Raw genomic sequence first — 121,896 nt, forward strand, 5'->3', positions numbered from 1 at the left:
CTATTCTTCCTGTTGGGCGTGGAGCTCGCCCGAATCCTGAGCGGTAGGTGCTGACTGCGGCCCTGTTCTGCAGATGTGGAAACCGAGGCACGAGACAGCTGTGAGCTTGCCCAATGCCAACTGCAGAGTGTGGGAATGGGGTCCAAACCAAAGCACCGATGCCAGCCATCCTCCAGCTCAGTGTAACAGCTGTGAACTGAGCCCCTGTGAAGGGAGTCTGGCCCTCATCTGTGCTTATAGAGCGTCGTTGGAACACTGTTGTGCTTATTGGTTTATGCTTCTCTACAGGGAGGAGCTGAGTAGTGGTGGTCAGCAGGGGAGGGGGAAAGGAAGCAGGGGAGGGGGAGAGAGATCAGGGGAGGGGGAAAGGGATCAGGAAGAGGGGTAGGAGGGAGCAGGGGAGGAGGGTGAGAGAAAGCAGGAAGGAGGTAAGAGAAAGCAGGATAAGGGTGAGAGGAAGCAGGGGAAGAGAGGTAGGAGGGGGCAGGGGATGGGGTGGGAGGGATCTGGAGACAGGGGAGAGGAGTCAGGGGAGGGGTGAGAGGGAGCAGGGAAGTGGGGGTCACAGGGAGCGGGAGAAGGGATGAGAGAGAGGAGGGGTGGGGATGAGAGGGAGCAGCGGTAAGCCCTGGTGATCCACTCCATTGGAGCCATAACCCTACGAGAGGCTTTTCTGCCATTCACACTGAGCTGGAAGTGTCAGCCAGCTTTCTCTACAAACTATGGGTAGCTTTTCAGGTGAGGGGACACATGTCATCACTACCACTGGGGTGTGTGTGTGTGTGTGTGTGTGTGTGTGTGTGTGCGTGTGTGTGTGTGTGTGTGTGTGTGAAGGTGCCCTTAGAGGGCAAAGGGGGCCATTAGTCCCCCTGAAACAGGTTTCAATCTGTCAAGCACAGGTGCTGGACCATACCCAGGCCCTCTGGAAGAGCAGCAAGTGCTCCTAACCCCAGTCCCTAGAAAACTTCTTGTTATAATGTGTACTGGTGTTTTGCCTGCATGTATGTCTGTGTGCCTCGTGCATTTCTGGTGCCCAAGGAGTTCAGAAGAGGATTCCAATCTCCTAGAACTGGAGTTCTATATGACTCTGAGCCAGCATGTGGGCTCTGGGAACTGAACCCCGTTAACCCGGGTCCTCTGCAAAAACAGCCAGAGTGCTCCTAACCACTGAGCCAACTCGCTACGCCTAAAAGCATTTTTTAATTAAATTACATGTGTGTGTGTGCATTTGTGTGTATGTGCACGAGTGCACATGTGTGTTTGTGTACATGCGTATGCACACAGGCATGGGAAGGTATGCTGGTGCCACAACTAGAACTCAGTGGACAACACACAGGCCGGTTCTTTCTCTCCATCAAGTGAGTGCAGGAATTGAACTTGGGTCTTCAGACCGCATCAGGTGTCTTTACCCTCTGACCTATCCCACGGGCCCTGGAAATCTATTTTTAAAAGGGGAATTTGATATCCTATTAAGTCTCCAACGGTGCGGCCACACACACGCCAGAGAAAGTCACTAAGTAAACAGCAGCTAATTTGCACAGGGTTGAGCCCTGACCCACTTTAAGGTCTAAACAGCCTCTTTATGAGAGTCTATTTATCACTGACCCAGTTTGCTTCCCTTTTTACCAAAGCTCGGACTCCTCAGCCCTAAGCGAAAACTCAGTTTGTTATTTAAATGATTTGGTTTGCACGGCCGAGCATTTGAACTGCGTTATAGTTACAGTTGCAGCCCGTTGTTAAATACATGATGCCCCCAGACTGTCGTGCACAGCCATGCTGACTGTGCACTGCACAGAGCTAAGGACCACTGCTTACACCATGCTCCGGGGCTCGGACATGAATTAGGACAGCTGTCTATCAAGCGGCAGGAGACCATCTCAAGGAAGGGATGTGGATTTGCTCAGAGGACCTTGAGCCCAGTGTTGAGGAGACAGCTGTCAACACAAAACCCAGAGTCACCATTCATTCACAGTCTGGTTAAAAAAAAAAAAAAAGTCAGACAGTTGGAGAGGTGAGGACAGGGCTGGCCCTGGGAGGACGGTGGTAGGGGAGCTGTGAGAGTCTGGCTGGGGAACTGCAAGCTACAGAGATGAGGTAAGGGACGGGGGCAGGAGTGGGGAGGATGTTGTAGCCTAGAATGCAGTGGCAGTGTGAGTGGAAGGGGGTTCTGCCTAACTCATTCCCCATAGCACAGAAAGCTTTCTATTGGGGCGAGTGCAGCACACCGTCTCCCTGACCCACTGGGAGCAGGGACAATACCTCCTGTCCAATGGGAGGAGCTGGAATGTTGTCTTTCCTCTTGCCTAAGGCTTGCCAGGCAGAATCAGCCAGGAGGGAAGAACATTTGGTGCCAGGGTTTAGTCACGGGTGCGGGGGACCTGGAACATTCTGTGTCCGGAGAAATGAGCCCTTGGCTTGGCCGTCACTCGGCTGCCAACTTGCTACAAGCAGAACCAGACTCACAGGGGCCTAGTATGAGCAGGAGCCTAAGGCTTCCATTCAGCTCATCCTGGACTTCAGACTTGACTTCATCCTGTCTGAGCAGCCTCGGAAACCAGGGACGTCCCCAGAGGCTGCCTCTGCTCAGGCCATGCACCTGTCATCTCTGCACTGTGTGGCTCTGGGTGAGTTACTATACCTCTCTGAATCACTTTGTGTTTCCCACCCATCTCACAGGGTTCTCCCTCCTTTCAACCATTCCCTGTAGACCTTCCCCGAGAATCCTGGTGTGCAGGAGGCTTGAAGCAAAGTTGAGCAGAGCATGCATGCATATGCAGAGCTTGCAGTCCTAGGCTGGAGCACAAGACTGTAGAGCTGAGAGCTAAGGGCTTAGGGCTTAAGAATAACGGGGCTGGGGATGGCGGAGGTGACAATCCAATGGGGACACTGGTTAGAGAAATTCCTCTCCATATGAACGTACACACAGCCGTACAGTGGCCTGGGAGGTTGGGCTACTACTCCCTCAGCCTAAGAGAAGGTGGAGAGCCTTGAGATTTGGGGGATCACTGGCCTTTTGGAGACCTGGAGCTGGGCCACGTGCGGAGGGTCCTAGGGCAGTCACTCTCAGCTCACGCGTCTGACGAAGTTGCACTTCTGACACAGGCTCATCCACTCCTTCCATCCTCTTGGCTACAAATATCTGTTGGTGTGGGCGTCAGTTACTAGACACCAGCCTGAAAGATGTGAAGTTGAGCTTCCACATCCTTGTGGCTGCCATGAGGAGAGAACCCATCTGAAGGTGACAAAGAGAAAACCCTTAGACACTGGGAGCCTGTAAGGGCAGTGGCTCCGCAGCCAAGGGTGTGCTTAGCATGGACAGGACAGGCGGGTCTCTGACCTCATTATGGGGACCAGTCAGATACTTCCCCGATTGTTCTCGGCTGCCCGGACCCTGGTGTGGGGAAGGATGTTGAGCTTGGTGAGGGATGCCAGGGAACCTCCCGAGACCGTTTCCTGGATTCAACCCATATGCGGGGGTGGGGGTGGGGGTGGGGGGATGGAAGGTGCTGGTTACCTGCTGGGTGTTCTGTTCCAGACACATTGGGCAGAAGTAAGGGACCTGCAGCCATAGCAGAGATGGGGCAAAAGGCCAGGGAGCCACAGGGGGCACCACCCAGAGTGGCAGCTTGACCGTAATCTCTGGAGCAACATTGCGAGGGTACAAAGCCACCAAGCAATAGAACCCCAAGAAATACACTGCACAATGCGCCACCCGGGTCTGTGCAGGGATCCCCCTCCGAGACTCAAGCTACTAGAATTCTCAGGGTGGAAACCTCTCTAGTCACACTCAACAGCCATGAGGGCCCCCTTAAACAACTGAGGAGGCAGGAGAGACTGGGTATGGAAACAGGGAAGGGCTGCTGCATGAGCTCTCCAGCTGTTCCTCACAGAGACCCTAATGGAGCTGCTGATCCAAGACTCTGGCAAAGAAATACCTGCTGCCAAGAGGTATCCCAGGAGGGGCCCCGTGTGCAGCCTAATGGTCTAGCCTGGGCTCACATCAAGAAGAAGGGATATGACAAGCTTGAAGCCTCCACCCCAACCCCATAGCCACGGCCAAGGCAGGACTGTGGCCTCACTCCAATTGCCGTTACCCTAAATCAGGTCCGCCTGATCCGTTGAGGGTTCAGGTCTACCCTAGCCCCTCAGCCTAAATGAGCTCCTGAGGACTGACTCCCAGACATGGCTCCCAATTAAAAATACATCGATCGCTAGTGTGGGACATGGCAATTAAATCTGTTCTCTATTCCCAACACTTTGTTGAGTTTATCTGTGTGGCTTGGGAAGTGACCCTAGCTCACGCAGAAGGAATTGTCCCATGTACCAGGCACTCTGCAAATCAATTCTAGATCATGAACTCTTCGCAGCCAATCTCTGTGGGTCAGGCACAGCTAAAACTGTGCAGGAGCCAGGCTGCTGTAAAGTCTGACTGCAGAGCTGGGGCCTGGGTCTCTTCTTCCATTCTGCCTTGCCAATATGGCCGCCGATCTTCAGGCTTCACAGTCAGTTGCTGCTTTAGCCGCATGTTCATATGTCCCCTCTAACAGCTGAGATAAGGGTCTTAACTCTACAGCTGAAACACACCCCACTCCCATCCTATCAAAAGAGTTCCAGGAAACCTGGTAGAGCCTTGAATTTGTAGCCCTGGCTGTCCTGGAACTCACTGTGTAGCCAAGGCTAGCCTCAAACTCAGAGAGTGCTGGAGCGCTGGGATTAAAGGCGTGTGCCACCACACCCTGCCAGTACGGAGAATCACATTCTAACAAGGTCCTTACACAGTGGGGACAGGAACTCAGAGTGAAATCCATCCCACAGAGCACAAGGCTGCCATCGGGTGACGGATACATGGGTGAGCATGGAAACAACCTAGATAGAATGAAAGAGAGGCCGGAGAGATGGCTCAGGGGCTAAAGGTCTTACTGGCGAGGCTGAGGGTCTGAGTTTGATTCCTTAGAACCCACGTGGTGGAAGAGAACTGACTCCCACAGTTGCCCTCTGAGCCCCGCATATGGGCTACTGTAGAATGCACGTGAACACACACACACGTAATTCATTCATTTTTAATGAGAGAGGCTCCAAAAGAAGGCACTGGCAGGGCCAGTTGGTGTCATCAGGTATGACAGACTGATAAATATTGTAGTGCTAGAGTTGGAACCTCGGATCCTGGTCTGCTGAGCACAAACCACGCCCCGAGTGAGGGAGAGACACACCTTGGCTTCTGTCTCTTTTGGAAAAGTGACAGAAATGCACAGAAGTACCCCCCTCAAAAGAGGGAGATCAGGCTGGGACTCTGACATCAAGTAACTGGGAGCTGGTCTCAGCTCCACCCTTCCTGGCTGTGTGACCCCAGCCAAGTTTTTCAACCTCTCTTGTTTACCTCTACAGAATGTAGGTGTTGTAGACATTCAATAACCCGGTCTTTACCTACTCCCTTTTTTTTTTCTATAATTACATTTCATAGTATATAAAACCATATGCCTACATCATTCAATATACACGACGTAACACAGACACCATTTCAAATACGCATCAGGCACCCCGCCAACGATAACAGCTATTACTGCTACTGCTACACTTACAGCCATAATTCTATCACAGGGAGCACCGTTAGAGAGAGACAGCCAGCCTGGGCTTGATGAGGGTTCTGGCCCTGGTGGACAGTGGAGGACTTCCTTCAACACCATTCAACACACGAGTGACTGGGGGCTCTCCAGCCACGGTAATGAGGACCAAGGCTGCTAACACAGCTCACACCTAGGTTTGCTTTAATCAAAAGCATGCTGAGGCCGTCGCTGGTCTCAGGGTCCCTCGGGCTCATTTCCTCTCCGCTGGGCTCGGCAGGCAAACCCCCGCCAAGTGGGGAACGACAGCTCAGAAAATTGCAGGAGTCTATGATTGAGGGGACCTCGCTGCACTGGAGGTGAACAAGCTCCTGACTTCCCGTCTCCTCACAGTGCTGCAATTGGAAGGAGGACCACACAGGGGAAGCAAGCCCGGCTGTAGTCAGCCTGCCTGGGTAGGATCAGTGTCTTGTACCCTTGGAGATCACCCTGAGCTGGTCACTTGACCAGTGGCAAGGGAGGACACACTCTCTCAGAGATGGCTGGGAAGCAATAGAGAAGCATGGGCCTCCTGGTTCCTCATTCAGGGTGACAGTGTTCCAAAGGTCCCCAGAACCAAGAGCCCTTTAGGATTGGTGGGATGGGTCAGTGGTTAGTGTTACTTGCTGCCTAGCCTAAAACAGCAGGAATTGATCCCCAAGCCCCATGTTGTGGAAGCAGAGATCAGACCCTGCTGAGCACACACACACACACACACACACACACACACACACACACACACACACACACACACACACACACACTAAATAAAGAATTTGTCTTTAAGAGCCTCCAGTCCCAGGGCGGTTAACTGAATGTCACACACCCAGACTAGTGTCTCTTCTCCTAACTGCTGTCTGCTGAGCTCACAAAGGAAATTAACATGCATGTGTATCCCCTCAGCCAGTAACTAGAGAGGTCACCCTCAGATGGCTCGGCTGACCTTTGCCTTGATGACAATCAGAGGGGACATTAATCAGGGGAGGCCCTGATCCCCACAGACATCTTGCTAAAGCTGGATTGAGCCGTGGAGGTCACCCACAGACATAAGGTGTGACTCTCCTGTGCCCTTTGGTTTTTTTCCCCCTAAATATTGATGGAATAAAACAATAAGTTGTCTAGACCCTGGCTGCAGTAGACATGATTTCTCTACTGGAGTAAGCAGAGAGGGAGACAGCAGCCAACTTTCTCCATCTCCAGGATATGTGCTTTCTACAGCAGCCTCCCCAGGCTCTTTTCACCAGCTCAGGCTTCCTCAACCATGCAGGCCAACTCTCTGAAGCCACACGGGTGAGTCCTCTAACAAACAGCTCTGTCTGTCCTGGCTGCTGAGACCTGATGGAGCCAGTCGGACTTTTTGTCACCATGACTAAGACCTGAGAGGAACCATCCGAAGAGGGAATGGTTTCTTTGGCTCCTGGTTTCAGAGGTTTCTGTCCATAGCCTGTGGCTCTGGGGTTTCTGGGCTGTTGGGAGGCAGAAGGGCATAGCAGAGAAAGAAAGAAATGACAGAGACAAAGAGAAACACAGGCGGAGCATGTCCTTCTACAGTGTGCCCTAGTGGCATGCTCCTTCCAACCTAACCACCCCCTACTCTCCCAACAGTACTTACCCCCTCCCAACAGTACTCCCAAAACCTGACTCCGCTGGCTGATCAATGAAGTCACAACCCTCAGGATCCGGTCACTGAGAGAAGACTAGATCCAGTGCCAGCGACCAAGCCTCCAGTGACAGAGGCAGCACCTCATGCACAGACCACAGCACTGACCGAACCATCATCACTCTGTGATCACTGAGACGTAAATGAGTTCTAAGCATTGCAGGGGAATTTCCCCCTAATTAATTGATTGGCTCACAAAGACTACAAGAAGCCAATCACTGGGTGAAAAGGAGGAGGCGGGCTTCCAGGTCGAAGAGAGGAAGAGAGGATGAGGGAAGAAGACAGCTCTTTTTACAGCGAGGTAGGGAGTGAGAGGGAACAAGATGTAACCGGGAACTGTTAGACCTGATGGCGGCTTCTGCCACAAGATTTCCAACACAGAATAGTTGATGAGTTTAGGATGATAGATTACGCACCCAGTCTAGCGGTTGTCATCTGTTGATTGTAAACTAAGACTGTCTGGTGTTTTCCATTCTCAGTGACTCAGGTGAACCGGAGGGAAAGAACAGAGATGGGATGGAATTCAGCCAGGCTTTGGGTGGGAAGATTGAGCAAGGACCAAACTCCGTGGGAGAGATGAACGCAGCGGAGCGCAGGCTGGCATGAGCGCACCCAAGCTTGCCACAGGGACCAAAAGAGAGATCTCCGGGCTCTGGAGAGACAGAGCTGGTGTTTATGGGAGAGGCATTGGCAAGAAGAAACACCAGACTAGGAACAGACAGAGACCTCCAATGCCAGTGCTTAGCCAGTTAACGTGGTTTATTTTTTTTAAAACTGCACACTACCATGGGCCACCCAATGTGTCTTTCTAGGGAATTTAGAAACAGTCATAATTGAACAGGGAGGAAATAGTTAAAATTGATTACGTAGCCATAATCTCATTTGGTTGAAATCTTTATAATTGTTACCAAGTTGAAGTTTTAATTTCTTACATTGGCACAAAATTTATTTTGACACAGATTTAATGTTTTCATGGTATGAGTTTCTTCTATCGATACAAAAATTTAAGAATGCAAAGCTTAGACGCAGTCCTTCTATAACTGCCATTAGAAACTGTTTCTTGATGATTAAACATGGAAGTTAAGGGCCAGATAACAAACTCCTGGTTCTGAGTTCATTGTAAGGGTGTTTCCATGATATTTCCATTAGAAACAGCTGAAAGTGGTTAAAGGACAACAGTCCAGATTTCTTTGCATAGATAGATAGTTTTCAAAAAGTCAGAAACCCACAGAATGTGACCTTTGATGTTATTTAACCATTTGTTGTTGAGACACAGCCGCTCCTGACAGCTCCCCATTCTTGGATTCAAAGAAACTGAGCATCTTTACCTCCAGGTGAGGTTGTACATCCTGACAAGGTAGCCACCGCACAGAAACTGCCTATTCATCCACAGACAAAGATGGAAAAGTTGACTGATAATCTCTGCCAAGACAGGGTAATCTGTCCTTCTCAATTCTGCATCTCAAAGGTCTGTCAGATGATCCTGGGCCAAACACCACAAGCTGATGCTTCAACGTGTTGAGAAACAGAGGACTGTGTAGACAGGCGGCTGTCTCTGCAATTTATTTCAGTTTTGGAAGCTATGTTAGTGCTTCCTATATTTTCAGGTAAATTTTATGTCGCTCTTGGAATTCTGGTGGGATTGAAGACTAACCATAATCTCTTAGCCAACCCAAGCTATTTAACATTGAGAAAAAAAATATATATATATATGGTTTTCATATAGTATAAAGCTAAACCAGGACATAACAGGTGTAGAATTATAAGTCTTTTAAAGTTAGATAGATGGTAGAGTGCTTTATCTAAATTGACAGATTAATGAACTAGATGTCATTTATACCTCACACTATTAATTTACTTTGTTATGATTTTTTTCAATGGTATCTGGGAGAAGAGTTTTGTTTTGCTTTTTGTTTTTTTCTTGGGTTTTTTTGTTGTTGTTGTTGTTGGGGTTTTTTTTTGTTTTGTTTTGTTTTGGTTTTTTTGGTTTTTTTTTGACAGAAAAGGTGAGATGTGTGGGAATTTTCCCCTAATTAATTGATGGGCTAATAAAGACTACAAGAAGCCAATCACTGGGTAAAAAGGAGGAGGAAGGCCTTCCGGGTCCGGGAGAGGAAGAGAGGATGATGGAAGGAGAAACAGACCTTTTTATGACGAGGAGGGGAGCGAGAGGAAACAAGATGTAACCGGGAACTGTTAGACCTAGTGGTGCCTTCCACCACCAGATTTCCAACACAGAAAAGTTGATGAGTTTAGGATGTTAGACTCTGTGCCCAGCCCAACAGTTGTGTCATCTGTTAATTTTAAACTAAGACTATCTGGTGTTTTTCATTTGCAACAACTCAGGGAGCCGGAGGAAAAGAACATAGAGGGGTGGAATTCGGCCAGGCTTTGGGACAGAAAAATTGGGCAGGGACTGAGCTCCAGGACAGAGATAAATGCAGTGGGACACAGGCTGGAGTGAGTGTGCCCAAGCTTGCCCTGGGAGCAATCTCAGAGCTCTAGAGAGGCAGAGCCCACATTTATGGGAGAGGCGTTGACTAAGAGAAATACTCAGTCTCCGGTCTCAGTCTCCGATTATTCACCAGGCTAAGAACAGACAAAGACGGCCAATGCCAGCGCTTTCCTGGTTTAGTATGGTTCATTTTTTTAAAACTACGTGCTACCAAAAATAGTTTTGAATCTTATTCACTCGGTGCTCTTTTTTATTTGTTTGGGTTTGTTTTTTTTTTTCATAAACCACACATTTACTGAGTACCGAAGAGGGGGCAGGCCTGGTGCTGAGGGCCTTGGAAACAGCAGCATCCCGAGGGAGGTTTTAGAGACTAATCTGAAGAAAATCTGTGAAAGGATATTTGGGGAAGAAAAGAAGGTGGCTGTACAGCACAAGGCCTACATGTTGGGAGGCCCCATGGGGTCGGAGGTGGGGGCTGTATCAGGATTTCCAAGACACCGATGGCAAAGAACAAGGAAGAAAGCTTACAGGTAAAGCCGGAGCTGCAGGGCTGGATGAGGCTTAAACCATACAGTTCTTGCTTAGGAAGCCCTAAGATTCCATTCCTGGCACCTCGAAGGTGGAAGCAGGAAGATCAGAAGTTCAGGGTCATTCTTGGCTGTATTGTGAGTTCAATCCCAGCCCAGGCTATATGAAACCCTATTGAGAGAGAGAGAATGAGAGAGGGGGGAGGAAGGGAGGGAGGGAGAAGGAGAGAGGGAAGGAGGGAGGAAGAGAGAAAGAGGGAGGGAGAGATGTCTCAGTGGTTAAGAACATGCATTATGGGCTGGAGAGATGGCTCAGTGGTTAAGAACATGCATTATGGGCTGGAGAGATGGCTCAGTGGTTAAGAACATGCATTATGGGCTGGAGAGATGGCTCAGTGGTTAAGAGCACTGACTGTTTTTCCTCAAGGTCCTGAGTTCAAATCCCAGCAACCACATGGTAGCTCGCAATCATCTGTAATTTGAGATCTGATGCCTCTTCTGGTGTGTCTGAAGACAGCTACAGTATACTTATATATAATAAATAAATCTTTTTTAAAAAAGAAAGAAAAAAAGAGCGTGCATTATTCTTGCAGAGGACCAGAGTTCAATTCCCAGCACCCACATCAGGCAGTTTGCAACTGCTTGTATTTCCAGCTTCAGGATATACCCTTAGCCTCAGGCATGTGCACATATACAGACATACACACATTAATAATAATAATAATAATAATAATAATAATAGAAAGAAAGGAAGGAAGGAAGGAAGAAAGAAAGAAAGAAAGAAAGAAAGAAAGAAAGGAAGGAAGGAAGGAAAGAAGGAAAGGAAAGAGGAGGCTAGAGAGTTGGTGCAGTACTCAGAGTGTTTGCTGCTCTTTCAGAAGTCTAAAGTTCAGTTCCTAGCACCCTTGACAGGCAGCTCACAACCATTTGTAACCCCAGGGAATCTTCTGGCCTCCCTGGGAGCACGTGCACACACACACACACACACACACACACACACACACACACACACACAGAGAGCAGGTAAATGTGCCTGTCACCCTGTCACCAACAGACCTACCCAATGGAAGGAGAGAAGAAGCTTCCAAAAGTTGTCCTCTGACCTCCACCTGCACTGTCTCACATGGAGACCAACATACACACATTTGTATTCACACACACACACACACACACACACACACACTAAATAAGTGTAATAAATTTTTAAAAAAATAAGAAGGGGAGAAGCATGAAGGGGAAGCTCCCCCATGAGGAGCAGAAGGGTTTAATGGTGATCCCCAGCATGACAGAAGACCCAGGACTTTGTGACATTCCCCTTGGGATCGTGTGTCATACGTGGTCACACTCTTTACAATATGCACAGTGTTTGAACACCTTGTTTTCAGTCATGAGTCCTGAGATTTTGCTTCTAAAATGTTCTTTGTAAATTTGCTTTTACAGAGAAAAAACGGGACCCACCTATACACATCCTTTAAAGGAGAGAGAGAGAAAATTCGAAACTGTAAGCGTTTGGTTAAATAAACAACGGGTTTATCCAGCCTGTGAGACCTGAGAGAGCTATGAATATTGCAGGTGGGAGCATTTATCAGTATGAGAAAAGATCCAGTGAATTATGGAGTGGGGAGGTAAGGAGCGAGGCCGTCTGCAGACTTACATCTCCCTCCCCCGTTTTGTCCTGCGGTTGATGCATGTTTGTTAAGTCTACATAAATGTCTGTAAGGAGGTGGCCCAGGAGGTGTCAGCATTTGCCTCCAAGCCTGGTGAGCTGGGACCCACGTAGTGGAAGGAAAGAACCAGGTCCAGCAAATTGTCCTCTGAGCTCCACCACAGTAACATAACCCCTCCCCCGCCTGCCTCCACATAGGAAACCCAGGCTGGCTTTAAACTCAGCAATCCTCCTGTCTCTGCTTCCTTAGCATTGGGATTGCAAACAGGAGCCATGATCTTAGACACTGCTGCTGGGGCTGTCTGCTTAGAGTCTCTTGCCTGCTTGCTCACAGCCACAGACACATTTAAGGAAACCCATTGGCCTGAGCTCTTGAGGCAAAACACAGGTCAGCCCTGCTGCTGTGGATGGGGGTAGCTGCTTTTCTTTATCCTTTTTTTTATTTTCCTTTCTTTCTTTCTTTCTTTCTTTCTTCCTTTCTTTCTTTCCTTCCTTCCTTCCTTTCTTCTTCTCTTCTTCTTCTTCTTCTTCTCCTTCTTCTTCCTTCTTCTTCTTCTCCTTCTTCTTCTTCTTCTTCCTCTTCTTCTTCTTCTCCTTCCCCTTCCCCTTCTTCTTCCTCTTTCTTCTTCTTCTTCTTCTTCCTCTTCTTCTTCTTCTTCTTCTTCTTCTTCTTCTTTTCTTTTCTTCTTCTTCTTCTTCTTCTTCTTCTTCTTCTTCTTCTTCTTCTTCTTCCTCCTTTCTCTCTCTCTCTCTCTCTCTCCCCCAGTGCTGGGAATCAAAGCCAGGGCCTCCTGCAGTCCAGGCAAGTAGCCTACCACCTAGACACACCCACAGCTCTCCATTCAGGAGCCTAACAACCTGAATTTAATCCCTGGAACCACAATGGTGCCAGGAGAGGATCTACTCCTACAAGTTATCCTCTGACCTCCCCATGTGCGCATACCAGTAAACAAATGTGGTTTTTTTTTTTTAATATCTTGTTGGCTTTTTATTTATGTGTGTGTGTGAGGGCCTGCTTGTCCGTGTGTGTGCTATATGCATGCAGGTATATCTGCAGAGCAGAAGAGAGTATGAATCCCTGATCGGGAGCTAAATAAGGCTGTGAGCTGCCTACTGTGGGTGATGGGAATGAGAACTGGGTCCTTTGCAAGAGTAGCAAGTGCTTATAACCACTGAGCCACACCTCCAGCTCCATTTAAAAAAAAAGTTAAAGAAAAATGTTAAGACCCAGATAGTCATATATGGATTTTTTTTTCTGACACTGAAATATGATTGTGTGTCAGTGGCATAAAACCTATTCAAGGTTTAATTAGAAGCAGCCGATGGGACACAGGAATAGAAGTCCACACCGTCGTCCTTGGTGAGAGGCACTGACTATTCCATAGTCATAGCCACCCTAGGTAACCTCTGAGCATCTGAAGTGGCATGGAGCCTGAATCCAGGTGTGATATAATTCCAAAAAAACCCACATGATTCCCAAGTCTTGGTGCAGACAAAAGCAAAGAGCATGTCTTAGTTAGGGTTTTACTGCTGTGAACAGACACCGTGACCAAGGCAACTCTTATAAGGACAACATTTACTTGGGACTGGCTTACAGGTTCAGAGGGTCAGTCCAGTATCATCAAGGAGAGAACATGGCAACATCCAGGCAGGCATGGTGCAGGAGGAGCTGAGAGTTCTACATCTTCATCTGAAGGCTGTTAGTGCAAAAGACTGACTTCCAGGCAGCTAGGATGAGGGTCTTAAAGCCCACACCCACAGTGACACACCTACACCAACAGGCCACACCTTCTAAGGGTGCCACTCCCTAGGATGAGCACAAACCAAACAGTAATTAACTACTCACAGGTTTTTCATGGATTAAGTGTCAATCATCTGGACGGCCTGGGTGATACTGCACACCCTGGAAAGTCATAGCACCCATTTCTCTTTAAACATGGCCGCTGGAACACTTTAAACCTCACTCACGGCTCACATCGCCCTGCTGAGGGGGGCTACCCTGAAGCTCCAGGAAGAAGCACAAGGCTGACTTGGGGTGTTTAGGCAGTATGCTCCTGAAAGGGGACCACCAGAGGAAGCAGGGGGGAGGTTGTTTTTTCAAAAACTCACCAGCAAATTGAAAAGGAATCTGAAAACAGCCCAGTGAAGATCTTGGAGCTGGGAGGTGTATTTTAGGGTGGGGAATCTAAAGTCCTGCGGTGTGAACGGGGCCCCAAGATAGAGAGAGGCAATACAGGGAGCCAAGAAACTGGGGTAAGGGCTGGGAGCAGACAGGTGGAGCACGAGAGAAAATGTGTGTGTGTGTGTGTGTGTGTGTGTGTGTGTGTGTGTGTGTGTGTGTGTGTGTGTGTGTGTCCTGGATGACAAACACAGGATCAAAGACTGGAGACAAAGACTCCAGTAATTACTGCCTCTTTGCACCAGGGAAGGGTGGGTGTTTCTAGGTCTTTTTTCCTAGCTTCCTGCACAGGGCAGGTGCCCACGACTAATCAGAAAGACAAATACATTCTTCCAAGACACCAGGAGGCCGGGAATAGGAAGAGAACAAAGAGGAAGTGGGTGTTCTTGTCCACCGCACCCTTGTTCCCCCAGGTCTAGCAGGATCAGAATCCTAAGGTGGAGGCCCCCCAGGAGCTGTGCCTAGAAGGGGCCGGGGTGGCTGGCTAGAATCTTCCTGCTCTGCAACACTGCCTAAGTCTCCATGTGGGCTTTGGGTTCAAGCAGAGGTGTCACTGGTCTCTCTCAGATCGATAGCCCTCCAAGGTTGCTTGTTCAGCAGCCGTGTTGGGCAGCCACGGCCTGGGAGGACTTGTGGGTTAGACTTGGACCTGGCAGCCTCCCAACCAGGCCTGAAGCCCTGAGGACAGGGTCAGGACTTCCCACTGGGAGCCTGCAGCACTACAAGTACCCAGACCCCCTTGCTGAATCTGATCGCTCTAGACCTCTGACCTCTCCACCCCCAGCCCTTGGCAGGGATCCAGCTGGGCTGCTGTGTTCTGAGTAAAGCCATGCCATAGCTATTAGGGAGCACTGCAGATGTGCCCGGCAGGACTCATCCAGGTAAGCCTCCGTCATCTCACCATCCTCTAACCACAGACATTACCAGCCAGTTTTAGAAGTGAATACTTGGGCTGGAGAGATGGCTCAGTGCACTGACTGGTCTTCCAGGGGTCCTGAGTTCAAATCCCAGCACCCACACAGTGGCTCACAACCGTCTGTGATGAGATCGGGTGCCCTCTTCTGGTGTGTCTGGAGATGGCTACAGTGTACTCGCATAAAATAAATAAATAAATCTTTAAAGAGAAAACCAAACAAACAAAAAGACGACAAGAATTTTTTTTTAAAAGCGAATACTTCCAGGTATGGAGGGAGAACCACTGTCCAATGACTGACAGGCAGAATTGGAGCTCCACCTGCATGGCACTCTGTATAGCCTTCCCTAAGCCTCCTTACTTACCTAACAAGTTGTTCTACACAGGAAGTAGTTTCGGGGTGCACTGCTATCTTAGGGTTATCGCTGTGATGAAGCACCATGACCAAAAGCAACTTGGAGAGTAAAAGGTTTATCGGGCTTACACTTCCCCATCACAGTCCATCACTGAAGGAAGTCAGGACGGGGACTCAAGCAGGGCTGGATCCTGGAGGCAGGAGCTGATGCAGAGGCCATGGAGGGATGCTGCTCACTGGCTTGCTCAGCCTGTACCAGCCCTGGGATGGCACCACCCACCACAGGCTGGGCCTCCCCACACCAATCACTAATTAAGAAAGTGTCCTTCAGACTTGCCTGTAACCCAATCTTGCTCAATTGATCTCTTGTGTCGAGTCAACCTAAAACTAACGGGTAAACGCGCTATAACCACCCCCCTCCCGCCCCAAAAAAGTGGCCTACAATTAGAAACTTCTTTTTTCTTGTCCATTCTGGACATTGAACTCTGGGTCTCATCCATGCAAGACTGTACCACTGAGCTACAATCCCAGCTCTCTTTTTCCTTTCTTTTGTGTGTGGGGGTGGGGTAGGGTTATGCGTGCACGTGCACACATGCGCACAAGTGCAGATATGTGCACGCAAATGGAGGTCAAAAGACCCCACCGAGTGCCATCCTCAGGGACACTGTCTATTTCTTTTGAGACAGACTCTCTCGTTGGCCTGAAGTCCAACAATTACACTATGTTGTGTGACCTGAGACTCCCAGGAGTCCTCCTGTCATTGCCTGTCCATATGCCACCACGCCCAGTATTTTGCCATGAGTGCCAGAGAGCAACCTGGGGACCTCATGCTTGCAAGGTGAGCACTGCACCATCTCCCCAGCCCCCATAGCCGTTATTTTGATTCTGGGTCTCGCTATGTTACCTGGACTGGGCTTTTGAACTCACTTTGTAGTCCAGACTGGCTTTGAACTTTGTGTTTGTTTGTTTGGTTTGGTTTGGTTTTCTTTAAAGTTCATTCAATGCAACATAATTTCCAACTTTACTGAGGTGGCTGATCAGGTCCTTGACCGAAGCCCCCTCTAAAGTGGAATTCTGCTGCTGAGCCAGGCCCAGCCTCAGCTTTCTAGTCAGCTCCAGGGGGCACAGCGCTCCTTCTGAAGGTGTGCACATCTTTTTTGGCAACCATCACTCCTTCCTTAAAAAGGAGTTCATGATGGCAATCCGAGTCTTCTTAGGCATCAACATTGTGTCATCAACATTGTGGCGGCTCTGGCTTTGAACTTTTAATCCCCCTGCCTCAGCCTCCCAAGTATCTGCAGGCTTGTGTCACCATGCCCAGCAAAATGGAACTGCTTTGCTTTTTTTCCCCCAAAGGTAAGACGCTGCTGCTAAAAGCGGTTGAGGGTCAGTCTCCTGGAAGCAAGAGAGAGCAGAACTCTATTTTCTTCTCTCCTCATAGCCATCGGTCGGCCCTCCCCGACAAAGAGAAGCACAGGGGAGACCCATTAAGGAAAAAGCCCTGGCAAGGAGGGTTGGGAGGAGGTTCAGCACCGCATCATTTTCAGCTTGTCAGAACTCACCAAACGAATTACAAAATAAAACCCCAACGACAGGATCATGAGCAACCCATTTGAAATGTGAAATAAATAGGTAGGTCTCTGGTGAGGAGGCAGAATAAACGGCATTTGGATGGCATTTGGTGATTAAATTAAACAGTAATGAACCCGTGAATAATGTGCCCAGAGATGGCTGGGGAGGGTGAAGTTTCTTCCCGAAGCCCAGAGATTAAAGCCACAGATGTTCACCGTCTTGCCTAGTAGCCTCTCGGGGGCGGGGCTTAGGCTCTGAACCACATGTCATCCAGAGGCCCAGGCTTCAGGAGCCAGACACTTGTGTCCTCTTATTTTGCACCTTAGGAAGCCGAGACCCACAAAGGTGACCCTCAGAACCAGGACTGGGATTCAGGTCTTCCTGCGGCATCACAGAGCCCTGTCCACTGTGCTGCACTCCTGTGTGCCCGTTTCCCGGTTTGACCAAGAGACTATATGCACACCTTCCAAGGATAGGAAGCAAAAGCTTTGTCCTTTCTGTCTAGGGAACTTGAGACATTGCTCCACGGGAAGTCTGTGTCTGTGTAAAAGGTCTTATTCCTTTCCTGCTGTGCGGATGTTCAGGCTAGCCACATATTGAGCCATTCTCCCATCCCCAGTGCCTTATCTGACACAAGCACCAAACAGCTTTTCTAGACATCCTGGTGAGCTTTCAGATGGTTCCAGCCCCAGCCACCAACTGCTGTAACTGATAGGGGAGAGCAGGGATGGGGTAAGGGCGCTTTCACACTCTGTTATTATAATATTGCACAGAGGAATCAGGACGCACACATTATTACTTGTTGTTCTACTTTCATTTCTGTGGTTGCCATGAAACACCCTGACAAAAGCAACTTACAGGAGAAGGGGGTTGATTCTTCTAGCCTACAGTTCCAGGTTACACTCCATTGCTGTGGGAAAGATGGGGCAGCTAGTCAGATCACAGTGACAGTCAAGAGCAGAGAGAAATGAATGTACTCTCATACAGTTCAGGATTCTCTACATAGGGAATGGTGCTACCCACAGTGGGCCATGAAGACAATCTCCCACAGGCCAACCCAATGTAGACAACCCTTCATTGAGACTCCCTTCCCAGGCTATTTTAAGTTGTGTTAAGGTGGCAGTTAAGCTAACCTTCACACTATCTCTTAGCACAGACACACTCTTGTTAGTTGTGAATTAACCCCTCCCAGCCCAGATGCCTTTTTACGGAATATGAGGTTGACACCAGCAGAAACTCTTGACTCAGAATTTCAACGAGTGCCTGAGCCTAGACATCCATAGGTGAGGGAAGAGTACAGGGAGAGTAAAAAGAAAAAGGCAGGAGTATCTCAAGACTCAAAATTATGGCTGACCACCTGACCAGTGGAGAAAGACTGAACCCTGGAACCACAAATGGCCTTTGCCCGCACCTCCATCCTCATTCCTTAGAACGCTTGCTGGCTGCAGGTGAGATGGAAGGGTCATGTGACAGTTTCTTGGTTGCCACCATGACTTCATCTGGAATTAACTAGATTGGAAGAGCATACCTGCGAGGGATTTTTGCTCAGTCTGAAGTGGGAAGATTCACTTCTAATCTGGATCTTTGAGGTGAGAAGGCACACCTTTACAGTCTGGGCCACACCTTCTGCTGAAAGGGCATGGAAAATGGAAATATTTGCTATTTTCCCGCTTGCCCTAACCTCAAGAGCAGGTCTGTTCCTTCACTGGCATTAGAACCTACTTATTTGGGATTCCAGCTTATACTGAAGACCAGAGGAGACATCCAGGCTCCTGGACTGAGAAACTTCTGGATCCTTACGAAATGAAGCTCTAAGGATCCAGAAGTTGGCTGGGCCAAAGCCTGTAAACCATTCTAATAAACCTCCTTTCTACATACAGAGAACGATTCATCCCATAAGTTCCGTTCCTCTAGAGAAGCCTGACTAATACAGGTGTTAACCTGCTGGTTTATCAGATCAGTGGCTCTCTGAATAAAAGGCAATTTAAGAGTGTAATAAGTATCCTTGCTCATGGTCATCTATGGAGCCAGGAAGCACGTGTCCCTGTACTCCATCCACATAATGCATAGGAGACCCCAGGAGGCAGTCACCCAGTAGAGCCTAGTCAGCCCACAGGACTATGAGTGATCATAGCAGCTCACTGTTACGATCGAGGGAGATCGGGTGATAACGTTATTCATCGGGATACAACTGACTTTCAAAAGGAGCATCCAGAAGGCAGAACTTCAGAAAACGAGGGTTCTTAGGGCCCCAGTTCCGAGGGCATTGTGGATGAAATGTGAACTTCGGGTCTTCCCTGAGAACCACCACCCCCACCCCCAGGTCCGGGAAGCCCGTCTGAGGTCCCAGGGAAACTGGCCCTTTGGTTTATTTATTCACTTGTTCAATAAATACAGATTAGGTCGGCCACAGAGACCTGAACACGTGACTATGAGGAAAAATAGGCACCAGTCTCTCCTGGGACATCTAGTAAAACAGACACACTCAGACCAGAGAGACGACCCGGAGGTTAAGAGCGCTGGCTGCTCTTCCAGAAGACAAGGGTTCAGTTCCCAGCATCCAGGTAGTGGCTCACAACCATTTAGAACTACAGTTCCAGGGCATCCTCTTCTGGTCTCTGGTACCGTATGCATGAGGTGCGGTCATGCACGCAAGGCAAAACACTCATCCGCATAAAATAAAATAAAATAAAAATCAGGTAACCCAGTGGGTCAGTTGCAGAGAGCTGAGAAGTGGCCTGAGTCCCTCCCACATCCCCATCCAGCCTGGATTCCCTGAAGGAGGTGTCAGCTCAGCCCCTGGAGCAACACCTCCCACACACACACCTTCCCATACGCCTTTTCAATGCTCTCTTTAGAGTGAGAGCGAGACATACAGCTCAGTGGGTACAGTGCTTGACTAGAACCCCAAGAGCCCTAAATTTGCTCCTAATCCCCAGAACCTCACAAACTGGGCATGGTCAGAGTGGGGTGTACAGTGATCTCAGAACTCAGGGGGTAGAGGCAACTGGATTGGGGATTCAAGGTCATCCTCAGCTACATGGAGGGTTAGAGGCTAGCCTGGGGTATGTGAATGCCTGCTGGGGGGGGTAGAGAAAGGAGAGGGGGAGGAGGGGGAAGGGGAGAGAGAGAAGGAAAGGGAAGGGAAGTGGGAGGAAGAAAAGAGATCTTACTCAATACCTGGGGTAATCAGAGTCTGATAAATGATAGCTGTTTCTTTCACATTCATATCTAGACTTATCATTAATAAAAGTAAAGATGTTCAACCTTCTCCTATTTGTTTCCAAATTAATAGAGAATTTATTGGGTGCCTTCCTTCTACCCATTCTGTGGCCTGCGTGTAGCTGGCTGCCAGCCCAGGCCCTGAAACTTAACATCTGTCTGCAGTCTTCCTCCTCTCTGTTTTCCCACGCTGTCCATCCTGCTTCCATCCCATCGACCCCATCATCAGCTCCAATATCTATGCGTAGGAGATCGATAAGGCAGGGGAAGGGATGGACAGAGCTCCCAGGGGACAGACAGAAGAGGCTCCCAGCCAGGGAGGCCAGTGGCACCCCTATCCACAGCTTTCCCCTAGATCTCTGCATCCCCTGAGTTCCCCACACTGTAGCCTGGGTCAAGTTCCTGATCCAGGAAATGAATTTCTCCCCTGAAAGTCAGGCAGAGCTCACTTCTCATTCAGAGGGAGGCAGTGGTCCAGGGTGTCTGACATCTGTCACTGCAGAGTCCAGGCAGCCCCAGGACCTGTGTGTTGGTTTAAGGGGTAGGTGGGGGCGTGTTCTACAGGATAACCATGATCTCTTCAGTTTTCTAAACCCTTAATCTACAGGCCCCTCAACCTGCTCCCCAGTGCTGTCCCCCCAATTCTTTCACCCTTGGCATCCTTCTCCACAGTCACCTCCACTTACCAAAGCTCTTGCTGCAAATGCCAGCAACTTATGGCCCACATTCAGGGCAGTGCAACCACCCCATGTGGCACTTTTTCCATGGCCATCTTAAAGAGTCAGTTAACACTAAGTTAGTCCGTCTTTGGAGGATCAGGGGTAGTAGGGTTAAATTTGAACTTAGATCTTCTATGGGAATCTCTGCTCCCCAAATTTAACAGCACCAAGATTTGCCCAACCTCAGGAACACGACCCCAAGGTCACCAACCAGATCAAAACAGGCGACCTCATTCAGCCTCAGGTCCTGTGAGTCACGAGGCACTGAGGGAGCTAGGAAGGTACCCTGCAGACCATGCTCTGAGGTGCCCCGGAAAATGAGGGTATGGTCTGCGAGTGGTCTTTCCTTTTACCTTTTTTTTAATGGTTTAAGGGCTGAAGAAATTGGTTAAGAGCACTTGGTGCTCCTGGGGAGGAGCTAGGCTAGTTCGCAGCACTCACACGGCCGCTGAGAGTCATCCATCAGTAACTCAAGTTCCAGGGGTTCTGACACTTCTGACCTTCTCAGGTCCTGCACACAAGTAAAGCACGTACATACACGCATGCAAATTAAGTAAATCGTTTAAATAATTTGAGTGGATTTTTTTTTTTGGTTCTTTTTTTCGGAGCTGGGGACCGAACCCAGGGCCTTGTGCTTCCTAGGCAAGCGCTCTACCACTGAGCTAAATCCCCAACCCCTTGAGTGGATTTTTTTAAGTTTACAATTATTTACTTGGTGTGCACGCGTGTGGGGTGTGTGTGTGTGTATGTGTATGTGCGTGTGTGCGTATGTGTATGTATGTGTGTGTATGTGCGTGTGTGTGTGTGCGTGTGTGCGTGTGCCTCTGTGTGTGTGTATGTGTGTGTGTGCATGTGCGTGCGTATGTGTGTGTGCGTGTGTGCGTATGTGAGTATGTATGTATGTGCGTGTGTGTGTGCGTGTGTGTGTGCGTGTGTGTGCATGTGCCTGTGTGTGTGTGCATGTGTGTGTGTGTGTGTGTGTGTGCATGTGCCTGTGTGTGTGTGTGTGCGTGTGCGTGTGCGTGTGTGCGTGTGTGTGCGTGTGTGTGTGTGTGTGTATATGAGTGCACGAGTCATGATCATGTGTAGTTGGTTCTCTCCACCAAATGGCTTCTGAGAATCTAACTTCAGGTCAACAGGTAGCGTCATCCTTTTAACCAATCATAAGTCCTTTTCTCCTCCTCCTCTTCTCCTTCCTCCTCCTCTTCTTCTTCCTCATCTCCCTCCTCTCTCTTCTCATCCTTCTCTTCCTCTTCTTCTTCTCCTCCTCCTCTTCCTCCTTTGTAATTTGAGACAGTCTCATGTAGCCCAAGTTCTCTCCAAACTAATTTTGTGCCTGGAGGATGACGTTGAACTTCTGATGCCCCTGCCTCCATGGCCCAAGTGTTGGAATTACAGGTGTCACAGTACTCACCGGGGAAGGAGCCTAGGGCTTCACGCATGCTGGGCACTGAATTACATAGCAGCATCTTTAAAGAGTCAGTTAACACTAAGTTAAATCATCCCTCCTCTGGAAGTGGGGCAGCCTGTGACCCCCCTTGCTTCCCCAGGTGCCATACACTCTCTCCTACTGTGTCCCTTTCAGCCTAACCCACTGATTCAGCCACATCCCACTGGGCTGGAACAGAGCTGAGCAGGAGAACATGCCAACATCTGCCTGAAGCCTCACACTGAGACACACAGCAATTGTGACCTCAGTTTCCACAGCCTCTGTTGCTCCAAGATGCTGGGGAAGGAGGGGGAGCCAGTATGTGGGTTCTGACCACAGGTCTATGTCTATGAGACCCCGCCCCCCTGAGGCTTATATAACAAAACCAGGATGAAGGCTTTCTGAGTCAGCGGCAACCAGGGCAGGATGACTTTGTGTGATTGCAGCTAACAGCCCCATTAAGGCATTACACTGCTACATGCTATTACCAGTCCAGCACTTTGTGTCACCGAGCCCACTCACATGCCCTCCCCCACAGTGGCAAAATGGGATCCACAGCCAGCCCCGGGAAGGCCTGCACAGTGAGAGAGCCGCAGAATTCACCTGTCTCTTTCCCTCGATGAGCCAGCCTCTTGACCCATCTACTCGGTGATTTCTTCTAAAACATAAAAATTATGGGAAAGGGGGAAAGTACCTTTTGCCAGCAGGTTTTCCAGCCCCTGAGTGTATCTGGCCATTTAATCAAGGGAAGTAAACAGTACAGAGTCGGGTAGATACAGACCTATAGGTCTCTCCTGATGTTCCACCAGCCTTGGGCACAGCAGACTCATGTACCTCCATACACTTCCTCCAAATAACCACATAGTTGTACCTCAACCACATGGGTCCGTACTCTGATGCCCTCTACCTCAGAGGCCCCTGACCTCTAAGGAACATCCCAGGTACCCCTCCACCGATAGATAGATAGATAGATAGATAGATAGATAGATAGATAGATAGATGATAGATAGTTAGATAAATGATTGGTAGATAGATAGATAATACATACATACATACACGAACAGATGATAGATAGATAGATAGATAGATAGATAGATACATAGATACATAGATACATAGATACATAGATACATAGATACATAGATACATATAATACATACATACATACACGGACAGATGATAGATAGATAGATAGATAGATAGATAGATAGATAGATAGATAGAAAGACAGATGACAGATACACAGACAGACAGACAGAGAGACAGATACACAGATAGATAGACAAGTGATAGAAAGACAGGCAGATAGATGATAGACACACAGACAGATGATAGACAGACTGACAGACAGATACACAGATAGATGATAGATGTAGAGTCTATAGATATGGTTGTAGATATGGATACAGATATAGAAATTTAGACAAGGTTTCGCTGTATAGCCCTGGTTCTCCTGGAACTCACTGAATAGACAAAGCTGTCCTTAACCTCACAGAGATCCTCCTGCATCTGACATCTCTACTGGCTCTATGTTCTCTGTTTCACTTTGCTCCTGAGACAGGATCCTGAACCCAGCCTGGCCTCCCTTCGTGTTTGCTGGTGACTTTGAGCATCCCTGAGCCTCTGCCTTTATCTCCCCCCGGCTGGGATTGAAGGCTGTTTACTCAGTCCCTAGGATCAGACTCTGGGCTTTGCACATGGTAACTGGGCAAGCTCTCTAGTAGCTGAGCCGCATCCCCAGCCTCTCACTGTCTCTCATTACACAGTGAGTTACTTCAGCTCTGTCTCTCCTCACCCTCTGCAGTCCCGTGTTGCCCTCAGCAGAGCCAGGCAGACAGAGAACATTCCACACAGCAAACTGCTTTCTTCCAAACTACTTATGTTGTCAGCCATACCTTTAAATAAGGGAAGCGGTTGCAGGCTTGGATGCCTGAGCTCAGCCCTGAAGCCCCAGAGACATAATAATGAAAGCCAGCTCTGTGCCCCTGGGAGCCCAGGGCCTCAGGATGCAGAGACACCAGGGTAAGATGCTCTAGTGCTTGGTGAGCACACCTTCCACTCCAGTATTCGCCTGAGAATCATAACACACGGTGAGGCAGGGGGAGCACCAGTGGGGAGCACCACTGGGCTACAAGCCTGAGGACTCTAGCAGTGCTCCAAACAGAACCTCGAAGGCTTGGCTCTGAGGAGTGTGTTCTGGGCTCAATGTGAGTATACTCCCTGAGAAGTGAAAGGAGAGAGAATAAAGAGAGACCAGGACACACGGTAGCTGGAAGGCACAGCAGGTTCTGAACGAGAGGAAGGCCAACCTGGAGAGAAGGGGCTATCCTTGGCAAGAGCCCGTGCTAGCCATCCTTGCAGAAGGGGTAATGAGGGGCACAGAAACAGAACCCCTGCCTCCTGATATCAGAGGAGGACACTGTCCTTTCTTTTCTACAAAAGGGGGTCTGAAGTGTCATCCAGGACACAGCTGGGTACAAACCAAGCCACTGTCCTCGCCTGACTGCTTGTCAAGGACTTGTACCCCTTGATGTAGCTGTGGACATCAATTATCTGACCTAATCGACTCTGATTAAGGCCCTACCAATCGTTAGCACAGGACATAGCCCTGGGATTCTGGGAGAAAGAGAGTCACGGTAGTCTGGCTGTGGGAGTGGAGGGGACAGTGTCTCTGCTTAACCTGCATGGTCTGGTCCCTCCTTGCTTCCCAGGAGTGGGAACTGGGCCATGAACACTACAGCTTAAACCTGGCCTTATGTGGCAATGGGGTCCCAGAGGACAGAAGCGAGAGGAGATGAGGAACAGCTCAACTGAGGTAGCTGTCCCAGAGGTGTGGTCTGAAGGATTAACAGCAGGGCCAGCAGGTCCCTGAGGGTCCTCCCTCAGGCCACACGGCAGCTGCTATTCAGGCTGCCATCAGTCAGGGCCTCCAGCTCTAGGACCCTGTTCCTGCTCAGTGGTCGCCTTCCACCATCCCTGTCCTGGAGATCGAACTCCAGTAGTCAGGCTTGGCCGCAAGCACCTTTGCCCACTGAGTCATCTTGCCAGCCCCCCAACAGAAACTTTTAAAATCTTCCCTCCCTGTACAGGAGCAAAGCACACCAGCAACTCTCATTAAATACGACATTTTTTTTTTTTTGCCAACAATTTTTAAAGGGATTTTTCTAATTTGGCTGTCGGATTCGTTGGGCTGTCGGGCCCCGGTTCCATTGATAATTGGCTGTGTCTTCCATCCATTCTCTGGCCTACTCTGAAATGTAGCTGACAAATTGCTTTCGCAAGTAATGACACATTTATGAATACCAAATGTGGTAATTAATGCATCTGACCTCGTGTTATTCTGTGTAGACATTTAACATTTATTAATTTCGATTTCCCAGTTTTCTTTCCCCATTTGGCGGCCGATAAATATTTTAAAGGCTCAGAGATTTCTGTGGGATCCCAAAGAGCTCAGACACCTTAAGTGCTGGTGGGACCTTCAACAAGGGTTTGGAGGAGGGGCTACCTGAGCCTCAGTTTCCCCATCCTGTTCTCCAGCTCTAGGCAAACCTGAGGACCTGATCTCCAGCCCAGAGGGGCTTTTAAGAGTCACACTGGGTCAAGGCCAAGACCAGCAGGAGCCACCAGCGATGCCCACACAGCAAGATCACCATGGTGAAGACCTCCTCTCACCCATGCAGAGCAAAGCAATAAAGAATGTTATATTGCCAGGCTCTCGCCCGCTCACACGGTGTGAAGTGTATTTTCTAGTTAATACCCTGCAGCATGTGTCCCCTCCCCCTTCCGAGGGGACAAGGAAAGAAAGCAGGGAAGTCTGGAGGACGGTGGCCATCCCCGTCCCCCACCCCACAACACTGACTGCTGACAGCTGCAGGTCTAATGGGCACCCCACAGCTCTGTCTAGGACAGGCTCCACCATGAGAGCATCTGAGGGGCAGCACCCTATCTGAGTTAGGTCCCAGGGTGATGACATACCTTGGCATGTGGATCAGAGATAGAAACACACCCTGTAGCCCCAGCCCCTTCTGGAGTGTGTCCTGGTCCAGTGACTCACTCGGTGACCCCACCCCCACCACTTTCTTCCACCAGGCTTGGAGCTTGTTGCTGGCCATACCCTCTACCTGATTAAGTAGGTTTGTGGGGGGAAGCCAGAGAGGTTAGGACATATGCAGGGGAAGAGAGAAGGAGAGCCCCTATTGTATCTGTCCACCCAATTGTCCTCAATTATGTATAACAGGATCTAGTTACAAACACACACACACACACACACACACCATATACCACACACCACAGACACACACAGGCACATACTCACATATACAGACACACACACACACACACACACACACACACACACACACACACACACACACACCACATACCACCACACCACACACACACACACATGCACATACCACACCAGACACACACACACACACACACACACACACACACACACACACACACACACACACACACACACACACACACACACACACACAGGCACACACTCACACACACACACATGCACACACACATACCACACACCACACACACACCACACACACACATACATACACATGCACATATACCACACTTCATACATAGGCACACACATACATACACACACACACACCACACGCACCCAGGCACACATACATACATACATACATACATACATACATACATCATACATATACATACACCACACATACACACACACATACACACACCGGCACACACCACACATACATACACACAAGCACACACACACGCCACATACCACACACACACCACATACCACACACATAAGCACGCACACACACATGCATGTGCACACATACACACACACAGTCACAGGCACACACACACACCACACCACACACACACAAGCACACATACATACATACACACATACCACACATACATACACACACACACACCTCCCTTCTTCAACCTTCTCCTTTCCCCCCAGGCTACTGAGGAGACTAGAACCCAAGGCCTCAGCCTCTGGGCCTCAGCACTTCACTGCCCTCCGGATCTCAGTCCCAGCAGGGGCTATCCCCATCCACAGCCACAGTCAGGAGCTGCCAGGACTTTAGCACCAAGCCCCTGCCTTCTCTTCCCTGAGCTCTGCCTCCATTACTCAGCTGCCCTCACTGAGGCCTGGCCACAAAGAGAATGGGAATCACAGGGGCTGGGTGGTCAAAAAGTCAGTGCTGCAGAGCAAAGCAACCCACAGTCTTCTGCCTGTGTTAGTCACACTAGACCAGTGCAGCCATCACAGGGGAGTGGGCCCAGAAGTGGCACATGGACACGACACACATGGTGGGCAGCCTCCTTGGACAGGGGCTGGGTGTTTAGGGAAGACTTCCTGGAGGAGGAGACAGCTCTGAGGAAAGGAGGAGGGGGAAACAGTACCTTCAGGACAGAGGCTGTCTACAGCGGACAAGGCATGGGGCCTAAGTCCAGGTTTGCCTCCAGTAGTAGCGACACATCACAGGGGATGAAGGGAGAGTTGACAGAGCGAATCTAAGCTCCCATGTCGGCTTGCCAGGCCAAGCTCAAATCCTCCACATCTCAGAAAAACGGAAAGCTGGAGCCTGTCGGCTTGTCCCGGGATTTGCATTTTTTTAAGATTTATTTATTTATTTACAAGTACATTGTGAGCCACCATGTGGTTGCTGGGATTTGAACTCAGAATCTCTGGAAGAGCTGTCAGTGCTCTTAACCTCTGAGCCATCTCTCCAGCCCGGGATTTGTATTTTGAGAAGGATAAAAGCTGGGCCTGAGAGATGGTACCCTGGGTCAGCTCTGCCACCCCGCCCAGGAGCCTGCTGCTACCGCCTCCCCCCCTGATCTCTAGGCCCAGCACATAGACCCCCATCTCTGCAGGGAATACCATGGTAGCCCCTGAGTTTGATCCCCAGAACCCACAGGGTAGAAGGAGAGAACTAACTTCCTCAAATGGTCCTCTGACTTCGAAACGCAGTGGGGAATTTCAGAATTTTTCTGTGTGGCCTTGGCTGTCCTGGAACTCACTCTGTACACCAGACTGGTCTTGGACTTGGAGATCAATCTGCCCCTGCCTCCCAGTTCTGGGATTAAGGCGTGCACTACCGCTGCCTGGCTTTAAGTTTATTTCTTAGATAGGAGGACGGAGCCCAGATGAGGCTGAAATACCTACAGATCAAATGACCAGGCGGTCTCAGTCCCTCCGATGGTTGTGTGAGGTATTCATGGCTTTCGCTGACTAGACAAGGCCCACCCCCATGACAGCGGGCACCTTCTCTTCCGCCAGTAGAGTTCGATGCCAGATATCTGGGGAATGTTTACCTACACCTCAGAGCACCATGGCCCATAAACTTGACTATCCCCGCATCTTGAGATGATGCTTTCTCCGACTTTTAACTTCTAGAAAAAGAAGCTGAGATCCAGGGAGGCTACAGGGGCCATCCGAGGTCACGTGGTTGACTAGCAGCAGAGTTTAGCCGTTTCCATCCGGGCTCCCAGACCAGTGCTCCCTGTGCAGCCCTCTGGCTCTTGCTGTATATCCTTGGCCCCAGGAGAAAAGCTAGACTAGGAGCTCTGGCCACACCGCTGAGCCGCCCATCCCCAGAGCACCATAGACCGGCTAGCGTGGAATTTACATCTGCGTGATTTGCATATCATTTGCATGTACTCCCAGTAGTCAAAAATGCCAGGAAATTCCCCAGGTCCGTTTTTGCCCCCTGCAGCTTCTTGGCTTCTGCTACACCGCAGAGGGTCAGGTCCCTGGGTGGGTCACCTCCCCACTGCACGCTGACAGATCACAAGGACAAACAGTGCTTTCTCTACTCCACCCTGGGATCTCCATGGCACAGTGGATGCAGCTCGTGCTGTGTGGGAGTTGCTTTCAGAGGACACAGGAACGGACACTATTTATTTTAATAGTCATGCATTCATTTTTTATGTTTCTTTGAATTTATGACTGGGGTGCCAGTTTCCCTTTTACTGCTGAAATATAAAGTTCCCCTTTAAACCAAATTTCGGTTTTTAAAAAATAAGTCAATGAAAATAAAAGCAGCAAATAAATAACGGAGTAGGCTGCGAGTCGATACGGCAGAAACGGAGGATGGCGGAGGTGGTTAGAAACACTGGAGTCACCACAGCGTCTGCCACTGCCCAACCAGCCCTCCTCCACCCAACTGTCATCTGCCATTGGAGGCCAAAGTCAAGGTCTTTGTCTTAGCCCTGTGTCTGGCTTTCTTGTGTTTATGTGTGCCCGTGTGTCTGTGGGTACACACATGTGTGAGGGTGCGTATGTGTAGAAACTAGAGGTCGGCGAGGGATGTCTTTGTTTAATATGATAATGTTTATCAATCTTTGAGAATTTCTTACAGGACACAATGTATTCTGATCACTTTTATCCCCGCACCTCTTCCTAACTCTTAGACCCACCTCCCTTCTCCCACCCCCTACTCTCAACTTTGTGTCTTTTTATATTGAGTTATTTATTGGGGCTGGAGAGATGGCTCAGCGGTTAAGAGCACTGACTGCTCTTCCAGAGGTCCTGAGTTCAATTCCCAGCAACCACATGGTGGCTCACGGCCATCTGTAATAAGATCTGATGCCCTCTTCTGGTGTGTATAAAAACAACACACGGGGTTGGGGATTTAGCTCAGTGGTAGAGAGCTTGCCTAGCAAGCTCAAGGTCCTGGGTTCGGTCCCCAGCTCCGAAAAAACAAAAAAACAAGACAAAACAAAACAAAAACAGAACACACACACACATAAATATATTTTATGTACACCCGTGTGCACATGTGCGTGTGTGTACCGCATGAATGCCTGGTGCCCACAGAGGCTGGGAGAGAGTGTCGGATCACCACCACTAGGGTCATAAATAGTCGCCTGCCACCATGTGGGTGCTGGGAGTCAAACCTAGCTGCTCCACAAAGGCAGCAAATACTGATAACATCTGACCCATCTCTCCAGCCCTCCTTTTTAAAAAAATTACTTATGTATAATTTATAAATATTATCATTTATAATAATTTCCTATGTATGAGTATTCTGCCTGGATGTGTATCTGTGCACCACATGTGTGTATGGTACCCAAAGAGGCCAGAGAGGGCACCAAATTCCCTGGAACTGGAGTTACCGGTGGTTGTGAGCCACCACACAGGTGCTGGGAACTGAACCTAGGTCTTCCACAAGAGAGCTACTGCTCTTAACTGTTGGGCTATCTCTCTAGTACCCCCGCCCGCCTTTAAATAACCCATCAAGTCCAATTTGTGCTGTTCATATGGACATAGCTAGAATAGCCACAGGGTATACATATGAAATGACCAAGTTCGGGAATTTAGGCACGTTTCTCAGACAATTAGCACATTCCTCCTTCTGGACACTGACCATTAGCACATTCTGAGGAATTTGCTAATGGTCAGTGTTCATAATGAGGGACGATGGTCAGTGTGCAGAAGGAGGAATCTTCTGCACACTGACCATTAGCACATTTCTCCTCCTGCACACTGACCATTAGTACATTCCTCCTCCTGTACACTGACCATTAGCACATTCCTCCTTCTGCACACTGACCATTATCACATCCCTCATTATGAACACTGACCATTAGCACATCCCTCATTATGAACACTAACCATGAACTCATTCCTCATTATGCACACTGACCATTAGCACATTCCTTATAATGTACACTGACCATTAGCACATTCCTCATTACACACACTGACCATTAGCATATTCCTCATAATGTGCACTGACCATTAGCACATTCCTTATAATGTACACTGACCATTAGCACACTCCTCAGCACACTGACCATTAGCACATTCCTCATAACTGTACACTGACCGTTAGCACATTCCTCATAACGTACACTGACCGTTACCATATCCCTCATAACATACACTGACCGTTAGCACATCTTCATTACACATACTGACCATTAGCACTTTCCTCATTCTGCACACTGACCATTAGCACATCCCTCATTCTACACACTGACCATTAGCACATCCCTCATTCTGCACACTAATCATTTCCTTGCAGCCCCTCACTCAGGCCCATAACCTATCCCCTCATCTCACCCTAGAGTCCTTAGGTCCTGGGAAAATGGCCTCAGGGTTAAATCTTGGGACCCCACATGTCTCCATAAGATCTCTGTGAGCCAGGCTCCCTTCCTCGTGGATTCTAGAAGAGAACCGTGTTTCCCTACCAAACCTCTACTTACCTCGGAGCCAGCCATCTATTCCCACGGAGGCCTACGAGGTAATTAACACCCTTGCATTGGGCTGGGGCCCCACACTCACCATTAATGAGCTAGCTAAGGGCTCTGCTTAAAATGAATAACTTGCAAATGACCCAAGAGTTCTGGGTTCCTAATTCCTTTTTTTTTTCAAGTCAGAAAAAAAAATTACACAGAGAATTTAAATAGAAAAGCGATTTTCATTTATGAGCCAGTATCATTATTCATAACTGGAGAATTGTATGGAGTAAAAAGCCTTTTCCACTTAATTAGAATGGCGAACATCACAGGAAAGGGGGGACTCTGTGCAACACCAGGGACCAGGAAGCAAAAAGTACAGATGAAAGGAAAGAAACTCCCTCCCATGTCACTGTGGGTCTGTGTGGCTGTGCATTAAGCAGGGAGGCAAACAGAACCACACAGACCACAGGCTGGGCAGTGGAGGGTGGGGAGGAGAGAGGATGGGAGGGAGGAGGGAGGGAGGGAGGAGGATGGAGGGAGGGGGAGGGGGAGGGGGAGGGGGGGAGGGGGAGGGAGGAGGGGAGGAGGGAGGGGGAGGGAGGGAGGAGGGAGGAGGGAGGGAGGAGGAGGAGGAGGATGGAGGGGAGAGGGAGAGGAGGGGAGGGGAGGAGGAGGAAGGAGGATGGAGGGAAGAGGGCGGAGGGGGGAAGAGGGAGAGGGGGGGGGGGGAGGGAGGAAAGCCCTGGGGCCGGCCATGACTGAAGGGGGAGGGAGAGGGAGGGGGGGGGGGGGGGGGAGGGAGGGGGGGGGGGAGGGGGAGGGGGAGGGGGATGGGGGGAAAAGGGGGGGGAGGGAGAGGAGGGGAGGGAAAAAGAGGGGGGGGGGGGGGGGGAGGGAGAGGAAGAAGGAGGGATGGGAAAAGGGAGAGGAGGGAGGGGAGGAGGGAGGAGGAAGGAGGATGGAGGGGAGAAGAGGGAGGGGGAGGGAGGGGAGGAGGGGGAGGGAGGGGAGGAGGAGGGGAGGAGGGAGGGAGGGGAGGGAGGGGAGGGAGGAGGGGAGGAAGGAGGGAGGGAGGGAGGGAAGGAAGGAGGGAGGGAAGGAGGGAAGGTGGGAGGGAGGGAGGGGAGGAAGGAGGATGGAGGGGAAGAGGGGAGAGGAGGGAGGGGAGGAGGGGAGGAGGAAGGAGGATGGAGGGGAGGACGGAGGGGAAGAGGGAGAGGGGGAGGGGAGGAGGGAGGAGGAAGGAGGATGGAGGGGAAGAGGGAGAGGAGGGAGGGGAGGAGGGAGGAGGAAGGAGGATGGAGGGGAGGAGGAAGGGGGAGGGGGGGAGGGGGGAGCGCAAGTGAGGGGAAGAAGGCGGATGAGGGGGAAGGCGGGGAGGAAAAAAGGGAGGACGAAGGAGGAGCATGGGGAGGAAGGGGAGGAGGAGGGAGAGGAGGGAGGGGAGGAGGGAGGAGGAAGGAGGATGGAGGGGAAGAGGGAGAGGAGGGAGGGGAGGAGGGAGGAGGAAGGAGGATGGAGGGGAGGAGGGGGAGAGGAGGGAGGGGAGGAGGGAGGAGGGGAAGGAGGATGGAGGGGAGGGGGGGGAGGGGGGGGGGGAGGAGGGAGGAGGAGGGAGGAGGAAGGGAGGATGGAGGGGGATGGAGGGGAAGAGGGAGAGAGGGGAGGGGGAGGAGGAAGGAGGAAGGAGGATGGAGGGGAAGAGGGAGAGGAGGGAGGGGAGGAGGAAGGAGGAAGGAGGATGGAGGGAAGAGGGAGAGGGGAGAGGGGAGGAGGAGGGAGGAGGAAGGAGGATGGAGGGGAGGATGGAGGGGAAGAGGGAGAGGAGGGAGGGGAGGAGGGAGGAGGAAGGAGGATGGAGGGGAAGAGGGGAGAGGAGAGGAGTGGCCCACGGTGCAATTCCTTCTGGTCACTTCATCCTTCCACTGGTCACTTAGTATATGGAGTCTCGTGTTGAATCTAGACTAATATAAAACCTTTGAGCCATAGTTTTGCCTGTGACTCAAGGACATTGAGGACATGGTCTGGAGTCACCTAGTCAAGGAGTGACAGAGCTAAGTACCAGACTTGGGTTTGTGTCTCTGACTGTAAATCTCTCTGGTGGTGCAGCTGGCTCTGCTGGGGTTACTGTCACCTCACTGTCCCTTGTAAACCTCCAGCACGCCAACAACACAGACTTATCATTGTGCTTCATAGACTCGGAGCTGAAGCTTGGATTAGCAGAAGTCCCGGCCAGGCCTTGGCTGGGACCTCCTCGGCTAGAGAGACCCAAAGGCCAGTACGCGTCTCCTACGAGGACACAATCAAAGAAGCCTGCGGTTTCACTGGAGATGGAATGTGGGCCTTCAAGTCTTCCACCCAGGGTCTGCTACCTGGCTCCAAGGGTCTTCTGTCTCTCACTCCAACTCCCACGGATACCAGGAGGGTCCAGCACCCACTCCAGACCCCCCCTCCCCAGACACACCATCGATATATCCATGCCAGTCAACCCTCCAAGAAACGATGCCACAGCCATTGCGGCTTGTTACAGTGTTTCCCATGCTGAGCACAGCACTGCACAATTCTCCTTTCAGAAGCTGGGAAACCAAGGCACAAGGAAGCCAGACTGTGAGAACATTATCCACCAGAGGTTCAGCCAGTAAAATGACATCATCAGTGACGCCGGTGAGCTGAGCACCCCCCCTCATATGATCCAGTGCCCCTTGTCCTCAGGAGGGGGCCAGGAAGTGCTGTCACACATACACCCCTGCTTTAAAAGTGAGGATATGCAAGGGTCCATGATTTGCCAAAGAATGATACACCACCCCAGACTCAAATAAATAGTACTTACATGCAAAGAGTGTTTTATTCTGCGGAAGCCCAGCATGCTGGGGTCTCCCATTACCAAGACAGAGAGATCCCGAAGTGAGCTCTCAGGCCCAATTTATAACACATTAGGGGAATTCCGGGGTAGGTGGGCTTTGCCTTATTCTAAGGACTTTCCATTACCAGAGCTTGGGAGCTGGCTGGAAACAGTTGTCCCTTCACCCTTGCTAAGGTCAGGTGGTGGGGCCATTTCTGGTTAGCGGCCCAAAGCTTGGGATTTTAGGCCTAATCTCCTGAACTGCCAGTTTGAAGTCTGTCATGGAATCTGCGTAGCCTTCACAGAAACTGAGGCACAGGGAGAGCAAGTCTCACCCAAGGTCACAGAACTTGGGATTCGAACCCAGAGAGAGTAGAGTCAGGGTTTGGACATCGGTGGTCTCACGCTTGGGTGATCACAGTGAGACTCACATCATGCTGTGGCTTTCATTGCTGACATCCTCCCATCCTGCCCCCAGTTCCCTGGAGCCTTTGCTTTTCTGGCCTGTCCTGTCAGATGAGGACTCCCAGAGTGGAAGGCTCACAGGACCCCAGGCCCACACCCCAGCTCCAGGGTTCCTATGGCAACCTCATGGGCTTCAGCAGAGCCACCAGTTTTCCTGATGTTTGAGTCCTGATGAGAGACAAGGCCATTGGCTCCTAGGTGGATCCTGTCAGCTGGGTCCCCCTTCCCACCCCAAGAGCTGATACCACCCCACTTCCTTCTTAAAGTTCTCTTCCAGGAGCCCTGCTTCTGCTGAGCTGTACTATCCTACTTCTTGCACCTACTAAGGGCTGGGCTGGACCACAGTCTTACAACGCCCTACAGTCTTAGTCATCACATTGACTCTACACCCATTTTGCAGGAGGGAAGACTGAGGCCCAGTAGAGGCTCACCTAATCTGTACAGAGCCACCTGCTGCCCTCACTACTTACTGGACCAAGGCAGCCTAGTTACAGCCTCCCTATGCCTAACCAAACTGTCAACCTCATCGTCCATGTGCCTCACCCCAAGAGTGCTGTTATCCCCAGGAAAAGGTCTCAGTTCCTAAATGATCCACCAGCTGGGAGACCCAACCCCCACAATGAGCTATCTGCCACAAGATGATTTGGGGTAATCACCACCAGGAGGCTTGTGGTCCAGCCTGGGCTCAGCAGCTATCTTGTGACAACTAGATGAAACACATGTCCTGCTGGTTTCAGACTAGCAAAGGAGGCTAAGTCCAGATGTCCCACGTAGGAATCTAATCACAGTCCCCTTTGAAAGGACAGAAAGTCCTGGAGCAAGAAGACGATCGCTGGATCAGGGACAGATATGACCTGTCTCTGGCTGGCTCACCCAAACAGTGCTGGTGAGACAGCCTGAGAATATGTGCAGGGCTGGGGGGTGTAGCTCCCTGGTTAGAGAACTTGCGTGGCTGGCTCGAAGGCCCAGGTTTCATTCCCAGCACCTCACAAAACAGCTGTGGTGGCGCAAGCTTGAAATCCAAATCCTTTGGGAAACGGAAACACGGGCGGGGCTCAAAAATTCAGCCAAGCCGGTCGTGGAGGTGGAAACAGGCTGATCCCTAGGGGCCCAAGGTCAGACCACTTTACAAGGTGGGTTCCAGGCCAAGGCTGCTTAGCAAATGGCAATGAGGCAGGTGCCTCTCTCTTCCAACCCCAGCAGGATTCATGCAGGGGGCAGCGGGAGGACTTCCCCATTATCTCCCACCCTCGTCCCTCCCCTTTCTGTCTTTGAACAGAATCTCACATCTCTCTACCCCACACCACGTGACTCCTGGCTCCCCGAGCCCTTCCATGTCTCGGCCCAGCGGAGCCTGACAAATCTTGTCTGCCAATGTTTGTATCTGGGATGAAGCGATTCCCGGCAATTCAGCCACACTCCTGGCGTCTGCATCCTGTGAAGATCAAAACATGTCCCAGGCGCAGTCACTATCCAGACCACAACAAAACAGTCACGGTCTCCAAAGACCCCCAAACTGCCAAAAATTCCGGCCCATCTCCCTCTGACTGTGCCGATTGTGAGAGGGAAGATAACTAGTCTCTTGTGTCATTAGAGAGTGACAGACACCAAAATAATGCTAACAAAAGTAATTGCCACTTACTGCATGCCAGATACTGTGCCAAGCACTGATTACCCACTCGAAATTGCATCTCAGGTCAATGGGACAGGCATTATTACTATGTCCATTTTACAGATGTACACATGGGAAGACTGAGCCCATCAGACAGTGCAAGGTCAGCATTCTGTCATGCTGACGATGGTTGGGTAAAGAGGTAACTGCTCCCTTAGGTGCTCCAATTGGCCCCAGTCCCTACCACAACCTACTCTTCTTCTCTGCTTGTTCACTTAAGCTACTGTCTCAACCTCCTAGGGATCTGGGTTTCCAGTCCGAATACCACACTGTCCCACACACATATCTGGTTTGGAAAGAGCCAAGATACAGGCTGCAGACTTGCAAGAGCCCATACACCTTCGGCTTCCTTTAAACCTCTGCTCCCCAGAATCTGTCCGAGCGTAGCCCTGAGATCTACAGGCGTTTGCCCCACAGGAGGCTCCGAAGCCTGCTGGTTCTGACCATAACTCACAGCCTTGGAGCCTCGGAATGCCGAGCCCTGGACCTTTGCCTACTCCCTGGCCTGTAGCGAGCAGCCCTGAACTGCTCTTCCCTTTTGTACCAGCGTGAGAAGTGGGCTACAGGCTGGGTCTCCGCACTCAGGGCTGCTCCTCTTCAAGTGCTATTGATCCTCCTGACCACAGGCTGGCGCTGTTACCTCCTGTTGTTCTCTGGCCCTAAGGCTGAGTTTGGCCCCTCCACCTTCACAGGGTAGAGGATGTGGGAACCTCATCTGGCACTGCTACCTCGTCGGCCTGCTTGCAGCATCTCCTTGTTCTTCTATCACAGCCAACACCTTCCTTCAGAACTAGATGGGTCTGAGTTCTGCCCTGAGGTAGTTTGAATATGCTCGGCCCAGGGAGTGGCACTATTAGAGGGTGTGGCCTTGTTGGAGTGGGTGTGGCCTTGTTGGAGGAGGTGTGGCCCTGTTGGAGTAGGTGTGTCACTGTGGGTGTGGGCTTTAAGACCTTCATCCTAGTTGCCTGGAAGTCAGTATTCTGCTAGCAGCTTTCAGATGAAGGTGTAGAGCTCTCAGCTCCTCCTGCACCATACCTTCCTGGATGCTGCCATGTTCCCACCATGATGATAATAGACAGAAGCTCTGAACCTGTAAGCCAGCCCCAACTAAATGTCCTTTATAAGAGTTGCCTTGGTCATGTCGTCTCTTCACAGCAGTAAAATCCTAAGACATGCCCCTAAGATTAGAGAAAGAAGCGGGGACCTGGAGTCACACAGGAACTCCCTGCCAGTCAGGGATCAGCTCCTGACCCCTGACCCCTCACCCCTGACCCCTGACCCCTCCACTGCAGCGCTTTACAATCCACTCTGCAGTGACCTCCATCAACACCAAAAGCGACCTTATATCATCACCAGGCACTTGAGCCTGGCTGGAGTTTGCATCCTGGGAGGCATCTATTTCTAGAGTGGGCAGTGCGGGTACAGGATCTCATAAAATCCGGGTTAGTTGAAACCTCGATCTTCCCTGAGGAGGACCTTGAACTTCAGGTCTTCCTGTCTCCATTTGGTTTCATGCGGCACCTGGATGGAGCCCAGGACTTTGTGCATACTCAGAAAGCATTGCCCACTAAGGTACATCTCACTGCCTTTCAGCAGGTCTCTGAGCTGCCCATGCTCCTGCTATCCCAGGTTGCCCCACCTCTGTCGCAGTAGCTGTAGAGATTGCATAAGGATACCTGGCCCAACCCACACTGTAGGCCTCATTGTTATCCAGCAGCTGACACCATGCATCCTGTGGGGTGCAGCCATAGCCCCAGGAACTGCTCTGATGCCAGGGCCACACGGCCAGGGAGCCCCCCGTCCTCTGTGGACACCCTTCTGTAGGACCGCCAAACTCCTTCAGACAACCAGGGAGGGTGGAGGCTGGCAGGCAAGGTCCCCTGTGTGGGGGAATTCTGGGTTGGCCATAATTAAACTCCGCTGCTGTGCAGGCTACAGACAAAAGGGAACCCGTAATGGGATTAGAATTGTCATAAATTAAAACCATACATTCAATAAGCGCCTGTTGGCCTCCCTCTGGAAAGTGCTGGCCCACGGCAGCTGCTTTGAGAGGCGACACTCAGGCAGGGGCTGGAGAAGACAGGTCAGGGCAACCCACCCCCAGCAGGCATCAAGTTTAGCTGCTGCCCCAGGTCAACTGCAGCCAGGTGGGAGGACTTCGTCAAGGGTAAGCTGTGACCCTGAGCACTCTCAGGAGGACAGGCTATGGCACGATGGTACTCCAGAACCAGGAGTGTCTCCCCGCTACACCACCATGTAATCCAGCCTGCCCGCTCAGCAACTTCCTGCCTTGGGATTTCATGACACATGACACACACACTCTGCCATCCACTGTCTGGGCACCCATGAAATGGCCGTGGTCTTCCTACGTGTGGTGTGGCTCAAATCCCATTCTGAGAAACATGGCCTCTACAGGCAACTGTATTCAGGAGCACTGTCCCCTTCCCACCCTGGGAGCACCACCCGGACCCCTCTGTTTGTCTTCCAATGCTTTGAGCCTCCATGAGGCAGATGAAGTCACAGCCAACGAAGAACGGAGGACGCAGGCACTTTCACAGGTAACTACCATCACAGAGAGTTCACAAAGGGAAAGTCCAGAGACCCAGCCACGTGGTGGCAGAGGTTGGGATTGAGAGAGGGCTTAAGACTGGCAGAGACATTTATGAAGAGCTCAACTTCGAGCCTAGTTCTAAAGGAAAAGAGAGAGAGTATGGAAAGACAGGTGTGCCCTGCTCTCGGAGAAAGAGGCAGGTGGATGTCTGTGAGTTCAAGGCCAGCCTGATACATATAAAGTTCTAGGCCAGGATTACACAGTGAGAGGCAGCCAGAACTGTAAGAACCTTCCAGGCTTGACAGCTACTCTTCCAGAGAGCCCATGTTGGGTAGTTCTCGACTGCCTGTAGCTCCTGCCCCTGGGGAATGGCCTCCATGTGCACTGTGCACTGACACTTACCACTTATTCTCTCTCTCTCTCTCTCTCTCTCTCTCTCTCTCTCTCTCTCTCTCTCTGTCCCTCTCTCTCTCTGTCCCTCTATCTCTATCTCAATCTCTGTCTCTGTCTCTGTCTCTCTCTGTCTCTGTCTCTGTCTGTCTCTGTCTCTGTCTCTCTCTCTGTCTCTCTCTCTCTCTCTGTGTCTCTCTGTTTCTCTGTCTCTGACTCTCTGTCTTTCTCTACTCCCCACCCTCCAAACACAATTAAAATAAAATCTTTTTTTAAAGGAAAAAAAGAAATTGGAGAGGTAGAGAGAATTCTCATCATGGGGAAGCTTCCATGTATAGAGTAGGTTCTGGGGCAGATGGGACAGGATGTTAGGTTAGTAGGAACTGACATCAATCTAGGGGAAGAGTTATGGGGACCTGTAGTTTTAAATAATTCAGAGATAAGGGAGATGGCTCAGTGAGAAACTGCTTGCTGTACATGAGGACCTGAGTTCAATTCCCAGAACCCATGTAATCAGCCAGGGCTGTGACAGGGACTGGGACCCTAGCTTTGGGAGTGGGGGGGGGGAAATCCCAGGGCTGGCATTCCAGTCTAGCCAATCAGTGAGCTCCAAACTCAATCCTTGTCATTATATAAAGAGGGGGAGGGGCTGGTGAGATGACCCAGCAGATGCAGACACTGATCCTGAAAACTTGAGTTCAACCCCCAAGACCCACAAGGTGGAAGGAGAGAGCCAAGGCTTGCAAGTCATCCTCTGAGCTCTACACATGTTCTCAAGCACACAGGACACAGAAAACAAAATCTCTCCCACCTCCTCAAAGCTACCAAGCCACCACACAGGGACAATCCTACCCTAAGAGAACCCTGCAGTGTAACAAGAGGGCCAATGAATGCCTCGGCCCAGCAGGGATCCTGCAAAACCAGGGCTGAACTCAACAGGGGAGCTTTTCTCCCAGACTCTGCTGGGTCTCAGGAGCCACCCTAGCTCCTCAAGGTGCTGAACCCCACACTCACCCCCATCCCCAACCCAGCCCTTGAATGTCTCCTCTCTCCCACCCTAAGGCCCAAGCTGGGCTTGAGTCATTGGGAGCGCTTATTAAACCACTAATTAATTGAATTTTTCTCCCTCATTGCATGCTGTTAATTAGTTTCTTGTAGTAACAGACTATTATTCTTGGAAGTAATAACTTGCTCCGGGAGGCAGTTTTAATGTTACTTATAATTACCGGAGGGGGCGGGTCTTGGGCTCGGATGTGAGGGCTTACTCTGGAAAAGGGAGGAGCCCAGTTTGAGCTCTCCAAAATTTTCTCCAACAAAAACCACGACTTTTTTTTTTTTTAAATTAGAATAAATGTAACTTTTTCTCCCAGCAGAATAGGAACATTGTCCTTGAATGAATAAGATCAGGGAGTGGCAGTTTAAGGGTCAGGGGAAGTAGAATCTATTGCTTCTGTCAGTCTGTTTCGGGGTCTCCTGTCTGCTCCCTCCCTGTGACCCCAAAGCTAAAGGACACTGAAAGAGGGACAAAAATCAGGATTCTGGCTGAGCCATGATGGTGCACGTCTTCAATCTCAGTCCTTCGAGACAGAGCTCTGAGTTCAAGGCCAGCCTGGTCTACATAGTGAGTTTCAGGACAGCCAGGACTCTGCAGAGAAACCCTGTCTGGAAAAACTAATGAACCAGACTGCTTGATTCAGAGTCTGAGGAACTAATGTTGGCTCACCTCGGCCTCCTTCAGCATTGTGGGTTGCTGAGCTGAGGGAGACAGTAGGAGCTTCCCAAGATCACAGATGGTCTTTTTTTTCCTCTTGGTACCGGGTGCTCGGTGGAGAAAGGGGACGTCTCTGGAGAGCGAAGAGCAAGGTGTGGTGTGTGCAGAGCTCTGGTGGGTGGCAGATGACGTCATAGACCATGTGAAGCGGAAAGAAACTGAGGTGTGGACTGTAAAAAAAAAAATCCTCCTGCCTCAGCTTCCCAAGTTCTGGGATTACGGATGTAAACCACCACAGCCAGCTATTATTAAAATTATTTATTATTAATTAATTATTTTATTGTTATTAAAAAATAACAGCAAGACACTTTCTTCTCATGGGACCTCATCCAGTCTTGAGTAATGAATGAGCTGGGCTAAGAGGTGATAAATACCCCATCGCTGTCCCATGCAGTCCCACATGTTAAAAATCTCTACACGTCTGAACCAGCGTGTTGGCACCAAGCTCCCCGCCCTCTGCGACTTTCCAGGACACACACCACATCCAAAGCCAGGTGAGGGAGCGGCGCACGCCTGTAATCCCAGAAGGAGGGAGGCCAAGGCAGGAGAATCACAAGTTTGAAGCCAGACTGGACTGGAGAGGGAGACCTGGTCTCAAAGCGAGCAAGTAAGTAAACGCCCACAGCTGAATGGAAGTCGGGAAGAGGAGGCGCCATTGAGGAACTGAGGGGTAAGGGGCAGCAAAGCAGGCGGCTGGGTGGAGTGGGGGAAAAAAGCCTGCAAAGCCTCTCCCCATCTAGCAGAGCGGGTAAGGAAGTAAATCAACCAAGCAAGGGAGAAGGCTGAGTCAGTAAACTGCTTTTTGCAAGAACAAGAAGATCTGAGTTCGATCCCCTGGCACCCCCTTACAAATCTGGCCAGAGAGGTGGCTCAGTAGTCAAGAGCCCTGGATGCTCTTCCAAAGGACCCAGGTTCAATGCTCAGCAACCACAGGGTGGCTCAACAATCTGTAACTCCAGTTCCACGAGAAATAATGCCCTCTTCTGGTTTCCACGGGTACCAGGTGCACACGCGGTGCCCAGACACACAGGCAGGACGAACACTAAATAAACTAATTAAATCTTAATTTTAAAAATCTGAACCTCGGGGCTGGAGAGATGGCAGTTAAGAGCACTGACTGCTCTTCCAGAGGTCCTGAGTTCAAGTCCCAACAACCACATGGTGGCTCACAACCATCTGTAATGCGATCTGATGCCCTCTTCTGGTGTGTCTGAAGACAGCTACAGTGTGCTCATATACATAAGATAAACAAATTTTTTTTAAAAGGTTACAAAAAAATCTGAACCTTGTAGTTCTCATTTATAATCCCATCTCTAGAGAGGGGGAGAAAAGGGGGTCCCTGGGGTTTGCTGGCCAGCCAGCCCAGCCTTGATAAAAACCAAAAAAAAAAAAAAAAAGTGCTTGCGTATGCACACATGCGCAATCACACACACACACACACACGCACGCACGCACGCACGCACGCACGCACATGTAAATAAGTAGAAAATAAATTAATGAGGACATTGTGGGAGTGGAGAGAGAAGCCTGCCACAGACAGGAGGCCCAGGCTGCTCTTGATATGATCAGAGAAGGGGGAACTGGCAGCTCTTACGGTACATCTAGGAGTCTCGGGTCCCTCTGGGAAGGAGCCTCTGGGCTCTGCATCATCCCATCCCTGCCTCCTTCTCAGACCCAGAAGCAGCTATCATTCACACGGATGAAAGTACCAGTTAACCTTGAGCAAGACCTCAATTAGCTTAAGGTCTTATCTCCATCGTTAACCTGGGCGTGGGAAGGAAGGGTGGCTGGGAGCCACATTCCCGATCTTCAAACCACCTGTGATGCTGAAAGTGGCCCAACAGAGACAGAAGCTCCAACTCCTACCTGGGAGCAGCCCCACATAAGTAAGTGGGGCATCACTGGAAAGGAGGGTCCTGGAAGGGAGGATCCTGGAAGGGAGGATCCTGAAAGGGAGGGTCCTGGAAGGGACAGTGGAGAGTACTGGAAGGGAGGGTCATGGAAGGGAGGATCCTGGAATGGAGAGTACTGGAAGGGAGGGTCCTGGAAGGGAGGGTCCTGGAAAGGAGGGTCCTGGAAGAGAGGGTCCTGGAAGGGACAGTTCTGGGAAGGGAAGGTCCTAGAAGGGAGGATCCTGGAATGGAGAGTACTGGAAGGGAGGGTCCTGGAAGGGAGAGTCCTGGAAGGGAGAGTCCTGGAAGGGAGAGTCCTGGAAGAGAGGGTCATGGAAGAGAGGGTCCTGGAAGGGAGGGTCCTGGAAGAGAGGGTCCTGGAAGGGACAGTTCTGGGAAGGGAGGGTCCTGGAAGGGAGGGGAAGGGGTCCTGGAAGGGAGAGGGAAGACAGGGTCATGGAAGAGAGGGTCATGGAAGGGAGGGTCCTGGAAGGGAGAGTCCTGGAAGACAGGGTCATGGAAGAGAGGGTCATGGAAGGGAGGGTCCTGGAAGGGAGGGTCCTGGAAGGGAGAGTCCTGGAAGAGAGGGTCCTGGAAGAGAGAGTCCTGGAAGAGAGGGTCCTGGAAGAGAGGGTCATGGAAGAGAGGGTCCTGAAAGGGAGGGTCCTGGAAGGGAGAATCCTAGAAGGAAGAGTCCTGGCAGAGGAGGGTTCATGGAGAGAACTTGTAAGTTAGGATTTAAATATTCTGTTGTTGTCCATTCATGTTTTGTGTATACACATGTATGGTATATGTGCACAAGGCAGTTCCAGTATGTCTCCTTTACACGTGTGTAAAGCAAGATACACTGGGTATCCCACTCTGCCACTTTTTGCACCATTCTCTTGACATGGGGTCTCCCACTGAACCTAGAACTGGGCTTGCACCCAGCAAGCCCCAGGGACCCTCCTGCCTCTGCCTCCCACAGTGCTGGGACTACATGTAACCATGCCTGGCTTATTAAGTTTGCCTGGCATTCAGACCCAAGACCTCGTGCTTTTGAAGCGAGTCCTCCTATCCACTGAGCAATCTCCCCTGCACCCTATTTTTGAGACAGGCTCTCATGTGACCCAAACTGGCCTTGAACTCACAATGTAGTTAGTATCGGAGGATGAACTAGAACTTCTTTTTAATATAGACTAGAGTTTTATTGGGGTGTGGGGAGGGGAGCTGAGAGGGTGGTAGACACAGAGAAAGACAGAGAGACAGAGAGAAGAGGAGTAGAGGCCAGCCATGATCATGTGGAGAGGAGGGAGGGGAATGGGGGGAGAGGAGGAAGGGGCGAGAGGAAAGAGCAGGAAGGCAAGAGAGCGAGAGCAAACTAGAACTTTTAATTCTTCTGCCTCCACCCATCAAGTGTTGGGATGACAGGTGTGCACTACCATTCCCAGTTTTAAAGGATTCTAGGAATTGAACCCAGGACCTTGCTAGTGCTAGGCAGGCATTCCCCAAGCTACATCCCCAGCCCCTCCCACTCCCAGATATCTTATATAACCCTCTCGGCAGAGGCAGACTGAGAAGGGATGGGATGGGTAAGGGCAAGAGAGAGACCTAAGTATCTACCTGCCCTCGGACAGCACTCAGAGCAGTCTCACCTGTAGGAAAATGTAGGTAAGGACAGGGACCAGGCTAGGCTGCCTCCTCGCAGTACCCAGCCCCCAGCCCAGGGCACAGCAGGAGATGCTGGAAACCCAGTTAGTGTTCCCTGATAAATGGGGAATCACAGCCCCCTGGAAGCAGAGGGTGGCTACTCCCTTCCCACACTTCAGCCTCCCCCAAACCCCATCCCCGACCCTCCACAAGCTCCCAGCAGTTCCAGGGCACAGCCTGAATTGTGATTCAACCCTGGAACATTTCATCTGGCAAGCCACCCGTTGGGATCCAGGGAAGTGTCTGGGGCTCCTATGATTCACGGTGGCAAAGGCCCAGAAAATAAATGCCAGGCCTCCCTCACCCTCCCTTCTCAGTCCCCAGCATCCTTCCTGGGATGAGGCCTCTGACACTCAGCTCTGAGGTGACAGAAAGTTAATCAGGGCAGGAGATTGCTCCCTGAGGCAACCCAGTCAGACCTCCTGGTGATGGCCCACTATGGGGTCACATGGGCAGGAGTGGGGGCAGGGAGAGTGTGAGGAAGGGCTTTCTGCCCACCACCACCTCCCCCTCCTCAGCTTCCCACGTTGCCCCAGGCTCTGTGTGCCGTCTTCGGACCCACATAAAACTGGGCATGGCGGTGCACACCTATAATCATAGCGTGCTCCCTGAGTTGGAATGTCTGCACCCCACTGTTGTCACCTTTCTGGGACAGAATCAGCTTGCGGGTGAAGCACGCAGAGAGGCATAAATCAAACCTGGCGCCTGTAGTCTGCTGGGGACCGTTCTTTCCAGAATCTGCCCTCTGCCCCTTCAGATCCCAAATCCCAGGCGTACCTGCCCTTCTGGACTGGGGTGATAGACGTCAACCCCACACCTGATAATATACCCAACCTTCTCGCTTCATTCCTTTCTTACTAGCCAAAGTATAATAGCCCTTCAATAATTACCTAGTGGATGAACAGAGAGTGAGGAAGGTGTCAGGGATGTCGTTAGTATAGCGGCCCAGCACTCCTGAAATACTGGCTTAGATCCCTGACAATCCAAAGCCCCCGTGTGCCCGTGCATTGCCTGCGATACAGCACTGTGGAGGAGGAGGCAGGAGAGTCAGTCAGTCGTTCTAAGATAATCCTTGGCTCTGTGGAGAGTTTGAAGCCAGGGTGAGCTGCGTGAGACAGCTTCTAAGACAGGTTAGAAGAAGGAGAAGAGGAAGAGGAGGACGGGGAAGAGGGAAGAGACAGATGCCTCAGCCCACTCTGCCTTATTCTGTCCCTAATCGCTTCAAAGATGCCCCCAATCACGTTTCCCCTCGGCAGCCACTGTGACTCAGTACTCACGGGGTTGCACCGATTTCTGGCACCTACAATCAAGCATAGCTTTGGGTTTTGTTTGTTTGTTTTTTCTTTTTTCTTTCCTCCCACTGTCAAAATGACCCTACCCCCCGAGTCCCCTCCCCCACTCCAGATGACAGGAATCCGAGGCAAGGTGACTCTCGGTGTCAACTGACATCCAGGACAACGTCATGTCTTCCCTTACCCTAGAAGTCACCAAAGAATAGCTCTTGGCCAGGCTTCCAGATGCAGAGGCAGGAAAGAAGAGGTGGTCTGAGGGCTGTCCGGTTGCCTGGAAACCTCATGGAGGAATGGTGTTCTGAGAACTAGTGGGTATCTGTAGGGATGAGAACCCTGAACTTGGGAAGAGTGAAAGACACACGTCCAAATTTCCTGCGAAGTCAGCAGGACTGACCGCAGGGCTGCCCACTGCCGGTCTTCCTCCTAAGTCTGTCTGTCATCCGAGATCCCCTCTAACAAGCATCGAACATGAAAAAAGGGACCCCCAAATGGCCAAAGTTCTCTGTTTGTCTTTGGTCATAGGAACTGTGGAATTGTGACGCTCTTGGGAAGGAGGATGTCAAGTTAGGAGGCAGGGCTCTGACCCCAGGAAGGCAAAAGAGACCCTCTGAAGGAAAGCTGTGCAGTCTGGCAAGGCTGCCCTGATGCTGAGTGTAGATGGAGCAGAAGGGTTTGGAGGTGAGGCAGGGGCTGAGCCCCGAGCCCAGAGCTCCCAGCCCCCATCCAGAGCCTTCTTTACGGGGCTGCCATGGAAGCCAGAGCTCAGCAGGACCAGAGAAATTATTAATCGCTCCGCGATGCCGCAGGCCACGGTCCATTTGCCGTTTCTCTTGGTCTGTTTTGAAACTGTGAAATGAGACCCAGTCTTCAAGGCGGCTGCAGTAACCATCCCTGATTCTGACATTTAAATTACAGATGGCATTTTCAATTAAACAGGCGCTCTCAGCAGGTTTAATTTAGCTATCAGTTCTGGTCTGTTCTTTAAGTGCTTAAAGGGGGGGTGGGTGGGGAGACCAATAGCGAATTCTAGGTCTCTTTCTAGAAACTGGAAATGGGGACACAACCATCCCATGTCCTAGCTCCCAGGGCACTCACGTGGCTTCCTGTGAATTGGCACACTGTGGTCCCTCCGTGCATGCGTGCCCAGGAGTGCTAAGAGATCCCAGATCCAACCTCTCAGAGCAGCCTCAGGGCCTCAGTGTCCACTGCGTACAGAGGCCATGCCTCCCCCCACCAGATTAGAGAAACTCAGACGGAATCGTGGTTTCGTGCTAACTAGCTATATGATGGTGTGTGTGGCCCTGTCCACCCTGTTGAACCTCAGTTCTCTCCTGTACGAAAGAAGGAAGATGAGAGAGCGCCACACAGATCTGACCAACTGAGTTCAATTCCAGAAGCTTCGGTACAGAGAAGGGACTCCTGAAAGTTACCCTCTGACTCCCACATGCATGCCTGGCTGCTCTCTCTCTCTCTCTCTCTCTCTCTCTCACACACACACACACACACACACACACACACACACACACACAGAGTATATAAACAAACAAACAAACAAGCAAAAAACCGCAAGCAACCATTCCGGCATACCCCATTAGGTGAACTTAGGTGTGTAGGCTAACCTTGGTTGTCAACCTGACTGCCTCTGGAACCAACTAGAACCCAAGCCTCTGGGCACTCCTGTGAGAGATTTTCTTAGGTGATTTGAAGCAGAAAAGCCCACCCTAAATCGGGGCCATGCCTTCCGGAGGCAGTCCACCTTAAAAAACATGGAAGGGTTCTTTGCTTTGGGCCCGCTCGCCCTCCCTCTTGGCAAGTTCATCTATCCTGTGTCTGAGGTATTCCTTCACCTGTATTAGAGTCAACACGTCGTCAGAGTTTCAATGCAGACTAAGGATCAGCGGGTCTCTGAGAGTCCTACAGAAAGCCAGCGCCAGAGTGGGAGTGCTGAGACATCCGGCCTTGTGGACTGAACAACTTCCCGGTTCTCGGCCTTTTAATCAAGAGGCAGCGTTGTTGAACTACCCAGAGCCCAGTTTATAGACCAGCCTAATCCATCCCCTTTTACTATAGATGCCGATCCTATCAGTTCTGTGCCTGTAGGGGACTCTTGACTAATATGCCAAGTTTGTTTTAGTTGGCCACTTGGAGTGACAAATGTTTCTGTCATTTGTAGCTGCCAAGGTGGCGATCCAGGATTTTATTTAGCATCGCTGGGAGCGGGGTCAGGAAGCCGAGGCCCAGGAAGATGGAGCTCCGTGCCTCAGGTCACACAGCTTACAGATTCAGTGATTCAGAGTGGGAAGAGCTTGCTCAGAGCCAACTTGTTCAATCTGGGCTTCCCGGGGAGGGAGAGGGATGAGGAGGCGTTTCCAGCAAGGCCCAGAGGACAGGGACGGAAAGGTACCGGGTTGCCATGGTTACCTGCTCACTGTGTGGCCTCAGACAGACAGCCTGGCCTCTCTGAGCCTCAGGCTGGGAACAAAGCATTTCGCCCCAGCCGAGCACAGGGGACCTCTGCAGCAGGAAAGTGGGCTATCCCTCGCTCCCTCCCTGGACCCCTGCCAGCAGCAGAAACCCCCGAGGCTGTCGGAGCCCCTCTCCATCGATACACACTCCACCTGGTTTTAAACATCTCTCAAAGCTTCGATTCAATTTGGGAGAACTCCGCAGCTCTGCAGTGCAGAATTCATCAGCCGAGGAGGCTGCTTTCGGGGAATAATTCATTTTTCTGGTGTCGGCGAGCAGAGTAATTGGTCCGGGGGCTGGCGCTCCCTCCCTCCGGCGCTCCCTCCCCGGGATGGTCTGATTTCAAACGCAGCCCGATACTGTTAGGTCAAAGGCGCTGCAATAAATAGGAGGGGGCTTCTGCCTCATAGATTGGATTATTCCACTCGCTGGTGACGAGAAAGAGGATTTAATTCCCCTGAAAACGCCAGCCGAGAAAATCATTTTCCCTGCCCGATTCCCTCTTTCTTGTTTTCCTTTTTTTTTTTTTTTTTTAATTTTGCTTTTTTTTTTTTTTTTTTTTTGCCTTTTTTTCCCCCTGAGATATCTGTCTTTAAGAAGCTTGGAGGGTCTCCGGACAAGGTTTTCCTCCTCACACACAGCCCACTGCCTGAAGCCGTCTCCTCCCACACTCAATCACCATCTAAGGTCAGAAGGAAATCCATCAGCATCCCTGTCCCTCCATAGAACACCGGTGGGTCAGGGAGACCCTGCGGCCAGGAAGGACCAGGGAGCTGATGTTCCCTAACAGGGAAGGAAGTTCTTCAGCCCAGGCATTCAGAGGCTAATGGCCCACTTGCCTTCTCCTCCAGGAAGCCCTCCCTGACTGACCATCCACACTAAAGCGGCTGTTCCCTCACACCCGGTTCACTGTCCCACATAGTCTATCTTACAGACTGGAATTCTGCTCTTTCCTGTGCACCTCTAACTAAGTGCCCACAAAAGAGAAACTTGGGGGACAGATTACAGCTCCATTTGACAGAGGAGATGAGTCACAGAGTGGGTAATTCCCCCCTTTAAAAAAAAAAGTCTGTCTCCCACACAGTCTGAGCTTCCAGGGATGAGGACCCTTTGGGTCACTGATCACCCATGAGCAGGTGTATCCCCCAGACCATGCCTAAATGTAGCAAACACTGTGGGGAAATCCCTTGTGCAGGAAACCCCCTGGCCTCTATATGATTCCCCCCTGCTCTGTGTGATTGACAGCCACTGAGTCCAGCACCCCTGCCGTGTACTGTGTGACACAGAACCAGGCTGCCCCTCTCTGAGCCTCCAGATGGGATGACCCAGTACAGAAGCTCACTGACTGGATTCAATGTGACCAGAGATGAATGGTGCTTAGCACACCCGGCACACAGCTGTGACATATCCTGGACTGTCAAGCCGCACCTCAGGGACGTTTTTGTTGTGTTCGGAAAATATCAATGACTCACGGATCAAAGTCAGTGAAGCTGTGCTCTCCCGATGGGGTGGTGGGCTTCCCACGGAGCAGGAGAAGAAGGTGAGCCACAGGGCTGTGAGGGAGCCCCACGTCCCACTGACAGCACCGCTGAGAGCCAGAGAGAAGGGATGTGTGTGCCACAGCCTCCCATCTGCCGGAAATAGGGCTTCGTCCATCCACAGGACGTGTGTACCACAGCCCTGTAGGAAGGATGTGTGCCTTGGGAGCCCCTTGGACTCCTGTGGCTCTGCAGGGTACAGTGAGGGAGCTCTGTGAATCCCAGCTTCTTCCTGTACACGTCAAGGTGACCAAGGGAAGCCTCTGGGAAGGCTGTGTGGGGAAGTGGACAGCAACTGAGACAGGTAGTATGGGAGAGTCATGATGTGGGCAGCGCCCCCCTCTGCTCCTGCAGCCCTCAATGTGTGGTGCGCCTTAGCCTGAGCAACATCAGGGCAGGTCCCTCAGGGTCCAGATTGCACCTTTATTTCTATAAAGTGCTATAAAGAGAAGCGGCAAATCCAGGGGAGGCCCTAGTGTGTCTGCTAACCCCATCCCTTTTCTTCTGTCTGTGCTGGGGATGAAACCCAGAGCCCCCACCCCCACCCCCACATGTTGGACAAGTGCTCTATCTCTGACCTATATCCCCAGCCCTCTTTCGCCTCTTATTTTCAAGACTGGGTTTGCCCTCATTCTGTAGCCCAAGTTAGCAATGAACTCACTTTGTAGCCCAGGCTGAACTTGCCGTCCTTTTGTCCTAGCCTTCCCAGTAGCTAGGATTACAGGCCCAGACATGTGGCTTCCCTGACTCCTGGGAGAGGCAGGGAGAGGAGAAGTCAGGGGAGAGAGGGACGCTTGGCCCTCACATTCACTGATAGAAAGTGGCCTCAAAAGGCAGGGAAGGGGGTTGGGGATTTAGCTCAGTGGTAGAGCGCTTGCCTAGCAAGCGCAAGGCCCTGGGTTCGGTCCCCAGCTCCGAAAAAAAGAAAAAGAAGAAGAAAAAAAGAGGCAGGGAAGATCCCGGTTGGGTTGGGATGGGGTGATCCTGTGGCTATAACTCAGGAAGCAAGTGCCGGGGCACACATTTGGAAACAGGGGCTCCACACAGCTCCCCTCCGACCACATCACCACATGGCTGTTTCCACCATCCTCACACCCCCTTCCCCATCCAGGCAGTTCTTCCTTATATCTCCCTGAATCTCTCCTGCTGTGTCAGCACAGGCCTAAGCAGAAGCACCCTAGTTGTCTGCCGAGCTGACAGCAGCTCTAACTCAGCGAGATAATCCTACCAGCAATTAATTGGCTTTTGTTGGAGGAGAATGAATACCATCTTGTCTTAATCTTCTGCATTATTCTCCCTGCTCAGCAGAGTCAACACGAGATTAGGTTTAATTTGGGGGAAGAGGGGGGGACAGTGGACTCATTACTCACTAGGAGATTAGATCGGATCTGTCTGGGTATCCTAAGCTTTCTTCTGTCAAGGGTGCTCAACAAAGGCAGAAGCACCGGAGCTCCTAAAGACCACCTCCAAGACCCTCAGGGTCCTTTGGGTCCTGTAAGACTCGGGTCTGAACCTAAGCCAGGCGTGGTGGTACATATACACCTGCAATCCCAGGACCAGAGAACGGAAGCAGGAGAAGCAGATGTTTGGTGTCAGCCTCTGGCTGAACTGTCTCAAAACTGTCCCAAAACAGCAAAAGACAAGTCTCATGGAGAAACCCCAAGGTTGAGCCTCTTCAAAGCCCCTGAGGATGGGGGGTTCGACCCTGATTGGGCTTTGGATTCAAATCTCAGGTCTGAGGACTGCTAGGCTGGGGACTGCCTTGACGATGCTGCCATCTGGTGGTAGTAAGAGAAACTGCCCTTTGCTTCCCTCTCAAATCTTCATTTACAAGAACTATTAGAAAAAGAAAGAGAATCTGGAAACGGATCAGCGGCTGGCTGTTCTTCCAGGGGATATGGGTTCAGTTCTCAGCATCCACATGGTGGCTCACAACCATCTGTAACACCAACTCCAGGGTATCCAGGCTCTCCAGGTCTTCTTAGACACACGTGGACATGCAAGCAGGCCAAACACCCATGCACGTATAATCCATTAATTAATTAAAAAGAGGCCTTTCCGTTACAAACCTGCCAAACAGAGCTAACCACCAGGAATCTATGAGGAAATCCATTTTACATTCTATGACACCTTAATTAAAATGTCTTGACACCCCTAACGCTCATTCGATCTGTCTGGGGTATGTCCCATGCCAGAACCTTGAAGTCACCTTCCATGTCATAACCATTTCAGCCCCTAGCTCAACTTTTCTCTGGCTCCAGTAGGAGCCCATGTCTGACCCTGTACCATGATAACTTAGATCATCCCTGATCTGGAAACCACTTCCACTTTCCTCATGAGCAAACAGCCTTTCCCACCTAGGACAAGTTAATACAGTCCACTTAACTGCTCCTACAATCATGTAGGAGACAAGTCTCTGGGCTTGTCCATGAGGGAGTTTCTTGTTGAGTTAAATGAGGTGGGTAGATCCACCCTGAATGTGGGCAGCACCATCCCACGGCCTGGGAGTCCTGATGGGAGAAAAGGACTGTGGATGCAGTCTACCAGCCACCTTACACTCCTGCCTCCAGCCCCCATGCTGGATAGCTCCATGCCTTGGAAGACCGTATTTTCCAACTGTGACCTGAACAAGCCCCTCCTCTCCTTAAATGGCCTTGGTCAGGTCTTTTGTTACAGCAACAGAACAGTAACTGACACACATGATGCGTGGGCGTCTCCCAGAAGGGGTTGGTGAGCAGGTGGGATAAACCTGAGCTCTTTTGGGAAGGTGGGATTGAGACAGGGTTTCTTTGTGTAACAGAACTCTGGCTGCCTTGCACTGGCTTTGTAGACCAAGCTGGCCTGGAACTCACAGCGATCTGCCCGCCTCTGCCTCCAGAGTGCTGGTTTTAAAGGTGTGCACCACCACACCTACCCTGAACCTGAGCTTTTTTTTTTTTAAGATTGATTGATTGATTGATTATGAGTACACTGTAGCTGTCTTCAGACACACCAGAAGTGGGCATCGGATCCCATTACAGACAGTTGTGAGCCACCATGTGATTGCTGGGAATTGAACTCAGGACCTCTGGAAGAGCAGTCAGTGCTCTTAACCACTGAGCCGTCTCTCCAGACCCTGAACCCGAGCTCCTAACAATGAAAACCAGCACAGGAGTCCTTAGCCTGTGCCTGTGCTGCTGCAGACACTGCGGTGACAACACGGTCCATCCGGTCATCTGGTGTTCTCTGGAAATGTGACGTCATGGGCAAGTCTGTAAACTGCTGCTATCCAATCCCCCATTCCCAGCAACTTCCTGTCCCTACAGGAAGCTCATATCGCCCCTTCTCCCTGGAGTATTCACACCATGTAGCACAGTGCACAGTGAGTCCTCAGGAGAGCCTGGGCTAGCACCTGCATCTCTAAGCTCACGTCAAACTGTGTGCCCACTGCTCCAGGCGTGCTGGCTGCTCTCCTGGGATGCGTGTGTACGTAAGTTCATTTCCACCCCAGGGCCTTTGTGTTTGCTGCTTCTGTGGTGTTGTTCTCCCAGGCCTCTGTATGGCTGGGACCTCCTCATTGTCTTCAAAGGTCCCTTCACAGAGATCCTTCCTATGCCCTTGGCCAAGCAACCCTGTCACCCTCAGTCCTCCTTTGTTGGCAATGCTGTGGAGACCAGGTCCCTGAGTAGCTGGGTAGACTCCTTCTGTGAAGGGCTAGAGGACTGTGTGACCTCGGGGAAATTGCCCGGCTTGTCTGTGCTCTGTCTCACTCATAAAAAAGAAAAAATAGAAATAACATGGACTGGAGAGATGGCTCAGCACTTAAAAGCACTTGGTGTTCTTCCAGGGACTCAAGTTCAGGTTCCAGAACCCACATCAGGAGGCTCACAACTAATGGTAACTTCCTCTCCATGGGGTCGGGTGATCTCCTCGGGCCCCTGCACACATGCGGCTTATACACAAAGAGACATATACACATACACTTACGGGAAATAAAAATTGATCTTTAGAATAATTTTTGGGCTGGAGAGATGGCTCAGCGGTTAAGAGCACTGACTGCTCTTCCAGAGGTCCTGAGTTCAATTCCCAGCAACCACATGGTGGCTCACAAACACCTGAAATGGGATCTGATGCCCTCTTCTGGTGTGTCTGAAGACAGCGACAGTGTACTCATATACATAAGATAAATAAATCCTTAAAAAATAATTTTTTTTATCCTTTTTGCTATTGTTTTTGATTTGGGGTTTTCTGGGGGAGGGGTTGTGGTTTTCTATCTTGTTTTGTTTTGAGACAGGGTCTCATTGTGTAACTCTGGCTGGCCTAGAATTCACTGTGTAGAGATCACATTGGTCTCCAACTCACAGATAGTTTGTCCCCAGAGTGCTGGGTTTAAAGATATACACCACCATGCCCAGACATTAAAAAAACTAATTATCACTGGACATTGGTGGTTCATCCCTTTAATCCCAGCATCCAGAAGAGGCAGAGGCAGATGGATCTCTGTGAGTTTGAGGTCAGCCTGCTCCACAGAGTGAGTTCCGGGACAGCCAAAGTTACACAGAGAAAGCTTGGGGTTGGAGGTGGGGGAGTGGGGGAGATGACAAGACAGAAAAACCGAACAAAACCAAAGTAAGTAATTGTCCACCCTCTGCTGCCCTTGTGAGTCATTGACACATGCAAAGCTCTTAAAGGGCGCCTGCTGTGTAGGGGGGGTGCTGACCACTGGCTTTATTTGACTGTTTGTAATCCTGTTTCTCCTCTACAGTGCGCATTCCAGCAGAGGCTGACTGCGATCCCTGCCTGACAGGTAGTAGAAACTCGATACATATTAAACTTGTTAAAAAGAGAACTGAAAGAGAGAGAGAACACACACACACACACACACATATGAGCCCTTGGGTGCCACCTGCTGGCGGACGCGTGGAATTTCCCTTGAGGAACGCTAACCTCAGCTCCCCTATGAGCCTCCTCTCTGCCCTCCAGGGTGGGTTCTACCTAGTTGAGGATTAAGAATGAACTTCGGAGGGGTAAGGGGCTGGAGAGATGGCTCAGTGGTTAAGAGCACTGACTGCTCTTCCAGAGGTCCTGAGTTCAATTCCCAGCAACCACATGGTGGCTCATAACCATCTGTAACGGGATCTGATGCCCTCTTCTGGTGTGTCCGAAGACAGCTACAGTGTACTCACATACGTAAAATAAATAAATAAGTTAATTGACAAGAATGAACTTGGACCACAGTTCCCCAGCGGGAACTTTATTTCTATGTTCATTCTGGTTGCCACTTGCAGTCTCCGTTCTCGGAGTAGACAGTAAGCACCCTATGCCCCAGAACTCACACGCCACCTCCTGACTCCCACATCTCAGTCAGCCAGCTGGTCTCCCCGACCCACTGAATTTAACTGTCACCCCACCCTTCACCCCTCAGGGCTCTTTGGTGGATTCCTGACCCTCTAGAAGCCATTTTTTTTTGCCTAGAGGCAGAAAGGCTGACCTCAGAGCTTTGGGCTCCCTCCTCTGAGACAGGAAGGCTCCACACACACATCCCAGTCCTTTGCCCTAAAGCTCCACCTGACCTAACATTCATTTCAGCCCAGGAGCTCCTGAGTTCACACTTCCTCCCACTATGCTCCCAAGGTCACCAATTGCTTCCCTTATGATTATCAGCTAAGGTGGGTATGGACCTTGCCTTCCCCACAGACTTGGGGTTCCCTTAGAAAGGACTGGGGTGAACAGGTGTGTGGAGAGTTTGGAGTGGGACTGGAGAGATGGCTTGTAGGTTAGGAGCACTTGCTGTGATTCCAGAGGAATCATGTTCAGGTCCCAGCAGTTACGGCAGGCTCATAACCACCTGTAATTCCAAATGCGGGTGATCTGATGCTTGGGGGGGGGCACCAGAACACATGTCACACACACACATACACACGCGCACGCGCGCACGCACACACACATGTAGACCCGGAAGACCCAACACAGAGACTTAGCAATTAGACAGAAGGGTCACAGCACCACCAAGGCAAACAAGCCTCAGCTCAAGCGACTGCCCCACCTCACCAGCAGGTGGCACCAAACCTCCGCATAAAAGATGAAAGCAGAGCGGGAGGTGGGGGTGTGTGTGTTGCTATATTAGAATACCAGTGGCAAGACCTCTCCTCACCCCCCGTCAGCCGTGGAGCATTCTGGGAAGGAGCTGGGATGCTAGAAAGCAAGTAGCCTAAACCTACAGCCTAACACACTCTTCCCACAGCAGTATGGTGCAGGGAGCCAGCTTGTAGATAAAACCAATACTATCCTGGCCAGGAAAGTTAATATGAATCAGAGATGAATAAGAAGAGTAGCCAAGGGATTGGGGATTTAGCTCAGTGGTAGAGCGCTTGCCTAGGAAGCGCAAGGCCCTGGGTTCGGTCCCCAGATCCGAAAAAAAAAAGAAGAGTAGCCAAGATTCTTCCTCCCAGTGTCGTGTGTGTGTGTGTGTGTGTGTGTGTGTGTGTGTGTGTGTGTGTGTGTGTGTGTGTGTGCGCGCGCGCGCGCGCGCGCGCGCCCCACAGCCTTCATCTCTAGGCCCAAGAGAATGTGTATCCAGACCTGTTGGGGTCCCTGCCAAACTGCTCCAGAGAGGGGTAGGAACAACGCAGCAAGACACAGCCTAACTACTGGGCCAAGAGGGACAGTTGGGCAGGCACCCCACACCCCTTTACCAAGCCCTGTTGTGGATTCTGGGCAGCTTGGATGTCCTCAGGCGCCAGGCTCAGCCAGCCCCTCCTCAGACTCACAATCCTAGCCTTTGTCCGCTGGTCTGCACAGGCTCAGCTGGCCCCACACCAACCCAAGAGCCCCTGGAAACCCGAGCAGCTGGACTGCCACCAAGTACTTTTCCAGGCCGGGCCAGGGGCCCTGGGGAGACAGAGAGCGATGGGGAGGCGGGAGATGTCCATTCATCTGCGCTTCCATTGTTGCCTTCTTTGGACAAATATTTATTGAGTGCCCACTCTGAGGCAGGCACAATGCTAGGTGCGCGGGATCCAGCAGCAGCCCCATTCCCCCCTCGGATCGGATCGTACATTCTAGAAGCGACTGCCCGTGGGGATGCAAATGGAAGCCATCCCACAGTAAAAGCAACAAATCCTTCTCTCCCCTCGGGGACCAGACTGGAGGAAGGGGCGGGAGAGAGGCAGGTGCAAGGCGTGGACGAGGCAGGTGAGGACGCTACCAACTAAATTAAGGCCTTTCTACCCCAGGATTCTGCCCTAGAGGGCGGATGGTGGGGATAGGGGAGGTCCCTCAGGGTTCCACCCACACGCTACTGTTGGTCACCCGGGCCCCGAACCAGCCCTTCCAGTAGACCGAGTCCTGCCCTCCGTGCTCGAAGCGGACGTAGCGGACGCCTGGCCCGTAGTCGGTGAAAGTGTGGGAGATCTGGGGGTGAAAAGATACCGCGTCAGCCTCAGGGGTCTAAGGCTGTCCCCTGCCGTCCCACTCAGGCGCAGCGCCTCGACCCTAGCTCTGATTGTGGGCTAACAGGGACCAAACTCTCAGCGTCCAAACGCTGCGGATGGAGTTTCCACAAGCTCCACCCGGGATGTCCCAGCCCTGCCCCCTCGGCCCAGCAGGATCACCTCCATCCAGCTGCCATCCTCTGGCACAGCCACCTGTCCCGTATTGAACTCCGCCAGCACATCTTCGTGCTCCGACAGCAGCCTCACAGTGAGCTCATACAGGCTGCCGGCATCCGTGCGGCCCGAGTACCTGCAGGGGAGTGCGGGACACAGGCCTCACCTGCTCAGAGCCTCGCTCTGCCAGAGATCTCTTAGGCCCAACCCAGCATCCCTGCCGGGTCAGTGTCCCGCAGTGTGCCCATTTCACAGATAAAGAAACTGCGGCCACAGAGAAGAGGAGGCTGGGGCCGCAGAGCCAAACTCAAAATGAACCAGACCAAACCTTGGAACCAAAGCCATCCTAAGGGGTACACATTGTAGGGACGGTCACACGGACACAAATGGTAATGTGTGTGTGTGTGTGTGTGTGTGTGTGTGTGTGTGTGTGTGTATGTGTGTACACGTAGGAGGTAAGCAAGCCTTAAGTTATTAGTAATATCCTTGCCTTGACTTAAACGCGAGCATATGCACAACCTGTTCGCTAACATTTTAAATTTTTTTTTTTTTTTTTTGGAGCTGGGGACCAAACCCAGGGCCTTGCGCTTCCTAGGCAAGCGCTCTACCGCTGAGCTAAATCCCCAACCCCAACATTTTAAACTCAAGGGAGGAATAGCATTTCACCCGTTGCCAACCCTTGCAGACCCGTGTCCCACGTGGCCACGACACTGCAAGTGTGGCAAAGGGCCAATCCCTCCACCACCACCATTTCCCCTTCCCCTCCAGTCCCGAACCCACCCTAACAGCTGCTCACCAGTCCTTCACCACGATGGCGGGTTGGGTGGTGTCCAGTAGCTCCTCCCAGTAGCCCTCAGCCTGCAGATCAATGACCTGCGCTTTGCGACACCACCTGGGGGAACAGGCGTCAGGACCCGGTGGGCCCGGCTTTCCCCTCCCACTTCCCCTTGTCCCTTCTTACTCGAAGGAGGAGGCGAAGTACTTCTTAACGCTGTCGTCGTGGGTAAATTCCACCCCACTGTCTCCAGGCAGTTCCTCCACTCTCCAGCCGTCCCCACCGTGCTCCACGTCGCACCAGCCCTCCAAGTCCTCTGTAGGGATACGACAGCCCCACCCTGGTCACACAGTCCCTTGCTTGAGGCTGGCTCTTGCTCTGGCAGTGGGAGGCAGAGTGGGCATGGGTACTTTCTCAAGGTCTCAGTGGGCAGACGACGAGTGACGGGAATGTAGGCACCTCCATTCTACCCCAGACTCAGTGTCCACAGGACCTGTCTCGCCCTAGTTCACTGAGAGTGGATGCCCTGGGAAGAGACACCCAAGGAAGAAGAGGGATATTCCAGGCTAGACCTTGCACCAAGTGCTTCATCTCATTTAACCTTGAAGCGGGCTGGCACCGAGGGCGGTTTTCTAGAAGGGACAGTGGGCATCCAACTATGTGGCCCTCACCTTCCCCACACGGGTTACGCAGCAGGTTGCGCCTCCTCTTGCTCAGAAAGTAGAACTGTTGCCAGTGGTCCCGCTCGTCATCAGCGCTGCCCTCAGGCACCAGCCCCTCCTGCTGACACTTGAGCAGCCACAGTGGGGCGCCGTCCACCAGCTCCTTCCAGCGCAGGCACACCAGGCGGCAGGCTTGCACTAGCTCCGTAGCGGGCAGCTCTGCCAGCACGCGCAGCAGCAGCGGCTCAGGCAACTCGGCAAGGTACTCCACGGCCTCTGCCTCTTCCTCCTCCTCCCTGGGCTGCTCCTCCTCCGCACTCGCCTCGGCGCCCGCCTCCTCGGGCTGCTCCTCCGGGCTCGCCTCTTCGGGATGGCTCACACTCTCTGCGGGTCAGGGAGTAAGGGAAAGCTGTGACTGTCAAACTGTGCCACTCCACGTCCCACTTTGAGTAAGCCACAGCAGGGGGCCAGAGGTTTTTAACCGGGACTTGCTGGCTCTCGCCTATAATTCCAGCAATCGGGAGGCAGAGTGTGAGTGTAAGGCTAACATGTGATACTGAGTTCTAGAAGGAGCACTGTGTCTGTCTGACTCTCTCTCTCTCCCCCCCCCTCTCTCTCCCTCTCTCTCTTTTTCTCCCTCTCCCTACCCCCCCCTCACATACACACAACACACACAAGTTCTGCGGCCCTAAACTGTGCCCAAAAAGGAAGACCACTCAAGACCACAGATACTCTCCCACTCCCCCTAAACCAGAAGAATTGCTTCAAATGCTGCTTCCCCCTGCAGGACTTACAGACACCCACAGGGATCTGGGATTACTGATGGCTTTGTACTGAGGGGTCCGTTCTCCTAAGCACCCTCCCAGACCTCTGGGTCCCTCCCATCCTCTGGGGAGCCTTCCTGGACATAGTTTTAGCATACAATCTCCCAGCACAAGTTCACAGGCAATCAAGGACTTTCTAGCTTCTGTACTTGGTCTGGTTGTTTGATAACAACCTTTGTGTGCAATTCACTGATCTCAAGGATGTGGCCTGGGAAACACCACTTCTGTCCCTGTGTAGAGCCAGGAGCTACTGTATTTTACCAGTGCCTATCAAGAGCAAGGTACTGCCCTGAAGATTGGAACTACTCCCTAAATCCTCAAATCATCTCCTCCAGGCTGGGCCCAAGTCTGCTTCATGAGGGGACAAAGAGGCTTTGGTACTGTGGGTGAACATGCTCAACTGTGGATATAAAGTGATTTTGTGTAGGTCGCACTGGCAGTATTAGGGTCGGGGACTCAAGCGCTGTGGGTGAGGAGAACAGGCTAGAGACCCAGCTATCCCCAGCCAATATTGTATAAGGAGGGGAAGGAAAACAAAGAGAGGTACTGGGTGATTGGGGAAGAGTCTTTCCCCCTTCCTTTCCCATCCTTTGTCCTCAGTCTCCTCATCTGTGAAATGGGGTCATCGTTGTGTCAGACCATCAGATTTATAGTGAAATTCATCCCCTCCCCACAGAGGAAGGAGCAAGGCAACAGGGGTAGTCATAGCCACTCTTGCTAAGTCAGTGGGAACTCCTGACCCTACAGTGGGAACTGGGCACCAGGAAAAAAAAACACCGTCTCCCAGGCTGGGTTCTTGAGGTCAGTCCATTGAATACCCAGGATGGTGTGGGCAGCTGTGTATCTCTTGGATCTCAGCCCGCCTCATCTGGGCCACCGAAGAAGCCTTGAGTAAGCAGACACTGAGTGCCTAGTATCTCTAAAGGAGAGAGGGCCAGTGGGGAGGGGACCCAGCCATCCTGGGTAATGGAGGCCGCTTCTCTCAGAGTTCCTGAAGACCGGACCCTGAAAAACCAAGGAAATAAGGGGAGCAGGCCTGTGTCAGGTGTCAGGGGAGGGACAGATGGCCAGGTCCCTAAATCCCCTCTAGGGTGTCGCAGCCAGTATCACTACACTGTCAGACCCAGGAAAGCTGAATCAGGATTTCCCTTCTTTCTTTAGAGCACACAACGAATCCTCCATCAGCCATGGTGAATTGTTTACATACACACACACACACACACACACACACACACACACACACACACACACCGGATAGGGGAAGGAGGAAGGGGGAGGGGAGGGGAAGGGAAAGAGAAGGAGAGAAAACTACTTTCCCTGCATTTCTAACGTGTTTTGGTCACTGGGAATGAGAAAACACACAGAGAGACCTAGCATTTCTTCCAGGTTCCACCACAGGACATCATCAAGCAGAAAGAAAAACAGTGGTCCCTCCTGCTCCCAACAGCTCTGAAGAGCTGGGCCCACTGTCCTCACCTCTCCACCAGCACCCCAGCCCTGCCCTGGCCCCAGCAGATACCTGATGCTCTCAGGAAAGGTGTACCTCACCCAGTCCTCTCTCCTGGCCCCTAGACCTGGCATTGAGGCCCCAGATCGGATTACAGCCCGCCCCCCTGCTCCTTTGCACACAATTTGCCACATTGTTACGCTAGGAAAGTTATCTAGCCCTGGATGCTGACCCCTAGCTGACTTGCTCACCTGGGTTGGGCCTCTGAGTCCAGGGACTTCCTGGGCCCAGGGAGAAATCTGGGGCCCTGTAGATGATGTTGAAGCGAGACACTGACTGAGAGTGGGGTTTGGGGAGGGGGGTGGACGGGGTCCAGGGATGAAGGGAAGCCTGACCACCTTGAGTTCATCTATTCCCTCACCTCCCCTAAAGAGCGACCACTCTGGGTGTGGTTAGTGAGGAAGGGGCAAGGGTCATGGCAAGCAGGTCTGCTCCCCAGTCTGACTCAGCAAGCCACCCCCTATAGGCCCAGCAGGGAGCTGAGGGGAGAAGGGGTAGGGTCTTTGGTGCCAGAAAAGATGACTGGGCAATCTTTGAGGACCCAGAGCTTCTGCCAAAAGCTGACCTCCTCACCCCTTGCCCGGTCCCCACGGAACAGCCGCTACTCCAACACAAGGCGGCCCCTCCAAAGAAGAGAGTCCCCTGAAAGCTCGGATGGATGCAGGGTGAGGTTTATCAACCCTAGGACCCCGCGGGGACTCCGGAGGATCAAGAGGCAGGGTGGGCAGCACTAGCAAATGAAAGAAGTTCATGGAAGCAAGAACCCGGCTTTCAAACCCCAGGAAGCCCAGAGCCTGGGATGCCAGAGTCCTCCGTGCCATTTCGGAGACCTAGGCGTCCTCCTCCCTCCACATCCTGACACCCGGCAGAAACCTGCTCCCTAGACTGTCTCCAGGGTGTTCCTGGCGCGAAAGTTTGAGCGCCGTCTGCGGCGCTGGCCCGCCCTGTCTCCCGGGTCTGTATCTAGCGGGGCCAGCAGCGGATACCTGGATCACCATCTCCATCCATCGCTGCGGCGCTGACGAGAGTGGAGCCTGAGCGCTGCGGGTGGCGAGTCCTGGAGCTGCCGGCGTCAGCCGGGCCCTCGCCGCCGCGCCTCTTAAAGGCTCCGTGCGCCCCGCCTCTGGCCCCCGGCTAAGGGCCCGGAGCCCTGCACCCCCCGTAGTCCAAGGTGCTGCTTCCGGGAGAAGCCGGGAACCGGAGAGGGGCAGGGACACCTACAGGATGGGTGGGCTCCAAGTGTGCCTAGAGAATGACTGCAAGAGGACATCGGGGGTCGGACTGTTAGGGAACAGAGGTGTGGGCGCCGAGCCCAATGGAGTGGCGGGTATCGGAACCGTCGTCCCCCCCCCCCAGGTAATTTTCCTACGCTGTGGTGGGGGCGAGTCCCAAGAGTGCGCGGGTGAGGCGGGGCCTGGAGGAATGGTGGGAGGAGTCTTGAGGGCAGTGGGAGGGGCCGCATCCTGAGCCAACACTGGCAGAAAAGCGCAGTTCCAAGACCCAACCTTGCCAGGGCAGCGGGACCAAACGCCGGTGACAGAGAAAATGGGGTGGGGCGAGAGGCGTGGTCAGACAAACAGTGGGCGGGTCTCACCCCCGCCCTCCATTGACCCGGATGGCTCACTCCGGTGAACCAAGGGTATGGCGCAGCGCGACCAAACGTGGGTGACAAGGAGAATGGAGAGGGAGAGGGGCTAGTGTTGTGGGATTATGGTTAGGGCGGGGTCTGATGAGTAGTGGGCGGGGCTGTGTCTTAGGTGCTGTTCTCCAACGCGGCACATTGCAAGGAGCAGGTGACAGCAGGAGGGGAGCAGTGAGGGCCCCAGCCGCGAGAGGTTTAGGGTGTAGTAGGCAGGTCTGCATTCCGGGCCACGCAAGCTCGGGCCGCACAGCCCCACGGTCTGGCAGGATCACTCAGCGCGGCGGATCGGAGGTGACTGCGGGAGGGGGAGCACCCTGCGTGGGGACTGAGACGCGGTAGGCAGAGACCTAGAGGGGAGGAGGGGCGCGCGCGCTTAGCGATCCTAAGTGCCTCAGCGCCTTTAAGGCCCAGGCCTCAGGCTTTGCCCCCACTCATTGTACTGTGAGGCTCCGAAGAACTGGGCTATGGACGCCTTCGGTGCTCAGAGATCTGAATCTGGTCTTGAGCAGGGAGGCCCGTTTTAGGGCCACGCATAAACGGGAGACGGCAGGGGCCCTGGGCGGGGTTGCGGGAGGGAGATAGGAAGGCTCTTTTCCACTCGCACATCTTTCCTCAGGCTCAGGTAAACGGGTCATATTCTCTGCGATCTTGAGAACGTCACTGAGTCTTTTGTACTCCATGACCGGTCCTGAGGGCCAGTGATAACCTCCGATCATCGCCTCTCCCCATTCCCCCATGTGGGGGATGGGAGGAAATGAAGAGTAGCAAGCTGGAATGCTCACAAGGCTTTTCATTGTCCCCCCCCACCCTTAAAAGACTGCTGGCCTATTGAAAATGGCTGGCTCTACATTCAGTGAGGGCTGGGGCTACCTCCCCTCCTCTCCTGTTAGTGTGACCTTGGGAAGCTCCCTGGGCTTCCTTAGATGCTGTTCTTGGGTGCCCCCGTTGGAGGGAAACCAGATTTTTTTTCGTTTACTAAGCAGCTCCCCAGCCCAGGAGCCTTGAGCTGGCGGTGACCCTGAAGGGAAGTACCATACCCGGCCCTTGTTTAACTGTGGCAACTGAAGGTCAGAACAGCACAGGGATTCTGGAGAAAGTCAGTGGCCGCTGAACTGGGAATCGCTCTATCCCTGGGTGCTGGGGTTGCCACTCACTGGCCAGGGAGAAGGCTGGGTGTATGGCACAGCTCTCCCATACCTGCAGGAACAGGCTAGGAACCGCCACCATGGCTGTAGGCAACATCAACGAGCTGCCGGAGAACATTCTGCTGGAACTGTTCACCCACGTCCCGGCTCGCCAGCTACTGCTGCGCTGCCGACCAGTCTGCAGCCTCTGGAGAGACCTCATTGACCTGGTCACACTCTGGAAGCGCAAGTGCCTTCAGGAGGGCTTCATCACCGAGGACTGGGACCAGCCCGTGGCTGACTGGAAGATCTTCTATTTCCTGCGCAGCCTCCAGAGGAACCTCCTTCACAACCCTTGTGCCGAAGGTGGGTGCAGAGCCTATGCCTCAACAGGACACAGGCTCTGTTAGATGACCACAGCGTGTGCCCTAAACACTGGCTGTGAGCCCTTTAACTACATCACGGCCTTCATTCCTCCCACAAGAATTCTTAGACGCAGGTACTACTCTTTTCAAATGGGCAGACTGAAGTCAAGAGTACTGTCTATTGTAGATTATTTCTATGCTGGGTCTGAGGGCACACACCTGTAATCCCAGCACTTGTGTGGGAAGTAGACACGAGAGGATAGGGAGTTCAAGGCCATCCGTCAGAGACCAGTCTGGGCTACTTGACTCTGTCTCAAGGCAAGCCAATTACTTCTCAGTTGGTAGCTGTGCTAATACCTGTAATCCCACCACTCGGGAGACTGAGGCAGGAGGATCATGTGTTTGAGGCTCCTCTCCTAAAATCCTCCCCAGGAAAAGAAATGAGGCCGGCTGAAACAAATTGTGCCAAAGACACGAGTTGAAGCCACATTCCTCACAGACCCCCCCCCCGGGTTAGACCTACAGAGTGTTCCAGAAGGGGTCTTGCCTATGGATGAAGGAGTGATGAAGTTTCCTTAGCATTATGGTTCAAGAACAGGTGTTTGGGGGCTGGAGAGATGGCTCAGTGGTGAAGAGCACTGACTGCTCTTCCAGAGGTCCTGAGTTCAAATCCCAGCAACCCATGGTGGCTCACAACCATTTGTAATGGGATTCTACGCCCTTTTCTGGTGTGTCCGAAGACAGCGACCATAAACTTACATAAAACAAATCTTTTTTAAAAATGAGTTTAAAAAAAAAAAACCCCAAACAAACCATGTCTTCTTCTAGTCGTCTGGATACCCTACAGGTCATGCTGTGACCTGAGCATGAGCCACAGTAGGAAGAAATGTGTTTAATGCTGCATGATCAAACATCAAGAAAAATGGTGAGGACCTTAGTCCAGGCAGCCCAGAGCATCCAGCTGCCTGGCTGTGTCCTTTGACCCCACCTCTTCCCCACCCCAGGCATGCTGCTGTACAGACTACAGCCAAACCAAGCCAACATATTGAGAAAAGTTTTACGGTTTGATTAGCTTTGTTCTTCGGTAAGGGGGCCGACACAGCGTCTCTCTATTATTACAGGAAAGGTAGCTCTGACTGTCCTGGAACTCGCGACATAGACCAAGCTGACCTTTAGCTTACAAAGACCCACCTTTCTCTGCCTCCCAAGTACTGGGATCAAGGAACGTGCCACCATGCCCAGCTGAGTTTTATGTTTGTAAAGGATTATAAAGACAGAGATAAAGGACTATATGATAGAGGCAGTGCGTAGCCCCAAACCTAAGCTGTGACAGCACTCTGCAGAAAGCTACCCGGAGCCTTTTCTTTTGACATTTACTTATGTGTTAGGTTGTGTGGTGGGGGAGCTGTGCATGTTACCGTACACCTGGGGAAGTCAGAGGACAACTTGTGAGAGTCAGGTTTCTCCTTCCACCATGTGGGATCCTCAGATACTTACCCCAGGTCATCAGGCTTAGGGGCCAGGGCATCTGCCTGATGACGCATCTGCCTGCCTTGTTTTTTTTTTTTTTTTTTTTTTTTTTTTGTTTTTTTGGTTTGGTTTTTTTTTTTTTTTGTTTTGTTTTTTTTTTTTTTTTTTTTTTGGTTCTTTTTTTTTGAGCTGGGGACCAACCCAGGGCCTTTTCCTAGGTGCGCTCTACCACTGAGCTAAATCCCCAGCCCCTTTTTTTTTTGTTTTGAGACAGGGTCTTGCTATCTTGCCCCGTCTGACCTGGTACTCACTCTGTGGCCCAGACTGACCTCGAACTCACAGCAATCCTCCTGCCTCAGCCTGCTGGGATGGCAGGTGTGTGCAACCACAATTTAACCTCTACGCGTGACTGTAGCTGGCAAAGGGACCAAGGCTCAGAGAAGGAAAGTAACGTGCCTGTAGCCACACAGCCCATTGCTATTGGAGTTGAATGAGATTCCGTACTCTCCATTAGAGAGAGAGTCGGTCATCAAGAATTCTCAGTGGGAGTCTCTTACACCCAAGGCACACAGGAAGCGCCCAGTGCGCCACCTACAATGACAATACACAGGCTGGAGAGCAGCTTGGAGGTCCCAGCTCTGGGCAGGAGGAAGGGGTGCTTGGAGAAGGTGTCCCGGGGGGCCTCGTGCATGGTAGACTCTGCTCTCCCCGCAGAGGGCTTTGATTTCTGGAGCCTGGATGTGAATGGAGGAGATGAATGGAAGGTGGAGGATCTCTCCAAGGACCAGCGGAAGGAATTCCCCAATGACCAGGTCAAGAAATACTTCGTGACTTCCTATTAGTAAGATAAGGGCCTTAGGGCGGGGGGAGCCGGCCTCTTAACATCGGGGTCCAGTGCTGAACTCCAGCCCCCTCCTCCCTCCTCACCCAGCACCTGCCTCAAGTCCCAGGTGGTGGACCTCAAGGCTGAAGGGTATTGGGAGGAACTGATGGACACCACCCGGCCGGACATCGAGGTCAAGGACTGGTGAGTGCTGGGGGGAGGGTCTGGGGGGGGCCTGCCGCCCAGGCGCCCCACCCCTGCCCTACCCCCCATCTCCCAGGTCTTCATGGCGCTTCCTTCTCCCATCTGCAGGTTTGCAGCCAGGCCGGACTGTGGGTCCAAGTACCAGCTGTGCGTCCAACTCCTGTCGTCAGCTCACGCACCCCTGGGAACCTTCCAGCCGGACCCGGTGATGATCCAGCAGAAAAGCGATGCCAAGTGGAGGGAGGTATGTGGACAAGGACCCCCACAGGGACCTGTGTGCAAGCCAAACTCCGCCATCTCACTCCTGGCTCTCTGCCGCTCGGCCTCACTTGCTTTAGTAGGAGAATAGGAGTAAGCGTCCAGCTCAGACACCGGAGGTGGGAGGCAGGGAGAGGGCCGAACCCAAAAACAGATTCCAGAAAGGGTGTCTCCATGGAGGACTGAGTGAATAAACAGTTGGGCCTAAAGTCATGCCCTCAGTGGTTCACAATACTTTTGCTCTTGTCGAAGAGCCAGGTCAAATCCTACCAGCCACAGGGTGGCTCACAACCATCTGTAGCTCCAGTTCCAAGGGATTCAAATCCCCACTTCAGTCCTTTTGCAGGTACCAGACACATGCACAGCGCATATACATACATGCTGGGCACATGCATATACATACATGTATATATTCATATACATACATGGAAAAACATTCCTACAAGTAAAATAAAATGAGACCTAAAATTACACACACACACGCAACCAGAAGTGCCCAGTGTGGGGAAAACTGAGGCAGCAATGGGTAAAGTCCTGGAACCTTAGGGAGACCCTGTCTCAAAATTAGAAACGGTAAAAAAAAGAGGGCTGAAGATAACATTCAGTAGCCGAGTATCTGCCTAGCATGTGCTGGCTCAACTCCAGAATCACTGAGAAATAAAAAACGATCAAGGACAGGGTCCTTGTCCTCTTCTGGTCTGTCTGGGTGGTGGCGCACACCTTTAATGCCAGCACTGTCAAGGCAGAGGCAGGTGGACTTCTGAATTCAAAGCCAGCCTGGTCTATAGCAAGTTCTAGGACAGCTGGGGCTACACAGAGAAACTGTCTCAAAAAACCAGAACATTGGGATTAGGGATTTAGCTCAGCGATAGAGCGCTTGCCTAGCAAGCACAAGGCCCTGGGTTCGATCCCCAGCTCCAAAAAAAAGAAAAAAAAAACAGAACATTAATTAGTCGACTGATTAGTTGAATTTATTTAAAATAAATGGTCAAGGCCACGTGTGGCAGTTCATGCCTGTAATTGCAACACTTAAGAAATAAATGCAGGAGGCTGGAGAGATGGCTCAGTGGTTAAGAGCACTGACTGCTCTTCCATAGGTCCTGAGTTCAAATCCCAGCAACCACATGGTGGCTCACAACCATCTGTAATGAGATCTGATGCCCTCTCTGGTGTGTCTGAAGACAGACACAGTGTACTCATATACATAAGTAGATGATTTAAAAAGCAATTTCCAGGACATGTGCCACCTAAAACCCCATCTGAGAAAGGGGGGGGAAGAGAGGGGGAGAGGGAAAGAGAATATTCAGCACATGTGACTGCTACTAATAACGAATATCTATCATTTCTTCGAAGAGTCCCAAACTTATTTTTATGATTTATTTATTTGTATTTTATGTGGATGGGTGGTTTGCCTGAATATACGTGGACCACTTTCATGCAATGCCCAAGGAGACCAAAAGAGGGCATCAGATCCCATGAAACTGGAGTTACAGAAGGTTATGAGCTGCCGTGTAGGTGCGGAGAATTGAACCCTGGTCCTCTGCAAGAGCAATCAGTGCTCTTAACCACTGAGCCATCACTCCAGAGCTTCCCTGCTCCATTTAAACTTTATTTTAAACCTCTTCCTTCCTTCCTTCCTTCCTTCCTTCCTTCCTTTCTTTCTTTCTTTCTTTCTTTCTTTCTTTCTTTCTTTCTTTCTTTCTTTCTTTCTTTCTTTTGTTCTTGAGAGAAAGTTTCTCTATGTAGCCCTGGCTGTCCTGGAACTCAGCTCTGTACATCAGGCTGGCCTCAGAGATCCGCCCTGCCTCAGCCTCTTGAGCGCTGGGATTAAAGTGCCATCGCCCAGCAGAATGTTTTTCTAATAGGTTGTGTGGGTTTACCAAATTTTCAATTTAGCTGGATTTCAGCATATGGTGGGTCTGTCTGGACCTGCCCACCATCAGTTGAGAAGCAGCTGTGTTATCTACACCATGGTCCTCCTTGTTGTCTTTCTCCTCTTTATTTGATGAGATTAGATACAAAGTCTAAGACCTCAGGACACAGGCTAAGCAAGCGTTTTACCACTGGGGCCAGATACAAAACCTGTTGTGGTGACTGAAGCCTGCACGCACTATTAGTACCTAAGAGTTCGGGGCAGCGGGCTGGAGAGATGGCTCAGCGGTTAAGAGCACTGACTGCTCTTCCAGAGGTCCTCAGTTCAAATCCCAGCAACCACATGGTGGTTCACAACCATCTGTAATGGGGTCGGGTGCCCTCTTCTGACCTGCAGATATATATGCAGAACACTCTGTATATAATAAATAAATAAAAAAGGAGAGTCTGGGGCAAGAGCATCACTGTACATTCTAAATCAGTTTGAAGTTGGTTGGGTTCGTCGGTTGGTTGGTTGGTTGGTTGGTTGGTTGGTTGGTTGGTTGGTTGGTTGGTTTGTGCTTTTTCTGTTTCTCAAGGCAGGGTTTCTCTATGTCGCCCTAGCCATCCTAGATCTCATTTTGTAGACCAGGCTAGCCTCAAACTCCAGAGATCTGCCTGCCTCTGCCTCCCGAGTGCTAGAGTGCCACCACCAACGGCAACAGTTTTGTTGTTGTCTTGAGACAGAATGCCTTCGTGTAGTCATGGATGCTTTGGAACTCATTGTATAGACCAGGCTGACCTAGAACTACAGAGATCCTCCTGCCTCTGCCTCCTGGGTGCTGGGATTAAAGGCATGTGTCACCATACCTAGCCAGCCTGAGTTTTGCAGTACATCCCAGGCCTATCTAGGCTACTGACACCTGGTGTTAAAAATAAACTCCTGGGCTGGAGAGGTGGCTCAGCGGTTAAGAGCACTGGCTGCTCTTCCTAGAGGTCCTGAGTTCAATTTCCAGCAACCACATGGTGGCTCACAAACATCTGTAATGGGATTTGGTGCTGTCTTCTGGTGTGTCTGAAGAAAGTGATAGTGTACTCATCCACATAAAATAAATTTAAAGAAATAAATAAAACATTTGGACCAGGCAACTCCAACTCCTGGACCGCCATCTTCTGGAAGAAATGGGTATTGCACTCACATGCATAAACACACAGACAGTTCCAAACTTCCAGTCACAGGACTAGCCTCTCAGCTGTGCTGCTGTGGCGGAGAAATCAGCTTCAAACAACAAGCGAGCCCTGTTCCACCCAAACTTTATTAACAGAAGTATCACTGGGTCAAACTCTGATGCAAATGTCAGTTGAATCTAGGCTGAGTAACGTGGTTCTTTATTTAATTTAGTTTTTATTTTTGTTTCAATTTTCTTCTGATACAGGGTCTCACGTAGCCCAGGCTGGTCCCACGTAGCCCAGCTGGTCCCCAGCTTGCTACATAGCAGAGGACATTGTGAGCTCATGCTCCTCCTGCCTCTAACCCATGCCTGGTTTATGTGGTGCTGAGGATTGAACACAGGGCTGTGTGTATGTGCCTTTTGTGTTACTGTTTTTTTTATATTTTTTATTTACATTTAAAATGTTATCCCCTTTCTCCTACCCAACCACCCACCCCGCCTCCCCAACCTTGAACTTCTGATCCCTGGCCTTTACCTCCTGAGTGTAAGAATTAAAGGCTTGCACCATCTTGCTTCTAGGAATGAAAGCTAGGGCTTCCAGCATGGAACACAAACACTCTCGAATCTCCTCCCCCAGCTCTGCTCCGTTTTTCTCCTCCTCTCAAAAGATTTATTTTTATTTTATATGTATACGTGTTTTTTTCTGTGGGCCTAGAGGGCCAGAAGGGGGCTTTGGCTCTCCTGGAACTGGAGTTATAGATGGTTGTAGGTTGCCCTGTGGGTGCTGGGAATGGAACCCAGGTCCTCCTAGACATGGAGTCGTCTCTCTCGTCCCCCTGGCTTTGTGTTTGGAGATAGACCTATAGGCCTACTTCGTAGGCCCTGACTGCTCCTCTCTGTCTGCCCCCCTCAGGTCTCACACACATTCTCCAACTATCCGCCCGGCGTCCGCTACATCTGGTTTCAGCACGGAGGCGTGGACACCCACTACTGGGCCGGCTGGTACGGCCCGAGAGTCACCAACAGCAGCGTCATCATCGGGCCTCCGCTGCCCTGATGCCTCCTGAGCCCCAGTCCTCGGAGTCCTAATTGGTAAACAGTCAGAAAGGGCCAAGCATGGGAAGGGGAGGTGGAAGTCAGTCACTCCCAGACCTCATTGTTAGTCTTCGCCCCCAGCTGCCTCTGTGTGGAGCTTCTAATGTCTGGGCCACCCTTCTCCCTAGCCCTCCAGCAGAGCCGCCCCTCTAAGGGGCACAGTGCCTGAGGTTGGGCAGATAAAAGAGGTTTCCTTCCTTCTCAGAGAGAGGTTCCCCAGCTCGTATGCTTGCTTAGACCTGTTTCTACCCCTGACCTCTCTCCTTGTTCTCCTTAAGGATCCTCAGAGCAGGGACAGACAGCATATCTGACAGGTTTGGGGACTGCCTTTAATGATGTAGATGCCATAAGGCAGGTCCGGGAGAAGGCTCTGCTGGCCAGTCCTTAGCCTGGTTGTTGGCTGCTGTTTGGCCTTCAAGTCAGGCCTGGTACCAGATAGGTAGGATCAAACTGTCCTTGTCATCAGCAAAGCCCCAGAGCCAAAGTGTGTACCAATGAGCGCAGGACTCCCCAGAGGACTCAGGATGAGAGGCAGGATGGACCTGGACTCTGAAAGCTGGGATGGGGAAACAGCAGAAGGACCTGGCCAAGTTCTCTGTGGCTTGGAGATGTCCCAGCCCCATCTGTAGGAGCTTCACTCCACACACTACCCCTTGCCCCCAGCACCACCTCATCCCTCCTGTTACACAGCCAAATAAAATGTTTCCACCTCCCTGTGCCTGTGGCTTTGCATGGAAGGGTCGGTTTGTGGACAAATTGCCTGGCCCTAGAGAGACAGGGGTGGTTGTTGTCCCTGCTATAAAGAGGGGTTGACCATTTCAAGAGTGTGGACATGGCATCCCTGTCTTAAAAGGCAGAGGCCTGGGGTTGGGGATTTGGCTCAGTGGTAGAGCGCTGCCTAGCAAATCAAGGCCCCTGGGTTTGGTCCCCAGCTCCGGAAAAAAAAAAAAAAAAAAAAAAAAAAAGGCAGAGGCCCTCAGCGCTAAAGCCCTCTTGCCCTGAAGTACAATCCAAGGGGGCTGTGCCAGGCTCCACTCTCACCTTGCCCAGAACCTGACGGATTTCTGGTTGAGCTCAGCACACAACAGGTGCTCAATACTTGTCAAAGTTAATTATCTCACTCAAAAATAGACCGGGTAGGGTTGGGGATTTAGCTCAGTGGTAGAGCGCTTGCCTAGAAAGCGCAAGGCCCTGGGTTCGGTTCTCAGCTCGGGGGGGGGGGGGAAGACCGGGTAAGCTAGGATGGGCCAAAGCTCACAGTCACCTGCCTTGACCAGAATTACTGAACTTCCCTTGAGCTGACCTCGGCTTGCACTTGATAAATGTCTGAATTAATTAATTAATTTTCACTAGGACCAGAAAAGGTTTTTCTCCTCAGAGAAACCCAGAAAGAAGCTGGACACCAGCTGGTGTCTCAGGCATTTAATCCCAGCACTCAGGAGGCAGAGGCTGATGGATCTCTGTGTGTTCAAGGCCAGCCTGGTCTACAGAGTGAGCTCCAGGACAGCCAAGACTAAATAGAAAGACCTAGTCTCAAAAAAACAAACAAAACGAACACCAAAAAACAAGTAAACAAACAAAAAGCCAAAAGGTACAACTCTGCCCTCCTACTGGCTGGGGCAGATTAAGTCGACTGTCTGGTAGGGACTAGCTTCTTGGTAGCACTTCCTTCGCCGGAGAAGGAAGCAGGCCCGGAGTGGCAGCAGGCTGCTGAGCCGCTTGTCGCCTGGAGGGGGAGACGGAAGCCCAAGAAACCCGGCCGGTGGAGCCCGGGCTGTAGCAGCTTGGCGAGAGGTGATTCGAGGGCTCAGAGCCCACCATCTTCGCACTGACGCGGAAGGTCGGTGCGTGACGCCAGTGGGAGGATGGGCAGGACGGGGCGGGGCGAGGCGACCGAGGATCGCGTAGCCAAGGTCCAGGCCGAAGGCCGAGGATAGCCGAGGCCGCCGGGTGCCCAGGTCGCGGCCGCTGGGGTAGCGGGGACCGCGGTGGCTGGCCGGGCCGGGAGCGGGGCGCAGGTCACGCGCTCGTGGGGAGACTCGGGCGGGGCGCGGCTGGTGCTCTGGAGTCCGGTGCCGGGACGCGGGGTCGCCGGGCCTGCTGTAGGTACGCGAGGGCCCCGGACGGTGGCGACACCGGCTTCTCCTTGAGGCACAGGGCTTCAAGCGTTAGGGTAGGACGTTCGCTCGTGACCCGGCCGCACCCTGGTGTGGATTTTCCCACTAAGGCACACCAGGGGCACTGTAGTCTCTCTTGCAAGGTGGCTTAGTTGAGGGGGAGAGTGTCACTGGAGTGGAATGCCATCAGGGCCACCGCAGGGAGAGACCCCCCCACTCGGGGCCCAGTGACTCATTGGTGTAGGAAGCTTTCACGAGTTCTGACATCTTTTAAATGCGCATAGTTTGAGGGGGAGATGTTCCTGCTTTCCTTCCTCCCCTTGTCTGGAAGTACGCAGCGCCCGCTAAGCAGCATCGTTCCCAACCCTATTTACTTTTACTTTGTATTTTGAGACAGGGGCTAAATCGATTAGGCTGGGCCAAAAATTTCAAACTTTCCGCCGATTATCTGGGACTGTTTTTTTTTTTTTTTTTTTTAATTTATTATCATTTTATATTTCGACACAAGACTTTTTTTAAAACAAAAAAACAAAAACAAAAAACAAAACTATAAGCATTTGGAAGACTCTGCCCTCCCTAGCTAAGCATTTAAGCAGATCCCTTGTGATCCCTTTCCTTCCCTGTGGTAAATATTCCTCCAGGACAAGGAGGGCCTCCAGAGTGTATCCACTCTCCTGTATTCTGAGACCCCAGCCCTCACAAGACCAGGGAAGCCTCTGAAAATTCAGTTTTCCACAGGCTTAGGCAGGTGTGTTCTTTGAGTGACAACAGTGTCCCACCTCTGGCCTGGGGCTATTCCCCGAGATAGCCTGGAGCTTGCAGACAGCCAACCACCCCTATTCACCCCTGCCCAAAGCAACATCTCTGGCTCAGTGAGGTGAAACCTTGAAAGGATGTTTTTACTGCCGTGATGTCATAGCAGGGCTAGACACCCAGAACTTAGAGACAGCCCAGTGGCCCTGACTCTTTCCAGGTCACAGGGCCAGCTGGCTCCAAAACAAAGCACTTTGTGAGTGAGGGGTGGATCTTGAGACAGTTTCCTGTAGCCCAGGCTGACTTAGAAAACTCCATCCACTTTTTCCCCCACCTCCCAATGCTGGTTTACAAGCAATGAGGCCACCACACGTGGCTTATAATTGTTTTTCAGTGTGGGGGGGGAGGGGAAGGTCATCTTTAAAATTCTTGTCCTTTGTGTGTGTGTGTGGTTCTGTTTTGTATGTTTGTTTGTTTGTTTTTCTGAGAGGCTGTGGTGTCGCTCTGCTGCCCACACTGGCCTAGAACCCCTAGGCTCAAGCAAGTTTCCACCCTTGGCTTTCCCAATTGGGGCACCCATCTCTACCCTAAGGGCTTTGACTAAAAGTCCTGGGGCACAGTTTAGAGGCAGAGTGCTTGCCCAAGATAAATGAGGCCTTAAGTTCCATTGCTAGCGTTGCCAAGAACTTTTAAAAGCTTAATTTTGTTCTTGTGGTTTTCGAAAACCAACCTAGGCTGACCCGACCTAGTAGCCCAAACAGTCTTCCTGCTTTAGGCTCCTTAGGGCGCGGAGCACGCACTGCCCCGCCTCACACATTATTTACAGTATTCTTTCCAAACACGTAGAACAGCCCCTGCAGATTCCAAGGACCACGCCCCACCCCCAACCTGTAAGTGCTTCCTGGCAGGGTTTCCGGTCAGGGGTGGACCTGCCTACCGTGATTCATTCAGAACCTGACGGGAGTGGAGGAGTCTGCGGTTTCAGGATCTCTGCTCAGGCCCTCCGCCCCCCTATCACCCCCAGGTCCTGGAACATAGCTCCACTGCCATCATGGTCAACATCAACGAGCTGCCGGAGAACATTCTACTGGAACTGTTCACCCACGTCCCGGCCCCACAGCTGCTGCGCAACTGCCGCCTGGTCTGCAGTCTCTGGCGAGACCTCATCGATGTGATGACCCTCTGGAAGCGCAAGAGCCTTCGAGAGGGCTTTGTCACCAAAGACCGGGACGAGCCTGTGGATGACTGGAAGATCTTCTATATCCTGTGCAGTCTGCAGAGGAACCTCCTCCGGAACCCCTGTGCCGAAGGTGGGCCGGGGGGTGAGCCCTGGGAGCCTGTTCTCTACTTCCCTGACCCTCAGGGCCTCGGCGCTTGCTTTTCCACTCTGAGTACAATGTCCCCATGTCCCTAAAACATCCTACACTTTGGTTCCCTGTTCTTTGGGTCTCGGACCTGCCTGGATTCTTCATCGGTTAAATTGTTTTGTATGCCTGGTTGGGGGATGGGGACATAAGCACTTCAGCTTGCTGGAGTTGGTTCTCTCCTTCCATCTCTTGAGTCCTGGGAATCCAACTCGGGTTGTCCAGCTTGATAACCAGCACTTGACCTGCCTAGCCATCTTCACCGACTGGGCTGACACTTCATCAATGACAGCTTCCCCTCAGTCACCAACTGAGTGACACTTTTCAGAGCCTTTGTCCTTTGCTACAGTGTAAAGGTCTAATGGACCCTGTGTATCACCTGGCAGGGCACCTGTCCTCTGTGGCTCTTCCCAGGTTTCCTGCTGTCTGTCCAGGGACTCTCTGGGGCTTCACAGGTGTAACAGCTCAGCCTCCATTTACAGAGGAAGGGTTGGGAGCACAGCAGTCTTGGCCTGAGGCTGTTTCTTCCCCATAATTCTGTCCTCTTTGTTGCTTTTTCTCTCTTGTCCAGTATCTATACTCCATTCACCCCAGTGGCCATTGGGAAGCCTTGTCTGAGCTGGGCATGGCAACTCACACCTCTAATCCCAGCACTTGGGAGGCAGAGGCGAGTGGATCTCTGAGTTCGAATCCAGCCTGGTCTACAGAGTGAGTGCCAGGATAGCCATAATGAGACCCTGACTAAAAAAAAAAAAAACCAGGGCCCTGCCTTTGCTTCAGATGTCTGCTACCTTTTCCCTCTCCTCACTGTGATTCTGGAAGACAGACCGTAAGTGGCTGTCTCTGCATCAGAGTACCCTGAGGTTTGTGACGTGGCTTAGCACTCAGGACAGTCATCCACCGAGGGCCGTCCTGCCAAGGTTCAGGCCAGTCAGAGGACCCACAGGCAGTGTCTCAGATACTTGATCTCCCTACCTGCCCTAGATTCCACTCAGAAGCTGCCCAACCAGGCCGCCGGCTCATCTCAGGGCATTTTTACAGAGCTACCATGAAGCTTGACTTTGGCTAGCCTAGCCTTGCCCAAATCTCCCATGGCTTTAGCTCATGCTAGCCCAGCTCCTGGAATTCTCTTATTCCTTTGGTTCTTTATTGGGGAGCTTCCGAGAACAAATGAAAATAGTGTGGGCTCTTGGCGTGGGTGGGGAGGGTTAGTGAGGGGACTGGCAGAGCAGAGTTCTCCTGGTGATGGTTCTGGGCCACCATTGAGCCACACTAGCATTTTTCTAGGTCCTCTATGCTCTGAAGTGGGGGGTGAACCCGTAGATCTGACCCTGTTCCTGTAGGTCCCTCATACCACAGGACTCCTAGCGCCACCAGCCCAGGGGACAGCAACGTGCCCTCTTGGCATTTGCCCAGGAAAAGGGCATCTGATCATGTGGGAAAAGTAGATTCCTTTGGCCCTTAGAATCTGGGTCACAGTTAATCAGGGCCTCTTCCCCTCTAAAGCTGGAAAAGCCAGTGGCAGGTAAGAGGCCATGTTAGGAAGAACTCCCATCACCCATAAGGTCTGCTCCATCACAGGCCTATGGCAATATGAGATCATGCTCTTGGACTGGTTGTGTTCTAAACTTGGCTGCCTTGTATACCACAGAAGCAAACTGATTGATCGTTTGGTATCCACAGCCCTGGAGATCTGAGCCCAAATAAGCCCTAGTAAAAAAACCTCACCACCCCTAAGGTCTCCCAGGACCAGAAAAGGCCTCACAGTCTCAAGTGTATACCTCAGGGCTAAGCTGCTGGCAGAGTACAAGGGGATCTCACCTGAGCTCCCGCTTTCCCCAGAGAACCTGAGATCATGGCGGATAGACTCCAATGAGGGAGATGAGTGGAAGGTGGAGAGCCTCCCTGGGGACCACGGCACAAGCTTTCCTGACACCAAGGTCAAGAAGTATTTTGTCACCTCTTATGGGTAAGTGATGATGGGGGGAGGGTGGCTGTGCTGAGGGCAAAGAGTCTGGGAGACTCTGCCAGCTAATGGAATAAGTGGGGGCCTCTGGAAGCTCAAGGAGGGGGTCCAGGAGCAGTCATTTTGGGTTTCAGGTGACAGGAGCTCACTGAACTTAACGTCAGGCACAAGACAGACCCAAGGAGCTCCAGCCAGGATCTGTCCTGCGAGTCACCTGGGTGCCTTGAGCCATCTGCCTGGCAAGGAAGGGCTCTCTGTTTAGCATGCTGGCAACACGAGCCTGTCCTCTGCCCCCAGGATGTGCCTCAAGTCCCAGATGGTGGACCTCAAAGCCGAGGGCTACTCTGAGGAGCTGCTGGACACCTTTCGGCCGGACATTGTGGTTAAAGACTGGTAAGTGGTCTATGTCCCCAACCTGTCTTCCCTCTTGTCAAGAGAGAACCCCCAGTGAGGGTTCGCTCTCCCTCACAGTGCCTCGGTAAGAGCCACCCTAAGAGTCACAGGTCAACCCCATCCCCTCTCCGCCTCATCCCCCTGCCACTCCTCACTCCAACTGTCCTCATTTTGGTTTTGTGCTTGGCTTCTCTATCCTCCGCAGGTTTGCCCCACGAGCAGACTGCGGCTGTACCTACCACCTCCGGGTACAGCTGGCCTCTGCCGACTACATTGTCCTAGCCTCCTTTGAGCCTCCGCCTGTGACCATCGAACAGTGGAATGACGCCAGCTGGCAAGAGGTGAGGCCCTGACTGCCTGTCTCACCATTCACTCTTCCCAGGCCAGGTCCTAAGGCACAGGGGGGAAACTGTTGTGCAGTACCAGGCTGTCCTCCTCACGGCAAGTTTCAACGGTCTCTTCCTCTCCCTCCCCAGATCTCCCACACCTTCTCCAATTACCCTCCCGGCGTCCGTCACATCCTTTTTCAACATGGGGGCAAGGACACACAGTTCTGGAAAGGCTGGTATGGTCCCCGAGTCACCAACAGCAGCATCATCGTCAGCCACAGGACAGCCAAGAACCCCGCCCCTGCCAGAACTCTACCGGAGGAAGGCACTAGCAATAGGAGGAAGATACTCAGCTTTGGCTCCTGGGAAGACCTAAGCCCTTAGTGGGCAGTCAGGTCCCCAGTCCCACGAGTAGGTCCCCTGCCCTACACAACTTTGGTCAAGCCCAAATCAACTCGGTCACACAGCGCTGACATTTTGTTGTAATAAATGTTTTCAGTAAATCCAGCCTATTTGGGGCTTGATGGAGATCAGGGCAGCTTTCTCCTACTCTCGTTCATCCTGTTCGGTTAACGACAATGCGGTCAGCCCTCGGGGCCACTTTATTAACGATAACACACGGCACAGTATTTCAGGTGGACAGTGTGAGCTGAGCCCTGGAGGCCGCTGAGAAACGGCCGTCTGTCCTGGCATCCTTCCCTCGGCTCCCGGGAAGGCTGCCTCACGAAGGCAGGCAGGGCTGAGCAGCCTGACCGGAGGGACGGCCACACGTCAAGGCAATAAGAGCACTTGGAGTCTGGGGCCCTGCAGTACTGTCCTGGGCCTGGATCCCAGAGTGGGACGGCTGGGCGTCTGGTGACAGGGGTGCCCTCAGCTGTTTTTATGAGCTCGCTCTTCTACGTAGAGACAGGCACGCCCTCAGCTGTTTTTATGAGCTCGCTCTTCTACGTAAAGTTGCATCTAGTAGAGAAGTGGCTCTGGTCAGACCATGAGGTACCTGCTGGGAAGACTCAGAGGAAGGAGGCTTTCTCTGCCCCTGACGGCTTACCTTTAAAATGTCCGAAGTCATGGTTTTCAGGGGTATCAACCGGGGGTCATGCATGTGGACATCTTGCTCATCTGCCAGGATCCAGGGGAAGTCCTAGGTGAGAGTTAGGAGGGGTTACATCAGTCTGTCCTCACGCTAACCCTCCCCATCCAGGACCCATACTTCCCTGGGGTTGGTGTGGAGAGCTATTTTTAGGTCCGAGGTGGTTCTAAAATGATTCTGAAGCCAAAGGACAAGCCCTCTCTGGAAGACTTCATTCAGAGGAGCCAGGGTGCTCAACACCTCGCCCCACTGTGGTTCTTCTCACCCTTGGTACTCAGGGATGTGGTCAGGTGCTAATAATGCCCAGGGGAGTCCACCTGATGCCAGGCAGTGCAGTAAACGCCAGCACCAGGCACAGGAAGCACCCTGAAATTGTACCTACACACTCACACACACACACACACACACGCACCTTGATGACCTGTATCTTCTCCATGTTCCGAGTGGCAGCTTCTCTTGTGTGCACGAGAACTGTAAATGTGCAGCCTGCAGAAGAAACGACCGGTCAAGGTCAAAGCTGGGAATCTCAGGTCCCACTGGACTAGGTTGCTTCCCTCCTCCCTCATTGGCTGTGCAGCACCACCCACGGGATGGAAAGTGTAGCCACGGTGCAAAGAAAGACACAGTCGGTGGGGGGAGGCGAGGCTAAAATGGAGAGTCTGTCAGTCCTAGAGAGGTGAACTCTCAGGTGCTGAAGGACAGAGGAGGAGGGTGGCTCAGGACAGCCAACTGGGAAGAAGATAGCATGCCACGGTAACCAAGGCAACGGAAGGGGAGTGGGGCGTCTCACCTGGAGGATTGTGGTCGAGGACAGCGTCACACACACTGATCTTAAGAATGAAGGCTCGAAGCAGCTGCTCCACGTGAGACAGGAGGGAGTCTGAACTGGAAATGGGAGAGGAGGTGGTCCTACCGTGCTCCTCCAGGACCCAGTGCACTCTGGTGCTGGAGAGAGCCAGCCCAGTCCCACCCACCTGACTGAATGGAGGCAGGGTACTAAGGTCCCTTTAGGTCACTCAAATATTCAGCTGTCCAGAGGATACCCAGGGTACCGCTCAAGTCTGCATACCTCCAGGACCCCAACACAGAGAAAGGGTTTGTTTGAGGCCACCTAGCCTGGTGACAAGCACAGACAACACACAGCTGAGTAGCTACAAGAGATGCCATGGTAACCAGTCAATTTGGTCAGCATCCTGGGCTCTGCAACCACTGGGTGATGCCAATCAGGTCAATTCTCTGGACCTTGGTTTCTCCATCTACACAGAAAGGCTAGGGACTAACATTCACCACTTCCTGGGATGTTCCAGGAGCGACACAGAGGGGTGACTGTCACTTCCGTACGACTTACAAAGTTTTGTGGCCAGTGTGCTTCAGATGCTAACAGTACGCATGGCCATTTCAGGGTCTTTGCTAAGGTAATGTGGAGCTGGTAGAGGCATCCCCGTGAGAGACTGCAGCTCCCAGCCAAAGGAGGGTGACCAGCCGAGGGGGGGTGACAGCTTACTTGATGGACAGCAAGGGTGGCTGAGTGATCTCAAAGACAAACTTCTCCACTGGGCGGTGTTCCTTATCCAAAATCACCACCACCACCTTCTCCACATCGTTCTGTAAGCACAGGAACCCCCGCTCCAGAGCTGCGCACAAGGCCCAGGGAGAGGTGGGACAGGGCACTGGCTGAGGCTACCTAGGAGGCCAGCAAGATGGCTCCCAATTCACGAATGGTGCAGGCTGGGGGAGATGTTGGACTCCCATGGAAGTTCCCCAATAAGTCTTGTAGCAGAACAAGATGATGATGATGATGATGATAATAATAATAATACCCCAAGGGGCCCAGCCCAGCAGGGATGGGACAGGCCTTGGGGACGCGAGAAGAACCAGATCTTTCAGGGCAGACCGCACCCAGATCTGGCCCAACCGAGATAGATATCCCAGATGTGACCTCCATGCCCTGGGACCTGTTGCTAGCTGGGGGTGGTCTTCGGACTGAGGCTTTTGACTGTTGAAAGGCATAAGCACTTCCCACAGAGTCAGCCCAGAAGCAAGGAGGAACAGATAGGGTGTGGAGTGTCCGTTAGGACCGGGCCCTCACCTTCTCCAGGAGTGGTTTGACGCAGTGAAGTGTGTCCTGGATATACTGGTTCAGCTCTGGGTGGCAGGACATCTGCACACAACCCCACAGGGCTGTTAGAGACCAAGGCACGAACAGGAGAAACACAGACATAACCTACACACATGCATCTTTGCACAAAGAAAGCCCTTCCTGGGTCTCCCTGCCTGAGAGAACCAACTTCTCCCTGGAGAGATACTCAAAGACAGGCACTCTGTCAGGCCAAGTATGGCGGCACACACCTTTAATCTCAGCACTCAGGAGGCAGAGGCAGGCGGATCTCTCAGTTGAAGGAAGCCAGCCTGGTCTATGGAGCTGGGGCTATACAGAGAAGCTCTGTCTTGCGGGGTAGGGGGGAGAAGCTGTGTAGCCACCGGCAAATGACTTAACATCTCTGACTGTTAACACACAGAAGGTGCTTATTAGCTGGTTGTTTTCTTATTGGCCATCCTTTAAGTACCTACCACATCCTGTATTTAGGACCAGGATGCTCATGTTGACCCAGTGCCTCTGACCCCCTTACAGTGGGAAAGGGATCTGAGAGGGAGACAGCATGTCTACTGTTCCACCAAAGTTAAACCCAGGAGCCAGGCATGGTGGCCCACACCTTTAATCCCAGCATTTGGGAAGCAGGCGGATCTCTGAGTTTGAGGCTAGCCTGGTCTACACAGAGTTCAGGACAGCCAGAGCCATACTGAGAAATCCTGTCTTGGAAAATAAAACAAAACGCAGGAAGCTTGGGCATGTTCTCCAGTAATCCTAGTACGGGGTGTGGATGAAGGAGGATCAGGAGTTCAAGGCTAGCCCCAGCTTCCTAACAACTGTGAGTCCAGGCTAGGCTACATGAGGTCTGGATTTCTTAAATAAAGTACAAAATAAAACAGGGAGATAGCTCAGGAACTAAAAGCACTTGCCACCGGACCGTCAGAGTCAGATCCCCATCTTCCAAATGCCAAAGATTCCCACGCCTTCTTCGAGCCTCAGTGGACACCCCCCTACCCAACACACATACACACAGACACACGCACAGACACACATTATTAATATAAATCTTAAAAAGTAAAAAGCTAGGCATGGTGGTGGTTCACACCTTTGTTCCCAGCTCTCGGGAGACAGAGACAGGAGAACTGCTTTGAGTTTCAGGCTAGCCTGGCCTACATGAGACACATCTTAAATAACGAATAATAAATATTTAAAAAAAAACAAACAAAAAACTCTTTTAGAGTTGAGGGAGAATGAGGAGAAAAAGGTGCTGGACACTGTGAGGAATGCTCTCTGCCCAAGCCAAGGTTCCCAGCACCAGAAACCCCTTTAAAATGCAAGCTTGGAACAGCTTTCACCCAGGACCCCTAGCCATCTAACCCAGAGAATTCCATCTAAGATCAGGGCGGGAAGGGCTGGGTGGGCGGGGAGAGGCAGGAGGCTGTCCGCTATCAGCCTCTGTTGAGGAGTGAGGAAGCTTGTAGGTAGAATAAAGGTTTTTAAAATCCAGCCGGGCACCGGGGCTCACCTGAACCGGCACGTTGTACTTCTTGCGCTTCTGAAAGATGCCCACCGGGTAGACCTCGCGCACATAGAGGATCAAGTGCACGGCCACCTCCAGGAACTCGGAGAGCACGTCGGCCACCACTGTGGAGGAGACACAGCTGATGAGCAGGACTCCAACCGGGACCGCACCCCCTCCCCCCGAGCAGGCCCAGATCCATACCTTGGCCGAAGTTGAGGTCTTGGCGCGTGAGGGTGGTCATCCTTGGCTGCCTGGGGGAGGGCGCGGAGGGTGTTTGTAGGGACTCACAGCACCCACCCCGGCACGCGGGAAACGCAGCCCGGTCGGGGAAGCCCCACCCCCTGAGCGGCCGGATCCCTCTCGGCGGAAATCCCGCCCTCTCTGCGCTCCTCCCCGATTCGCCGGCTCCGGCTTCGACCTCAGGTTCGAATCTACGACCCGGCTACAGGAGCCACCCGCTGGGAACCCTATCACTTCTCCAGAATTCCCTGGCCTCGGTAACCACCGCGGTGCTCCGGCGGTCCCAGCACAACCATAGGCCACGCCCACCCAGGAGCTGTCCAATCCGGACCGCGCCCTGCTGGAGAGGCGGGGCCGCCTCGGGGGTGGGGCTTAGGGGCGGAGCCTCGTCTGAGCGACAAGAATCTAAGCCGCCTTTGGACTTCAGGTGGGAGCGATAAAGAGATTTCGGTGGCCTCTGCACACGGTCGCTGTGTTTTCTCCTCCCGGGTATTTCTCTTTAGTAGTTATAAGTGAGAACCAGCTACAAGCACAGCTGGGTACCAAGGGAGGGCAGCGACATCTGCTGCTAGTCCAGAGTCAACGTTCCCCGGGACTCTTAGTTTACCCAACCGAAAGCGAATCCGCAGGCTTGGGGGCGGGGACAAGGAAGGGTGAGAAGCACCCGATGACGCTCCACCCCCACCCGGAACCCAAGTGCTGCGGGGCTTGACCTCCCAAGGGAATTAAGTGTCCCATGGTTTCTTCACAATAACTGACCTTTGGAAGCTGCAGCCGAATGGTAGGCGCTGGGCTGGGTGTCTGTGGGTTGACTCAATAAATCTTCAGAATACGCGTGGGTTCCTGGCTATCTTTTTTCTGCTGACGAGCCTGATGAGGACTTGTCAGTGTCGCGCAGCAAGCGGAGGGGGCAGGCTCCGGGGTCCTTCCTGCAGAGGCACGCACTCAATTCCAGAAGAGCCGAAAGGGCCTCAGATCATTTTAAAAGTACGAGAATTACAACCATTATATGGAACCATTGTATGTTACAAACCCTGAATTCTATTTATTTCATGTGCGTAGGTGTTTTGTCTGCATTTATGTCTAGGCAGTACGTGACTGCTTGGTGCAGGTGAAGGCCAAAAGAGGGCGTCATATCTCCTGAAACTAGAGTTATAGACGATTATGAACCACTACATAGGTGCTGCAAATTGAAAACACACCCTTAACACTCAGTATCCTACCTCCCACCCCTACCCCACCCAACCCCCCGTCTTCTGAAACGGCAGCCAGTGTATGGTCTTAACCGCTAAATCATCTCTCCACTTCCCCAAACGGATTTATATTAATTCCTTCATCAGCCCTAGGAGCTAAATATTGCCTTTACAGTCCAACTAGATTTACAATAGGCTCAGTAATGTTCCTTCATTCACCAAAGCCACACAGGTAAAATATATTCTGACACTAGGTGAGAATTCAGCTTAACTCACACCCTTCTACTTAACTGATAGAAAAACTGAGGTTAGAGAAGAGGCCTGGAGTTAGGGGTGACATGGCAGGTCTAGAAGCCAAGAGAATTTAAAGAATTTACTCAGGGGTTGGGAATTTAGCTCAGAGGTAGAGTGCTTGCCTAGCAAGCCCAAGGCCCTGGGTTCGGTCCCCAGCTCCAAAAAAAAGAAAAAGAAAAAAAAAAAAAAAGAATAGGCTCAGGCTGGAGAGATGGCTAAGAGCACTGACTGCTTTTCCAGGGGTACTGAGTTCAAATCCCAGCAACTACATGGTGGCTCACAACCATCTGTAATGGGATCCAATGCCCTCTTCTGGTGTGTCTGAAGACAGCTACAATGTACTTATATATAAGTGTGGGCCTCGACCTCTTTGGGGTCAAACGACTCTTTCCCAGGGGTGGCATATCAGATATCCTGCATATCAGATATTTACATTAGGATTCCTAACTTATAAAAATGACAGTTATGAAGTAGCAATGAAAATAATGTTATGATTGGGGGTCACCACAACACGAGGAACTGTATTGAAGGGTCACAGCATTAGGAAGGTTGAGAACCACTGATTTAGACTCTGCCCTCCAGGGATGTAAGAATTGTCCTCCTCTGGCTCTGTAGGAAATGTTGCTTTAAACCTCATCCCTGCAATGCAACCCCCACCGCAGCTGTTTACATTTTTCTGGGGGGCAGATAAATAGCCAGAGGGAGGATTACCCTGGAATGTGAGCAAAGCAGTTCTCAAAATGCAGACTGACCTTGAAAGTCTTCATCCCAGTCCCCAGGGACCCTATTAAACCCTGGCTGTCCAGCTGCCCTGACTTACCTGACCAGGGCAGGCCAGCAGCAGGGCTCTGCTCTTTAACAAGCTCCCCTGGGAACTTGTGTGCCCAAGAAAATGTGGGAGCTGCCAGTGGAGTTTGCCTGCACTCTGTAACGTGTGCCCATGCTCAACCTGGTAGAATTCTGGTTTGGCTTTAGTAATTGACCTGTCAGTGGGCACAGCAACCCTTCTCAGGACTTGGGGACCCCGCCCACATTATACCATGTTCAAGCCCTTTCTATGAAGAGTTAGCAGGGCAGTTCACTGCCTTGAAGATCTTAGAGCAGTGAGATTTCATCATGGTGGGGTAAGGAACACCGGAATCCTTCCAGTGTTTTCATTACCGATGAGGGGGTGCAGGTGGGGGTTGGGGATTGCTTGGGGATGGAACATGGGCAGAGGTGGGAGGCTAATGTAACACTGGAACGGCTGGGGACTTCTGCCTTTGGCTCTACAGTGCCTCGGTTTTCACATTAGCTACATCACCATGATGGATGGCTGGAAGGCAGAGATTGCATTATGAGGTAACATTGTTTCTTGAATCCCCATTTGGCAGGAGACTGTTTCTCAATGTTCTTTGCATGTTTTCACCGCAGAGACAGTATGTAATGTGGGGCTGGGAAGGGAAGTTACATATTAAGGAGAAAAGAATGTGTGTATGCATGAGTTTGCCAACTAGAGCAGGTCCCTGGGGGCCAGCGATAGTGATGGAGGGAAAATCACTCCCAGGAGATATAGAAACAGAGAGGACAAACTACAAAACAAACAAACAAACAAACCCTCTGTAAGCCCCAACCCAGCAAAGACTAAGCCTCCAGCCTATGTGCTAAAGAGTTCTTGGGGGTCGGGGTGGGGAGTGCTGAGCAAACACATGAATTGGAATAAAACACTTGTCAACAAAGTATGTGGACCTTCGAGATGCTTCTATAGCCAAGTTCCTGACCACAAAGGGGCATCACAAAAGTATCATCTGTGTGGGCAAGATGAATCAGAAGGCAAAAGGGCTTGCTGCCAAGCTGACAACTTCTAGTTCAATCCCCAGGACCCACATGGTGGAAGGAGAAAGCCGACTCCTGCCAGTGCACACATCCCGCCCCCCCCCCAGTAAATAAATGTAAAAGATAGATTTAATTAACAAACACCATCTTTCCCATCTGCCTCTGGTTCCCAGGACAAGGAACACATGGGGAGACAGAGAAGGAGAGAAAGAGAACCAGCCACAGGAAGCCTGGTGTCGGTATCAGTACACCCTGAGGCTCCTCCCAGATGCTTGGCCTGCTCCCTGAGAAGGGACCTGGTCTGTCTGGTTATTTTGGGGGGCTTAACACCCCACCCAATGCATGGCCAGCTCAGGTTCTCACAGAACACAGAACGTGTGTTAAGTGAGTGAAGGAAAGGAAGGTGGAAAGAGGGCATAATGGCAGGGACTCCTGCCCAGGGGCCTGATCTGCAACCCAGCTTGCTTAGGAAGAATAAGCGAAGACCTCTGATGCCAGCACTTGGGTTGTAAGCAGAGCCAAACCGTGGGCTGGTCCTCCGGGAACCCACCACACCTACAGCCCACTCGTGTGTCCACCTTCAGCTTCTTTCCCACCACCCTCTAGCCATGAGACCCTTTTCCTTCCTTCAGCCTTAGCTTGCTCATCTGAGAAATGGAAAATTCCAGATCCATTCCCAAAGGGTTATCTGGGCACATTGGCACACCCTTTGAGTCCTGGCGCATAGGAGGCAGAGGCAGGAAGATTGCCACGAATTTCAGGCCAACCAACGTTACACAGTAAGAGTCCTCCCCCAAAATTAATAATTAAGGTAAAGCTGTTTTAGGTTTATTTATTTTTTTATTTTCCGTGTATGAATGTTTTGTCTGCCTCTGAGTGTGTGTGTGTGTGTGTGTGTGTGCACGTGTGTGCATGTGTGTCTCACACATGTGTCTGGTTCCTGCAGAGGTCAGAAGTTGGTATCAGGGGGGTTGGGGTTTTAGCTCAGAGGTAGAGCGCTTGCCTAGCAAGAGCAAGGCCCTGGGTTCGGTCCCCAGCTCCGAAAAAAAAAAAAAAAAAAAAATACAGAAGTTGGTATCAGGTAACCTGGAGTTATGGGTGGTTGTGAGGCATCCTATATGGTGCTTAGAATCAAGCCTAGGAATTGTGTAAGAGCAATCAAGCTCATTCCACTGAGCCATCTCTCCAACACAACACAAAACAAAATTCTATACTATCTTGTAAATAAAATGTAAACACATATCATTTGTATTGGTCAGTTAGTGACCATATGACCATAGTAATAAGATCTACACAGGACTGATGATCCTGACAACATGAGCTCAACCCCCAGGACCCCCAGGACCCACATGAGGAAGGAAGAGAACCCACTTTCACCTAGAAGTCCTCCGAATACACCCCTAACAGACTACACAAGCCCTCAGGAAGACCACGCTGGGGAGACAGGAAGCTGGGTTGGTAGAATACATGCTTAACATACGTGGAACCCTCTGAGGTCTCCAGCATCTCATGATCAGAAGTTCAAGGTTATCTTTAGCTACGTAGGGAGTTCAAAGCCAGCCTAGGGTACACAAACCCCTGTCTGAAACAAGAGCTATATTGTCTATCCCTAGTATCTGACCTTCCTCCTTTCCATTCCTCCATGCAACAGATGATTCCCCTGGGTGCTCTGGGGGGAGTCGGACATATTCTCACCCACGCGATGCACAGAGCAGTGACCAGCACACAGTCTTTCAATCTCACTTGGCTTTCTGGAGCAGCAAGGCCTGGCATACGCAGCTGTCCCTGGTCCTAGGATCCGCTGCTGTCCTCCAAACTACACCAAAGTTTCCTCCTCAGGTCCATGACACTGGATAGCTTCCAACCCTTCAGTTAGAACACGGCCCACACATGACATTCCCTCGGGGTGTGTGTGTGTGTGTGTGTGTGTGTGTGTGTGTGTGTGTGTGTGTGTGTGTGGCTTGCTGATCACCACCAACTATGATAGGCTAGGAGGTTAGTTTTGGAAGTACCTGGATTAAGGAGGGTATTTCTGGAGAGGATTGATTGAGGTAGGGGAGATTTGTCCTGAATGTAGGTGCCAAGTCTCATGCCATGGAAGAGGGACCTGTAAAGGGTGGTCCCTTTCTCTGCTTCTGCTTCGCTTCTCTTTCCTCCTCCTCCCCTCCCCCTTCTTACCCCGTTCTCCTTTCTCTTCCCCTCCCCCTCCTCCTTAAGCCAGGGTTTCTCTGTATAACCTCCCTGGCTATCCTGGAGCCCTGGCTATCCTGGAACTCGCTCTGTAGATCATGCTGGTCCTGAACTCACAGAGATCTATCCGCCTGCCTCTGCCTCTAGAGTGCTGGGACTAAAGGCTCCCGCCACCACCACCTGGCTCGGCTGATACTTTTGAATGAATAACTTCACTGAAAAAAAAAATACATAGGTCATAAAGCTCACATTTTTTTTTTCTGTACTTCAATGGATTCTAGGAGAGTTGAAGAGTTGAGCATTCCAGGATCCAATTCTAGAACATTCTCATCAATTATAGCCAAAAAAAAAAAAAAAAAAAAAAAAAAAAAAGTCAGGCCAGCAAGGTCTCAGAGTAAGTATAGATGCTTGGCACCAGACCTGAAAACCTGGATTGAGTCCCTGGGACACATACGTTGGAAAGTTGGAAAGAGAAAATCAACTCCAGACAGATATTCTGTGCACACATAAGCATATGTTTGGGTGCACACACACTCACATAATAACAAATGTTATTAAAAAAAAAAAAAAGAGGGGCTGGAGAGATGGCTCAGCAGCTCAGAGCACTTGTTGCTCTTGCAGAAGACCCCAGGTTGGTTCCAAGCGCCCACATGCTGGCTTACAATCATCTGTGATTTCAGTTGCAGGGAATCCAAGGCCCTCTCTTGCCTCCCTAGGTACCACATTCGCATGGTGCACAAACACGCATGCAGGGAAAACACTCAAACGGTTTAAAAGAAACACCCAGGTTGAGGTGGTGCACGCACGCATGCATGCACGCACGCACTTCTTTAATCCCAGCACCCAGGAAGCAGAGGCAGGAGGATCTCTGCATACAAGTCCATCCTGATATGTAAAATGAATTCCGGGACAGCCAGGTCTAAACAGAGAAACCGTGCCTCAAGAAACAGAACCCAAACGCAATTGGACCCCTGTGACATCTTATATCTGGCGTGTTTGACTTGGCTTAAAGATGGTAAGGTTTATCCAGGTTGTGATGTGTGTGTGTATACATAAACATGTATACACACATATATTTCTTGCTTGATGTTATCGCTATTTTGGTTTGGTTTTGGCGCTGGGAATTGAACCCTGGCCCTTGTGTTTGCTGGGTAAGTGCTCTATCACTGAGGGACATCCCCACCCTACTGCAGTTCCTTCAATTAACTAATTAATTTAGTAAATTATATTTATTGGGAGGCACGCACCATTGCACATGTGTAAAGGTCAAAGGACAATTTGGGGGAGTCACTTCTTTCCTTTCATGTGGGCTTTGGGGTTCAATTTCAAGTGTTCAGAGCATAACATTGAGCATTTGTACATGTTGGGCCTCTATGCTGTTCTCAGATTCCTTTTTAGGACCAGTTAACATCCCCTTCTCCTGATGGACCACAGTGTGTCTCTCCTTGGACATTTGGATCTTGTTTTGGCCAATTGACTGGCCCATTTTACAGATAGGGAAATTGAGGCCCCAAGTCACCATAATCTGGATGGGGTAGGAGCCTAATCCTCTCCTAACTGGAAGAACTTGCGGAACAGAATCCCACTCTTGGACAACAGGCAGAACAACATTTGAAACTGCCTCCAAGGGGCATCTATTGTTCATGAACACCAGGCCATGGCTGATCCTTGAAATGTCCTTCTCCTTGCTTCCCTGCTTACTACTTCCTCCCCTAAATACAGCCTCTTCTCTGCCAGTTTCTCTCTCTCTCTCTCTCTCTCTCTCTCTCTCTCTCTCTCTCTCTCTCTCTCTCTCTCTCTCTTTAATTTTATTTCATGTGTGTGGGACACACCAGAAGAGGGCATCGGATCCCATTACAGATGGTCGTGAGCCACCATTGGTTGCTGGGAATTGAACTCAGGTCCTCTGGAACAGGATCTCTGGAAGAGCAGTCAGTGCTCTTAACTCTGCTACAGTTTCTAACCGCTCTACCTGTTTCAGTTTTTTTTTTTTTTAATTTTTGTTTGTTTTTTGAGATAAGATCTCTCTCAAGTCCTAGAACTCAGTGCTAGGAACTAAACTAACTGCCTTTGCTTTTACTCTCCTGCAATCTATTCTCGGGCTCCGGAGTCACAGCGAAGCCATGTCCAGTAGGTGTTCACAGAAACAGTGGTTTTAACCTCCCAGCTCGTAGCACCTAGCTTCTCACCAAGCCATTCTGTGCCCGCCATGGTCATGTGATATCCTCAACAATGGCAATGTGTTAATTTCCCCGGAGCCTCTTCTGTGGGCTGGGATGTTCAGAACATTTTTCTTACACAGACCTCTGCCGTTAAGCCTTAAATCCGGAGTTCCCTATAATGACCCCCTCGAAGAAATTAATCTGCCCAGGGTTATCCTTTGGCACCGGAGGAGGAATCTTGCCTCACGCGGATCCGCACTTCTAAAACCTCTAAGCCACAGTTTGTCACACGGGAAATGGAAGCCTCCCCCTCTTCCCACGTGCCAGGTCCGCCCCATTACTCTTTGATCTTTGCAACGTCGGCGGCCCCATTGACCCCATTGTGAGTTATGGGGGCCGTGGGACCCGTAACCCAGCATTCCCGGACTCCCAGGGTCGGCAGTACACGGCGCCCGGCGCGGTGATGGATGAGCCGCCCCGAGGGCTGGCTGGCTTTGTCCGGATTGGGCTGGGCTGAGTAGCGCGCGAGGCCGGTTAGGGACACGAGAGTGGCGAGAAGCTGAGTCGTGTGTGTGTGTGTGTGTGTGTGTGTGTGTGTGTGTGTGTGTGTGTGTGTGTTAGGAGAGAGTGAAAAGAAGGCGTAAGTGTGCCAGAGGTACCTACGTGAGGTCCGATCACTCTTTGAGGTTCTCGCGCACACCCCCTTGGTAAAGGGACTTCTCTGAGAACCTCCCCCACTCCGCGCACTTTCTAGGCTACAAAGGCCTCGCCGCTGTCGGTCCCGCCTTCCCTGCCGCGGGCATTTCTTCCGTCCCATTTGACAGCCTAGGCGGAATAATCCTTTTGGGGACCCCGCCGGCTTCTGCCCCGCCAGACACGGCCTCAGCTGAACGCCCAGCCTAGATCTATTGTTGGGGGGAGAGGGTCCGCCAGGGACGCCCAGCCGCTGCCCTTTGTCGCCCGCTCTCCCGCGGGGCCACTCCAGATGCGCCACCGCTGTCCGGAGCCCCTCCCGTCCCACGCGCCCCGGGGCCTCGCCGAGGTGGGTTTTACGCACCGGGAGGAGCGGGCCCGCCTCGCCCGGTGCCCACACGGCCGCGGGGCTGCGCTCGCCTTTGTCTGCCTCCTTTGTTTGCCCCGCGCCCTGGCGGCGGCGCCAAGGCCTCGGGGGAGCGGGCGGCGATCGGCGAGCGCAGCTGGCTAGGGCGCAGAGCCCGCAGCGCACGGGGCTCGGCCGGGCCAAGGGCTGGCCCTCGGCGGGAGGTCGCAGAGCCTGGCGGCCCCTCCTACGTCCCCTCCCTGCGCGCCGTCCCCGCCCCTCGCTCACTCCCTCCTTTGCAGCCCGAGCAGCCTCCCGCCACCCGTGCACCTCTCCCTCCGCCCTCAGCTGCGCTCGGCTCCCGCAGGCGCTCGGCCCTGCGCCCTCGGTCCCCTCCCCGTCTGCCCGACAGGTAAGGCTCGGCTCCGCCCGCCCCCGGCCCCGCCCATCGCTCACCTGGTGGAGCGCCCTGACCACGGTCCGCGACCTGCACGAAGGGAGGATGCTCTGCTTTCCTCTGTGCCCTCCGACCGGCGCGTCAGTCTGTCTGTCTGTCCGTCTGACTGCTGTCTCCACTTCGTACCTCGTGTCCCCTTGGCTCCTGGCTCTGTGTCCCGCTGCTTGATCTACTCCCTGGCACCGGACTGGACACTCACTTTTCTGTGCTTTGTGGCACTCTGTCTCGCGTGCGCCCTTGCTGCCCTCTCGGGTCCTCCTCACTAGCCTTCTACCTTTTGGCCCCGGTGCCTTTTTGTCTCTGACTCTGGGTGGTATCTCAGTTTGTGGACTCGTACATCACCGTTGAAAGAAGTCTCCAGAGACTCCCGGAGTGGGGGCAAAGCTGACCATGGCGCCTTTGCCCCGGAGGCTGGGTGTGTTCGGAAGCTAAGCTCACCCAAAGCTGGCACAGTCTGGTCTCACATTTTCCCACCCAGGGCTGGACTAGTGTTTGCTTGACCGCCCCGAGGGCACCCTGGCTCCCTTCTATGGGACGGCTTGGTCCTTTCCCACCGCGAGGTTTTTCCTCATCAGCCTCAAGGGCTCAGTTGCCTTCCGGAGTCAGAGCTTGTGTTTAAGGTGTGAATGTGCGTGGGTTTCCCTAACAAGTTTTGTTTGGACAGTTCAGCTGGGTACTCTCTTGGCCTTCACTCTTTCAGGCAGTGACCCTTGTTGCTGCTGGTTGTCCCTCTAGTCCATCACCCCAGTCTGGTAGCAGACAAGATATTCTCAACTGGTTTGTTTCTGTCACTCTGGGCTTGGAGTTCTGGAAGTAAGCAGTCTTACACAAAGGAGTGTGAGCCTTAGTGTCTCTGTCATAAGACAGGGACAATAGGATCTACCTGTAGGGATGAGAGAACCCTCGTAGGTACCTACATGGTGCTGGGGTGACATGAGAGGGACTCTACAGTCCCTGGGTGGGGTGGGGGTGGAGGCGCACATCCTGTCAAAAAGTCTAGGCTTATGGACCTTGCCACTGTCCAAATCCCTATTCTCTGCACTTTCCCTGTCACATCCCCACACTCACACGCATCCCCTGCCTGTGAGGGACACACAGACAACCAGCCATACTGACAGCGGCCTCTCCCTCTGCGTGAACAAGGTAGTGTGGTTATAGATGTTACCAATGCCAGAAGTGCATTGCAGGTGTCTGAGGCCCTTGTCCCAGCTGTGGACCTCTGTCTTGTCCCCCAACCCTGCTCGTTCCATGGTGTCAGCCATGAGCCAAGGCTTTCTTCCCTTCTGCTGGTAGATTTACTTGCCAATCCTTGAACCTGCTTTTTAATCCCTCATCCCTTCCCCATCCATCATCTGTGGTACTAGGCTGGCCCGGGAGTCTGACAGTGATAGGGCACACAGGGCAGCTAGGGTAGCTTCTGGAGATGCAGCCTTCACTCAGCAGGCTGGGTGGGGGCTCCCAGGCTGTTTCTGTTTGAGCTGCAGCCTGTGTTTTCTTGCAACGAGGCAAGTATGAACATAGGAGCCTTCTCCTGCCCTGCCCCATTCAGGCTCCTGAGTCTGCCTGGCACTCAAACCCAGCTTCAACCGTTCTGATCTCCCCACCATCTCTGTTCCTGCATCCTCTGGTTGCAGCCTTATGCAGGAAGCCAGCTCAGCAGTTTCTGTAATCCCGGGAAGCTTACTCAGACCCTCTGTGCCTCACTAAATGAAGATGACGCCTCCTCTGTCTTCCTGGCTCTGACTGTGGCCACTAAATTAACTACAGAAACCTCCATTGGCCCAGCCTCCCCATCTGCCTTTTACTACACCCCCCTATGTTTCAGTAGCAATGGAAGGCGTAAGTGTCTCTATCCCCTGACTTGCTTGAGCCTTTGCTAGTGTCCATCCCCTCATCTATGTTGTCTCTCAGCCCTCTGTTCAGACTGACCCTGTCTATCTAGGCAGGCTTAGATCAGATGTCCCCTTCCTGCTCTGCTTGGCCTCTGTGTCTCTCATGACCCCAGGCTTGGTGTGAGAGTCTCTGTTCCCTACACGGGAGCTGGGTCTCCTTTCCGTGTGGTCCCGGAGCCTGGCACCCACTAGTTGTGATGTACACACTCATTTGTCCTTGGTTAAGAGGAGAGGGATTAATAGAAGACTGCAGAGGGGTTGGGGATTTAGCTCAGTGGTAGAGCGCTTGCAGACTGCAGGCTGGGACCCGCTGGCCACACTGGCGGCAGAGCTGGCTCCAGGGCAAGGACTTTGGAGACAGAGCAAGTGTCTGGGAAGTCCCTGTGTTTCTGGAGCTGGGCAGGGCTCTGGAAAAACAAGCCTGTCCTCCTCTTGTGCCTGATCATCACAGGAGAGAGATTCACCATGCAGCTTACCTTTGCCTCCCAACTGGCCATTAGCTACTATGTCAGCTGGAGTAATGTAAGAGGTAGGAAGGGTTATACACCCAGACCTCGTTGACCCTCGAATAGAGCAGAGGCTCCCTCCAATAGTAGCCATGAGCATGGGTAGTCCCTGGCTACAGTTCATTCTAGCATCCCTGTTCTGACCAATTTGGCCAGAATCTGCCTCTGCCTTGTCTGGCCTCCCCCTTTGCTGGTCCCATCCCAATCCTTCCTCTATAGCGGTGGCCCTGGGACAGATCCAATTTCCTGCAAGGTCACTGGAGGGCAGCCAAGTACTTGCTGCTAAGGGTCAAGCTTCCCTAGCCTAGCATTCACCATCTGGTATACTCCTTTGCTAGGGTGAGGATAGGAGAATCTTGATGAGGATGGAGTGGATGAGGAGGTCTTAGATGTTACCTCTGTCCTGGGTACTGTGTTAAGACCCTATAGTACCTGTTGGTGATCCTGGATAACCACAGCAGCTGTATTGGGAGTGCTTAAGAACGGTAGCTTCAGGGGGCTATTGGACGGCTCAGCATTTAGGAGTACTTGTCGACCTTGGGGAAGACCCATGTTTGATTATTAGCACCTTCATGGCCACTTACAACTGTCAGCTCCAGTCCCAGAGGATTGCATCCCCGCATCTGACTTCTGTGGGCACCCAGCATACATGGGGTACACAAACATGCGTGCAAGCAGGACACTAAGAAATATTGGGTGATGGTGCAGGCCTTTAATCCTAGCACTTAGGAGGCAGAGGCAGGCAGATCTCTGTGTTCAAGGGCAGCCTGCTTTACAGAGCAAGTTCCAGGCAGGATGGCCAAAGCCACGCATAGAAACCCTGTCTTGAAAAACCAAAAACCAACCAAGCAAAAAACCTCCACTTGTATACACACACACACACACACACACACACACACATCCTGCACACATAACACACATACACCCTGTTTACCATGTGTGTGTGTGTGTGTGTGTGAGAGAGAGAGAGAGAGAAAGAGAAAGAGAAAAAGAGAGAAAGAAGAGAGAAAGAGAGAGAGAGCAGGGTATGTCAGTTATGTGTGCAGGGTATGTGTGTGCTATGTGTACAAGGTGTTGTGTGTTGTGTGTGCAGTGTGTGTGTGCTATGCATGTAGGGTGTTGTATGTTATATGTGCAGGGTGTGTGGATGAGCAGGGGTGTGTGTATGTCATATGTAGAGGGTATGTGTGTACATGGTTTGTGTGTGTGAGGGGGTGTATATGTTATGTGTGTAGGGTGTGTGTGAGAGCAGGGTATGTGTGTTATGTGTGCAGGGTGTGTGTGTGTGTGTGTGTGTGTGTGTGTGTGTGTGTGTAGGGTTATTCAGAGCTAGTTATGAACACAATCAACACAGACGGAACCACCTAGAGGGAAGCCAGAATTCATTTATGAAGACAATGGCCCCCTTTAGGCTAACCTGGAACTGCCAGAACCATCCTGGTCCCCCATTGATCACCCTAGGAGAACAGAAAGCTACACACACTCAGGAACCTCCCACACCCAGTCTACCCTGACTGGCTCTGGGTCTTTCCCCTCCCCTCAGTGGAAGCAACAATATTACCGTTTCTATAAACCCTGCCTCTTTTGAGCCTCACAATTCCCAGCATATTACAAGAGGAGAAATAGAGGTTTAGAGCAGTTAAGAGATTTGCCCAGACTCCTTTCACTGTGCTTAGTGAAGCTTGCCCAGAGCTCGTTTTGGTTTGGGGTGTGCGGGTGTATGGTGTGTTTAACTTATTTTTGTCTCTGTTGGAGGCAAGATTCCTATCCTAGGCTGACTGACCTCAAGCCTGCTATGTAGCTGCAAGCAGGAGCTTAGAGATGCCAATCCAGGGGTACTCCCTCTCCTGTGAAAAGGAGATGGAAGGGGGAGCAGGGTCAGGCAATTCAATCCCAAGTTAACTCATCCTTGGTGTCTTTGTCGAAGTACAAAAATGCCCTATCAGAAATGGTTCCCACAAGAAACATCCTCTGGCTGGATATGGTAGCACAGGTTTTTAATTCCAGCCCTGGGAAGGCAGAGGCCTCCAGATCTCTGTAAGTTCAAGGATAGCCCAGTCTAAGTAGCAAGTTCCAGGCTAGTTAGAGCTACATGGTAATACTTGGTCTCAAAACAAGCAAACAAATAAACAAAAGAACCAGCAACACCATCCATCTGACAAAGATGAGCCCGGAAACAGTATGGCTGCCACAGAGCACAGGAGAACCCTTCAGGCAGGCAGAAGAGCAAGTAGTAGAACATGAAATGTAGCAGGGTCAGAGGCCAGGAGGAGCAGCTCTACACAGAGGCCCATCTTGCCTGTGGCTGTCAATTCTGAGGGAGAGAATTCAGGTTTTGGTCCCAGGATCCCAAAGGAGAAGTTGTAGGATGGCCTGCCATGGACATCCAAGACTGCTGACCCTGGTAGTCCCAGAGGAGACAGCATCTGCGCTGGGTTCTGATGGGTGCTTCCAGGGCTGGGGTGTAGCTCAACTGGAGAAATACTTGTCTGTCATGATGAAGCAGTGGCTTTGATCCCCAGCACCACGCAAACCAGGTAATTACACCTGTAATCCCAGCACTCAGGTGGAGGTAGGAAGATCAGACGCTCAGAGCCATCCTTAGCTATATAAGGAGTTTGAGGCTAGCCTGAGCTACATGAGATCCAGTCTCTAAAAGAAAAACAGATGGCCATTTTCAGAGCTAGTCTCCTAAGAGACTCTTTTTGGTTTCTGAGGGATCTAAAGGTTCTTCCCAGCCACCTTTAACAGGATGCAATTGCCATAAATTTCTTCCAAGCCTAGGCCAGCTTGTGTTTCCGTGGGGAGGGGCATTTGAGCATCTGAGACGTATCCCAGGGGAACTGCCAGTATCAGGACTCTCCACATCCCCCTACTCTCTTCTGATAACCTGAACTTCACTCTGAAGATCCCCCAACAAGAGCAGCAGCCCTATCAAGGCCCCATATTGGTCTCTAGGTGCCATCCTATAGCCAAATCCATAAATGTCTCACTTGTGCCAAAGATCATCAGCCACTGGGTGCACGAGTGCAGAGCAAGGCTGAAGACCCGGAGAGAGGGAACAGCAGGCATAGGCTGTCAGAATTGGCCTTCTGGGTCTCTACTTGTAAACTTCATAAGTTATCCTTGAAACCATGCAGGGGTGTCCCCAGTAACTGCTGTCTTTCCTGACCCCCAAGCTCCCAGGGGAGTGTATCTATTACTTCCCCCTCTAGGGAGCTGGCAGTCAGCACAGAGAGATGAAGACATGTTTCACTATAGATCATGAATTCCCAGGCTCCCTTGCAGACAGGACTCTGGGCACCATGACATCCATTCTCCAAAGTTCTTTTTGTACTGGTGTCTTGGGGATGAAGGTCAGGCACTAACTGATGTGTTTATAAAAAGATAAAGAGAGGGGGGGATTAGGTTCTATGGAGGTGTGAAGTATGGGGGAAGGGGGTGCCTCTGCGGTCCCATGCTGAGACATCCCTTCCCCTGAGGGACCAGTCACAGATATAATATAGAGTTTATTCAGGGCATGGGGAGGGGAGTTAAGAGGGTAGTAGGGGCGGAGAAAGGCAGAGAGAGAGAGAGAGAGAGAGAGAGAGAGAGAGAGAGAGAGAGAGAGATTAGTAGAGGAATAGAGGCCAACCGTGTGGAGAGGGGGGGGGGAGAGGAATGGGGAGAGAAGAGACAAAGAGGAAAGAGGGTAGGAGATCAAGAGAGTGAGGAGGGGACAAGCAGTCCCTTTTATAGTTTCAGGCATACCTGGCTGTTGCCAGGTAACTGTGGGGTAGAGCTTAGACAGAATGCTAATACTAACAGCACATTAAGCAAGCATTCTACCACTGAGCACAGCCCCAGACCCAGTAGGGATGGGGGCATACACCATGGTGTGCCTGCATAGTTCAAAAGAAACTTTTGTGGAATTGGTTCTCTCCCCTCCGTTTTTTGGTTTGGTTTTTTTTGTTTTTGTTTTTGTTTTTTTGTTGTTGTTGTTGTTGGTTTTTTGTCTTTGTTTTTTTGTATTGTGTTGTTCTGTTTTGTTTTAAGACCGAGTCTCACTCTGTAGCCTAGAACTCTAGCTCCACCTAGGTCTAGCCTGGAACTCACTATGTAAACCAGGCTGTCCCTCCAACTCAGTGAGAGATTCTTCTGCCTCTGTTTCCTGGCTGCTGACATTATAAAGACACCACCATCCCTAGCCCCCAAATCTTTGGAGCAATGCAAATCTTTGAAATGTAACTCGTGATCCCAATATGGAGTAGAAAGCCAACAAAGGTATTTTTTTTTGAGCAGGATAGCCCCTGCACACATCAGTAACTCCTTCCTGAAAGCATGAGTCAGCCTGACTTAGGCATACACAACTTTAAGCCCTGCACGACGACTTCAGCTTCACTGAGCAACATCTGTGCCCCTATGGCTCTGCATGGCTTTAGAAACTCCTCTGGTGAATCAGCGACGGGGAGGGGTGCCCACTGCCTGTCCTGACAGTTATAAAGTCAGAGAGTAGATGTCAGGTATCGTGCTTATGGTTACTATTGCTGTGGTGAAACACCATGACCAAAGCAGCTTGGGGAGGAAAGGGTTACACTCCCACACCACGCTGCTCCTCACTGAAGAAAGCCAGGGCAGGAACTCAAGCAGGGCAGGAACCCAGAGGCAGGGGCTGATGCAGAGGCCATGGAGGAGTGCTGCTTGCTGGCTTGCTCCACCACTTTCTTATAGAGCTCAGGACTACCAGCCTAGGGTGACCTCACTCACAATGGCCTGGGCCCGTCCACAACAATCGGTAATTAAGAAAACACCCTACGGGTTTGCCTACAGCATCGGATGGAGGCATTTTCTGAACTGGGATTCTCTTCTCTCAGATAACTCTAGCCTGTGTCAAGTTAACATAAAATTAGCCAGCACACCAGGCATGAACTCAGGCCGGCTTCACATTTTCCTCCGCGCTGGAATGTCCTGGAGGTTGTGACAGAGTTCTCTGTGGGTAGCCCACAGCATTCCTCAGAGAACCAGAAGGAAAAAACCCAGGTCACGGTGAGCGTCCCTTGTGTTTAAACTGAGTAAAGGGACTGGGGACATGGCTCAGTAGGTACAGTGCTTGCAATACATGTGGCTCTGGTCCTATCCCCAGAGCCACAGAAAACAGGTGTGGCAGCGTACCCCAGCAAGCCCAGACCTTCTGTGGGGGGAGGAGGCGTGGAGACAAGAGGATCAAAAGTTCAAGTTATCCTTGGCTACCAGTCCACTTAGACGCCAACCTGGACTGTGTTAAACATTAAACCCAGTTTCAGGCAGGTGGATCTGTGAGTTCTAGACCAGCCTGGTCTACAGAGAGACAGAGTTCCAGGACAGCCAGCACTGTACAAAGACACAAAGAAACCCTGTCTTGGGAAGTCTCTCTCTCTCTCTCTCTCTCTCTCTCTCTCTCTCTCTCTCTCTCTCCTCTTGCAATAGAGACCATATTTGAGAACATTTATCATCATTTTTATTTGTCTTTAAAATAGGTTAAATTTTTAAATTAAATTTATACATTTTGTAGCGCCGGGGAATGAAATCTAGGGCCTTGTCCATGCAAGGTGGGTTGACCAGAACTCTAATCACTGGGCTACATACTTACCACTGTACTCCTACAGTAGAGTCTTTTAAAACCCGGTTATTTGGATGTGGACACCCATTTAATTCCAGCACTTGTGAGGCAGAGGCAGGAAAATCTCTGAATTGGAGGCCAACCTGGCCTAAGAGTTTCAGGGAAACCAGGCCTACAGGAGACCCTATTTTGATCACCCCCCCTATCCAATAAACAGACTAACCAGCAAACAAAAATGTCGCCTAATCAGACTCAAATGCTTCTGAGCCTTTGAAGTATTTCCATCAAATACTGTAGCTCAGTTTTATCGGGACAAGGAGGAGGAGGAGGAGGAGGAGGAGGAGGAGGAGGAGGAGGAGGAGGAGGGAGGAGGAGGAGGAGGAGGAGGAGGAGGAGGAGGAGGAGACAAGGGTCAGGGGTCAGGGGTCAGGGGTCAAGGAACTGGTGTTGCATCCAAATCTCTGAGTGAACTTGGATCAAGCTGCCCAGTTCTTACGCTCCCCCGCAAAGCAGCCTTCCCACAAGATGCTTCAGCCAGCGTCTACCCCAGCCTGCCGAGCAACCAGTGGGTACAGCCAGTCAGCAAGGCAGGAATGCAGGCTCTGCAGCTGTTGTAGGAGGCCGGGTGGTCAGACTCCACAGTTGTCTGCCAGGTTGGTATGGCAGGAGCCCCCTCCCTCGCCAGTGTTGCGCCCCATCCCATGCAGGGCTGTTGGTGAGAGAGGTCTCGGGAATTAAACCTCGCTTCAGCTTGAGTGGATGCCTCATTTGCATATGACACTGCCTCCCGCTGCCTCCTGGACGGAGACAGGCTACTAGACAACTCTCTCCCCACTGTGCCAGGCAAGACGGAGCCTGAATTCAAGCCCTCCCTTTCCCCTTCCTCCTCCCCCTCCCCCTCCTTCCTCAGGTTCATTTTTTCCTTCCTTGCCTTTTACTCCTCAGTAGGACCACCGCACTCACCAGTAGAGATACTGGTCACAGCAAATACAGGCAAGAGTGACATCAGACGTGATCCCTGGCACTGAAAACAGCTCTGGGGATAATCACGATGTCCCCCGTGCGTGGGGTGCCAGACAGCCCAGGCTGGGAACTCTGTTTCACTGTCAAAGAGCCTCAGTCTCTTCTTGCATTTATTTTTGTTGTTACTGTTTTGAGACAGAGTCTCTCACTCTTAGCTCAGGCTGCCCGGAATTCACTAGCCTAGGCTGGCCTTGGGGGCCATCTTTAATGTGGGAAGGATCAGCTCTAAGCCCATCTCAGACTTTGGGGAAAAGCCACAGGCAGAGCCCACAGGGCTAGAGGACGGGAGCACCTGCCTTGCTTTGTGCGCAAACGCTGGGCGCTTTGTGACAGAGCCTCCAACTGGCTTTCAGAGTGACAGGAATGGATTGGAGCCCATCTTCACTGGGGATCCTTGGCACAGTTTCTGTGGTGGCCCATGTTTCTCGAGTGGCTCTCTGCCAGACTGGCATCCTGACTGCTGGGCTATGCCAAGATCTTCTTACAAATCCCTGGTGTTTGGAGAGGGGGCTCTACGAAGTCTGCCAGCTCCTGTGTACTCACACCCACGCGCATGCGCATGTGTGCAGGCGCACGCACCAGGGATTCACATCCATCCACAAACCTGGCCACTAGTACTTATGCGAACAGAATCCTAGATACGCTACAGTTCTGAGGGTGGCTTGGGCACACCCTCTCTCCCCTCACTGTGCCAGGGAAGTCAGGCACTTCCGTACGAGTGGATAATCCCAAACCAATATGGCGCATGAGATCTCGAAGCCATGGGAGACACCCGCACGGAGGAGAACCATTATCATGGGTGGGGGAGCATCAGCACAGCGGGGAAGCACTAGAGGGAGCACTAGAACGCAAGAGGAACATCACACCCAGCATCGAGGCGAACTGATTGAGGTGGGGCTGATTGAGGCCTTATAAAGGAAAGGACATTTGGGATGGATGGGCTTCTCAAAGAAAGGTGGCGTGGAGGGGGGACGTTGTTCTAGGAAATAGAGTGTGTCTGAGGTGTCCCCACAGGCTTCGAAGGGGAGGAAGCAGGCGCCAAGGGCATGCTGGGCCTGTGTTACACAAAGTTTTCGAATGTTAGGGTGAAGAGACGGGTTAAATGGGAAGATAAGGGAGCCAGGGACAGGTTTTTAGCGGTTGAAAGTCATGGTGGGAGGGCCTGCAGCTGCGCGTAAGAACCAGGGCAGGATGGTGCAGGTGCTGCTAAGGGATGAGAAGAGGGTGGGGCCATGTGGGTGCGTTGGTGTGGTGCGTTGAAATCCTGCCTTCTGCCCAGCCTGGCTGCATGTGTGATTAATCCAGAGAGAAGGGTGGGAGGGAACAGACACTGCTGAGTTGGGGTTCCCGTATGCAACGGATGAACCCAGAACCACACAGAACAGGACAACGGGATGTCCGCCAGCGTGAGCAGGAGGGTGGATTGTCTGGAGTTCTTCCCCCCCACCCCCGGAGCTGGGGACCGATCCCAGGGCCTTGCGCTTGCTAGGCAAGCGCTCTAACACTGAGCTAAATCCCCAACCCCTTTGGAGTTCCTATATGGGTAGGACTAGGTTTGTTTGTTTTTTTAAGATTTATTTTTTTTAATTTTTATTTTATGTGTTTGTCTGCATGCGTGTTTCCACACAATGTTTGTGCAGTTGCCCAAAGGTATTGTAGTCCCTGAAAGTGTTCTTACAAGCTGCCATGTGTGTGCTGGGGACTGAGCCTGGGTCCTTGTAAAGGCAACACCTGCTGCTAGCCACTGAGCTATCTCTCCAGTCCTGTGTCTGTTTTAAGTTTTTGTTACATTTGTTTGGTTGTGTTACATTTGTTACATTTGTGTAACACACACACACACACACACACACACACACACGGGGTGGGGAGGCATAGTGCTCAAATACAGGTCAAAGGATAGAGATCAGTTCTTCCTTCCAACATATGAGTCACAGGAATTGGACTCAGGTCATCGGGCTTGGCAGGAAGCCCTTTCACCTGTTGAACCAGCTCATAGGCCCTGTTGTCTAATTTCTCTTTAAAAGAGCTCCCTCTCTCCTTTCTCTGCCCCGGCCCCCAGATCCCTACATAGCCAAGAATGGCCTCACAATCCTGAACCTCCTGCCTCCACAACCTGAGTGCTGGGATTACGGGTGTTTACCACTGCACACCAGCCTGTGCAGTGCTGAGGACCGGACACAGGGCTTTGTACATGCTAGGCCTTGATGTGCCAGGTGTTGTTTTTAAAAGGAAAATCAATGAAGACTCGGGAGCCAGATGCTGTGGTGAAAGCCTGCTGGCTCAGAGAGAAAGAGAAAGCTCCCAGCTGACCTCCCCACTCCACCCACTTTCCAGTCGGCAAAGGCTCTTTCTCCTTACCACGCTGCCTTAAAGACCCTTCAACTCAATGTCCCTCCTTTCTTCTTTTTTTTAAAAAAATTACTTTTTAATATATGTGAGTACACTGTCGCTGTCTTCAGACACACCAGAAGAGGGCATCAGATCCCATTACAGATGGTTGTGAGCCACCATGTGGGTGCTGGGATTTGAACTCAGGACCTCTGGAAGAGCAGTCAGTGCTCTTAACCACTGAGCCATCCTCCCAGCCTTTCCTTGCTTATGTTCGCTTCTTCTTGACCTACCCTTGGGTTTATTTATCTCCTGTTGACAGAAAGCTCTTTGGATTAAAGGTGTGTGCTAGGCCTGAGTTCACAATCTTGGGGTTCACAATGTGGTCAAGTGTCCTGCAACAGCCAGGGAATGGGCTTTCTCACTTAACTCTGCAAGGGAGGAGCTGTTCTCCAGGACCACACCCAGGCTGGTCGGGAAGCTCTGAGGGTCACTGACTTTGTGACTGCAGGGCGACAGCTAGCTGGCTTCAAAGCACCTCAGGTCAAAACAGCAGACGAAGCAGAAAGCAGAGAGATCTGGTAACATTCATCCAGTAGCTCTGGGAAGAGCCCAGGGCCTTAGGATGAGGAGGAGCATAGTGAGAAGTTTGCTTCTTTCTTAGCCTCAAGTGGGTCAGCCTAGTGGTGACGCCAAGGCTAGACATGGCAGCCCCTGCTTTGAGCTTGTCGATGAAGAGTCTGACTGGGCTAGGCCTGAGGGCTTCAGAAGCTGAGCCAGCTAGAGCGAGGGATTCTGGGAACCAGGGAAATTTCCAGACCTGACAACTTTTTCTAGCCCCCGGGCAATTATAAAGCCACAAATCACCAAGAAGTGGTGTCGTCAGCACCTTGGGGACCCTAATGGAATCCTGAGCCATAAAAATTCAATCAGTCAGCTGACCCGGCATGAGCCTGGCTGGGGTGGATATGGTTGCTACAGGCAGGAGGTTCCTCAGGGACTGACAGACATCTCCCATCTACCCACTGAAACAGTCGGGCCCTCTGAAACTGTCCTCTGGATCCACTGGGGTCAGCCTCCTCCCTGGGCACTGAACCTCCAAGAGGCTCTGCTTTGGCTGAGAGGGGGTACAAGAGCTGGCTTGCTCCACCTTGTGCGTATGTGGCAGAGGGGTGTGGTCAGAGTCATTTTAGCCCAGCCATTCCCAAAGCCCTCAGCTTCACGGGGCAATGCCAGTACCTCTGGGGACCTCAAAGCTCACGGGAACTGAAAAACAGGTGCACGCTTGTTGTCATCCTAGCACTAGAGAGGCAAAGAGGCAGGAGAATCGGGAATTCAATGTCTCCTTCCACTATATAATGAGTCCCAGGCCAACCTGGGCTCCATGAGATTCATCAAAGGTGGGGACTGGTGGATAATAGGGACAGAGCTAACCCACTCTGGATAGCCACGAGAGGCCCAGAGGGCAGACACTTACTCATGAGGTGTAACTCACCATCCTGCAACCGCCTTCCACATCGGGAATATGGGAAGAATGACAGGAGTCACCATAGAGAGGTGCTAAGAGGACAGAGTGCTCCAGTTTCTGGATATTAGATGCAGGTTAAATCTCAACAGCAAGGCGTATGTTCTGGGCTCTGAGGGGCTCAGCTGTGTCTCAGAGGGCTTGGCCAAGAGCAGAGGCAGAGAAACGATATCTAGACTAGTCTGGAAGCCAAGGATCCTCAGCCTCAGGTGATTTAAAATTTTTATTTTATTTTATGTGTATGGGTTTTTTGCCTGCATGTGTGTCTGTGCACCCTGTGTGTGCAGTGCCTGTGGAGGCCAGAAGAGGGCGTTAGTCCTCCAGAACTGGAGTTACAGATGGTTGTGAGCTGCCATGTGGACGCTGGGAACAAAGCAATAAGTGCCCTTAACCGCTGAGCCATCTTCCTAGCCCCGCAAGGGCTATCCTTTGTTGGGGAACTGAACTCTGCATCGTGGTGTGTTCAACTGCTTTCTTGGCCTCCTCCTATCAGAAACCATCTTTTTGACACATGGAAATGACCCCAGCAGCATGTGGTGATTCACACCTATCATCCCGGCATGCAGGAGGCTGAGGCAGATGGAGCAGCATGAGTTCAAGGCCAACCTGAGATACACAGCATGATCCTGTCAATAATAATAATGATGATAATTAATAATAATAATAATTATTTATAATAATTAATAATAATAAGTTGGTTTAAAGGGGGGGAGAAAGCAAGCCAGATACAGTGGTGTATTCCTTCAATCCCAGCACTCAGGAGGCAGAGGAAGGTGAATCTCTGTGAGTTTGAGGCCAGCCTGGTCTACATAACAAGTTCCAGGCTAGCAAGGTCCACACAGCAAGACCTCGTCTCACGGAGGGAAACAGAAGCTGGAGAGATGGTTCTGTTAGGTTGAGAGTGCTTGTTGCTCTTGCAAAAGACCTGAATTTGGTTCCCAGCACCCATATCATAACCCAGCTCCAGGGAGATCCAGTGCCCTCTTCTGGCCTCCCCAGGCATTGCACTCATGTGACACAGACACACATACACACACACACACACACACACACACACACACACCCCATACATAACAAATAAATAAATGTAAGCTAATGAATTTTTTAATCCTCCCCCCTAAAAGGAAGAAGCTGGGTGTGGTGGTTCATGCCTGCAGTTCTCATGCTTGAGGAATGGAAACAGGAGGGTCAGTTCTCCTCCTGCTATCCCGGGCTACATGAGACTGTCTCAAAGACAACATAAAACCTCAATTAATAACCACAATCCAAGGGGCTGGGGATTTAGCTCAAAAAGGAAGCATTTTCCCCAGCTCGGAAAAAAAAAAAAAAAAAAGAACCAAAAAAAAAAAAAAATAACCACAATCCAAAACCATTTTCAAAGAAAAAAATCAGAAATGGGGGCTGGAGAGATGGCTCAGTGGTTAAGAGCACCGACTGCTCTTCCAGAGGTCCCTGAGTTCAAATTCCCAGCAACCACATGGTGGCTCACAACTATCTGTAATGATGTCTGGCGCCCTCTTCTGGTGTATCTGAAGATAGCGACAGTGTACTCACATAAAGTAAATAAATGCTTCTTTAAAAAAAATCAGAACTGTGTCCGAGGAGCACAGTCTCCTCCAGCCATGAGGGGAAAGCAGTTTGCATGATGGGTTGTAGATATGGAGCCTTGGGAGGAGTGTCAAGGGGAGCTGTGTACAGCACTCATGATGCTGGTTTTCTTTTAGGGAGAGCCAATGGCAGGGTGCACCGTCCTCAGGGTCCCCATGCTGTTCCTGATCCTCCTGCTATTTCCAGAGCTCTACATGACAGGCACCCTGGCCTCTGGATCCTCTGCCCGGAACCTGCCCGAAACCCACTCCCACCTCCCCAGCTCTGCACTATGGGTGCCTCAGACAAGCCATCACGGTCGTCGAGGCCCGGGGAAGAAGGACAGGGGCCCAGGCAGACCTAGCCGGACCCAGGAGGGAGCCGTGGTCACTGCCACCAGGCAGACTTCCCAGATGACACCTGGACAGCCCCCTGCTGGCCTTCTGCAGAACAAGGAGCTGCTTCTAGGACTGGCATTGCCCTACCCGGAGAAGGAGGCCCGGTCTCCTGGTTGGGAGAGGGTGAAGAAACGTGGCAGAGAACACAAGAGGCGCAGGGACCGTCTGCGGCTGCATCGAGGTAGCTAGAGTCCTGGGAGGGGGCGGGGGCTGCACTGGGGAAAGGCTCTAATCCAATGCCAAGAGCAGGAAATAGTGATAAAGTCAGTGTTTTAAGGCCCCAAAGAGGCCCCATTTAGAGGTCTCTTCCACCCAGGGCAGAAGGAAGTTCCCAGAAGAGGGGAGGCACCTTACTAGAGTCAGAGTGGTCTGGCAGGAAGAGATAAAAGGGACAGAGGTGGAGGAGAGGGAACTCACATAGAAGTTCCGTCCCCTTAGGCAATCAATCACCCTCCTAAGTTGGGAAGATCTGCCTTGCATCTGACCTAAATCTACCCTACTCACAACCTCCCTGCATACAGGCAGAACAGCTGAGAGTCGTCCTCCAAACACATCCTTTGATGAGCTCTGGAATAGAGTGGGGGCTGAGAGCTTGGGCTCTGAAGCCAGATCTACTGAGACCAGTGTCTGATTCCGCTACTAGCTAGTTTGTCCCTTGGGCAAGTCACCTTCCTAAGCTTCAGTTTGTCCTGCTGCGAAGATGCCACCCACCCTTAGTGCAGGAGGGACCTGATGCTCAGAAAGCTTAAGGTCTGCCTTCGTCGGAGAACTTGCTACCAAACCCACAGCTCCCTAGGCAGCATCCTCCAACCCTGAACACCAGTGACACCATGTGGCGGTCAGCCGTCTGTCACGGTCACCGGGAAATTCGTCCCAAAGCAGGAGAGAGGTTGATTTGGGACGGAGAATTCAGAACATTCAGCCTCTGGTTGCTTGGTTGTGAGACAAAGCGTCATACAAGAAGAATAGAACTGCTTGCCTCATGGTGCCTGGTGGTCCAGAGAAGGAGGAGAAAGAGAGAGATGCAGAGAGAGGAAAAATGAGAGAGGAGAAGGGGGAGGAAGGAAGAAACAGCACAGGAACGCCTGGGTCCCCATATCCCCTTCAAAGGCACCCCAGTGATTCAAGTTTCTCCACTAGGCCCTGTGTAGAGGCCCTACTGCTCCCATGTAGAGCCACGGTCTGGAGAATCAAGTTTTTAAAGATTTATTTTTATTATTTTTAAGTGTGTGTGTGTGTGTGTGTGTGTGTGTGTGTGTGTATCTGTGCATGTTGAGTACGGGTGCCTTCAGAGGCCAGAGTCGTCAGATCCCCTAGAGCTGGAGTTAAAGGAAGTTGTGAGCCGCCCGACATGGGTGCTGGGAATTGAACTCAGGCCCTCTGCAAGAGCAATGCATCTCTTAGCTGCTGCCTCCTCTCTCCAGTCCCAAGACCAAGTCCTGGGTCCTCGGGCTACATCAAAGAGGCAAACTTCAGTGTCTTGGGAGAGGAGTCACCGTCCCGTGTCTGCCTGTGTTCAACTTCCTTAACCTCCATTCCTCGAGCTACTGTGGTCACCCAGGCTGAGCCTCCTTTGGCCCAAACAGTCTCCAGCCAACCTGAGCATCTCCAAGCAGCCGGCCCCTCCCCAGCCTCACCTGGAGGGGTTTGCAGGGTATTTCTCTAGGAAGAGACTGGAGCAGCCCTCCTCCTTCAGATAGCAACAGGGAGGGCACTTGCCTCCCTGCCAGGTCGACTGAGAACACACACCCTTCCATTTTGGGGGGGTCCCCTTTGCCAGTTTGGAAGATGTTGATGCCTTGAGGACCAGCACAGGGCCCCTAGTTTCCACGAAGCTCCTTTGGCTTCACTGAAGGGGCAGAGATGTCCTGAGGGAGGGTGTCATGGTGGCAGACGATAGATGAAGTCCACAGGCCAGGTCAGTTTATCAGTGCTTGTGAAGCCTCAGACTGACTGAGGTCCATTTCTGCAAGGTGGGGTGACCTCAGGAGATCCGGATCAGCTTACAACACAGCTGTAAGGGGTAGATGATCTCCACCCCCACCCCCTTTGAGCCTCTGTTCTGGTCCCATTGTTTGTGACCTCGTGATGACCCTGTATTGCTCCCTGCTACTCAGTATCCCACACCCAAGCATCTTCCAAGGTGACCCCAGGAGTTAAAAGCATTGGCTTTGTGCTCAGGACTGAGGTTCAAATCTACACTCTGCCAGGCACAAGCTGTGTGTCCTTAGTAAAACTACCTAATCTCTCTGGCTCTGGTTCCTCCCCTGTAGATGAGCAGCAACTACTTCCCAGAGTTCCTGCAGTGGTTAGATGAAGTAATTATTGTGATGTGGCTCACTGGGAACCATACCAAGTGCATTGTCAAGAAGCACATGTGGATGAGCGTGCCACTGTGTGTGTGTGGCAGTGACTCTCAGGCTTCTCCCTAAACAGTGTCCCTCAACCTCCATAAACCTCACCTCCTCCAGGAAGCCTTCTACAGTTTTATGTCCCTGGATACCCCTAGGCATCCTGGATCCAGACTTACTAGAGTGCAGCTTCTGGGGAGAATCCTTTCACACACACACACACACACACACACACACACACACACACACACACACACACACACACACACCCCTCCCTCCTTCCACATGACTGCCTTGTTTCCAGGTCTCTAGAAGGGTAGATAGCAAGGATGTTGGATAGGCCAAGGAAGGGTTCATGATGCCCAACAGCCCTTGGCTTACAGCAGAAAAGACTTGATGCCCTGTAAATAGACACTGAGCAACAGGTGGGTCAGCCTGTGCTTGTCTTGTCTCAGGCCGGGCTGCCATCCGTGGACCCAGCTCCCTCATGAAGAAGGTGGAACCCTCTGAAGACCGGATGCTGGAAAGTACCATGGAAGAGTCTTCCACTAGCCTGGCCCCCACCATGTTCTTCCTAACCACAGCCGACGGTGCCATGCCTACTGCGGAAGAGTCCCGGATCCTGCCCGTCACCTCCCTGCGGCTCCAGGTAGGGGCCCCACGTAGCCTTGAATCTCACAGATTGCCTGTCAGGGTTTTCTGGATGAACAGAACCGAGAGTGTGAATGTGTCTATCTAAGGGGATTTATTGGAGTGGCTTACAAGCTGTGGCCCAGAAAGTCCTAGAGCAGCTGTCTCCCAGTGGAAAGGCAAGGCTCCCAAGGTTAGCTGTCTCCGCTGGCCTTTGCTCTGTGTTGGAATGCTGGAGAAGCAGGTTCCAACACCAGCAAAGGAACGCCTCAGCTGCAGGATAGATGAACTTGCCGGTGAGAGCTGAAGGCAAGCAGGCAAAAAGCAAAAGATTCCTTCTTCCATGTCCTTTCACGGAAGCTGCCACAAGAAGGCATGGCCCATATTTAACTCGGGTCTTCCTGCTCCAACCATCCAGTCGAGGAAAACCCCTCACAGGTGTGCCCTGCTTCTTGAGTGTTACTCGATTCACCTCCTGCTCTACTTAGGTAAACTGAGGCACAGCGGGTGTGGTAATGGGAACCATTAAGGTTTGACCCCACCAGGTATTCTGTCTGCAGAAGGGCTGCCAACACCCAGAGGACATGGTTGGGGCTTGGGCTGGAGCCAATTCCACCTCAGCAGGCTGCTGTCTGCACACATAGAGGTGGGGCTGTTGTGGAGGACTTTTAAAGTCTGCAAGAGTGATTTAAAGCCCAGATCTAGGGGCTGGAGTGATGGCTTAGTGGTTAAGAAAACTGACTGCTCTTCCAGAGGTCCTGAGTTCACATGGTGGCTCATGACCATCTGTAATGGGATCCAGCACCCTCTTCTGGTGCGGCTGAAGACAGAGACAGTGTATTCACATACATAAAATAAATAAGTCTTTTAATAAAATAAAATAAAAATAAAATCGTTCCATGCCAGATGTGGTATCTCACATCTACAATCCTAACACTTGGGAGACAGAGGACAGGGGCAGTAGCATCACCACAGGGTTGAGGCCAGACTGGGCTACACCAAGAACTCTAGGCCAGCCTGGACGACGAAGTGAGACCCTGTCCCAAAACAAACTAAAACATTGTTTTGCTTTCAAAATGAAGTAAGAGCATTGAAATGGATTATATCTATAATCTATTACATACTGATGATATAGAATACAGTGTGTAACCCTGCTGGTAAAATGCTTCCTTAGCACTCCTGGAGCCCTAGGTTTGATTCCCAGCGCTGTATGAAACGGACATGGTGATACATGACAACTGGTATAACCCAGCATTCAGGAGGTGGAAGCTGGAGGATCAGGAGTCTGAGATTGCCCTTGGCTACATAGTGACTCCGGGGCCAGGCAGGGCTATATGATACCCTATTTCAGAAAGGAAGAAAGAAAGAAATGGAGGGAAAGGGAGAGAGGGAGAGAGGCAGTCCACCACTGTGCTGTGCTGCCCTGCTTTGTGAGTTCTTGTTCAGCTCTTGCCGTGCCTTGTTTAAACTGATTTTTTTTATTTTAATTATGTATGTCTGTGGGGAAGAGGGTATGTGCCTATGAGTGAAGGTGCCTTTGGAGGCCAGAGGCAACAGATCTCCTGGAGCAGGAGTTTAGGGCACTTGTGAATCACCTGATGTGCATGCTGGGAACTGAACTGTGGTCCTCTGCAAGAGCAGTATGCACTCTTTTTTTTTTAAAGCCAATATATATATATATATATCCATTTTTTATCTATATAACCATTATATATATATAATGGTTATATTCAGACACACCAGAAGAGGGCGTTGGATCCCCTTATAGATGGTTGTGAGCCACCATGTGGTTGCTGGGATTTGAACTCAGGACCTCTGGAAGAGCGGTCAGTGCTCCTAACCACTGAGCTATCTCTCCAGCCCACAGTATGCTGCTCTTTACTGCTGGGCCAGCTCTCCAGCCTTGACTGTGCCTCATTTGCAAGTTAGACTCATAAGAGGCGTGAATGCATACGGTATACATACAGGCTTTAGCCCTTCCAGGCATCACTGGCAGGTTAGATCGCATCTCCTGAGGACCAGGAGATGGCTGTAGATATTCTTTTTCCTCTTTCTTCATCTGTGACCAGGAGCAGGTAGGTGTGGTCCGTGCCGTGCTGTGATCGTGTACACGAGGACCCAGTCATGGTATCTGGTCCTGAGTAGTCTCCACAGTATTGGTCAGGGTTGCGCGTGGAACTGAGGCCTGTGCATGGTCTCTCCAGGACCTTCAGAGGAAGGGGCAGGGAAGTGAGCAGTGGGCCACTTCCGGTCCCCTCCCTGACGTGCTTAGAATGCTGAGCAATCGGAACAGCCTGTCTTCTGCATCGTCAGCATGGATTCCAGGGTCCAAGCAGAGAACAAGGTGGCCTTGCCCTTTGCTCTCTGGCCTTGAGACCCCAGGTTCCCTTTCACTTCAAAGGCTCAAGCTCCCCTCTCCTGCCTCATCTTCTGCAGACGCAGCCCACGTCTGATGGGGAGGTGATGCCCACACTGGACATGGCCCTATTTGATTGGACGGATTATGAAGACTTAAAGCCGGAGGTTTGGCCTTCTGCAAAGAAAAAAGGTATGTCTACTTTGCTACCCCACCCCCCATGCTTAGACTCCTCTCTCCAGCATCTGTCGATGGAGGGCATTTGCTGAGTCCAGAATGACCTACAGGTGTCCAAAGGCGGGCTCGAGTCCATTGATCTAAGCTGGACCTGACACTTGTGCCAAAGAGTACCCCTCGCTCACTGCACACTACTCAGGCCCCATGTCTCCTTAGGGAAGAAAGTGGAGCAAAGAGAGGCAGAGGGTCTTGTCTGAGTAACACGGTGGGAGTGGCCGTCTGGCACCATGACACCCAAGTCTTGGGCCTAACCTGATCGCAAATTTTCTTTGTCCCCAGAGAAACACTGGAGTCATTTTACCAACGATGGTAACGAGACATCACCTGCTGAGGGAGAGCCATGTGACCATCACCAGGACTGCTTGCCAGGTACTCTGGTACCCAACACCCACCCTTGAGTCCCAGGTGTGGGGAAAGACGGCAAGGTCATTGAGACAGGGCTTGGGAACAAGCCTGAGAGTCATGACCCTTTATAACAATACTTAGAAACTACAGTACCAGGCTGGAGAGATGGCTCAGTGGTTAAGGGCACTGACTGCTCTTCCAGAGATCCTGAGTTCAAATCCCAGCAACCACATGGTGGCTCACAACCATCTGTAATGGGATCTGATGCTCTCTTCTGGTGTGCATGAAGACAGCAACGGTGTACTCATATACATAAAATAAATCTTAAAATTAAAAGAAAGAAAGGGAGAAACTACAGTACCCACCAGTTTTCTGAGAGTCCTTATCAGCAGCTACCAATTTCCTGAGAGACACTACCATACACTGACTCATAGAATGATGAGAGAGAGAGAGAGAGAGAGAGAGAGAGAGAGAGAGAGAGAGAGAGAGAGAGAGAGAGAGAAGATTAAGCTCCAGGGAGGTTAAGGCCCTTTCCAAGATCGATCATACAGCCTGGGCCAACTTGGTTCCTAAGCCTCTTACCCATATCCCATCCTGCCCTGAGTCAGATGGTCTGCTCCTGACCTTGTCCTCTGAGCAGTCCCCTCACTGTGGCACCAACTAACTGGCTTTCTGGGGACAGTTTCCATGACACCGTTGCACCTTCAGCAGCTCGGCCTATCAGAGGATAAGTGCGAGGGGCCTGCTGTTTGATTAGAGCCTGGACTCCTGTGGGATCAGGAGGACCACGTCAGAGCAGACTGAGGTGGAATTAGAAGCTGTGGAGAGATAATGCCTGTCATCACAGCACTTGGGAGGTGTAGGCAGGAAGATCAAGAGTTCCAGGTCATCTTGGGGTACATAGAGAGTTCCAGTCAGACCCTGTCTTGGGTTCTTACCTAGGGCATTGGTGGCTGTATTTATTAAAGGCAAGAGAGGAAACAAGTTGACAGAGAAACCTTGGGTCTGATGTCATGCTGACTCAGCAGGGGCTGTAGAGAAAAACCTCGCGTGACAGGGAAGCCCAATGCGGGGCAGAGTGTAGCCCTGGTCTCTGGTCATTAGCTGGTCATTGTCTGGAGCTCCTGAGGAAGGGATGGTTGGGACATGAGCCAAGGTGGCCCCTGCAACTGCTCACATCAGAGGACCAGTGACTCATGTCCCTTCTTGTCACTGAATAATGAGTGCTTTGGGAGACGAGGGCTGGGGAGACCCAAGGGGCCATCTCCATGGTACCCCATCAGCAGGACATTCTGCAAAATAGTAGCCATTCAACATTGCAGAGGACACAGAACATAGACAGGCAGTCCTTTCCCACAGCACTGCACCCTAAGTGTGAAGAAAAGGCACGAGTTAAGGCCAACAGGACGGAACTTGGAAGCTAGCTTTGTAATTGGCAAAGAGATGTCTCAGCTCTGCCCAGATTTGCCCTGAACCCCACCCCCACCCCCAAGGCTTCAGTTTTCCCATCTGTCTAAGAGTATGTTATTGGTCCGTGATCCCTGAGGCCCCTCGAAGCTCTCAGCTGACTCTACCTCTGGCACCCCTAGCAATTACAACCCCATCCCTGGGAGGTGAACCCCATACCACCTTTGATCCTCCCACGATCAATCAAGTGGCCCATCTGGGGAGGCTCAGGTCTCTGCCACCTGCCTCTCGGGACTTCAACCATGACATCCAGCAGCAGTTCCGGCCCGGAGCCTTGCACACCAGATGGTCTACTAGGGCATGGCCTGCCACACACATGATGGATCTCCTGTCCAGTGGGACTCTGTAGGGCGGCGGGGAGGAGCCGCTCGGCTTGGCTGACCACACGTGCTTACTATGTTGCCAGGAACTTGCTGTGACCTCCGGGAACATCTCTGCACACCCCACAACCGCGGCCTCAACAACAAATGTTTCGATGACTGCATGTGCATGGAAGGTCAGTCTGGGAAGGGGAGAGTCCTCCCCGCCCAACTCTGCTCCCAGAACCGTGAAGCCTTTGTTGTCCAGCCAGCTCTGCAACGAGTGGGGCACGGGGTTTCCTGGCAGAGGGTGGACTTGGATGCAGGGGCCGGGGAAGAGGGAGTGGGTAAGAGAAGCCCCGGGGAGCTGAAGGCTCCGGTAGAAACAGCTTTGCTGGGGACTTCCAATCTGTCAGCTCCATGTGCTTCCGTCCCTGGCACTGCTTCTCAGATTTGTATTTCTCACCTCTTAAAATCCAAGCTGGCGTGATCACTCGGGATCAGGACGGGGAGAAGGGAGGAGACGGGAACGTATTTCTTTAAAAAAAAAGATCCAACCTGAGAAGGCTGGCGTGCATCTCAGTAGAGTTCTAGATGGGAGGCGTTCCAGGTGAGATAGTGGGGAGCCGGGAGCTGGGTGGGTTTCCCGACAGTCAGTGGGAGGGGCTTACTGGACTACTCGTTCAACGGTCTTGTGCACCAGCCTCAAGAGGAAGTGTGTGCCCAGTGCCCACGTGTGCTGTTGGTGCCTGCTTTACACTGAGTTCTTTCTTTCCTGGAAATGTTCTAAGGCAGAGCTAGGCAGTTCTCAAAGTCATGATCCTGCTGCCTCAGCTTCTCAAGCAGCTGGATTACAGGTCTATGACACCATGGCTGGCTCTTCCTCCTTCCCTCTTCTCTTCATTTTTTTTTTTGTTTTTTTTGTTTTTGTTTTTGGTTTTTGGTTTTTTTTTTTTTGTTTGTTTGTTTGTTTTTGTTTTTGTTTTTGTTTTTTTTTGGTTTTTTTGTTTGTTTGTTTGTTTTTGTTTTTGGTTTTTTTGTTTTTTTATCACAGGAAGAAAGAAAGGATGGATGAGGATTGAGAGAAGGAGAGTTGAGGAGGAAGAGGGAAAGTGAAAAGAAGAGAAAAATTGGGCTGGAGAGATGGCTCAGCCATTAAAGGCTAGGCTCACAACCAAAAATATAAGAGTTCGGTTCCCAGCCACCCATGGCTGAAAGAAGAGAAAAAATTGGCTATGTCAGTACAACACTTGCAACCCTCAGCACTTGAGAGGCTGAGGCAGGGGGATTATAAGTTTGAGTCCAGCTTAGGGTGCACGGTGACAACTGGCTTGGAAAAAACAAACCAGGGCTGGCAATTGGTTCGGCATGTAAAGGGGCCTGCCCTGTCAGCCTGATGATGTAGTCAATGGCTGGAACCCATATAAAGGTGGAAGGACACAGCCAACTGAAGTTGTCTTTTGACCTTCACCTGCAGACTGCAGTTTGTGAGAGCCCCCCTCCCGCATCAATGCACATCAATAAACAAAAATAAATGAAAATGAACCAAAAAAGGAAGAAAGGGGATAAGGAGGGAGGGAAAGAGGGAGGAGAGAGAGAGAGAGAGTGCACAGTGATGCCATCGACCTATAAATCCCAGCTGTTTGAGAGGCTGAGGCAGGAGGATCACGAGTCTGAGGCCTGCCTCTGCAACTCAGCATAAATCTGTTTCAGGAAAAGAATTTTTTTTGGAGATAAAGTCTCTCAGGAGATAGAGGCAGGTGGATCTCTGTGAGTTCAAGGCCAGCCTGGTCTACAGAGTAAGACGCAGTCTCTAAATAAATGCCTAAGTTGTGAAGGTGTAGCCCAGTGGTAGAGCTTGAGTTCAATCCCCTACCCGTATGAAAGGCAGAGCCAGAGACGGGCTGGAGAGGTGGCTCAGTGGTTAAGAGCACTGGGTGCTGTTGCAGAGGACCTGGGTTCAGTTCCCCACAGCACTATGGCAGCTGACTACCATCCAACGCTCTAGTTCCAGGGGAGCTAGTGACCTCTTCTGACCTTCAGACACCACACATGCATGTTGGTACACATACAACATAGACATACAAGCAGACAAAACAAGCAGACTCAAAATAAATCTTGTTTGTTTGTTTGTTTGTTTCAGACAGGGTTTCATGGTGTAACAGCCCAGGCTGGTCTGGGAGTTAGACAAGGCTAGTCTTGAACTCACAGAGATCCTTCTCCCTCTACTTCCTGAGTGCTGGGATTAAAGGTGTGTGACATCACTGGCTGACTTCAAAATGAATCTTTTTTTAAAAATATTTTTTAATTTATTTATTCTTTTATGTTATGAACACACTCTTGCTGTCTTCAGACACACCAGGATCCCATGACAGATGGTTGTGAGCCACCATGTGGCTGCTGGGATTTGAACTCAGAACCTCTGGAAGAGCAGTCACTGTTCTTACCCACTGAGCCATCTCTCCAGCCCCCAAAACAGATCTTAAGGAAAAAATTTAAATAGAGAAAGATGAAGGGATAAGGTGGAAAAATAATTTTAATTTTATCTTCAGAGAATCTTCAGACCTACGTACACTAAAGTAGCCACAGTGTCGTGAGCACCTGGTTCCCATCACTGAGATTCAATAAAGACCAACATGGCCATCGTGAACAGGGTTATCACTGTCACAGGCTTCCCTTGTTTCCATACGATCTTTATTTATTTATACAGTGTTTATTTCGGCACGCAGCTCTGAGAGATAAGCACCCTTTTAAATTACAAGGTATCAGAATGGACAGGCCATCGGAATTCAACCTTCATTCCGGGCTCTGAGGGCAAAATCCTCTCCCAGCTGCTGTGAGAACCTGAGTCACATTCCAAGTCTAGTTCCCAGCCACAAAAGAGCCCGTGCCTTCTCCATTCCTGAGGTCCGTTCCTGTGAAACGAGATCACAAGAAAACAAATCCATAGATAAGCTGTCCCTGGAGCCAGGCAGGGCGGCACAGGCCTGTGATCTCAGCACCCAGATGGGAGACTCATGGCTTCAAGCTCATCCTCAGCCACCTACGGACTTTCACCCATTCTCTATAGCCTGGGCTATACAGGGCCTTGTCCATCCATCCCAACCACCTTACACCCACCCCCAAAGAGAAAAAGAGAAAGAAAAGGTCCTTGGAAAGTCGTGGGTCTGTAAAGGCTGCTTCCCCCTGGTAGTCTCACAGGATGTTAGGTAGAGCCCTCAGGAAGGTCAGAAAGAGTGGGTGATGGAGGTTGAAAGATGGGCAGGAGAGGCTCTAATAGGAGGCAGAAGGTGAAGGCAGGGACCTTGGGCAGGAACGGCCTGGCCTGGCCTAGCATAGAGCGACCCCTGGAGAAGGATGAGAGAAGTTTCCAGAAGAACCACACCGTGCTGCCCTTGTTTAGATTTTGTTTGATTGGTGATTGGAAGTCAGGCCCACACATACGCAGGGAAGCCGCATGGTCTAGCTCTGTGGCTGAAGATGAAGTTCAGTTTAGGTTGCCTTGCGTACACTAGGCCCTGGGCTCCATTGCCAGTGGAAATTGGGTGTGGGCACAATCTAAGCACAGAGATTGAGGGGCGATTGGGATCTCAACTCCATTCACAGGTGGACAGCCTGGGATGCATGAGACCCTGTGTTCCCCACAAAAAAAGTTATCCCTGTGTTCCCCACAAAAAAAGTTATCTCTGATTGCAGGACTGGGGATGGTGGAGGACAGGGGACAGGCTGGGAGATTAGAGAGGGTAGAGACCAACCAGAGTGAGGAGATGTAAGACGCCACCGTCGCCTGTGGTGAGAGCACAGGCAGGTTCGCAGTGTACAGGTGGGCCGTTGAGTCCTCCATGTTGGCCTGGTAAGGGGGCCGTGGGAGGCTCTGAGGAGGAAAGCCTCCCCTGTGGGCCTCAGACAGCAAGCCGCTCACACTGCTTTCTAGAGGTCTTCAAGGTGTCCACATCCAGGGCCTAATCGTGACCCCTTAAACTGATTGGTTCCACCCCCTGCTTCTTCCTGGAGACTCGGGTTCCAGGGACAAAGGGGAGAATGGAAGCTATGGGGCTTGGATAGCTCATTAAGCATGGCCAGAGAGTAAGAGGGTTCACCCAGGTGCCACACAGGAAGGACCTTCGAGGGACCAGAGCGGGCCAGGCCGGCAGAGTCTGGAAGCTCCTAAGGGCTTCTGTAGCCACCTAACACTCCTGCTCCTGCAACTGGTCCTCTGGTGTCACTTTGACCAATGCTGGGCCATGGGGCTGGGAATCTGGCTGAGCTGGCACAGTGCTTGTTTAGTTACGGAGAGCCTTGGGTCACTCACTCAGCACCACATAAAACTAAGCTCGGTGCAGCGCACCTGTGATCCCAGGGCTTTGTCTGTGGAGACCAGAGGATCAAGAGGCCAAGGTCATCCTCAGCTACATAGCCAAGTGGGAGGCCAGCCTAGGTTACGTGAGACCTTGTCTCAAAACCATAACACACTCTAGGCTTCCAATCACAAACTCCCCAGCAGCCCCTCTGCCCCCCCCCCCCGCAGCCGATGACATACGTGGATCTTGAAGCAGAGGTGTCCTCTCACCCCCAGTCACTCCAACCCTGAAATGCAGAGGTTTCTTGGGCCACAGAGGCGGCTCCTTTCCTGTTATCAGGAGGGTGGGGCCTACTATGATCTTAAATGAAAAAACATCTATTCACACCTCAGGTAATAATAATTCACACAGCCCTGATAAACAGAGCCATGGGCGGGATACCCACCCACTGGCATCAGCAGGGCCACACTTAAGTTAATTAGGGTGTTCGAGAGAGACTTCTTGCGTTTGCGCGTATGGCGTGCTTGTGTGGTGTGAGTTTGAAGTGTTTGCGTGTGATCTGTGTAGGTGCTTGTATATGAGTGAGTGTCGATGAGCCTGGCCCATGTGTTGAGTCAAGGGCAATCCTAGGTGTCAGCCCCTGCCTTCTACGTTGCTGGAAAAAGGGTCTTTTGTTTGCTGCTATGGATGCCTTCTGTTTGTTTTTGTTTGTTTGTTTGTTGTTTTTCCCCAAGACAGGGTTTCTCCGTGTAACCCTGGCTGTCCTGGAACTCACTCTGTACACCAGGCTGGCCTCAGTCAGAGATCCGGCTGCCTCTGGGGCCTCCCAAATGCTGGGACTAAAGAGTGGGCCACCATGCTCAACTTTTTTTCTAAATTTATGAGGTTGTGTGTAACTGTTGGGATGCTGTACAGACCTGTCCCAGTTTCTTAAGTCTTTTCAGATTCGGTGTGTGTAGGGGCTGTAGGATGAGAAGCCTGAGAAGGCTGGAGGGGAAGGGAGGGGACAGTCACCCTCAGTTCTGACTCCCTTGCCTTCTTCCACTCAGGGCTGCGCTGCTATGCCAAATTCCACCGGAACCGCAGAGTCACTCGAAGGAAGGGGCGCTGTGTGGAACCTGAGACAGCCAACGGGGACGAGGGATCTTTCATCAACATCTAGCGCCCTAGTGGTGCCTCCCCACCGGCCCGGGGTCTGAGCCAAGGAGGTTTAGGACAAACAGGGCCGTGTTAGTAACTAGCTCAACTTGAGGCTGAGTGGGGAACCGATGGTTGAGGCTGTAGGTGCAGGCCCAATTCCCTCACCCCCAAAGCAGGAAGGCCGCTTGGCTGAGAGCAATGCGCCTGCGCCCGCCCGCTTGCAGCCCGCAGCCAGGGACGGGGCGGGGCCGGTCCCCAGCCAGGACCCGGCTCAGCTAAGGGATCCTGCTAAACTCGGTGGCTGTGTGGAGCGCACCCTCTTCTGCTCTACGCCAGCACTGCAACAGTTTCAATTTGTGAAATCAAGAAGGCTCCCTTGACTGGAAAGGGTTGGAAAGAGAGGGGACACCTGACAGGCGTGGATCTGGAATGCTGTGTTCCAGGCAAACGCCAAGCACCACGTGTATTTTTACTGAATTTCCACAGAGACCGTGGTAAGAGATCACTGACGCGCACCCGAGGTGCATGATCCGTCGTGCAGGGTCCCACGTCATCCATGGTCCTCCAGTTTTGGCAGCAGAGACAGCTTAACTGTCTTCAGCCTTTCCCTAGAAAGACTTACGTCTTTTTGATGGACCGAGTCTTACTCTTTGGCCAAGCTGGCAACTCAGACAATCCTCCTGCCTCGGTCTTCCAAATGCTGGAACTATAGGCATGGGTCGGCATAATTCGCAGGTGTATCTTCCTTAAAAACAAAACATTAGAGCTGGGGAATGTGGCTAAGTTTGTACCGTGCTTCCTTAGAATGCATGAACCCTGCCTGGGCTGGGCTTCTTCCCATTATAAGTGTGAGGTCAGACTACAGGAGACGACTGTATCTCAAGCAAAACAAAGTAAGCTGTTTGCCTAACCTGCACAGGGTCCTGGGCTTGATCCCATCCCGTTTCCTCCTTTCTCCACTTCTTTGTCTGAGCCTCTACACAGGGCACCCTTTTTTCAGGTGAAGGAAGATCCCGGTGGCTGGGTCTTACCATGTGACAGGTGCTAATTGAAGTCATGAATAGGGGAAACAGTAACTTTCCTCCTGTGCCTGTAGCCCTGATCATCCAGTCCTGGGCCACCGATCACTCCCTCCTGAACTGTCCTCGGTTTCTACTCCACTGGAAAGGCATACATGCGTCCCCATGTGCCCACCGGACGTACTGTTTAATGATTCCCCCTCCCACCCCCTCCATCCCTCCACAGCCCCCAGACTCCATCCCTCCACATGAGCAGCAATGCCTCTTGGAAACTCTGAGACTGGAGTACGGTGTGAAGCATCCCTGCAGGCTAGAACCATGACGACAGCCCGCCTTTACCACCACCACTCGGAACATGTTTCAGCACATCTGGCTTCAGGAGAACCCTTTAGATCCCTGCACCCGGCATCTCCCGCCTGGTCAACTTTTGCAAAGGACGAAAAGCCTTCGCAGGCCAAGCCCTCCCCA

The 121,896-nt window shown here is 51.6% G+C and overlaps 5 protein-coding genes across 10 annotated transcripts; 3 read left to right on the forward strand and 2 right to left on the reverse strand.

Moving 5' to 3' along the window:
• Nucleotides 1–56,998: 56,998 nt before the first annotated feature.
• Fbxo2 (F-box protein 2) lies at nt 56,999–62,754 on the reverse strand. The gene is made up of 6 exons (XM_032894712.1): nt 62,413–62,754; nt 59,105–59,479; nt 58,620–58,749; nt 58,455–58,550; nt 57,665–57,794; nt 56,999–57,464 (listed from the first exon to the last, which is right to left on the reverse strand). Exons 1-6 carry the CDS (start codon nt 62,432–62,434, stop codon nt 57,330–57,332), a joined length of 888 nt encoding a protein of 295 aa, XP_032750603.1. The 5' UTR covers nt 62,435–62,754; the 3' UTR covers nt 56,999–57,329.
• A 142-nt stretch (nt 62,755–62,896) lies between these two features.
• LOC116892834 (F-box only protein 44) lies at nt 62,897–72,142 on the forward strand. 6 transcript variants are annotated; one of them, XM_032894746.1, is made up of 6 exons: nt 62,897–63,065; nt 64,272–64,558; nt 66,742–66,868; nt 66,959–67,054; nt 67,163–67,298; nt 71,249–72,142. In XM_032894746.1, the coding sequence occupies exons 2-6, from the start codon at nt 64,294–64,296 to the stop codon at nt 71,390–71,392; spliced, it is 768 nt and encodes a 255-aa protein (XP_032750637.1). In that variant the 5' UTR covers nt 62,897–63,065; nt 64,272–64,293; the 3' UTR covers nt 71,393–72,142. The 6 variants fall into 6 exon arrangements, with proteins under 6 accessions (XP_032750637.1, XP_032750644.1, XP_032750628.1 ...); XM_032894737.1 differs by lacking the exon at nt 62,897–63,065 and adding an exon at nt 63,072–63,359; XM_032894724.1 differs by lacking the exon at nt 62,897–63,065 and adding an exon at nt 63,131–63,403.
• Nucleotides 72,143–73,307: 1,165 nt separating this feature from the next.
• On the forward strand, nt 73,308–78,887 carry LOC116892875 (F-box only protein 6). The gene is made up of 6 exons (XM_032894785.1): nt 73,308–73,603; nt 75,325–75,610; nt 77,507–77,633; nt 77,928–78,023; nt 78,229–78,364; nt 78,500–78,887. The coding sequence occupies exons 2-6, from the start codon at nt 75,352–75,354 to the stop codon at nt 78,734–78,736; spliced, it is 855 nt and encodes a 284-aa protein (XP_032750676.1). The 5' UTR covers nt 73,308–73,603; nt 75,325–75,351; the 3' UTR covers nt 78,737–78,887.
• Nucleotides 78,888–78,923: 36 nt separating this feature from the next.
• Nucleotides 78,924–92,204, reverse strand: Mad2l2 (mitotic arrest deficient 2 like 2). Its single transcript, XM_032894773.1, has 11 exons — nt 92,008–92,204; nt 84,056–84,225; nt 83,258–83,307; nt 83,060–83,178; nt 81,532–81,603; nt 80,947–81,047; nt 80,233–80,327; nt 79,855–79,928; nt 79,401–79,493; nt 79,270–79,312; nt 78,924–79,221 (listed from the first exon to the last, which is right to left on the reverse strand). Exons 3-10 carry the CDS (start codon nt 83,295–83,297, stop codon nt 79,271–79,273), a joined length of 636 nt encoding a protein of 211 aa, XP_032750664.1. The 5' UTR covers nt 83,298–83,307; nt 84,056–84,225; nt 92,008–92,204; the 3' UTR covers nt 78,924–79,221; nt 79,270.
• A 14,822-nt stretch (nt 92,205–107,026) lies between these two features.
• On the forward strand, nt 107,027–121,041 carry Draxin (dorsal inhibitory axon guidance protein). The gene is made up of 7 exons (XM_032887557.1): nt 107,027–107,464; nt 110,090–110,283; nt 110,506–110,508; nt 112,701–112,812; nt 113,137–113,226; nt 115,076–115,165; nt 120,319–121,041. Exons 1-7 carry the CDS (start codon nt 107,032–107,034, stop codon nt 120,429–120,431), a joined length of 1,035 nt encoding a protein of 344 aa, XP_032743448.1. The 5' UTR covers nt 107,027–107,031; the 3' UTR covers nt 120,432–121,041.
• Nucleotides 121,042–121,896: the final 855 nt, after the last annotated feature.

The sequence above is a fragment of the Rattus rattus genome, chromosome 1 (assembly GCF_011064425.1).
Source record: "Rattus rattus isolate New Zealand chromosome 1, Rrattus_CSIRO_v1, whole genome shotgun sequence".
In the NCBI taxonomy this organism is placed as follows: Eukaryota; Metazoa; Chordata; class Mammalia; order Rodentia; family Muridae; genus Rattus; species Rattus rattus.

What these genes read in the sequence shown, in the direction of transcription:
- Fbxo2 (XM_032894712.1), bottom strand. Translation starts at nt 62,434, where the DNA reads ATGGATGGAGATGGTGATCCAG. An exon ending in GGATGGAGATGGTGATCCAG is followed by an intron (nt 59,480 to 62,412) that starts GTATCCGCTGCT and finishes CCTGACCCGCAG; the next exon opens with AGAGTGTGAGCCATCCCGAA. An exon ending in AGGATGGCAGCTGGATGGAG is followed by an intron (nt 57,465 to 57,664) that starts GTGATCCTGCTG and finishes TTTCACCCCCAG; the next exon opens with ATCTCCCACACTTTCACCGA.
- LOC116892834 (XM_032894724.1), top strand. Translation starts at nt 63,156, where the DNA reads ATGAGTAGTGGGCGGGGCTGTGTCTTAGGTGCTGTTCTCCAACGCGGC. An exon ending in TCACAACCCTTGTGCCGAAG is followed by an intron (nt 64,559 to 66,741) that starts GTGGGTGCAGAG and finishes CTCTCCCCGCAG; the next exon opens with AGGGCTTTGATTTCTGGAGC. An exon ending in GCGATGCCAAGTGGAGGGAG is followed by an intron (nt 67,299 to 71,248) that starts GTATGTGGACAA and finishes TGCCCCCCTCAG; the next exon opens with GTCTCACACACATTCTCCAA.
- LOC116892875 (XM_032894785.1), top strand. Translation starts at nt 75,352, where the DNA reads ATGGTCAACATCAACGAGCTGCCGGAGAACATTCTACTGGAACTGTTC. An exon ending in CCGGAACCCCTGTGCCGAAG is followed by an intron (nt 75,611 to 77,506) that starts GTGGGCCGGGGG and finishes CGCTTTCCCCAG; the next exon opens with AGAACCTGAGATCATGGCGG. An exon ending in GACATTGTGGTTAAAGACTG is followed by an intron (nt 78,024 to 78,228) that starts GTAAGTGGTCTA and finishes TATCCTCCGCAG; the next exon opens with GTTTGCCCCACGAGCAGACT.
- Mad2l2 (XM_032894773.1), bottom strand. Translation starts at nt 83,297, where the DNA reads ATGACCACCCTCACGCGCCAAGACCTCAACTTCGGCCAAG. An exon ending in AGTACAACGTGCCGGTTCAG is followed by an intron (nt 81,604 to 83,059) that starts GTGAGCCCCGGT and finishes GGTTGTGTGCAG; the next exon opens with ATGTCCTGCCACCCAGAGCT. An exon ending in CCTCGACCACAATCCTCCAG is followed by an intron (nt 79,929 to 80,232) that starts GTGAGACGCCCC and finishes TTTCTTCTGCAG; the next exon opens with GCTGCACATTTACAGTTCTC.
- Draxin (XM_032887557.1), top strand. Translation starts at nt 107,032, where the DNA reads ATGGCAGGGTGCACCGTCCTCAGGGTCCCCATGCTGTTCCTGATCCTC. An exon ending in GCCTTCTGCAAAGAAAAAAG is followed by an intron (nt 112,813 to 113,136) that starts GTATGTCTACTT and finishes CTTTGTCCCCAG; the next exon opens with AGAAACACTGGAGTCATTTT. An exon ending in TGACTGCATGTGCATGGAAG is followed by an intron (nt 115,166 to 120,318) that starts GTCAGTCTGGGA and finishes TCTTCCACTCAG; the next exon opens with GGCTGCGCTGCTATGCCAAA.